Here is a 142061-nt window from a genome sequence, read left to right on the forward strand (position 1 = left end):
GAAGTCTTGCAGTCGGCTGTTTAGGATGCTGCAGAACAACTTCCCCAGGTTGCTGCTGACACAGATGCCTCGATAATTGTTTGGGTCGAATTTGTTTCCACTTTTAAAGATTGGTGTGATGATTCCTTCACTCCAGAGGTCAGGGAAATGTCCGACACCCAGAATAAGGTTAAATAATTTTAATATGGCAATGTTAAATTTATGGTCATCAAATTTTAGCATTTCTTTTAAAATGCCATCAGGACCGCTGGCTTTCTTTGGCTGCAGTGCCTGGATTTTAGCCAGCAGCTCTGCTTCAGTAATTTGGTAGTCTAGAGGGTTCTGGTTGTCTTTAATGACTGATTCTAAAATTTGTAATTTGTTGAGAAGATTGTTTTGGGCCGAATTCAGGGGAACAGCAGTATACAGACTTTCAAAGTGATTTTTCCAGATGTCACCATTTTGAATAGCCAATTCTTCTTTTTGTGGTTTGCTGAAAGAGTGCCATTTCTTCCAGAAGTCATTGGAGTCAATGGACTCTTCAATTATTTGTAACTGATGCCTCACATGCTGTTCTTTTTTAGTTCTGAGTGTTTTTCTGTATACTCTCAGTGTTTCCCAGTACTGGAGGCGGAGCTCAGGGTTGTCAGGTTGTCTGTGTTTTTGATTTGACACATTTCTGAGAGTTTTTCTCAGTTGTCTGCATTCTGTGTCAAACCACTCGTCATTGGTCGGGTCTCTTGGTCTGTGGTGCTGGCGCTTTTTCAGACTGGATAAGTCTGCCACATGGTCAAATATGTTGTACATGTCCTGTACAGCCTGTCTGAGGCCGTCCTGATTGAGGGGATACGAGGTGGAAAGAAAACAGTCTCAATGGGATTGAAAGATTGGATTTTTGATTGCTGTCTGATATTCGTCTTTGCTTTTGTTTGTCCATTTATAAGGTTGTTTTCTGTAGGTCAGATTGCAGGGTTCTACTGTGTGAGGGTCGTTTGCTGTCGTTTTAATGTAGAGTGTGATTTTACTATGGTCTGATAAGGGGGTTAAGGGGCTGACTGTAAATGCTCTCAGGTAGAAGGGGTCTAGGTCAGTGATGCCATAGTCTACTGTGCTGTTGCCAAGAGGAGAGCTATGAGTGTAAAGACCGAATGAGTCCCCTTGAAGCCGACCGTTAACCATGTACAGACCCAATGTTCGGCAGAGCTGCAACAGTTGCTGCCCACTTTTATTGACAGTTTTGTCAAAGTTGTTTCTGCGGGGGTGTGAAGGGAGGGGGGTGCTGACTTGACCAGGTATATGTTTGTCTCCTTGTGTGCTGATAAAGTCTGGTTCTGTACCAGTCCTGGCATTCAGGTCTCCACAGATCAGTACACTTCCCTGGGCCTGAAAGTAACTAACCTCATCTTCGAGAATGGAGAAACTGTCTTCATTAAAATAAGGGGATTGTGATGGGGGGATATATGCTGCACACAGGAATACATCTTTATCTGTGGTGATAAGGTCTTTTTTGATTTTGAGCCAAATTGAAAATTCTCCTTTTTTGATTAATTCAATGTATTGTACAAGGTTTGCCTTATACCAGATCAGCATTCCCCCTGAATCCCTTCCTTGTGTTACTCCCTTTAGTTTGGTGGACGGGGACATTATCTCTATGTAGCCTGAGGGACAACCAGTGGAGACATCTCCTCTACACCAAGTCTCTTGCAGTATAAACACATCTGCATTTTCTAACTCTCTAATAAAGTCTGAGGTCCTGCTCTTAAGGCCAAGAGCAGAAGATCTCAGACCCTGAACATTCAAACAAGAGATGACAAAAGATTTAGATTTCATTTAAAACACAAAAGGCTGCATTTGGTGATCAAAATGAGACAAACTACTAAGTCAAAGAAAATAATTTAAGAGTATCTACATGACATATTATAAAAGGTAACAAATCAATAACTGGTATATTAAATAATCAATACTTATGTACAATGTAAATGTCCTTTTTTTTAAACTGTATGAGAACAAGAAATACTCTAATAATAATAATTCATACAGTGTCTATTGTGGTACCTGTCCAATCAGATGAGAGCAAAGCAGGCTGAGCATCTGCTGAATGTCCTTCAGTTCATTGTGTGGGGGGGTGGTTAAGGTTGGACCACCTGGGCATAACTCAGTGGGCCAGGGTGTGGCTCTTGTCGCTGTGGTTGGGGTGGGGCCCCTAGGGACAGGAGTGACTGTGGTCTGGCTTGAGGGGGATCTCTCTCTCTCTTTCTTTCTTTCTCTCTCTCTCTCTCTCTTTCTTTCTTTCTCTCTCTCTCTCTCTCTAACTCCTCCTCTTCTTCCTCAGACATGCAGAACACAAGGACGACGTTGGCGTGTCTCGGTAAAGGTTTCACCTCAGCGTCCTTCACCACCGTCTACCTGTTCACCGGAGAACTCTACCCCACCGTCATCAGGTGAGACAACAGGTGTCTCTCAGGTTAGACAACAAGTATCTCTTAGATGACTCTCAGGTGTCTCTCAGGTGAGACAACAGGCGTCTCTCAGGTGTCTCTCAGGTGACACAACAAATGTCTCCCAGATGACTCTCAGGTGTCTCTCAAGTGTCTCTCAGATGACTCAGGTGTCTCTCAGGTGTCTCTCAAGTGTCTCTCAGATGACTCTCAGGTGTCTCTCAGGTGAGACAACAGGCATCTCTCAGGTGTCTCTCAGGTGAGACGACAGGTGTCTGTCAGGTGTCTTTCAGGTGAGACAACAAGTGTCTCTCAGGTGTCTTTCAGGTGAGACAACAAGTGTCTCTCAGGTATCTCTCAGGTGAGACGACAGGTGTCTGTCAGGTGTCTCTCAGGTGAGACAACAGGCATCTCTCAGGTGTCTCTCAGGTGAGACGACAGGTGTCTGTCAGGTGTCTTTCAGGTGAGACAGCAAGTGTCTCTCAGGTGTCTTTCAGGTGAGACAACAAGTGTCTCTCAGGTATCTCTCAGGTGAGACAGCAAGCGTCTCTCAGGTGAGACAACAAGTGTCTGTCAGGTGTCTCTCAGGTGAGACAACAGGCATCTCTCAGGTGTCTCTCAGGTGAGACGACAGGTGTCTGTCAGGTGTCTTTCAGGTGAGACAGCAAGTGTCTCTCAGGTGTCTTTCAGGTGAGACAACAAGTGTCTCTCAGGTATCTCTCAGGTGAGACAGCAAGCGTCTCTCAGGTGAGACAACAAGTGTCTGTCAGGTGTCTCTCAGGTGAGACAACAGGCATCTCTCAGGTGTCTCTCAGGTGAGACGACAGGTGTCTGTCAGGTGTCTTTCAGGTGAGACAACAAGTGTCTCTCAGGTGTCTTTCAGGTGAGACAACAGGCGTCTCTCAGGTGAGATGACAGGTGTCTGTCAGGTGTCTTTCAGGTGAGACAACAAGTGTCTCTCAGGTGTCTTTCAGGTGAGACAATAAGTGTCTCCCAGGCGTCTCTCAGGTGAGACGACAGGTGTCTCTCAGGTGTCTTTCAGGTGAGACAACAAGTGTCTCTCAGGTGTCTCTCAAGTGAGACAACAGATACCTCTCAGGTGAGACGACAGGTGTCTGTCAGGTATCTTTCAGGTGAGACAACAAGTTTCTCTCAGGTGTCTCTCAGATGAAACAACAGGCGTCTCTCAGGTGAGACAACAGGTGTCTGTAAGGTGAGACAACAAGTGTCTCTCAGGTGTCTCTCAGGTGAGACAAGTGTCTCTCAGGTTTCTCTCAGGTGAGACAACAGGTGTCTCTCAGGTGAGACAACAAGTGTCTCTCAGGTGTCTCTCAGATGAAACAACAGGCGTCTCTCACGTGAGACAACAGGTGTCTGTAAGGTGTCTCTCAGGTGAGACAACAAGTGTCTCTCAGGTGTCTCTCAGGTGAGACAAGTGTCTCTCAGGTGAGACAACAGGTGTCTCTCAGGTGTCTCTCAGGTGAGACAACAGGCATCTTTCAGGTGTCTTTCAGGTGAGACAGCAAGTGGCTCTCAGGTGTCTCTCAGGTAAGACAACAGGTGTCTCTCAGGTGTCTTTCAGGTGAGACAGCAAGTGTCTCTCACGTTTCTCTCAGGTGAGACAACAGGTGTCTCTCAGATGTCTCTCAGGTGAGACAACAGGCATCTCTCAGGTGTCTCTCAGGTGAGACAGCAAGTGGCTCTCAGGTGTCTTTCAGGTGAGACAGCAAGCGTCTCTCAGGTGAGATGACAGGTGTCTGTCAGGTGTCTCTCAGGTGAGACAACAGGTGTCTCTCAGGCATCTCTCAGGTGGACAGGTGGACACAAACACCTGGTGGGCCCAACATGGATCCCTGGAGGACTCCAGAGAGACAGGAAGTCAGGATGTCTCATGTCCTGTGAGACAACGCCGTCCCCGAGGCTGCTGGGAGTTAATCAGATCATCTATTGATCTCAAGGTGTGTGTGTGTGTATGTGTGTGTGTGTGTGTGTGTGTTTGCAGGCAGACAGGAATGGGATTTGTGTCAACCATGGCAAGAGTCGGCAGTATGGCGGCCCCCGCCGTCCTAATCCTGGACGAGGTGATATCACTGATCTGAACCTCATCAAAAATCAAACATATTGATTATTGATTAATGATTCAGAGACATATTGTTCATCAGAGATCAATCAATATGAATCAATAAGGAACTGATCTTCATTCAGCTTCACTTCCTTCCCCTGTAATACGATGTTCTTCCGTATTAATATAATCAATCTAATTATTGTTCAGAGGATTATTATCAATGATTCAGAGTTTTGTCTCACATACATGATATATTTACTGATATAAAACAGCGAGAGACGATCTATAAAAGCTGATCGGCTTCTACCTGCTCTGTAATCAATCAGTCAATCAATCAATCAATCAATTTTATTTATAAAGCCCAATATCACAAATCACAATTTGCCTCACAGGGCTTTACAGCATACGACATCCCTCTGTCCTTATGACCCTCACAGCTGATCAGGAAAAACTCCCCAAAAAACCCTTTAACGGGGAAAAAACAAACAAACAAAAAAAACAATCCATCTGATTCATCATCATCATCATCACGGTCATCATCATCACCATCATCACCATCACCATCGTCCCTCTGCCCATCTATCTCAGATCTGTATCTGGTCTCAGCTGACTGCAGTAAATCCTTGCTAACAGAGGTCACGGTCAGCGTCCACTCTCAGGTCACATGACTCTGCAGTACTCACAGGTGTTGATCAGCTCTGATCGGCGGCGATGGATGCTGCAGGGCGTCTGTCCAGCAGTGACTTAGATCATTCACACCCAATGTTCTTCTGTTACCAAAATTCTTTATTTTTCTTATTATTATTTTTCCGCCGCTTTTTTCGACATCAATTATCTTCAACATACTTCAACTGATTCAAACCATTCAAACGTCTTCTGATTCAGCTTCATTAGGACATTATCGGAAACTTTCAGATTTTTCCATAACGTTCATACCAATTCAGCGTTAAAATTCCGATTCCTATTAAATCCCATTCAACGAAAATGGTTTGACTGCTACTAGTTCCACAAACTTCAACCGATTCAAACCATTCAAACATGAAAAAGTTCAACTGAATTAGGACAAGACCAGAACGACTCTTCACATTCCTAACATTCATACTTTCCCAGATATTCACGATTTTTCCCAAATCGTTTTTCCAATGGGAATGTATTACGGAATCCTCAAAAATCTAAAAATTTCACCTTTTTTCAAACTGTAAGTACCGATTCATACTTTCAGCTAGAAACTCCATTCAAAATGGAAAATATTCATCATTTTGCTGACATTTTACAGATGATTCAACTTTTCAATCCCATTCAAACTTTCAAAAATATTCAGCGTTTTCTGAAACTTTGTTATAATGGAAGTCAATGAGAAAATCCTTCAAACTCACTCATCTTCACCCACACATCACGAATTCATACATTGATGTAGAAACTCCATTCCAACTCTCAAACGTTCACGCTGCCGTCGACTTCGAGGAACTAATTCAATTTCTACAAAGTCAGTTTAAAATACATGAAGTTTTCAGACTTTATAATGGGTGTGTATTGCGCAGCTGTAAACTCGTCAAGAAATTTTCTCTTCAACTCGCTCATACGGCCACAATTTTCACTGAACATACACAATTTATACCACAAAACGTAGGAAAATTTGTCCTGCTCACAGATATGTTGACATGGAATCTCTCACACGTACACATTTTTGCTGAGCGGCTCCAAAGCGAAGGGAGCGCCGATTTTTTTTTTTTCATTCACTCCCATGTAAACTCAGAGGAGAAATTTCTGGAAAACAGCTGGGGTGCAACACATTTTAAACTCGCTCCTGTGACCACATTTTTGACTCTACAAATATAAAACATGACACGTGCGTTCAAGAGAAGTGGCTCTCTCTCACTATCACTTTATTTTCATGATTGGACCAACGGTTTGGGTATGGGAAGAACTTGTTTGAGAAACTTCAAACCCATTATAAACAGCCTTTGCTGATCTGCTCTCTCATGAGCTCTCTGGTCTGTGTGTCTCACAATCTTTAAAGGACAGATTACAGCAGCAGAAACTTCATTTGAAACAGCAAATACACATTATTAACCCTTAAAGTGCCAAAATGGGCTCTCTAGCGCCACATAGGTGCACTAAACTGGCCACTGCATCCCGTAGGAATGTCGTATCAAGATCAAACCAAAACTGGCGTGTTCGACCTACAAATCACGTGCTGACACCCATGACCTAAATCTAACAGGAAGTGAGCTATTTGACCTTTCAAAGTAAGATTTTGCCTCAAACATGCTCTTAAAAAAAAAACATCGCCTCCTACACCGTTTATTGTATTGGCTTTAAAGACACACACACATGCCACCTCAACTGCTGCTAAACAGATCTTCTGTATAACTTTATCAGTAGTTTGGGAATGGGAAGAACTTGTTCGAGGAGTTAAATCTCCACTAAAACAGGTCTCTCTGTGTTCTGTCTCTGTCTGTCTCTGCTCTTCTGCCAGGAGCACATGGCAACCGCTGTCACACACAAACTCACAGAAACATGATGTGTGTGCGTGTCTACATCTCACATGCAGACATGACAGGGGCACAATCTCCATTTTAACCCTTTAGGTCCCAGAGTTTATTGAGGAAAATATTCCATTTTCATTTCAACATTTCAAAAGGCTGTGGCTTGAAAGTGGTGAGAGATAAAGGCATACTGTAAATGAGAAAACTATTCATCATGACCCAAAGTTTGTGATAGGAGTAAATTATCTCATCTAATTTGCATATTGTAGCGTCACTAGGCGGCGGCCATATTGGATTTCATAAATCTCAGTAAAACATTCAAATATTCAAATCATTCAAACTTTATTTTATTAAAGGCAGCATTACAGTGTGGCTTCAGCTTGCAGCATTCACACCCGCAATTTCTTCAGAAATTGCTTCTCTAGTTAGACTGAGTCTGCACAGAGAAAAAAACAAACAAACAAAAAAACTGAAGTAACCATGGAAACGTTTTCACCAGCCTCCATGTTGCTTTTCCTCTTTTTTTTTCTCTAAACTTTATTGCAAACAGGCAATAAATAGTAGCTACACCTACACAAAACTGAACAAGAACAGACACCATATTGAAGAGATGACACCATGTTCAAAAAATAAATAAATAATACAAAACACAAGATATAAGGGCATGAAAAAATAAACAAACAGCAAATAAACAGACAAAAAAAGAATTAATAGAAAGTACATACACCGAAAGTAAATTAAATAAATTAGAATTAAAAAGGTTGACTTAATAACTGTTATGCTTCATTATTCAGATAATTTTTGAACATTAAATAGAGATCTTTGGCAAGTTTGGACTCCATAAATTTTAGGGCAAATTGAAAAGTTGTCACTTTTTCCTTGCAGTCCTTGATTTCTTTTAAGTTGAAATCTAGACTTTCAGCCAGATTGGCAATTGCAAGTGTGTTTTTGTTGAGCCTGGAGTTAAAAATTTCTACCATGGAAGTTAGACTTTTCACAGCCTCTAAAATGGCAGTGTTAGATACCTCATCTTCTCCATCGCGGTCAGAGGAGGGACAGTCATCATTTGATTTTCTCCTTCTGTTCGGCCCCGGGATCTTTGTTGTTGTTTCGCGGTTCCGTTTGTTACCCGAAGTGCTAGCATTGGTTTCCATGTTTGAGCTAGTAGTGTTAGCATAATCATGCACGTCGAGCTCTTTCTTTGCAGTAGTCGTCATTTTCGTGTCTTTCTGGTCGGTGAAATAACACATAGAATGTTAGTAGTTGGTTTGTGACTGATGGACTACATTTCCCAGGTGTTCCCTGCTCTGCCCAGTGTGGTATATGGGGGGGCTGCAGTGCTGGCCGGCTGCTTTGCCTGTTTCCTGCCAGAGACGCTGAACGTGCCACTGCCTGAAACCATCAATGACGTGGAGGAGAAATGGTGAGCTAACAGCTAACAATTATTATTATTCATTAGTAGTGTTAGCTTCATCATCAGTGTTAGGTTCATTAGCAGTGTTAGCTTCATCATCAGTGTTAGGTTCATTAACTGTGTTAGGTTCATTAACTGTGTTAAGTTCATTAACTGTGTTAGGTTCATTAACTGTGTTGAGTTCATTAACTGTGTTAAGTTCATTAACTGTGTTAGGTTCATTAACTGTGTTAAGTTCATTAGCAATGTTAGGTTCATTAACTGTGTTAAGTTCATTAACAGTGTTAAGTTCATTAGCAGTGTTAGGTTCATTAACTGTGTTAGGTTCATTAGCAGTGTTAAGTTCATTAGCAGTGTTAGGTTCATTAACTGTGTTAAGTTCATTAGCAGTGTTAGGTTCATTAACTGTGTTGAGTTCATTAACTGTGTTAAGTTCATTAACTGTGTTAGGTTCATTAACTGTGTTAAGTTCATTAGCAATGTTAGGTTCATTAACTGTGTTAAGTTCATTAACTGTGTTAGGTTCATTAACTGTGTTAAGTTCATTAGCAGTGTTAGGTTCATTAACTGTGTTGAGTTCATTAACTGTGTTAAGTTCATTAACTGTGTTAGGTTCATTAACTGTGTTAAGTTCATTAGCAATGTTAGGTTCATTAACTGTGTTAAGTTCATTAACAGTGTTAGGTTCATTAACTGTGTTAAGTTCATTAGCAGTGTTAGGTTCATTAACTGTGTTAAGTTCATTAGCAGTGTTAGGTTCATTAACTGTGTTAAGTTCATTAGCAATGTTAGGTTCATTAACTGTGTTAAGTTCATTAGCAATGTTAGGTTCATTAACTGTGTTAGGTTCATTAACTGTGTTAAGTTCATTAGCAATGTTAGGTTCATTAACTGTGTTAAGTTCATTAGCAGTGTTAGGTTCATTAACTGTGTTAAGTTCATTAGCAATGTTAGGTTCATTAACTGTGTTGAGTTCATTAACTGTGTTAGGTTCATTAACTGTGTTAAGTTCATTAGCAATGTTAGGTTCATTAACTGTGTTAAGTTCATTAACAGTGTTAGGTTCATTAACTGTGTTAAGTTCATTAGCAGTGTTAGGTTCATTAACTGTGTTAAGTTCATTAGCAATGTTAGGTTCATTAACTGTGATAGGTTCATTAACTGTGATAGGTTCATTAACTGTGTTAAGTTCATTAACTGTGTTAGGTTCATTAACTGTGTTGAGTTCATTAACTGTGTTAAGTTCATTAACTGTGTTAGGTTCATTAACTGTGTTAAGTTCATTAGCAATGTTAGGCTCATTAACTGTGTTAGGTTCATTAACAGTGTTAGCTTCATAAACAGTGTTACACATCATCATCGGTGGTAAGTTCATTAACAGTGTAAGGTTCATTAACTGTGTTAAGTTCATTAACAGTGTTAGGTTCATTAACTGTGTTAGGTTCATTAACTGTGTTAAGTTCATTAGCAGTGTTAGGTTCATTAACTGTGTTAAGTTCATTAACTGTGTTAAGTTCATTAACTGTGTTAGGTTCATTAACTGTGTTAAGTTCATTCGCTGTCTTAAGTTGATTTATAGTTTTAGGTTCATTAACTGTGTTAGGTTCATTAACTGTGTTAAGTTCATTAGCTGTGTTAGATTCATTAACTGTTAAGTTCATTAACTGTGTTAAGTTCATTAGCAGTGTTAGGTTCATTAACTGTGTTAAGTTCATTAACTGTGTTAAGTTCATTAACTGTGTTAGGTTCATTAGCAGTGTTAGGTTCATTAACTGTGTTAGGTTCATTAACTGTGTTAAGTTCATTAACTGTGTTAAGTTCATTAGCAGTGTTAGGTTCATTAACTGTGTTGAGTTCATTAACTGTGTTAAGTTCATTAACTGTGTTAGGTTCATTAACTGTGTTAAGTTCATTAACTGTGTTAGGTTCATTAGCAGTGTTAGGTTCATTAACTGTGTTAAGTTCATTAAATGTGTTAAGTTCATTAGCAGTGTTAGGTTCATTAACTGTGTTAGGTTCATTAACTGTGTTAAGTTCATTAGCAGTGTTAGGTTCATTAACTGTGTTAAGTTTATTAGCAGTGTTAAGTTCATTATCTGTGTTAAGTTCATTAGCAGTGTTAAGTTCATTAACTGTGTTAAGTTCATTAACTGTGTTAGGTTCATTAACTGTGATAGGTTCATTAACTGTGTTAGATTCATTAGCAGTGTTAGGTTCATTAACTGTGTTAGATTCATTAACTGTTAAGTTCATTAACTGTGTTAAGTTCATTAGCAGTGTTAGGTTCATTAACTGTGTTAAGTTCATTAACTGTGTTAGGTTCATTAACTGTGTTAAGTTTATTAGCAGTGTTAAGTTCATTAACTGTGTTAAGTTCATTAGCAGTGTTAAGTTCATTAACTGTGTTAGGTTCATTAACTGTGTTAAGTTCATTAACTGTGTTAGGTTCATTAACTGTGTTAAGTTCATTAGCAGTGTTAGGTTCATTAACTGTGTCAGATTCATTAACTGTGTTAAGTTCATTAACTGTGTTAGGTTCATTAACTGTGTTAGGTTCATTAACTGTGTTAAGTTCATTAGCAGTGTTAGGTTCATTAACTGTGTTAGGTTCATTAGCAGTGTTAAGTTCATTAGCAGTGTTAGGTTCATTAACTGTGTTGAGTTCATTAACTGTGTTAAGTTCATTAGCAGCGTTAGGTTCATTAACTGTGTTAAGTTCATTAACTGTGTTAGGTTCATTAACTGTGTTAAGTTCATTAGCAGTGTTAGGTTCATTAACTGTGTTAAGTTTATTAGCAGTGTTAAGTTCATTATCTGTGTTAAGTTCATTAGCAGTGTTAGGTTCATTAACTGTGTTAGGTTCATTAACTGTGTTAAGTTCATTAACTGTGTTAAGTTCATTAGCAGTGTTAGGTTCATTAACTGTGTTAGGTTCATTAACTGTGTTAAGTTCATTAGCAGTGTTAGGTTCATTAACTGTGTTAGGTTCATTAGCAGTGTTAAGTTCATTAACTGTGTTGAGTTCATTAACTGTGTTAAGTTCATTAGCAGCGTTAGGTTCATTAACTGTGTTAAGTTCATTAACTGTGTTAGGTTCATTAACTGTGTTAAGTTCATTAGCAGTGTTAGGTTCATTAACTGTGTTAAGTTTATTAGCAGTGTTAAGTTCATTATCTGTGTTAAGTTCATTAGCAGTGTTAGGTTCATTAACTGTGTTAGCTTCATTAACAGTGGTAGGTTCATTAACTGTGTTAGCTTTATCACCAGTACTAAAGACTCTGTCTATGATCACTGAGTGATGCTAATGCTATCAGGCTGCTGGGCCTTATTGATAAGTAATAAATCAATATTGATAACTTAAACTCTCTGTGGTGTGAAGGTCTAGGTTACGCCCCGCCCCCAGACGGGAAGAAGGCGTGTCTTTAAAAGAGGGTGGTGACTCGTGTATTGGGGGCGTGGTTTCTGCTGAAAGCGTTGCTTTAAAAGAGCTGAAGGAGGCAGAAGGGATCGGACTGAACGCCCTCTGAACAATTAGATGGCTGGACAGATCTTGGACCAATCAGATGGCTGGACAGAAGCTGGACCAATCAGACAGCTGGACAGAGCCTGGACCAATCAGACAGCTGAAGTCGTTAATAATGAACCAGTGAGAATCAGATGAATGACAGGTCTCACTGGAAGTAGAAATTAATTAGATAAAACGTTTCAGATGTAAACATCTTCTGATCAGTCTGATTATTGATTATTAATCAGATGTTTGTTCACAGCAGCAGTGATGTTTAGTTTCTGTCGATCAATAACCGACCTAATAAAACTGATTAATATCAGACAAGTGTCTCAGTCTTTATTTGAGGGAACCATCAGTCACATGACCAATCTCAGGAGTGGCAGGAGAGGGCGTGTCTTTAGTCAGGTGACCAGAGTCACAGGAGGGGGCGTGTCTTTCGTCAGGTGCCCAGAGTCACAGGAGGGGGTGTGTCTTTAGCCAGGTGCACAGAGTCACAGGAGGGGGTGTGTCTTTAGCCAGGTGCCCAGAGTCACAGGAAGTGGCGTGTCTTGAGCCAGGTGCCCAGAGTCACAGGAGGGGGTGTGTCTTTAGCCAGCTGCACAGAGTCACAGGAGGGGGTGTGTCTTTAGCCAGGTGCCCAGAGTCACAGGAGGGGGCGTGTCTTTAGTCAGGTGACCAGAGTCACAGGAGGGGGTGTGTCTTTAGGTGACCAGAGTCACAGGAGGGGGTGTGTCTTTAGGTGACCAGAGTCACAGGAGGGGGTGTGTCTTTAGTCAGGTGCCCACAGTCATAGGAGGGGGGCGTGTCTTTAGTCAGGTGCCCACAGTCACAGGAGGGGCATGTCTTTAGGTGACCAGAGTCACAGGAGGGGGTGTGTCTTTAGTCAGGTGCCCAGAGTTACAGGAGGGGGTGTGTCTTTACTTACGTGACCAGATCATAGACATATATACATAGACGCCGCATATGTCTATGGAGGGGTGTGCCTAAAGCGCCGCCATCTTGGTACAGGGCTAGCAGAGGTGGTAGTGCATGTGCATTCTATGGAGGAAAGAGGTACTTCACAATCTGAAAGTAGAATTATTCACTGAATTTTTGACCGGTTTGATTTGTTAAAAACGTCACATGTAGCTATGACACAGGATGCTTGGACATTTTAAATATGCCGGTTTTACTACCCAAATACAAATTCTACTTAATGTTTTCAGCAGACCAACATCTTTTTCAGTCAGAAGACTGATTTTTGTGCCGCCTATGGATGTTCAAATGTGCGTAACATACAAACCAGATCCCGTGGAATCACTTTTCACAGGTAAGGTGTACATAAGGGATAACATCAAGTGAGTAGGTTGTTAAATAGTGAAATAAACCCAGCTCCGCGTCTGGGTTCTATCCATAATATAACCAGCTCACTTTACGTTATCCCACATATTACACAGCTGCTTACTAGTGAAATAACTAATATGAGACATAATTTTGGTAAAAATGCAATGTTATTTCATCTATAAACTGCCTCTTGGTCTGAAAAAAAAACAGACCTTAGACTGCAGTGATTGACCAGTTAGAGGATTAATGATAGATATTGGATGTATATGTATATTTTATACCTACAATAATAATAATAATGATAATTGTTGTAGCCAATTTAGATTTGTGCGGCGTGTGTGTGTTTGTATGTGTGAATGTGGGTGTGTGTCTTTGGTGAGGTACTTTGGTTGCTATGGTTACCGGCACATTTGGGCATAGGTAGTAATCAGCCAGGCAGTGGTTAGATAAGGTGATTAGGATCTGGAGAAGCCACACAGTTTTTCAACCGTGCCTGTGTGTGTGACCGTCTAAATGGGTTTGTCGTATTAGTATTTTTGTCCGTTTGTATATGGGTCAGTGACAAATAAGGGTTGGCAAGATGAGCAATTCAGAAATATTTTCAAAAATAGTTTTCAAAGCATGCATCAGATTTGTTAAAATGTACATTCTGTATTTTTGTTGGTTTTATGTCATTTGAAATGACAATTGCACCATTTTTTATGAAAAGTGAGACTGAATGCTCCTGAAAATGGTGTAACCACGAAAGAATGATAAATATTATATATTTTATCCACCTGCAATAGATTAAAGTGTACTTATAAAAAAATATTTATTTCAAAAGCATTAAATTGAAATAAGATATTTTTGAAGTATTTCTATATTTAAATTTTAATGCATTTTGGCAATAATGAGCAGGACATTTCCTAAAAACACCCCTTTTTTTCTAAATAACGTGTGAAAAGTTATGTTAGAAAACACAGTGTTGCACTGCAAAAGTGGATTAGATTCATTCCACATTTTACTCCACATTTATTTTCCTGTATATAATCATGTTTTTATGAAAAAATACCAGTTACACCAAATGACACTGGGTTGTGTCTATTGGTGTAACTGGTATTTTTCATACAAATATGATACATTGCCTGACCATGTTCCTTCTACAGTCAAACACCACTGTTTGGTGAAGGAACTGACACTGAAAATCAAATATGACAGTCAACAAGGTTAAGTGAACTTGTTTTTTTCATGTTATTTCAGTTCAGAAAAAAGACCATCTGACAACAGTGAGCTAATTTCTTTTACTGTAAATTCTTTGCTGAAAAAAAAAACATTTTACAATCATGTTTATAACCTTTGTAACTCATGTTTTGTATCTTAAGTTCTGATAAGAAAAAAGTCACCTGACAACAACTCATAAGGGTGAGCTGGTCTACTATTGTGAATACGGTTGACAAAAATTTAATGAGAGAGGAAGTTCAGAAAAAGGAACAGCTGACAACAATTAACTAATTTCTTCTACTGTAAATTCTTTGCTAACAACAGTCATTTAATTTTAAAATTTAACTCATGTTTCATGTTTTGTGTTTTAAATTCTGATTGCTCGTTTTAAGTCATTTGGCACCCGGCCTTTTGTAGGTGTTTTTAAGACTCGTTTTAACTTTTAAGACCCCATGAGGGACCTCATTTTTACACACCATCACGAGTTGGAAATGTCTTCAAATTCCTTCAAGTGGCATTTTTTGTAGCTAGATTGCCACTATAATAATGATAATAATGAGAGTGATAATAAAAATAATAATAATAATGATAACGATAATAGCAATATTAATTATAATGAGAGTGATGATAATAATAATAATAATAATAATAATAATAATGATAATGACGATAATAATAAATAATAAATTGATTCATTTTCGGCAGACATTTAAATATATGAAGTATCGTTTCAAAGACTGAACAACTTGAGCATCTACTGACGGACTCCAACATCGATTACCTTTGCCTCACAGAGACTTGGTTAACTCCCATAACCCCCTCGTCTGTTTTCACTGTCCCAGGATATAATGTCTACAGACGGGATAGAAGTAAAGGGAAAGGGGGAGGTGTTCTGATATATGTGAAAGACAGCATTCAAAGTCAACAAATCGCTATTCCTGAAAATAACTTGGAATGTGTGGGAGTGAAAATTACACTGTCTCCCCAAATGTCCTTTGCTGTCTGTGTAGTTTATCGTCCCCCTACTGCTTCAGATTACTTTTTCGAGTGTTTGAATGTCATCCTTAAACAACATGAAAAAATGTAAGTTATTCTTATGGGTGCCTTCAATTTAAACTGGCAGGACAAAACACGTAGAAAAAAGCTTAAATATATTGTTAAAACATTCCAAATGACACAGATGATTCACAAGCCCACAAGAATAACAAAATCTTCCCAAACGCTTATAGATTTAATTTTCGCAAAAAAACAGATAGGATTATAAAGACCTATAACCTTATTACTGGGCTATCAGATCATAATCTTATTCTGGCTGCTAGAAAATTGACAAAAGCACGCTATGGAAATCAAAATTCAGTGAGGGAAAAATCAAACATGCCTTTTATCTTCCAAAAGGACATGCCCCTCATTGAAAATGAAATAAAGCAAATTAACTGGGAGGCCGTTTACACGTTGCCGGCTATTTTCATAAACGGACATTTCACCGTCTCCATTTTCAAAAAGATCTTCGTTTACACTTACCCGTGTATATATACACAAGAGCATGCCAAACCTGTAGGTGGCAGTGTAACGAGAAGCTCAAGCCTTCCATGTATCCATTGTCACCATAGCAACATAGGTCGCACTTTTTACACAGGCGCAAGTTCCGGCGCATACTGTGACGTGGGCTGCCTATAACTCCGTTTATCTGCGTTTATCTCAGTTTACATGCAAACGCGCAACCAGAGTTTTCCAAAATCTCCACTCTGGCCGGAGTTTTTAGAAAGACTCGTTTTCAGAGGAGAAATCTCCGTGTACGTGTAAACGGCCTCTGGAGTGATACTATTGGTAATATGTCCTGTGAGCAAGCTTGTACTGATTTAATGTCAACTGTTAAAGATATTCTACTGAAATACACAAAAATAAGGGGCAAAAAAACAAATGCAAAACAAACTTTACCTTGGTTTAATAGTAATCTCTGGGAGTTAATGAAAAAGAGAGATGCCTCACTAAAAAAGTTTTTGAAATCAAAATTAAGTACTGATCACCTGATTTTTAAAAGCCTTAGAAATAAAGTCACACAACAACTTAGAAAGGCTAGAGCAAACTTTTATCTTGATATTATTCGTGATGCAAAAGGAACTGTAAGAAACTATGGAAGAGCATTGACAAGCTACTTGGAAAAGAAAAATCTACAAACAGAAGTGTAAAGCTTAAGGTGAATGGCTATATCCAGAATGATGATCATATTGTTGGTAAATGTTTTAATGATTATTTTATAAATTCAGTACAAGAACTGAGTTGGACCTTTCCAAAAACCAAACCTCCACAGTCCTTGGCCTGTGATGATTCTGCTTTCAAGCTATCCCCTATTAATGCAACAAAGGTTGAAAAAATGATCTCAACCCTGACAAATAGCTAAGCCAAAGATATATATGGTCTTGATACGGCATTTTTAAAACAACACAAGGCATCCTTTATATCACCTTTACTCATGATCATAAATAATTCTATTGATGAGAATGTTTTCCCCAGTGTGTTCAAGCCTGCCATAGTCATCCCTGTGCACAAATCTGGTGACACACAGGTAGTCAGCAACTATTGACCTATCAGCATCCTCCCAACCATCTCAAAGGTCATTGAAAAGGTCGTAGCAGAACAACTAACTTCACATCTGGATTCTAAGTCCCTTTTACATCCGATGCAATTTGGTTTCAGAAAGAAACATTCTACTGAAACAGCCTGCTGCTACTTCCTTGAGGAAATTAAAACCAGCCTAGATAGGGGAGGAGTGGTGGGAGCAGTCTTCCTTGATTTACGCAAGGCCTTTGACATGGTAAATCATGAGGTGCTGTTACATAAACTCACAAATTACAATCTCTCTATAAATGTACAAAACTGGATGAAATCTTATATATGTGGTTGACACCAGTGTGAATGAGTGAATGGTACACTATCTCCATCTCTAGCATCCACACTGGGAGTCCCACAAGGGTCAATTTTAGGGCCACTGCTATTTTGTTTATACATAAATGACTTGCCTTCTATCTGTAAGGATGTTAATGTATGCCGATGATACTGTCTTGTATACCCATGGGAAAAGTGAAACAGAGGTGGCCATGAAATTGACAAGGGTAATGAACAAAGTTAATGACTGGTTATATAACTCATGCCTTATGTTAAATGTTGAAAAGACTGTAACCATGTTCTTCACAAATAGGTGTAAACTTAAAACTTATCCTGAGATTGTAGTAAATGGGCAAAAAATAAAACATGTAGAGCAATTTAAATACCTGGGGGTAATTACAGACCCTACCCTTGGCTTTAAAGGGCATGTCAAAAAGTTAAGTAACACAATGAAATTTAATTTAGCAAATTTTAGATGTATAAGAAACTCTTTTACCGTTGAGGCATCAAGTACATACTTAAATGCATTGATCACCCCCCACTTTTTGTACTGTATCACATCCTGGTCTCAGACATGTAAAACAGTTGTAAAACCATTAGAATCATTGTACAAAAGTAGCCTTAAGATCCATGCCAAAAAATGTACTTGCTCAGTATGGTATTTTGAGTCTTGAAAATCTGATAATACACTCAAATGTCTGTTTACTCCACAAAACTATTAACAATGCTTCTGCTCCCCCTCTGAAAAAGTTTGTTACACTCTGCTCTGAAAACACAGCACGAGTAACTCGATCTGTTACTAGGGCTGAGTGTAGCATTCCGCAACGTAGAACTCATTTTGGTAGTTCTTCCTTTTCATGTATGGCTATGGTCAGTGGAATGCCCTTCCCACAGAATTGATTTCATGTACAGATTTCCACAAATTCTTAAGTTCATCAAAGCGCTGGTTATTGAGTAAGCAAGTTTGCACACATTGCTGAGATACATGTGTGTGTGTGTGTACATATGTGTGTGATTATAAATATCTGTGTGAGTGTGGTTATTAGAGGAAGGTGAGGATGGGGATAGGGATGGTTGGACTATAACCTATGTATGTGTCTGTGCTTGTTTATGGTGGAGAATGAGAGAGAGTATGTGCTGTTGGGCAAAACCCTGTTGTGTATCTTCATGTCTTGGTGCTCTTGTTCCTTGTTTTTCTCTGTCAGTTTGTTTTGTCTATTTTTAAATACCATGGTCATCAATTAATTTCTATTCTGTATATTGCAATGATTTTAATATTGTTATCCTTACCTGCCCAGGGACTACGGGTGGAAATTAGCAAAGCTGCTATAACCTGGCTCAAGACATCTTTTCTTGTTTCTACAAGATTAGTGTTTATTTGTGCATTGTCCCTGTTTTAAATAAATACATTTCCAATTCCAAAATAAAAAAAAAATACCCTACAAGCAATTTTCTAAATAAAGACCTGAAGTTTTCTGGGTTCCTTTTGTTCTATTTATGTCTTTCTCTATCTGTCTGTCTGTCTGTCTGTCCTCCATATCTGACGTTTGTAACAAACAACCCGTGTGAGTATATGTTGACAACTGAGCGATTTATGATCACCTTAATAGTGCAAACACGTCATTCCTCTATAGACGTAATGCGCTGTAGGAGCGAGCGGCACTGTACCAAGATGGCCACCGTGTAGGCACGTCACTCCAATTGGCCCAAGAGAGTCTGGCTACAGACCTCCAGCGTGAGGCCGCTTCCACTTCAGGCTCCTTTCTCAGGCCGCCTCTAGTGTTAGGATGCTCAGGACAGGAAGTGCACGCAAGAAACACTTTTAGAGGAAGCGGCTTTGTCGCTGAATTATAATCAATTAAACAACACGGTAACGCGAAACCATTCGTTTCTTAAATGTACATGCATGTGTATGTAATTTCTTAAACATGTTGATGTTTTTGTTTGCCTATTCTTTATTATGTGGCATTTAACATGGGTGTAAGTCTGCCAGCAACGTTTTTTGCATAAAGTCAGCTGTCAAAATGGGTTATAAACTCCGCCCATATAGCTGTAGCTAAGTTCACAGAAAAACATAATGCTTGTGGACTGGACAGTTGGAGCCTCTCTTCCAGTCAAAAAACAAAAACACCTCTCATATATTTAATATACCATTGAATAGTTTAATGTTAATTTATTGCAAAGATCTTAACTTAATGTGGAAAATATATTCCATGACAAAGGAAGCTCATGTATCTGCTTACACTGTGAACCTGCAGCTCCTTTGAAGAGAAGTTACATGAAACCATCAATCGACATAGCAACATAATTAATCTAAGCTTTTTTCCATAGTCTCAACATCTCATGAATAACATTTATTTAATTTAAATACATTATTTTGTCTACTATTACATTAAATGATTCCACCATTGTCTTTTATATGATATACTTAACACCTGTAGATCTTTAGAAGACATAGAGGCCAATCAGATTTTCAGCCATGCTTAAATTTAAAGATGTCAGCATGTGTGGAGGAGAGGAATAGTTCAGACTGTATTCCTTTTCTTAGAATGCACTAACTTACCTGTGTTCTTCTTGGTATAATGAAAATAAATCATTAGGTGCATGATTCAAAAAACACAATTTTGAAAATACATAAAATGACAAATTTTCATTCTGTTTATTCTGCCTTTTATTGAACATCATTAGTCCTCAATGTCACATACAAAAGATCCACATGTCTTCCATTTTGTAGAACTTGAATTTAAATGGCTCCAGGATTGCGTCTTTCTCCATATCATCAACCATGGATCTTACTGCTGCACAGCCTCCGCCAGTTCCTCTTCTCCCACTGTGATCACACTGGGCGACTCCACCTTGTCTGAAAACAAGTGCTGGTTTGTTTCAACCCACTCTGCTGCCTTTTTACATTCATAAATTACCCTGGCCCCAACTTTGTCCTATGGAGAAGACAGAAAAAAGGTAGTCTTCCTATAGCAAAACTGCTCTACAATCAGTGCCATAAACTCTATTATTCATGTAAAAATAACAGCACGTAGAAAGTCGCAAAGGGACACTTCAAAAGAAGCTTTTTGTCAGAATAACCTGAGTATAAAACAGATCAATATGCCGACACTTCCACTGACAAGCTGTGCAGTGTTCCACTTTATGCCATGTACTTGTTTGAATAATTGAGTGATGCATCTACATAACACAGAAAAAAAGTCATGTTAAGTTCATTTTATATATTTCATTTAGTAAAAGTATAAACCGAGTGAACAATAGCAAAACATTTCATGTTCATTTAGACAACAAATAATCTGAGCGTCGTAGTCAACCGCTAACCACCGTTAGCGTAACATTTGGTAATTTACATGCATAGAGTGGCTGGTAAAACGGAAAACATATGCAACCCGTGCATTCGTTTTTTGGGATATATAAATTGTCATTGTCACTTACTGTCCGATCCAGTTTTTCCGGCCAACCCAGCGCTCCACGAGTCAAGCAGTCCATTCCAGTGATCCGCTCCAGCTGTTACTATCAATCCACGAGGCCAGCACGCAGACGGCAGACACACACACGGAGGATAGGAGGAGTAGCTGTCAACTTAGTTAACTGACTATTTGTTTTCTGCTCTGGTGTTTTGAGAGTGATATTTTTATTTGGTTTACACTCTTACTGTTTAAGTAAAGAGCACTGATGGCATTGTTTTGGGCACAATTAGTGAAACTGGAGCCATGGATGGACTATTGCTTGTTTAAACAGTTGTACAATATTGTGTGTGGTTTTTTGTCCCCTCTGTTGGTCCCAGGAAACAGCAGCACCAGGCTGGCACTGACACTACTAAAATAACTGAAAAGGAAAGGCTGCATTGTTTGTTAAATGTCAACAATGTTTTGAGGTGTTAATCTATGTTTTATTTATTAGGGGAGTCTTGCTGCTATTTTAATTTCAATGTTAGACATTTTAAAGATTTCTTGTGTTGATTTATTTTCTATTTATTAAGGGGCCAAAGCAGCCAAAGCAAACCAGCTATATTTTTTATTTAATGTTAATGTTCAAGTTTAAAGTTTGTTTATTTAACCCTGTTAACAATAAACAGGTCAGTTTCTCATACCAACTGTTGTGGATCATTCTAACTAACCTGATTAAGTAGTTGTTCTTGTTAGAGTAATATCGCTTGATCAAACCTTTTCTAACATGACTGACAACAAAATAAGTTAATATGTATAATACGCACTTGGATCGGTATCGGTATCGGCCAAAACTCAAGGCTGTAATATCAGTATTGGATCGGAAGTGGAAAAAGCTGGATCGGGACATCCCTAGATGAAAATGCCGGAGTCGTTGCGGAGACGCACAAAAAGTTTGTTATTTCCGGGCCTGATGCTGGAGGCAGCCTGAGAGAGGAGCCTGCACCAGAAGTGGCCTCATGCTGGAGGTCAATGCGGCGTCTATGTATATATAGGCTCGCTGGAGATGAACTGCGCCTTGCCTGGAAAGTAGACGAGAGCAGGCGGCCGCAGCGGGGGGCGGTGACAAAAAGCTGCGGTGAAGTCGGACAGTTTCCCGACAGTTTCCAGCAGCCTTCAGTCCGTACAGGAAGTCACAGACACACTAACATCCTGTCTGGAATGATGTCAATTCATTAAAAAAGTGATCAGACCAATATATCAGTTTGTTCTCAGCCTCCAGTTGTTTTAATTATGATAGATTAATTTATTAAAATGCTTTACAGGTGATCTGTAGTTTATGTTCATGGTTCATGAACTCTGCTGTAAATCAGCATCATATCAGTTTGACCTGTCCCCTCAACTACACAGGCTGAATAAAGTGTGCTTAACTATAAGGTTCATACTATTTTCAGAGGGAAAAAAAACAGCTTTCATTAAAGTTCAGTCAGATACAGTCAAGGCTTCACATCTGAACACGTTATTTTAAGAATCCTCACATCCCACTGACCACCAGTCTCTGTGCTGCTAAATACTTCAATAATTAAAACAGTCCAGTGTTAATACACAGTAGACTCTGTGTAGTTTATGATGAATGTATTCAGTCTGTGACAACTAAACTTCACCATCAGTCACACGTGTTTTCTGTTCACACAATAAACCTTCAAATCAGACAAATACAATCTTAATCTCTGAAATTCAACAAAAGTGAATCAAAAAGTTTATCTAAAACGTCATCTTGTTGAGTTGACGTCTAAACCAATCAGCTGTTAGATCAGGTGAGAGTCAGGCGGTACAGTCGGTGGAGAGCTGCTGCAGCGCCTGGCTCTAAAAACTGCGTTCGCCTCGCTCTCGCTGTTTTATCGCCATCCACTTTTGTAATACGTCAGAGCAAGTCGGGATGAAGTCGGACACAAAACTAACCGGCGTGCATTGTGCGCCGATCGCCGGTGATTGAATTTACACAGGCCTGGCTCATCTCCAACGAACCTTACGTCTGTGGACCAGAGTCTCAGGAGGGGCGCGTCTTTAGTCAGGTGAACCAAACAATCCATGATGGTTGAGTGCGAATGGACTGCTCAGCCCTTAGATAGAGAGTGTGCATCAGTGCAGGCTTCTGATGAGCCCAGCAGGAAGCGCAACATCACAATGGTGGAAACAACATATAAATGAAAGCGTTCCGTCTTTCTACTTTGTAAAATATTTTAGACCAAACACACACATTTGTTTTCCTCACACTGACTTCACAGTCTCAAACAAACTCACAGAATGTTTGGTGTCAAAAGATGAAAACCTACACGTCCATATACTTAAATAAACTATTTCAAACTGTATAAAAACTCCCTCATCCCATTCTCATGATTTTTAAAAAGAAACATAATCATGTGTTCACAGGGACAGAAGAAGAAACAAAGCAGTTAATCAATCTACGAATTAAAAATGAGTCTCTTCATTCTTGTTCCTCTTATCCTGTGAAACATGACAGCTTTGTCAGCAGCGCAAGCAAAGCGTCTGTCTGTATCCATGGTAACATCTGCTGCCTTCTTCCGGTAGAGTGGCGAGGGCGTCCCATGGTTTGGCTTCTCTTTTATACACTTCCCCTTAAAGGGATAGTGCACCCAAAAATGAAAATTCAGCCATTATCTACTAACCCATATGCCGAGGGAGGCTCAGGTGAAGTTTTAGAGTCCTCACATCACTTGCAGAGATCCAAGGGGAGAGGAGGTAGCAACACAACTCCACCTAATGGAGGCTGACGGCGCCCCAGATTCAAACGTCCAGAAACACATAATTGAAACCACAAAATATCTCCATACTGCTCGACCGTAGTGATCCAAGTGTCCTGAAGCCCCGACATAAAAAGTTGTTTGGAAAAACTTCATTTGAACTCTGTTTTTAGCCTTATTGTAGCCTGTAGCTCTGACTGCCTCTCTGTGCACCACGCTCACGTGTCGCTTGCGCGAGGTTGTGAGACATGGGCACTGCCTTCATGTGTGTTCACGTGCTTTTGCTGGTCTCGCACGCAAGCATGCACATGTGAACACGTGAACTGATTCATGTTTATTTCTGTTTGTTTATCTTGTCTTTACGTGACGTCACAGCCCCCACACAGAAACATATTTGTATTATTATTAATATTTTTGTTATGATGTGATGTGATGACGTCAGTCTGAGGAGTATAAAATAAGGAACTTTATATAAAAACAAAACATCGTCGTACTGATCAATCAGTGTGATTGATACTCTGCTCTGACTGGCTGACGGTCGCTCTGTCATCACACTGATTATTGATTTTAATTCAGTCATTACTGATAACTAACATCAGTCAAACTAACTCAGTGCTTTTATTCTGAAGGTCTCGGGTCTGTTCAGTATTATTGACCCACTGACATCACACTTTATTGATCTGTGCACACAAATCAATTATTTATTTATTTACTGACTGATCAGATTATTGATGATCTGATTCATAGTATCTGTCAGGTGATTCACTGATGAATTACTGATGAATTTTATGTTGGCAGGTTTGGCTCATATTTTAGCTTATTGATCAGATATTGATGATCAGAAGAAAGCTGTTTTTAAAAAAAATCTTGTTTGTTTTATTTTATTTTATTTTTTTTTAATGAGGCCTCTGTGAATCAGAAACTGTTCCATCGATCAGATATTGATCGAGCTTAGATGTTTTTGTTTCTTGTGAAGATAACCGCCCCCGAACAGAATCATCCAATTAGCCACACGGACGCTGCCAGGATCGTCCAATCACAGGCGACGCTCTGCCTCGTTTCATTTGACTGACAGGCTCTCCAGCCAACGGCAGCGCGCCTGCGCAGCTGGCAGTGTAGTGGGGGGCGGGGCGAAGCGCCGCTTTGGCAGCATAGCGGAAGAAAATGGCGGCCGTGGCTGCAGAGCCAGGAGCTGCGGCGGTTCCGACAACAACAATAACCGCGGCGACGAACGACGAGGGCCCGTCAGAACCGGGCCCGACCGGCCCGAGACTACCGGGAGCCCCACTGGAAATCGAGGGGCCGCCCGTGGAGCCGGTCGTCCACCGGGTGGAGGATGGTGGGGACGGGGAGGAGCGCCGCCATGACAGGCCGGAGCTGGAGCCCGCGGCGGGAACAGCGCTCTCTGATGACGCCGTTAACGATGAACGGATCGATACTTTCCCGGTGGACCTGATCAGCATGGACCGGTTCTCTCCCGGAGTACCGGCGGATCCAGAGGGCGGCGGGAACGTGTCGGTGCAGGCGGCGTACCGCAGCATCCTGGCGGAGCCCTCCGCCGTCTTCCTGCACTCCTTCCCGGCTCCCCCTCCCGTCACCGAGGCCGGACTGTCTCTAGCGGAACCGGCAGAACCGACCACCAACGTGACGACGGACCGGACCGAGACCGCGGGCCGAGACAGAGGCTACACGGCTCCGGCCCAACCGGAGCTGAGGTCCGGCCCGGCGGAGGACGGTACCGCTGACCGGCTGTCGGTCTCGGACGGCCTGGACCCGAAGCCGGGGTACGGGAAGAACTCAGCGGGGACCGAAGAGCTGCCGGGCGGCGGCCCGCGGGACTCCTCCCCGCCCTGCAGGTCCCCGAAGAGGCGTCTGGCGGCGGACGGTTCCGCCGGGGAAGACTCCTCTCGGCCGGAGCCCGGTGTCGGTGCTCCGCCGCTCGGCTCCGGGCCGGATCTGAGTCCTGGGTCCGAGGTCCGGGTCTCTCTGGACCACGTCATCGATGACGCGCTGGTGGTGTCCTTCCGGCGGGGTGAGAAGGTGTTCTCCGGGGTCCTGATGGATGTTTCAAAAAGGTAAAACTTTATCAATAACATGATCGATTAATGTAATCAGTTGTCAATAATATATTTAATAATGTGATCAGATATCAACAATATATTTAATAATGTGATTAGTTATCAATAATATCTTAAATAATGTGATCAGTTATCAATAATATCTTTAATAATGTGATCGGTTATCAATAATATATTTAATAATGTGATCAGATATCATTTCCTTTAATGATGTTATCAATTATCAATAATAGCATTGATTAATGTGATCAGTTATTAACAATATCATCGATTAATGTGATCAGTAATATAGGCCTGACAGGTGATGTTAATTAAGTATTGATCAATAACATGATCGATTAATGTAATCAGTTATCAATAATATATTTAATAATGTGATCAGATATCAACAGTATCTTTAATAATGTGATCAGTTATCAATAATATCTTTAATAATGTGATCAGGTATCAATAATATCTTTAATAATGTGATCAGGTATCAATAATACCTTAAGTAATGTGATCAGTTACCAATAATACCTTCAGTAATGTGATCAGTTATCAATAATACCTTTAATAATGTGATCAGATATCAATATCTTTAATAATGTGATCAGTTATCAATAATACCTTCAGTAATGTGATCAGTTATCAATAATATTTTTAATAATGTAATCAGATATCAATAATTCCTTCCACAAATTCCACATTACTATTTATCCCTGATTAATCAATGTTTTTTATAACATTATTATTGATCCCTAATTAAAGGGATAGTGCACCCAAAAGTGAAAATTCAGCCATTATCTACTCACCCATATGCCGATGGAGGCCCTGGTGAAGTTTTAGAGTCCTCACATCCCTTGCGGAGATCGGCGGGGGGAGTAGCTAGCACACCTAATGGTAGACGGCGCCCCAGACTAACGTCCAAGAACACAAAATTGAATCCACAAAATATCTCCATACTGCTCATCCATAGTGATCCAAGTGTGCTGCAGCCGCGACATAAAAAGTTGTTATGAAAAACGTCAATTGAACTCACTGTAGCCTGTAGCTCTGACTGCTTCTCTGTGCTCCGCGCTCACGTGTGCACGCCTGCGCGAGACCAGCGAAAGCATGAGCTTTGCTCACCTGTGTTTACATCACGTGACACGTGCACTGCAGGGGGAGACAACAGTAACCACAGTCGCTAAAAGATAATTTGCACTACGGTCTTTTAGCAAAGGACAGCCCAACATGTCTGAAGACTTTGAAACTGAGGAGGAACAGCATTTCTTTGTTGAGCCGTATTTGTCTGAGCCCGAGTATAACTCAGGCTACTGGACGAAGCAGCCGCCGCAGCTCATGAGCCTCAGCCAGCTGCAGAATACCAGAGTCGAGCACTGGAAACCTGGTGGTGTAGTTGTTTCAAATGCAAAGCAATGCCAACGGATGAGGAAAGTCTTTGCTGCTCTGACTGAGAATTGACGATGCCTGCACTTGAGAATCTGGACATCAGTACTGACGAGACTGCTGCTCTTCAGAGACCGTGCATCACCGATCACCCTGAGCGCACACACGTGAGCGCAGAGCACAGAGAAGCAGTCAGAGCTACAGGCTACAATGAGGCTAAAAACAGAGTTCATATGACGTTTTTCATAACAACTTTTTATGTCGCGGCTGCAGCACACTTGGATCACTACGGATGAGCAGTATGGAGATATTTTGTGGATTCAATTTTGTGTTCTTGGACGTTAGTCTGGGGCGCTGTCTGCCATTAGGTGTGCTAGCTACTCCCCCCGCCGATCTCCGCAAGGGATGTGAGGACTCTAAAACTTCACCAGGGCCTCCATCGGCATATGGGTGAGTAGACAATGGCTGAATTTTCATTTTTGGGTGCACTATCCCTTTAATGAATCTTTTTATTATTATTGATCCTTAATTAATTAATCTTTTTTATAACATTACTATTGATCCCAATTAACAAATCTTTTATATAACATTACTATTGATCCCTGATTAATTAATCTTTTTTATAACATTATTATTGATCCCTATTTATTGAATCTTTTTTATAACAATATTTTTGATCCCTGATTAATGAATGTATTGGTCAAACAGTAGCAGCAGGATGTCTTTTTCTATTTACAGCAATTTTTCCTCATCACAGTGACAACAGTCAGTACAACAATTCAGTTCATACACCAGAGCACACAATAATAAACAGTCAATGCTAATCAATATAACTCAGAGACAGCATGTTATTGATCAGTGTGATCGTTCAGAGACAGAAGCAGTTTTGTTCAAACTGGACTGAAACATTAATCTGAATATTTGTGAGGAATTTTTTTTTTCACACCAACAGATGTTTGTTTGTGTTTACTCTGACGAATGTTAAGACTCCGCCATGCTGTCGTTGATTCATCGTTGTTTTACTGTGATGAACCCACACTGAGGTCTACACACCGTAGATGGCGGCATTATTCCACGTGTGTGTTAATGTGGATAAAAGTCATGATGTGGGCACACTTCCTTTGGACGGAGCCTCATCACTGAGTGTGATGTGTTTGTTAATATGGAGCTTAAAGCTCACTTAGTGTTTCCTGTGGAACACGCCGCAGTGGACGAGGAGTGACGTTGAAATAAGAAGTAAACAATTTGTCTCCTCGTTTCACTGCAGAAACTAAACAAGGCATTGTCTGAGCGGGGGAGACGAGCAGCGAATGTTTCACTAATCGCTTTGTTGTACATTACCTCCAGTAAAGAACCTAGGAAGACAACAGAAGTGGTGACGTCTCTTGTCTGATGTGGTGCACGCAGCTGAGAGCGGCGTCCTTTGTTTACATGATGAAACAGAAGTGCAAAAACGCCACAATAATAATAATATAAATAACCAGTGCCAATTCATCAGTCAATAAAAATGTGTGTGTGAGTGGGGCATAAGCACATATGAGCAGCAGCAGCGACCCACCGTCCAACACTGGCACACCGTGAGGACGGAAACAGAGGGCACGGTTAAAACCAGCCGCCGGCCATTTGAACAGCTGAGTGTCAGGTGACACCATCAACTGACTTGAGTCGAGCTCAGACAGGCCACGTCACACTGCTGACACTTTTCTCTGTAACGTTCTGAAGTGGTTTTGTCTCGTCACCAATCTTTGGTCTGAACTGGACTTTATGTGTCACATATTACCTGTTACTAAACATCAGAATCCATATTGTTTTATGACGTCAGAGAAAATCAACAAACAAAAACAAAACTAAACGACACACACACAGAAACAGGGCATTCAGTTTCAAAAGACTTCTTTAAACGCATCAACAAGAAATTATTTTAACAGGATGTTTTTAGTCACAAGAATGATCATCAAATGTGTTTGTTTGCAGGCGTCTTTGAAACATTTGGAAAAAAAAGTTCAGAGTCTTTGAAACTGAGTTCAGACGAGACTTTGTGAGTTCAAACTAGACTTTGTGAGTTCAGACGAGACTTTGAGGGTTCAGACGAGATTTTTTGAGTTCAGACGAGACTTTTTGAGTTCAGACTAGACTTTGAGTTCAGACGAGACTTGGAGTTCAGACGAGACTTTGAGTTCAGACGAGACTTTGAGGGTTCAGACGAGACTTTTTGAGTTCAGACGAGACTTTGAGGGTTCAGACGAGACTTTTTGAGTTCAGACGAGACTTTTTGAGTTCAGATGAGACTTTAGTGTTCAGACGAGACTTTGAGGGTTCAGACGAGACTTTAGTGTTCAGACGAGACTTTGTGGGTTCAGACGAGACTTTGTGAGTTCAGACTAGACTTTGAGGGTTCACATGAGACTTTGAGTTCAGCAAGACCTTGAGAGTTCAGACGAGACTTTGAGTTTTCAGGTGAGATCTGAGGTTGTTACGGCGAGTATTGAGACTCTAAGGTTTTCATCCTCTCTCTGTGTTCAGGTTTGGACCGTATGGTATCCCCATCACGGTGTTTCCCAGACGGGACGACGGGAGTCGACCACAGATGTCTGTGCAGCCGCCCCCCTTGAAAAACGCTGACCCATCCACCAAACAGGAAGAGGTCATCGTTAGCCCCACGTCCCCGTCTTCTCCCCATCCTCTCTCCTGGACCTCCAAACTGCCACCACTGTTCCAGGAGGGGGCGCCGTACCCCCCTCCTCTCTTCATCAGGGACACCTACAACCAGGCCTTACCTCAGCCACTGCCACGCAAGATCAAACGGCCAAAGCGGCGCTACCGCTGCGAGGAGCCAACCTCCATCATGAATGCCATCAAGCTCCGCCCCCGCCAGGTGCTGTGCGACAAATGCAAAAGTGTGGTGGCATCAGGTGGGCACAGGGATTCAAGGCGGGGCACAGTGGATCTGAGGAGTGAGGAGGTATCACGGCGGCGGCGAACAGCCGAGGGGCCAATCTCCTCGGAGGTCAAACGGCTTAGAAGTGATGACAAGGGAGGGCGTACTGCTGCTGACAGACGCTCATCATCAGGGATACGTGTGTCATCTTCATCATCATCTTCCTCTCGCCGTGTCCTGAGGGGCGTGGCTTCATCTTCACCTTCGTCATCCTCGTCCAGTCGCATGTGTCTGAATCTGAACTCTAAGAAGGTTCTGGCCAAAGGTTCCACTGGCGATCGGTCCAAAACACGGCAGGTTCTCAAGAAGCTGGCGAGGAGCTCCCAGCCACCACCACCACACCGTCGGCCCAAAGATCAGAACCAGAACCAGGGTCAAAACCAGGAACGCACCAAGGCCATGACCCGAGCCGCTGCCCTGCAGAACCACAACCAGAAGGTGCACTTCACTCGCCGCCTGCAGCACCTCAGCGGCACCGCCATCAGCTCGAGTCCTCACACGGTGCTTCCGCCCAGAATGCGCCTCAAACCCCAAAGGTATCGTACCGACGACAGCCAGGCACCCTCCTCCTCCTCATCCCCGCCCAAACAGAGTGCTCGCTTATCGCCTCCCAAACCATTGTTAAGCCCTGCCCCAACAGTGAACTCAGCCCCGCCCGTAGAGCCACCCCCTCCCTCGACCACATCTCCTCCTCCGACTCCCCCCTCCTGTGCAGCCAGTGTTGCCATGGACATGCAGGAGGTCAGCCCTTCTGGGGAGGAGGGGGCGGAGCAGGGACAGGGAAGAGATGATGTGCAGGTAGTGGAGGCTCCTCCCCCCTGCTCCTCCTCCTCAGACTCCTCCCACTCAGAATGCAGTTTCACAGAGACCTTTGACCTCCCCCCTCCAGGAGACCCACCTTCCTCCTCTCCCTCCGCTCCCGCCCCCCCTACCTCCTCCTCGTTAGGGCCTCTGTGTCCCTCCTCTTCTTCTCCTACCGCCCCTCCCCCCAGAGCTGATGGCGAGGAGACGCAGGCCGGCGGCGGAGAGGAGGAGGAAGGTGAACTGAAGAGGCGTCGTAAGTCCTCCACATCCTCCTCCTCCTCCTCATCTTCGTCGTCCTCCTCCGTCTTCTCCAAGTTGGTGTCCAAATGTTCGCTCCCTGATGGTCGGATGGTGTGCGTTGGCGACATCGTCTGGGCAAAGATCTACGGCTTCCCCTGGTGGCCGGCGCGCGTGCTCGGCATAACGGTGTCACGGCGCGGCGACACAGGGCTGGCGGTGCGGCAGGAGGCGCGTGTCTCCTGGTTTGGCTCCCCCACTACCTCCTTCCTGCCGCTCACTCAGCTGTCGCCCTTCCTGGAGACCTTCCAGTCACGCTTTGACAGGAAGAGGAAGGGGCCGTACCGTCGTGCCATTGCCGAGGCCGCCAGCGCAGCGAAACAGCTGACACCTGAAGTCCGGGCGCTGCTCACACAGTTTGAGACGTAGCATCAGCTACTGCTGCCAACACCTCCCTTCCTGCCCCGCCCATATAAGGAGGTGGGAGGAGCCTTCCCCCCTCTCCTCAGACTGATACCTGTCTGTCTGTCTGAGACGGACGCAAACAGATGGACGGTCCTCACGTTTCTGTTTCCTGTTCTGGTCTTCCCTTTTGGAGAGGAGGGGGCGGGGCCTCTGAATTACCTGTCTGCATGGGCGGGGCTTACCTCTGTGGTCACCTCCCCAGGTCTTCACAGAGGTCCTCAGTTTCAGGCAGGTGTCAGTCAGCAGCAGCGTTTCCCCTCTCCTCGCCTTCACAGCGCTGTCTGTTTGCTAACTAACCTGATGATGTCATGGTGATGTCATCAGTCTGTTTGCCAGGCACAGAGGCTCTATGAAAGACACTGTCCAGTTGCATTATGGGTAATGTAGGAAGCAGGATATCTGTTAAAAGGAAATCCTAAATGTCCAGTGTGATTGGCTGAAAGCATCATCAGGATGATGTCACACATTTACATCATCAAAGATGAACCTATAATTTCAAAGTAAACACTAATTAAGATCCAGATGGTGAAGCTAAGCTAACATTGGCTAAGCTAACAGTGGTCACATCCAGCTGCAGTGATTGATCGATGAGTTCTGATTGGTTTCTGTTAATTATGTTTGTCTGCTGGTGGCGAGGTGAAACGCTGTGACGCTCTGACATGTCACTTCCTTTTGTGCTGGTTGTCATGGTTTCTGCGGGTTCTGCTGAGGGACATCCACAGACTGAAAGTAAAAAACTGTGAAACACAAAGTGTTGTTCTAACTGAGGCCCGGGGTCCAGATCAGGGTCCAGAGCTGAGTCAGAGCCTGATCATGTGACCAGCTCCGTCTGTTCTGATTGGTACAAACACAGCAACTATTACAGCTTCTGTAATCATGGGTCCCCGTAATCCTGTGCTGATGATGTCATCAGTGTGTGACCCAGCTGTTGATGTCTGATTGATCAGACTGATCAGTGATCAGACGTATTGATCGCTGTGTGTTTGATCCCAGGGCCTCAGTGGATCACCATTAGACTGACAGACGGACAGGTAGGACAGGTAGGACACACTGACTGTTGGACAGGACGGCTGCTCTGCTCTCTGACGATGATGACGATGATGATGATGCTGATGACGAAGGTGGATTTTCCCTCTGTGCTGTGGGACTCCGTTTCCCGTCTGTTTGCAGATCAGAGATCGTGAGCTGAACTCACCTGAGTCTCACCTGTGTCTGTTTTTTTTCTCTCATGTTTTAAATTCTATTAAAAAACTGTCAAACTTTGAATCTTTGAATCGTCGTCATTCTTCTTCTGTGGTGCTGTTACTTGAGCGGTCACGCCGGTGCCCAGCTCAGCGGCGCTCCTGCGGCAGAACTCACTCAGATTTTCTCACCTGCAAACAGATGTTTGGTAAACGGGTCACCAGAGCTGTTTTTACCTGGAGTGTCAGCAGTGATCAATAATTATAATAATCAATAACCAGATTACATCATCAGACCTGTTCAAAAGTCCACTGAGATTTAATTTAACGAACCAGTGGCTTCAATGAGATTGAAACAGTAATCAGATTACATTAAACATGTGACTCAGACTTCAGGTAAAAACAACTCTGTAACCAGAGTGGGAAAATATCAGCTGGGCACAGAGTAGTAACTGAAATAATACAGCAGGTACAGAGTAACAACTGAAATAATACAGCAGGTACAGAGTAATTACTGAAATAATAGAGCAGATACAGAGTAATTACTGAAATAATACAGCAGAGAACAGAGTAATTTATGGAGAATACATAATCAGGTTTAAGAAGGCCTACTGCATTAGGTGAAGTATTATATGTACTCAGGTACCGGCTAAATACTGAATCATCTATTTGATCAGGTTCAGACTATATCCTGAAAGAAGGTGCTGGGTAAATCCTGGGAGGGTGTAATGAGCCTCAGAGGTCAAAGGTCATGGTCCATTCTTAGGCTGCGGTCGGAAAGAGAAATGACCCGGAAGTATTTCAGTGGCCACCATGATAAGAGCCGTTTGAATTCTCTAAACACTAAGGAAAGGAGGTTCAGTGCTTCCTTTCAGATCTCCTTTAGCATAGGATACATCGGACCTTCCTAAGCGATAGGAAAGGAGATAATTCCATCCCACAAGTCATTGCAGCGGCAATATTTACGCACCATTCACAAACTCAAATGATTAGGAAAGAAAAAGACCAACATGACCGAGAAAGGAAGGAGATCACCATCTAAGTTACCACTGTTTATGAAGCATTATACATCTCATGCCACAACTTGTTCATATACAGTACAGGCCAAAAGTTTGGACACACCTTCTCATTCAATGCGTTTTCTTTATTTTCATGACTATTTACATTGTAGATTCTCACTGAAGGCATCAAAACTATGAATGAACACATGTGGAGTTATGTACTTAACAAAAAAAGGTGAAATAACTGAAAACATGGTTTATATTCTAGTTTCTTCAAAATAGCCACCCTTTGCTCTGATTACTGCTTTGCACACTCTTGGCATTCTCTCCATGAGCTTCAAGAGGTAGTCACCTGAAATGGTTTCCACTTCACAGGTGTGCCTTATCAGGGTTAATTAGTGGAATTTCTTGCTTTATCAATGGGGTTGGGACCATCAGTTGTGTTGTGCAGAAGTCAGGTTAATACACAGCCGACAGCCCTATTGGACAACTGTTAAAATTCATATTATGGCAAGAACCAATCAGCTAACTAAAGAGTGGCCATCATTACTTTAAGAAATGAAGGTCAGTCAGTCCGGAAAATTGCAAAAACTTTAAATGTGTCCCCAAGTGGAGCCGCAAAAACCATCAAGCGCTACAACGAAACTGGCACACATGAAGACCGACCCAGGAAAGGAAGACCAAGAGTCACCTCTGCTTCTGAGGATAAGTTCATCCGAGTCACCAGCCTCAGAAATGGCAAGTTAACAGCAGCTCAGATCAGAGACCAGATGAATGCCACACAGAGTTCTAGCAGCAGACCCATCTCTAGAACAACTGTTAAGAGGAGACTGCGCCAATCAGGCCTTCATGGTCAAATAGCTGCTAGGAAACCACTGCTAAGGAGAGGCAACAAGCAGAAGAGATTTGTTTGGGCCAAGAAACACAAGGAATGGACATTAGACCAGTAGAAATCTGTGCTTTGGTCTGATGAGTCCAAATTTGAGATCTTTGGTTCCAAGCGCCGTGTCTTTGTGAGACGCAGAAAAGGTGAACGGATGGATTCCACATGCCTGGTTCCCACTGTGAAGCATGGAGGAGGAGGTGTGATGGTGTGGGGGTGTTTTGCTGGTGACACTGTTGGGGATTTATTCAAAATTGAAGGCACACTGAACCAGCATGGCTACCACAGCATCCTGCAGCGACATGCCATCCCATCCGGTTTGCGTTTAGTTGGACGATCATTTATTTTTCAACAGGACAATGACCCCAAACACACCTCCAGGCTGTGTAAGGGCTTTTTGACCAAGAAGGAGAGTGATGGAGTGCTGCGGCAGATGACCTGGCCTCCACAGTCACCGGACCTGAACCCAATCGAGATGGTTTGGGGTGAGCTGGACCGCAGAGTGAAGGCAAAGGGGCCAACAAGTGCTAAACACCTCTGGGAACTCCTTCAAGACTGTTGGAAAACCATTTCAGGTGACTACCTCTTGAAGCTCATGGAGAGAATGCCAAGAGTGTGCAAAGCAGTAATCAGAGCAAAGGGTGGCTATTTTGAAGAAACTAGAATATAAACCATGTTTTCAGTTATTTCACCTTTTTTTGTTAAGTACATAACTCCACATGTGTTCATTCATAGTTTTGATGCCTTCAGTGAGAATCTACAATGTAAATAGTCATGAAAATAAAGAAAACACATTGAATGAGAAGGTGTGTCCAAACTTATGGCCTGTACTGTATATTTTTTCAACTTTCAACATTATGTTAAACTTAGATGCTAACTATGAACGTTTCAGTACTATTAGTGTACCCTCCGTCCACAGCTTTGTTTAACTTGTTTTATAACAGGATAAACAAATATACAATGCATCATTTTAATTTTCCGATTTTCATGTGAATGAGAAAAAACGGAAATCCACATGCTTTTCCCGTTTTCGTCTTCAAATGGCTAATTGATATAGAAATTAAACCAAAACCAGAATCCTACTTGTTTTTCGCCTTTATTGTTATATCTATGTTATCTGCCCCTACTGCATCTCAACACATTGGCATCGGCTATGCTTATGGCCTAGGTAGATAGGTAGATGGATGGATGGATGGACGGACGGACGGACAGACGGACAGTTAGATGGATAGATAGATAGATAGATAGATAGATAGATAGATAGATAGATGATGGATGGATAGATAGATAGATAGATGGATAGATGAATGGATGGATAGATAGACAGATAGATAGATAGATAGATAGATGATGGATAGATAGATAAATAGATAGATGGATAGATGAATGGATGGATAGATGGATGGATAGATAGATAGACAGATAGATAGATAGATAGATAGATAGATAGATAGATAGATAGATTCAGGAGTATTATCTAGACCTGCTCTATGTGTAAAGTGCCCTGAGATGACTTTTGTTGTGATTTGGCACTATATAAATAAAATTGAATCTAAAAAAATAGATAATCAATGAAGTACCGTTGCTGTGCCTCGTGCGTAAATGCGCATATACTTGGCGTATCTGGAGATTTAAATAATCAATGAAGTTACTGCTTCCCACTTTGTATTCCCCTGTACAGTGTTTCCCTGCAGAGCTACAGTGGAAGGATCATAACCCCCCACACCCCACCCCCCACCCCGCAGCAGAAACAATAAGCGCCTTTCCCCATAAAGAGAGACGCTGTGCGCATTTACGCACGAGGCACAGCAGCGTCCCTTTTATTATTATTATTATTATTATTATTATTATTTATTATTTATCTGTCTATCTATGCAGTAGGGGCACATAATATTGATTTAACAATAAAGGCCAAACACAAGTTAATTACTGGTTGTGGTCTAATTTCGCCTCCAACTGCCCATTTGAAGAAGAAAATGGAAAAAGCACGTGGATTTCCATTTTTTTTTATTCACACGGAAAAACAAAATAATGCATTTAATATTTGTTTATCCTGTTATAAAACAAACAAGTTGAACACAGCTTTGGACGGAGGGGACAGGCACCGTAACATATGCTCAGTTTGCATCAGTCATTTATTCATTTGAGCGTTGTTGTATTGCCAGCCTTTAGTAATATCATTAATTAATTTCACTACTTGGGATTCAGACGGGTGAGTGTGAGCAAACATTCTCAATGTGACAATTTCATTTCAGTTTGTGGCTGGCAGCCTATATTCCTTTTTTTAATTCAATTCCGACCTTAGTAATTAAACAATATCTTTCACCGTGTTGTCCACATTTATATAACCTGCATGAATCAACATGATGAGAACGTACGCCCCATATGTTCTCATCGTGTGCATTTTGTAGTCCATCTTCAGAACATTGTAGTTTCACCACAGCAGACCCACGTCAATAACATCCGCCGTTGCATGATGACGTAGACCAGCATAAGTGCGGTCAGATTTTCTCAGCTCCGCGGTTCTCTTTTCCTAAGTCCTTATGAATTCTCCTACTCATCTTTCCTTGGCCTCGTGACGTTTCCCGCCGAGGTCAAGGAATAGTGATTAGGAATAGACGATAGGAGGGACTTTCTGACCGCAGCCCAAGTTTCATGTTATCAGCCATGTTAAGGTCAGGTAAACAGGAAGTGGAGTTGAAGGTGAGTTTCATGTGTTCATTCAGGTGAATTCATCCTCAGTAAAAACATGAAACACAAATATAAATATAAATAAGTATCAGACGTTTGTTTTTGAGACGACGACATGCTGAATCCTCTGAGTTATAATTCAATCAGAAATCAACGTCATCAACAACAGAAATCAGTTCATATGAACACAGCAGATGATTAATGATCAGTTAATATTGATCCGCTGATTACTGATCCTTTCATCACTGATGACGTGCAGAGCAGTGCATTATGGGATTGATATAAATGAGCAATGAGTCAGGTTCATGAACGCAGCTCAGCAACGTTCAGCACACAGAGGACCTTGAATGCATTGAGACCAAACCTAGAACAAACAGATAAATAACAATGACGTCACAGTGCTGGACAGGAAATAAAATAAAATAACAAAATAAAATAGATTAACAAAATTAAAAAAAATAAGAAAAATATAATAAAATGAAAAAATAAATAAAACAAAAATCAAATACATAAAACAAAATAAAATAATATCAAATAAATAAAATAAAGTAATAAAATGAAAAAAAAAATAACATTAAATTAAATGAAAGTTCACTGAGAGAAATAAATATGTGATTTAACAGAAGACAAACGGAGACGTCTTGGTCTTTGATTTAAACACCTGAGTCTCACCTGTCCTGAGACGTCTGGAGACACTGTGTCTCCATGTTGAGTCTTGTCTCTGAAGACACTGAGCAAACGTGTCCCTGAGGACATGAGACGTCTGGACGGGTCAGACTGAAAGTCAGAAACCGTTCAGAGTTTTATTCTGAAAGGAACTCTGACAGACAGGAAGTCAGTGAGGAAGTCAGTGAGGACTCAGTGGTCTCATGATAAAGACATTCGTCGAGTCTCCTAAAGATACACCAAGGGACAAGTTTGTCTAGGTCCTCGTGAGACATCAGTCCTTTTGTCCCTGACGTGTTCTGAAGGAGACAGCAGGTGGACTTCAGAGTACATGTCTGTCCTCGTCTGTGTGTCTCTGTCTGTCTGTCTGTCTGTCTCTTTCTCTGTCTCTGTCTGTCTGTCTGTCTGTCTCTTTCTGTCTTTGTCTGTCTGTCTGTCTCTTTCTCTGTCTCTGTCTGTTTGTCTCTTTCTCTCTGTCTGTCTCTGTAGTCCAACAGCTACAGACAGGAAGTGACTTCAGACACAGCTGTCCTCTGTCTGATGATGTCATCAGTGACACTTGTCTCTCTGTCTCTGTCTCTGCAGTGCGACTCTGAAGAGCTGCTGACGCTGAGATTCCTGTGCTGTGATTGGATGAGAGGTGTCAGCTGATTGATCACACGGACATGAACAATTATTTAAATGAAGAGTTTATATTTATAAAATGATGACTTCATCTTTTCTACTGCTTCGTCCAATCAGCAGTCGCGATGACCTGCAGGAGGCAGCGCCCGCTGCACCTGAACACACCGTCCACACACCTGTCAGGTGACCTATTAGCCTAGCTTAGCACAAAAACTTGCAGCAGAGGGAAACTGTGTGATTGACAGGTGGTTTATTGACTATTGATCAGGTGTAGAAATAGAGATGTTGTGATTCCGTCCCTTTTTACCTTTTAGTTTCTACACCTGATCAGAACCAGTCTGAACCAGTTTAAACTGGTCATCTAGAGGTTGTTTAGAGGTTTGACTCGTCACAGATTTTTTTCCTCTGATGTGAAGCTGAAACGTCAGACGACAGAAAAGTGATCTTTATTGTTAAACTGTGTAAAACATGATAAATGCAATAAAAACACGCATGTTTGAACCTGTTTGTTTGTTTGTTCATCATTTAAACATTTAAATTCAACATTTACAGGAAAGTTTGTTTTTTTATCGTGTTTCACAGGTTCACGCTCTGAGACTGATTTTATTTTATTCAAACTCTGAGCCAAGGTCGTTACTACACCTGACACAGGTGAGTCTGATTCAACAGGTGAGTCTGATCCAACAGCACCATCACTCCACAGTCTGATGTTGTTGGATCAGACTCACCTGTCTCAGGTGGGCGACCTTGACTCACAGACCCATAGCGTTAGTTGAAGTTTAAACTTTCAGATTTAGCATCAACATGAACCAGGTAAATTTACAGGATTTAATGAATCAGTTAAGAACACAACAGGTGGAGGTGTACAGGAAAGAAATGGCGCCCCCTCTTCCTGTGGGGAATTCCAGCCTGTGACATCACTGAGTTGGTGTGCTGAGTTGAGCAGGTTTGTCAGACAGATGGAGGGTGGAGCTCAGCTGAGGGGAGTGGACTCTGTGTCAGACAGGTGAGCGTACAATAAGACCTAGTCCACACAGACCCATGTAAAACCCTGTATTATTCTATGCAATTTGGCTGTTTGGCCACACGCAACCGCACTTCTGGGCCCCTGAAACCGTGTTTCTTTGAAACCAGAGTCCAGGGTGAAGTTTTTGGAAGACTCCTGTCTCTGTCTCCCTGTGTATCTCTGTGTGTATGTGTGTCTCTGTGTCAGTGTGTCTCTGTGTGTCTGTGTGTGTGTGTCTCTGTGTCAGTGTGTCTCTGTGTGTCTGTGTGTGTGTGTGTCTCTGTGTGTGTCTTTGCGTGTCTCTGTGTGTGTCTTTGTGTGTCTCTGTGTGTTATTGTGTGTCTCTGTGTGTTACTGTGTGTTATTGTGTGTCTCTGTGTGTTACTGTGTCAATGGGTCTCTGTGTGTCTCTGTGTGTCTCTGTGTGTAGTTTATAATCAAAGTCCAAATAGTCGTTTGGACTTTGTCCCACTGTCTCTCTCACTCTCTGCAGTATCTTGTGGTCGATCGATCAGGAAGTCAAATGGCTGAAATGGACGACGCGTCTCAGGTAAGCACATGTCCTTCATGTTGCTCTGTAGGACAGGTGGTCATACAGGTGGACATGTGGACAAACAGGTGGAGAAGTGGACAAACGGGTGGACAGGTGATTTACAGGTGGACGGGTGATTAACAGGTGGACAGGTGATAAACAGGTGGACAGGTGATTAACAGGTGGACAGGTGATTAACAGGTGATAAACAGGTGGACAGGTGGACAAACAGGTGGACAGGTGATTAGCAGGTGGACAAACAGGTGGACAGGTGATAAACAGGTGGACAAACAGGTGGACAGGTGATTTACAGGTGGACAAACAGGTGGACGGGTGATTGACAGGTGGACAAACAGGTGATAAACAGGTGGACAAACAGGTGGACAGGTGATTAACAGGTGGACAGGTGAATATAAGGTGGACAACCAGGTGGACAGGTGATAAACAGGTGGACAGGTGGACAAACAGGTGGACAGGTGATTAAGAGGTGGACAAACAGGTGGACAGGTGGATAAACAGGTGGACAGGTGATTAAGAGGTGGAAAAACAGGTGGACAGGTGATAAACAGGTGGACAGGTGATTAGCAGGTGGACAAACAGGTGGACAGGTGATTAACAGGTGGACGGGTGATTAACAGGTGGACAAACAAGTGGACAGGTGATTAACAGGTGGACATACAGGTGGACAGGTGATAAACAGGTGGACAGGTGATTAGCAGGTGGACAAACAAGTGGACAGGTGATTAACAGGTGGACAAACAGGTGGACAGGTGATAAACAGGTGGACAGGTGATTAGCAGGTGGACAAACAGGTGGACAGGTGATTAACAGGTGGACAAACAGGTGGACGGGTGATTAACAGGTGGACAAACAGGTGAACAGGTGATTAACAGGTGGACAAACAGGTGGATGGGTGATTAACAGGTGGACAAACAGGTGGACAGGTGTTTGTCAGGTGGACAGGTGATTAACAGGTGGACAAACAGGCTGACAGGTGTTTGTCAGGTGGACAGGTGATTAACAGGTGGACAAACAGGTGGACAGGTGGACAAACAGGTGAACAGGTGATTAACAGGTGGACAAACAGGTGGACAGGTGTTTGTCAGGTGGACAGGTGATTAACAGGTGGACAAACAGGCTGACAGGTGTTTGTCAGGTGGACAGGTGATTAACAGGTGGACAAACAGGTGGACAGGTGATTAGCAGGTGGACAAACAGGTGGACAGGTGATTAACAGGTGGACAAACAGGTGGACAGGTGTTTGTCAGGTGGACAGGTGATTAACAGGTGATAAACAGGTGGACAGGTGTTTGTCAGGTGGACAGGTGATTAACAGGTGGACAAACAGGTTGACAGGTGTTTGTCAGGTGGACAGGTGATTAACAGGTGGACAGGTCTGGTTCAGAGTTTGAATGCTTTTGCCACTCTTAGAATATGTCTCTGCGCATCGGGGTTCTATTTCCCTGTCGGGAGTTGTTTTCCCAGCATTCACCGGCTCATTATACATTATCCCGCTTATTACACGGCTAATTATCAGTTAAATAATGTTGTCTGCCTCCGCGAAGTGCATTAAAACCGACCGGATTCGACAACTTTTGGTTAAAGTTTTGTACTCACCCAGGCTTAGTGGACTGAACCGAGGCATAAAACTCGCGTAAAATGTCATTAAGCATGACTGCCGAGTGTGTATTCAAATCCGCGTTCTTTTGTTTTTGGCAGAGAAAGTCCGTATTCTTATTCTTCAGTGGCATCCCATTCCTCAAAATCCTTGTAGCTACTCTCCAAATAAGTTAAAAGAAATGTTAAAATCAGCAATTGCTGTTTGTTTTTTCCCTCGGAAGTTGTTTGACAGCTGCAGTGTTGCAGGACATCCCTAGCAACGCTGGGCTACATAGCAACTGTCTAATGACCGTTGCTAGTAGCAACGGTCATTACACAGTAATATCAGACCGCTGAATGCCGCGACTGACCAATCAGAATACAGCATTTAATAGAGCCATGTAATAACATGTTATAATTACCAGTATTAACAGGTATGTCTGTCTGTCTGTCCAATCAGAGTCAAGATCACCTGGCAGAGGGGCGGGGCCATAAGGCAGTCGAGGTTAACCTGCCAATGGAAGATAACAGAAATAAGAAGCTGCAAATAAGAGCACAGGTGGTGGGGTCAGATATGATTTACACCATTGAAGACGTCCCACCCTGGTACCTGTGTATTCTACTGGGACTGCAGGTACCACTAGGAGTACTGGGAGCACTGGGAGTACTGGGAGTACACAGGATAGGATAGACTGGGTTTACATTGGTTTGATTCAATTTAGACCGAGGTCAGCATGGGTTCAAACTGGTATTACTGGGTTCAGACTAGGACTAAACTGAACTGTGGGTAGTTTAGGTGTGGACAGGCGTGGACAGGTGTGATTGTGTCTTCCTGTTTGGACTCTGGATTGGAGGACGATCATGAACCGATTTAAACTGGTCTGTTTGTGTCAGTTCAGCCAAGTTTTTTTTTTTCCAGTTTGACCATCAGAATCAAATGACACATGTGTTTGTCCAATTAGGTGAGGGACAGGCTGATGTCACCTGTTCTTTTCTGTCCTCAGCATTACTTGACGTGTTTCAGCGGCACGGTGGCGGTGCCATTTCTTCTGGCCGAGGCCATGTGTGTTGGTCGAGACCAGAACACCATCAGTCAGCTGATTGGAACCATTTTCACCACCGTGGGAATCACAACCCTGATCCAGACCACCGTGGGAGTCAGGTGAGACTGACAGAGACAGGTGAGAGTGACAGGGACAGGTGAGAGTGATGGAGACAGGTGAGACCGACGGAGACAGGTGAGACCGACAGAGACAGGTGAGACTGACGGAGTCGGGTGAGAGTGATGAAGACAGGTGAGACTGATGGAAACAGGTGAGACTGACAGAGACAGGTGAGACTGACTGAGTCGGGGGAGACTGACAGAGACAGATGAGACCGACAGGGACAGGTGAGAGTGATGGAGACAGGTGAGACTGACGGAGTTTGGTTAGAGTGACAGAGACAGGTGAGACTGATGGAGTTGGGTTAGAGTGACAGAGACAGGTGAGAGTAATGGAGACAGGTGAGACTGACAGAGTCGGGTGAGAGTGACAGAGACAGGTGAGAGTGATGGAGACAGCTGAGACTGACGGAGTCGGGGTAGAGTGACAGAGACAGATGAGACCAACAGAGACAGGTGAGACTGACGGAGACAGGTGAGAGTGATGAAGACAGGTGAGACAGATGGAGTTGGGTTAGAGTGATGGAGACATGTGTGACCGACAGAGACAGGTGAGACTGACAGAGTCAGGTGAGAGTGATGAAGACAGGTGAGACAGATGGAGTTGGGTTAGAGTGATGGAGACATGTGTGACCGACAGAGACAGGTGAGACTGACAGAGTCAGGTGAGAGTGATGAAGACAGGTGAGACAGATGGAGTTGGGTTAGAGTGATGGAGACATGTGTGACCTACGGAGACAGGTGAGACCAACAGGGACAGGTGAGAGTAATGGAGACAGGTGAGACTGACAGAGTCGGGTGAGAGTGACAGAGACAGGTGGGACTGATGGAGAGAGGTGAGAGTGATGAAGACAGGTGAGACTGACAGAGTCGGGTGAGACTGATGGAGAGAGGTGAGAGTGTCAGAGACAGGTGAGTCTGATGGAGACAGGTGAGAGTGACAGACAGGTGAGAGTGACAGAGACAGGTGAGACTGACGGAGTTGGGTGAGAGTGATGAAGACAGGTGAATCTGATGGAGACAGGTGAGAGTGACAGACAGGTGAGAGTGACAGAGACAGGTGAGACTGACGGAGTCGGGTGAGAGTGATGAAGACAGGTGAGACTGACGGACACAGATGAGACCGACAGAGACAGGTGAGACTGATGGAGACAGGTGAGAGTGATGGAGACAGATGAGAGTGATGGAGACAGGTGAGACTGATGGAGTTGGGTGAGAGTGACAGAGACAGGTGAGTCTGACAGAGACAGGTGAGAGTGACAGACAGGTGAGAGTAACAGAGACAGGTGAGAGTGACAGAGACGGGTGAGACTGACGGAGACAGATGAGACCAACAGAGACAGGTGAGACTGATGGAGAGAGGTGAGAGTGATGGAGACAGGTGAGACTGACGGAGTTGGGTGAGAGTGACAGAGACAGGTGAGAGTGATGGAGACAGGTGAGACCGACAGAGACAGGTGAGACTGATGGAGAGAGGTGACAGTGATGGAGACAGGTGAGAGTGATGGAGACAGGTGAGAGTGACAGAGACAGGTGAGAATGATGTGTGTCTCTGTGTTTGTAGACTTCCTCTCTTCCAGGCCAGTGCATTTGCATTCCTGATTCCCGCTCAGGCGATTCTGAGTCTGGACCGATGGACGTGTCCCACAGAGGGTGAGGCAATCTCTGTCCGCCCACAGGATCATTTCAATACATCGATCAATACGTAGATTAATGCCTTGATCAAACCGCAGCATGATAATATCAATAACAATCATTTAGGTAATTTGTTGTTTGTTTTTTGTTTCCTGTGCAGAGGAGATTTATGGGAACTGGAGTCTTCCTCTGAACACGTCACATGTCTGGCAGCCACGGATCAGAGAGGTATTATTGATTATTAATGATACAGAGGATCTGATTGGCCCAGGTGACACCTGGGGCAGCAGACAGGTGCGCTCTTCTCCCTCTGTGGGAGGAGCTTCTGGATGTTTACCGCTATTAAGAATGATGTGATCAGCAATCAATCAATCAATCAATTTTATTTATAAAGCCCAATATCACAAATCACAATTTGCCTCACAGGGCTTTACAGCATACGACACCCCTCTGTCCTTATGACCCTCACAGCGGATAATCATCATTAACCCTCAGCAGACTGAGGAGGTTTCAGTTACTGTGATCAGTTTAACACTCTGTAATGTTGTTGGACAGTTTTAAACACACGTGTCAGTATTGTCAGAGTCATGTGACTTTTAGAGAGAATATATTTCTGGATCATATTTAAGAGTAAGTGGAGTAATGGAGTAAAGACAACAGCTGTTCTAAATGATCATTAACAATATGAACAAACAATGTCATCTTATCATAAAAGTAGGTTATTAGATTATTCATCTCACCATGTGATGTCACCAGCCCCTGACAGGTAGCTAGTGCAGCCAGAACTTCAACCAGACAAATAGAATGGGGCCCTATTAGTCCAGGGGCTAAAGGGATCGTTTTCACAACTTGGTAGGCCCCTATCACCCACAGGGACCAAACAATTCTGGCATTTTTATCACTCTACAGGTCTCTAGTTTATATTTTGGTATGATAGCCCTGCCTATCTAGTAGCTTAATTACAGTTATCACTCTGTAAACAAACTTACACCCGTGTAGGCAAAATACTACAAAGAGGGTGAAAAATTAACTAATAGATATCCCCATGAAACGTGCCAAGTTGATCACTAATATTAAGACAAGTATTTTTTGTATTACACATTTTCTGAAATATTTTATTTAAATATGCACCAGTTTTGTTAATGAAGACAATCACAAGGAGAGGAAATTGATTACGCAGTTACTGTGCTAACACTCAGTGTTACTGTAGCCTACAGTAGGCCTACTAGCACTCAGAGCTGCCCAGTTGCTATTTGATCCATAACTAGGAAGCAAAGGGAGTGCTACCGCTTGCCTAAGGCGGACTCCCAGGCTAGCAGAAGGAAGGAGGTGCCTTATTTCTCCATTGTAGGCTGTCCTAAAATAGGGGGGCCCACCTGCTGCCCTCATCCTAACTAACACTCAGAGCTACTATAATGAAATTGAATGTCAGCGGAGAGCATGGAGAGACAGCAATGACAGCCTTCGAATCAGGTGAGAAGAGACAGGAGCTGTGGCTGGTGAGTCCTTAAAACAGAGGGAGAGATGGCATAAGGCACAGAGATAATGTCATCTAGAGCCGTTATACAGTATAGCATTTACTCTGTCACATCATTCATAGTCCACATCACTATCATTCAGCTCTGGAAAACATTCCAGCTCATTTGCCTGGTTGCTGCAGGTTTGTAGTTTACACATGTCTGTGCAATGCAGACCATTTTGCAGGCATGGCCATTCTTAAAGTTTATATGTTCGTGAGCAGGAGCATGATAGTAGGGCCAATACAGCCACTGGTGCAGGCATACCTTGCATCCACTCAATGGCCAGATCCCCATCATGGATCTTCCATCCATGATCCTTTGGATTTGGTACACTTGGATTGCACTCCAGACTCCTCCGCCAGATAGCAGCCTGATAGTTTGCTCATAAGGCATGCATGTAGAGGCAATCTTCACAAGGTGGAAGCTGAGTGGAGTCTATTTCTCCATGCCTTGCACAAAATAGCCGGTAGCGTAGCGTGTTAACTTCAGTTGTGCTTGTGGAAGGCAGGTACATCTGACATGTGACCCCCTGGAGCTTTCCAAATAGGTCATCTGGGACCTCCCAGGAGCTTCCCAACTCTCTGAATGTGTCTTGGCAGGTCTTGTTAGTCTTCAGTTTTTTAAACATGGCTGACTTTACACGGCCACTGAAAGCGCTAACTGTATCACAGCCTGTAAATGAGTGCATTCCAATCAGAGCATCACAGACACTATCTCCTAGTGTATGACTCAGCTTGTTGAGCTTTCTGGTACATGGGACAAGGGATTTTGTTACTGATCCCAATGCATATAACCATCACATCTGTGTCATCTGCTGTGACTATTATGCCCTTGCAGTCTGATTCAGCGACATGTAGAGCATGGAGTAGAAGGCGGGTGTCAGCTTCTTCCTGGGTACTTGATAGCTCCGGAACCTCCTCTCATCGCTGCCTTGTGAGCTTGAAACAGGCATCCTCACAGGTGACATACAGCACTTTCTCATTGATCTTATCAAGTTGACCCTTCCAATCTTCCAACAAGAACCTGATGAGGTGTGTTTTGTTTGTAGAGCTACACAAAAGCTTCCTCCACTGATGTATCTTGTGGCCAGGCGCAATGCTCCTAAGCTGAATACCTGGATCTGTGCCTCTCTTTGCTCTCTCCAAATCTTTGATGGACATCTTTCTGTAAACATCAAAGATAACATCAGTGCGCTGGCACTGATCAGCTTCATGTATGTCTTGAACCAATATTGATTCTGCCATTTGGGAGAACGTTGTATCATTCCCCTTCATCTTTTGAATTAAGCTCATTCCATCTATCAGAGTGTCTGAAGGCTGAGGGATGGTTTCTGCTGGGGAGACATGCTTCTCCAAGTCCCTGGCAAGAGCTGCCTTGTTGGTCTTACGAAGTGACCCATCACTGTTGGCTAGGGCCCAAGGCAAAGGTCCAAGGGGGTGGGCTAAAAGTTCACCCATGTGCAGCTGTCTGCTTTCTGCAACAAGAATCATCTCCCCAAACAGCTTCCTATCAGCGTTGAGGATAACTTCTTTTCTCTTGCAAAGGGTATGTGATTTTTAACTAAGGTCTGTGAATGTTTTCAGCTTCTTTTTTGGAATTCTGTCATGAAACTTTGTGTCTGGGCTGTCTGTTTCCATCCTCTTTTGTTTGAAATCTTCATAAGCATCTTCACCTATTTTACGGGCTCCAGTGAGGTCATTAGCAACATCTGGAGGTGCAGCCATACCAGTGGACAAACTGACAAGCTCTTCATAGTCAGGACTGAAAGGGTTAATCCAGCTGGACTCCATCAGTTGGACAAGTGACTGGACATTGGCTTCATCCTTCCGTATTCTAGGTAATTGTACTATATCTGGATGAGTGAAGTCGGAGTCATTCTCACCACTCATGTCCCTAAGCTGCCTCAGGTATCTGCTCCTGTACTCAGATGTGAGGTAGTATTTTGTCACAGCGCCCTCCTTCAGACTGAAGCCCTTTGTTCCACTAGGAGTTTGTGTATCCCTATTGACAGTCTCTTCTATTGTTTGATCAACAGGTATATGCCCAAATGGGTTGTGGCTGCCAATTTGCTATGGAAACAGGTTTTGCCCATAAACGATGACGTACCGGCACACAGATCCTCAAATGTAGGCCTTGACATACGGAAATGTTTCAGCCAGAGTTCGTAAGTGAAATGCTGCTGGACAGCTACTTCCCAAAAGTCCTTCACATGCCTATATTCCCATACACATGGGGAACGTAGGCATTTCTGTTCTTAGCTGACTCTTAGCTGGTCTCTTTCCAGCTATTTCTGACAGTACTCTTAACATTAAACTTCTTCTTTGTCGTCTCTTCTTCAAGATGGTTAGGTACACTGTGAACGCTGACAAAATGCTAACCAGAGTTCTCCCAAGAGCCGACAGGTTTATTAGGAATGTGTCCATGGTCAGTTGTTGAGTGTCAGTTGAGTGTGTTGTTGTTTACAGTGGGCATAAGACGCTCTCTTATGACATCATCCCATGGCGCACTCTTCTTCTACGGGGGTGTTTTTATTTTGTTCATTTTTCACAAGAAGCGCCACCTACTGCTCTTCCTGATGACTCCCAATAATCGCAAAACAATAATGAATGGAAACAGGCATACATTCGCATTTTCTTTTGTGCATTTTCACAAAATGCGCTCAAAAATTTTGATACATTTGGATAGAAACCCCACTATAGATGCATAGTAGAATGGCAGAAACCGGGTATAGTTAACCTTGTCATAGGCAAAACACCTTGGTATCATTTGTCTTATGGCAGCGAGGTGAAGCATCCAATTGCCTTCTCTAGAGGCTCTAATTAGGGCCAGCATAATTTCCACTAGATCCAGGTAGCTCATCCAGAATGCAGAGAGACTTGTGGCATTTCTGAGGAACTCCTGATATGCCAGGAACAGTTCATGGATACGTGTGCAAGACTCTGTCTGCCGCACTTTTTGAAATGAACTTTTGAAGCTCTCAGTACACCTCTGGGCTTCTTCTAGGTAGTGGAGCTTTCCTGCCTGATTTTGATTTATCCATGTAAGGAAGCCTCTCCATACTAGACGTAGCAGGGATTCATACACTAGCTTGTGCAATCAAACAGCTCTGTTGTATTTCCGACCCTGCATGACCCCAACAACAGAGCCTTCTGTGAGAATGCCTGCCTCCACACAAAGGTCACTGAGTCCTGCATCCTGGAATCTCTTACATATTGTGTGGAAGGTCCCCATCCAGATAATTATGGCCTTGAACTTATCCTGCTTCCAAACTATTTCTGCAGCCTTGGCAAACAGAGCCTGATCGAAGACACACACTATCTCTTTTAGATGCAGAGACTGCATGATGGAAAGTGTTTTTTCCAAAACCTCATTCACCGTGGACATGTCAGTTGCAGGTCCATTGATGATGGGTAGGTATGTGACTATGTCCTGAACCACTGTGATGTCATTGCGGATCTGGATGTTAAATCCTGTCCAGCTACTGATGGTCTGATTATCAGCAGCTGTGATTTGAGTAAGGAGCCAGATAAGATTTTTATACTTTGCCTCCTGGATCACATGTGTGGTATCAGTGTCTGCAGTCTCAGTTTTTGATGGTCCAACTCTCTGTCCGACATTATAAGTTGGCAGTGGGGTAGGGGAGATTTGATGGCAAAAGGCAGGAGAACATGCTTTGGTGGTTTTGTCATGCCAGTTGAGACAACAAATATCAGATCACTGCCAAATGGGCTCGGCAGATCACAACTGTGTGCATCTTTTTTCCACTTATAAGACTGTTTTCAAGAGGGAGAAAGTCCGGAGGTGAAAGTCTGGACAAATGATGCTGTATGTGCTCTGCAGAGATGCTTTGACTATACAGACTGGGGAATGTTCGAAGAATCATGTGAAGACTTGGATGAGTTAACAGACATTGTTTGTTCATACTCAGCTTTTTGCAGAGACATGCTCATACCCAAGAAGAAGGTCAAAATATACCCCAATAAAAAGTCATGGGTCAATAAATCTGGGAAATCCTTTATAATGAAAAAGAAATTAGCATTTCAACAGGGAGGAGCATCAGAGCTATACACAGCCACTAAAGAGCTTAAGGTAGAGATCTCAAAGGCAAAACAGAGCTATAAGGCCACACTACAGAACAAAATGGCTTCTAACCGGCTCGGCTCAGCCTGGTCCAGTATGAAAACTATTGCTGGTCTTCAGAACACAGGAGATAGCACTAGGGTCACTTTAAATGGCTTCAGCTCAGATACTGTTTTTGTTAATGCTCTTAACGGCTTTTACAATCATTTTAACATGTTTGATTTTAGCAAAGAAATACAGGAATTAAGCCTGGAATTGTGTGACAACCAGCATTTCTCTGTGAGACAGGAGGATGTTGAGAAAGCTTTTTTCTGGACGAAGACTAACAAAAGTCATGGTCCAGATAATATCTGTCGCTGGCTACTTAAAACCTGTGCAAAAGAATTAAGTACGGTTTTCCACAATATTTTTAACAAATCCTTAGATGTGCAGCATGTCCCCAAGATCTGGAAGGATGCTGTCATTGTACCGGTCCCTAAATCCAGCCGCCCCACAACACTGAATGATTTTAGACCCGTGGCCTTCACCTCAATCATTATGAAAATATTTGAAAAACTGGTACGTTTGGAAATCTTGAAAAGTTCAGAGTGTGCAAGTGATCAATTACAGTTCGCCTACAGGCCCAAAAGAGTAGTTGAGGAATGCCACACTAACCATTCTTAACTTGCTTTTTAAACATATGGAAGGGAGGGGGTGTCACGCTCGGCTTTTATTCATTGATTTTTCCTCTGCTTTTAACACGAGTCAACCAGACATTTTAATCCAGAGGCTTTTAGAACATTTTAACTTGAGTCGAAATCTTGTGGGCTGGATCTTAGACTTTTTACAAACAGAACACAGAGGGTCAGAGTCAGTGGCATGCACAGACTTTTTGAAGGGCAGAGGCGAAAAGAAAAACAAAGGGCACATACAGCGTGTTCTCGCCACTGAAGAGGGAACTTTAGACATGTTTATATATTACACAAATGGCACATTATATAGTCTTAAAAAAGACTAACTAGACAGACTACTCATGTTAGTTAATAGTTAGGATCAGCATCCATGAGAACTGTGTAGATTCAACGTTGAACTGTGAAGAACACACAGAGACATGGATGTATGAAGGAAATAAATCCCTGGGGGGGTCTGAGGGTCCTCCCCCCAACATTTTCAATTAAGTAGATGCCATTTCCTGTATTCTAGTGCATTTTAACACCATATTAGCACCAGATAATCCAAACTCGTTCTGTGAGATATAGTTCTGGCTCGATATAGATCGAAAAAGGGCCCAACATAAAAGTCATTGCAACAGTAATGTTTCATAGTATTTCTTGGTCCTAATAGTCTCCTGGCCTTTAGTGTGTTTTTCCACCCAAGAGAGCAGTTGCGTTTTGGCTCCCAAGAGGGCACTTTAGCGAGCGTTTTTCCCACCCAAGAGGGCAGTTTGTCATGTTTTAACCAGCCAAGAGGGCAGTTTAGTGTGTTTTGGCTCCCAGGAGGGCACTGTAGCGAGTGTTTTTCCCACCCAAGAGGGCAGTTTATCAAGTTTTAACCACCTAAGAGGGCACTTTAGCGAGCGTTTTGGCTCCCAAGAGGGCACTTTAGCGAGCGTTTTTCCCACCCAAGAGGGCAGTTTGTCATGTTTCAATCAGCCAAGAGGGCAGTTTAGTGTGTTTTGGCTCCCAGGAGGGCACTGTAGCGAGCGTTTTTCCCACCCAAGAGGGCAGTTTATCAAGTTTTAACCACCTAAGAGGGCACTTTAGCGAACGTTTTGGCTCCCAAGAGGGCACTTTAGCGAGCGTTTTTCCCACCCAAGAGGGCAGTTTATCAAGTTTTAACCAGCCAAGAGGGCAGTTTATCATGTTTTAACCAGCCAAGAGGGCAGTTTAGTGTGTTTTGGCTCCCAGGAGGGCACTTTAGCGAGCGTTTCGGCTCCCAAGTGGGCACTTTAGCGTGTGTTTTGGCTCCCAGGAGGGCACTTTAGCAAGCGTTTTTCCCACCCAAGATGGCAGTTTATCATGTTTTAACCAGCCAAGAGGGCAGTTTATCATGTTTTAACCAGCCAAGAGGGCAGTTTAGTGTGTTTTGGCTCCCAGGAGGGCACTGTAGCGAGCGTTTTTCCCACCCAAGAGGGCAGTTTATCATGTTTTAACCAGCCAAGAGGGCACTTTAGCGAGCGTTTCGGCTCCCAAGTGGGCACTTTAGCGTGTGTTTTGGCTCCCAGGAGGGCACTTTAGCGAGCGTTTTTCCCACCCAAGAGGGCAGTTTATCATGTTTTAACCAGCCAAGAGGGCACTTTAGCGAGCGTTTCGGCTCCCAAGTGGGCACTTTAGCGTGTGTTTTGGCTCCCAGGAGGGCACTTTAGCGAGCGTTTTTCCCACCCAAGAGGGCAGTTTATTATGTTTTAACCAGCCAAGAGGGCAGTTTATCATGTTTTAACCAGCCAAGAGGGCAGTTTAGTGTGTTTTGGCTCCCAGGAGGGCACTTTAGCGAGCGTTTCGGCTCCCAAGTGGGCACTTTAGCGTGTGTTTTGGCTCCCAGGAGGGCACTTTAGCAAGCGTTTTTCCCACCCAAGATGGCAGTTTATCATGTTTTAACCAGCCAAGAGGGCAGTTTATCATGTTTTAACCAGCCAAGAGGGCAGTTTAGTGTGTTTTGGCTCCCAGGAGGGCACTGTAGCGAGCGTTTTTCCCACCCAAGAGGGCAGTTTATCATGTTTTAACCAGCCAAGAGGGCACTTTAGCGAGCGTTTCGGCTCCCAAGTGGGCACTTTAGCGTGTGTTTTGGCTCCCAGGAGGGCACTTTAGCGAGCGTTTTTCCCACCCAAGAGGGCAGTTTATCATGTTTTAACCAGCCAAGAGGGCACTTTAGCGAGCGTTTCGGCTCCCAAGTGGGCACTTTAGCGTGTGTTTTGGCTCCCAGGAGGGCACTTTAGCGAGCGTTTTTCCCACCCAAGATGGCAGTTTATCATGTTTTAACCAGCCAAGAGGGCAGTTTAGTGTGTTTTGGCTCCCAGGAGGGCACTGTAGCGAGCGTTTTTCCCACCCAAGAGGGCAGTTTATCATGTTTTAACCAGCCAAGAGGGCAGTTTAGTGTGTTTTGGCTCCCAGGAGGACACTTTAGCGAGCGTTTCGGCTCCCAAGAGGGCACTTTAGCGAGCGTTTCGGCTCCCAGGAGGGCACTTTAGCATGCATTTTTCAACAACTGGGCCACGAGGGGGGGTGACCAAACTGAATTTTAAAGAAAATTGTAAAGCTATGAGCAGGAAGGGACATCAGTATTTGTTTTGTTTGAGGAAGCTGTCCCATTTCCACATTGATAAAACCCTAATGACACTTTTTTATCATGCTTTTATTGAGTCGGTTTTATCTTTTTGTCTTGTTTCATGGTTCGGAAACCTGTCCCTGAAAGAAAGGAACTCACTGAACCTCATAAAATGGTCAGGTCGGTTGATCGGGGAGCCACAGCTGTGCCTGGAATCACTGTACACCAGACAGTTACAGTGGATAGCCAGCTCCATTTCAAGTGATGATTTCCATCCCCTTTCATGTGAGTTCCAGCCTCTGCCATCTGGACGGAGATTCAAAGTCCCACGGTTTAAGACCACACGTCATAGGAACAGCTTTGTTCCTGCTGCTGTCTCAATTTTAAACAGGTCTTAGTGCACTTTTAAGGTCTTCCTTATTTATTTCTATTTATTGGAAATTGGACCTGACTTGAACTTATTGATTTATTTACTTATTTATTTATCATACATGGCCCTTGAACCATGCTCATAACAGGTTTTTAAAATGGCATTTTAGTGGTCTTTTATCTTATCTCACTTTTTAATCCTGATCAGTTAGCCTTGTGAGCGCCTATTCCTGAAGACAATGCTGACTGGTAAAAAGAAATGTGTCAATCTGTCACCAAGAGTCCAACGCCTAGTAACATCATTTCAAGGTTCAAGGTTCAAGGTAACTTTATTAATACCCGAAGGTAGACTTGGTTGCAGTTCCGGGAGAGGGCATCTCTACATACAGACAATTACATACATACAGTACATACTAGTGACAGCACAGTTAAACACCACAAAAACAAAAATGTGACCCCCCCAATTTTAGCTACTGTTACAGGTACAGCAATAGGCATAATAGGGTTCTATTTCCAATCACTTCATGAGCAGAAGAGAAAATATATTGTAGCTACTTACATTTCAATCTGGAAATGATGTTGAATTGTTGTGACGTTGCTGCTGCAGTTTTTAAGCAGCTATAACCAAGTGAACCAACTGTAACCAACTGAAAACTTGTCAAACTGTCAAAATCTATAAACATTCTGTGCATGAGCCACTTTCTAACATTCTGACATGTGAAAAACAAATCAGACATGATACCAGTTTGACATGATAAAACAAGTTTATTGATATATATGACACTAAAGTATTGAAATAATAACTTTCTATTACTGCATGAATGCTATTCCCATATATTTTTAATATTATAGTGTTTGGATTGGGCCACGTGACCCTATCACTGTAATACCCTACTGAGACTCAAAACCTATGCTAAAAAATCGTGCATCATGTATGACTATTCACCTCACTTCAGCATAATACATAAATATAAATATGTAAGGATTCTGTGTAATGCTAATAGGTCTGTTGTGTGCTGGCTTCACTATACCTGTTAAGTGCTGGTGGCATCAGAGGGTGAAGTGAATAGTCTAATAACCCACTATTATGAAAACATGACATTATTTGGTACTTACAAATGACATTTTATAGAGATTAGCATCTTAAATAGTGTTCCCTATTCAAATGTAGTATTTTGCCTACACGGGTGTAAGTTTGTTTACAGAGTGATAACTGTAATTAAATTACTAGATAGGCAGGGCTATCATACCAAAATATAAACTAGAGACCTGTAGAGTGATAAAAATGCCAGAATTGTTTGGTCCCTGTGGGTGATAGGGGCCTACCAAGTTGTGAAAACGATCCCTTTAGCCCCTGGACTAATAGGGCCCCATTCTATTTGTCTGGCTGAAGTTCTGGCTGCACTAGTTACCTGTCAGGGGCTGGTGACATCACATGGTGAGGTGAATAATCTAATAACCTACTTTTATGATAAGATAACATTCTTTGGCACATATAAATGCAATTTTGGGGTAATTGGCTTATTTACATTAATAATGGCAAACACATATATACATGCCTTCTGGATTTTTTATTCCTTATTCCATGTCCGCCTGTAATTCATGTGTGTTTAGGTGTATATATTTTTTAAAAGGAGCAAGGTACTGATGAAATTTTTGCTGCATCGTGTGCAGCAACTGTCTGTGAACATTCAGTCCAAGTTTCATTACATTCTGATCATTATTTCCTGAGATTCATGTGATAAGGCAGACACTGTGCCTTTTGGAGAAGCCTCAATTTTGACTATTTTCAATTTCAGGGGGGACCCAAAGTCTATCATACCAAAATGTAAACTGGAGACACTCCATCTAAATCATGTTATTTAATAAACCTTATCATGTGGCAGTGGACACATTGGAACGTGTAAATAATGAGGTTTCTGTCTGATAAACTCAGGTGGAGACATTAATCCTAAATGACATATTAATCTAAATCCTGCCGAGCTCTGCTGCCGCAGGTTTCATTGAAGAGGCCCCACCCTCACTTCCTGCAAATCGTGTGCAAAGCATTGTGGGGATTTTATACCCGCGGAGGATCCACACATGCATCCTTCAGATTTCTCTGAAAGAAAGACTCAGTCCTTCATGAAATTCAGAAGGATCCTTGACATTGGAACAGTCCTTCAGCGGGTCGATGACGTATCGTCCTTGACTTTGAGAAACACCCAGAGACAGCACTGTGAGGACCATCTGAACTCACCTGACCCCAGGGAACACCTGTCCACCTAGCAGACGTCACTGAGGGACAGATAATGCTCCACAGAGACACCAGGTGTGGACCAGGTCTGAACTGTTAGATTTAATAGGTGTTCTTATCTACATATATTTTGTCCCTTTGATGCAGGATTTATAGAACATGATATTATGCTGACATGCTGAATTTTCTTTGTCACTTACACATTTAGCCTGTCAGCAATATTCCGTCATGCCACCTGCCTTGCTTTATTAATCTGCAGTATTGTCTTTGTTCCTAATCATGTCCTTATAGTCCTCATACACTTCCATAAGGAGCGTTTGCTCCGCCACAGAAAAAGCCTGTGTTCGCTCCTTTCCTTTGCTTTTTGACACTCTGCAACATGTTCGGCACTCGACTAGTGTGAGCTGAGGCTTAACAGGTGAGGCTTGAATTAGCATCAGTTGGAGCCAGCTGATTTCACTTGATGGAACGGGTTGGAGTTAGATTGGGAGGTGGTGTTTAGACAAACTTCAAGATGACACCTTAGTCTGGATATTCTTAGCTACGCTGATGGAATACCCCCCTGGAGGCTGACTGTTTGTTTGATTGTTTAGATCCAGGGCGCCATCATGGTGTCCAGTGTGGTGGAGCTGGTCATCGGTCTCTGTGGGTTACCAGGTCTGCTGCTGGACTACATCGGCCCCCTCACCATCACTCCCACTGTCTCACTGATTGGACTGTCTGTCTTCACCACAGCTGGGGACAGAGCCGGGTCCCACTGGGGCCTTTCCGCACTGTGAGACACCTGTCTGTCCTGTCTGTGTCTACCTGTCTGTCCTCCTGTCTGTCCTCTTGTCTGTCCTCCTGTCTGTCCTCCTGTCTGTGTTCTCCTGTTTGTGTACCCCTGTCTGTGTCCTCCTGTTGGTGTCCTCCTGTTGGTGTCCTCCTGTCTGTCCTCCTGTCTGTGTTCTCCTGTTTGTGTACCCCTGTCTGTGTCCTCCTGTCGGTGTCCTCCTGTCTGTGTCCTCCTGTCTGTCCTCCTGTCTGTGTTCTCCTGTTTGTGTACCCCTGTCTGTGTCCTCCTGTCGGTGTCCTCCTGTCTGTGTCCTCCTGTAGATCTTTGAACCTGTCTCTAGTTTTCTAATGAACTGAATATGAATTATTAAAATGTGTCTAACAGACAACTGTCTCTGTCTCCATCTCTGAATCTGTCTGTCTCTGTCTCTCTGTCTGTGTCTCTCTCTCTCTCTCTCTCTCTGTGTCTGTGTCTGTGTCTGTCTCTGTCTGTGTCTGTCTCTGTCTGTCTGTCTCTCTCTCTCTCTCTGTGTCTGTGTCTCTCTCTGTCTCTCTCTCTCTCTCTGTGTCTGTGTCTGTCTGTGTCTGTCTGTCTCTCTCTCTCTCTCTGTGTCTGTGTCTGTGTCTGTCTCTGTCTGTGTCTGTCTCTCTCTCTCTCTCTGTGTCTGTGTCTGTGTGTCTCTCTCTGTCTCTGTCTGTGTCTGTGTCTGTCTCTGTGTGTCTGTCTCTGTGTGTCTGTCTCTGTGTGTCTGTCTCTCTCTCTCTCTGTGTCTATGTCTGTGTCTCTCTCTGTCTCTCTCTCTGTGTCTGTGTCTCTCTCTCTCTCGCTGTGTCTGTCTCTCTCTCTCTCTCTCTCTCTCTCTGTCTATGTCTGTGTGTCTCTCTCTCTCTCTGTGTCTGTGTCTGTCTCTGTGTGTCTGTCTGTCTCTCTCTCTCTCTGTGTCTGTGTCTGTGTCTGTGTGTCTCTCTCTCTCTCTGTGTCTGTGTCTGTGTCTGTGTGTGTCTCTCTCTCTCTGTGTCTGTGTCTGTCTGTGTCTCTGTCTGTGTCTGTCTCTGTGTGTCTGTCTCTCTCTCTCTCTCTGTGTGTCTGTGTCTGTGTCTGTATTTCTCTCTCTCTCTGTCTCTCTCTCTCTATCAATTCAGTTCAATTTAATTCAATTCAAATGGCTTTATTGGCATGATGTAACACTGTACATATTGCCAAAGCAAATGTTTGGAATTCAAAATAATAATAATAACAATAAAGGAAAACAATATTTACAATAAATTAATTATTATCTATACTGCTGGTGATACTGTAACTATGATTGACTCAATCACAATCACAGTCACAATCAATCAATCTTAGTCAATAAGTAATTAATTACAATCAATCAATCAATCAGTTTGAGTCATCTAAAAAAATGTCATTAAAACTGTAGTAAAGTAATAGACTACAGTTAAAACAAGTAGTCTGTTGTCAATTTAACAGTAATAACAAAGAAGAAAACAACAAACATGTGTGTCAGCTGACGTGTGTCACTCTCTGTCTCTCAGTCTATGGCAGGCAGAAACATAGACTGCTGCTAATTTCCTACTCTTTGATTCTTCCCCTAGTAGGTTAGGCAGTTTGTCCTCATCTGATAGTTTAAAAAAACCTTTTGTTATGGATTCAAATTTTGGGAAATATGTTTCTCTAATATGTTTATATTTTTCACATTTGGTGAGGGAGTGTAACTCTGTCTCAGGGTCACTAAGGCTGCAGTGACAGCACAGCCTCCAGGTTTTCCTGTGCCTCCCTGTTTCTTTAGCAAGGCTGTGTTCACTCAGTCTGTACTTTGTCAGGGTTCCTTTTAGTGGCTGATCAGTCACCATGCTCAAATAATCTGTTGTGGTGCAGTGTCGATTTAGAGCCACATAGCACTGCATCTTGCTCTGTGTTTTTGTTTGTGTTTGCCAATAGGTGATGTAGTCTTGTTTTAACTGTTTTGTAGTTTGGTTGGGTCTGAGAACCGTCGGGCTGGGCAGGGCCCGGCCGGACCCCATGGGCGAAGGCCCGACCACCAGGCGCTCGCCCACGGGCCCCAACCCCAGGCCTGGCTCCAGGGCGGGGCCCCGGTAACCCTCCGGGCCGGGTACACGTGTCCTTGTTTGTATCCATCATGAAGGGTCTTTTGAACCGTTCTTCGTCTGACCCTTCGCCCAGAACCAATCTGCCATGGGAAACCCTACCAGGGGCAAAATGCCCCCGACAGCATAGCTCCTAGGGTCATTAGGGCACTCAAACTCCTCCACCACGATAAGGTGACGGTTCTCGGAGGAGTATTCTACCTGTTGTGTACCAATTGAGAACTTAGTAGAATGTCCTGAGATCTGGATCTTTTTTGGAATATCACTATTTTGGTCTTTTTGGGGTTTACTGTCAGGGCCCAGGTCTGACAGTAATGCTCTAGCAGATCCAGGCTCTGTTGTAGACCCTGTGCTGTCGGGGACAGCAGAACCAGGTCATCTGCAAAGAGTAGGCATTTCACCTCCTGATTGTGGATCCTTACACCAGGTACAAAGGACTTTTCTAGGGTAGTTGCTAATTCATTTATATAGATATTGAAGAGTCCAGGGCTGAGATTGCAACCCTAACGGACGCCTCGTCCTTGGGTAAAGTATTCTGTCCTCATTTTACCAATTTTTATGCTGCACATATTGCCAGAATACATTGATTTAACAATATCATATGTTTTACCCCCTATACCACTCTCAAGGATTTTGTAGAATAATCCAACATGCCAAATAGAATCAAAAGCTTTTTGGAAGTCAATAAAACTGGCATACATTTTGGTTTTATTTTGGTTTATATGTTTATCAATTAGGGTATGTAGGGTGTAAATATGATTGGTTGTGCGTTGTTTTCGTATGAATCCAATTTGGCTTTTGCTCAAGACATTGTCCTTGGTAAGGAAGTCTGGTGTTCATAATATTACAGAAAACCTTCTCCAGATTACTGTTCACACAGATGCCTCGATAATTATTAGGGTCAAATTGTCTCCGTTTTTATAGATTGGGGTTATAAATCCGAGATTTCAGATCTCAGGAAAAAAAACCTACACTCAGAACCAAATTGAATAGTTTGAATATGGCCAGTTGGAATTTTTTGTCCATGTTTTTAGCATTCAGGATGCCATCAGGCCCACAAGCTTTTTTAGATCTGAGGGTCTGCAGTTTCTTTAGGAGTTCCTGCTCAGTCATTGGTGAGTCTAATGGATTCTGATTATTTTTTATAGCTAGTTCTAATTTAGTTATCTTCTCGTGAATTTGACATTGTTCTGTGTTTGCATTAATGTGAACAGTGTGATACAGTTGAGGTTTGTTTAGGTTTTTCCAATGTTGCCAGAAGTTGTTTGTGTTGATTGTCTCTTCAATTATTGTCAGTTGCTGTTTGTTATATTGTTGTTTTTTGAGTCTGAGTGTATGTTTGTAGAGTTTTAGGGTCTCACAGTAAAGAATGCGTAGATCAGCATTGTGGGGGTCTCTGTGGTTTTGGTTTGATAGCATTCTAAGGTTTTTTCTAATCATTTTACAATCTGTATCAAACCAGTTTTTATTTGTTTTTTTTTATTTTATTTTTATTGAATTTTCAATTTAACACACAAATAGTCAACAAACATTAACCAAAAGACATACAGAACAGAAAGTTCCCACCCCAAACTAACAACAACAGGCGCTGCAGAGAAACAATCAAAATAAAAGAGAAGAAAGCGAAAATGTTTATACCAAATTTACATTAGTATGACAGGGAGCAAGTAAACAAGCAAGGGTACAAATACATATAGTGGCCAGACATCGCTTTCTAGAGATGAGCCATTTAAAGTCTCTGTAAAAAGGAGTGCATGGGCTTCCAAATTCTCCAGAATTTGTCCGATTTGTGATTGAGGTCATGAGTCAATTTTTCCAGGGGGAGAAGGGCTGATATTTGTGATATCCACATGTCAGTCATGGGGACCTGGGGGGTTGACCATTGTAGCAGAATACACTTCTTGGCCAAGAATAGAAGGATAATTAGCAGAGGTTCAGTATCTGTGTCAAAAAGATTGTCCAGAATATGACTTAACAAACAAAATGGAGCAGTCAATGAGAAATGTTTACCAGTAACCTCCTGAATCACTGAATGGATCCTATTCCAGAATGGCTTGATGCGGTCACATGACCAAAATAAATGAATAAGTGTACCTTTATGCTTTTTACATTTAAAACACAGGTTTGAAATGTTTGGGAACATTCTCTGGAGGCGAATAGGTGTAAAATAGACTCACAAGTCAGTCTTTAGACACTTTGCTTAACTAAAGACTGATGACTTTCTCCCTGATTTTGTGTTTAGATGGGCGGATACAATTTCAGAGTTTAAAAAACTCCCTACGTTGCAGAACCAATAGTAAATCTGCAGGGCGGTCCTTCGGTGGCTCGCTGAACTCTTGTGCTTGTAAACATAGTCCGACTAGAAACACGTGTAGCAGTACAAAATGGCTCAGCCGTGCTCGCAGAAAACGCCGTCAAAGTTCAGTGGATGTTTGTCGCGTTTGCGGCGACACATTCTCACCAACTAAAAGAAACAAACATAATCTTTTACAAGGCCATGACTCATCCATCCGGCAGGACTATAGAGGGAATCGCGTTGTTGTTTACAAATACTTCTGGGTAGAAAACCAGCAGAGCTTTTAGCTATATATATATCCTATATATCACATTTTTCACATCACTGTATGTATCACTGTATGGACTAATCCGATGTTTGTAAAGTCTATAAACACGATGATTGAACAAACATTACTATTTCTGTGTGCACGTTTAGCTGGGCTAACCGTTAGCTGTTAGCCCTGTTAGCCGTTAGCAGTGTCTGTAATAGGTAATAACTCATTAAATGGTCTGTGAAAAAAATATCTTTTCCAGCGGGTATCTTAGTTACAACATGATTGAGCTAGCAAAGCAGTTTTGTGTTGCTATGTGTGGTATTTATTCAGTTTTGGGAAATCGCAATGTCTAGAATGCAGCAGTGGCTGCAGCTGACAGGGACAGCTAACAGCTAACAGCAGCAGCAAAGCTAACATCAGGACGTCATCTGTTAAAAGCCTCCCGTTGTCGGATACGACATGAAACTACTCCAGTTAGCTCAATAATGTTGTAACTAAGACATCCGCTGGAAAAAATATTTTCTTCACGGATGAGCACACGTTTGATAAAACAGAGTTTAATCTCTCGGCATCCATTTTCAAGCTCTCTGTGTGTTTGTTTCCTTGTGGACGAGAAAAGGGGGAGCGCACATTTCCGAGAAGGCGTGTCCTTTTCAAAAATGCAAGAGGCGTTGCTTTGTTGCCGGCCGTTTTCGCCGGTGTGTTAAACACACTTTAGAAAGGAGTGTCCCCAGACTATCAGAAGCCGGAGATCTCTGATTGTCTGGTGGCAAGACTAGGTGTAAAATAGATCCTATGAAAAAGTTTGAAATTTTGTTCATGTATAGAGATTGAAGTACATTTTGGAAAAATCCCATTACAGATCTTAGACCAGTCTGCGGGACTAAATATCACCTCCAGATCTTGCTCCCACAACGACTTCAAGGGGTCATAGGCTGAAGAGTCAGAATATTACAAAACAGTATAAATTTCAGAGATCAGTCCTTCGGGTGATTTGGCTGAGACCACCGTGTTTTCCAGTTCTGACAATTCCATACGGATCATGTTTTTCTTTAATAAAGACTGTATAAAATGGCAAATTTGGAAGTACTTAAAAAGATCTTTGCAGGGAATGTCAGACTCAGCCCTGATTTGCTCAAACGGTTTCAAAGAATCAGAGAACAACAGGGCTGCAAAATCTGGCAAGCCCTTAGCAACCCAATCCATCAGACCGATGCTCCTTATCTGAAGTGGTAAGTCAGGATTCAGTGCCAAGGGGGACCGAGTTGATATAAAAGGTGGAATATTTAGGTATTTCTTCACATCCCTCCTGACTAGTAACGTATTGTATATGATCATATTATTTTTAAGGGAATTTATCTGATCTATATTGTTGATGAAGGGGAGAGAATGTAGTCTTCTAGGGTGGCATGATAGGGTCTCAAGACCGATCCATAGAGAGTCTTTCCTATTCATGAACCAGTTTGTCATCATTTTAAGTTGGGCTGAACAATAGTAGAATTGTAGATTGGGCAAAGATAAGCCTCCCAGTTCCTTTGGCTTAGTGAGTTTAGAAAATCTAACTCTTTGATATTTATTATTCCAGATATAATGGGAAATGCAAGAGTTGAGCGACTTAAAAAATACTGGGGTCAAATAGCATGGAAGATTTTGAAATAAACAGCTTAAGCGGGGAAGAATATTCATTTTTATAGTGTTGATTCTCCCACGGAAAGAGGTCGGTAAAGAGGACCATTTTTTCAGATCTGCCTTAATTTTTTGAATTAAGGGGGAATAATTGGTCTCAAATAAATTATTTAAATCAGGAGTAATAAAAACACCTAGATATCTGAAACCCCTCTTCGACAGCTGGAAAGGTGATTGTATGGTCATATTCTGGAGGATGTTAAAGGGTGTGGTGACCGATTTCCCTAGATTAATTTTATAACCTGATAACATGCTAAACGTATTTATAGAGTCAACGACTGCTGGAATTGATTTATCAGGATTCTTTAAGTACAAAAGAACATCGATGGCAAATAGGGAAATGACATGGTTCCCTTCACCCACTGTGATGCCGTTTATATCGGGATGAGTTCTGATAGTCTCAGCCAAAGGTTCGATGAACAACGTAAACAATAAAGGTGACAGAGGGCACCCCTGCCTACAACCTCTGCACACTGGGAAACCCTCGGACAGCAAGCCGTTAGTGTTGACAGTGGCTATTGGGTCAGAATAAAGGATTTTAATTGCATTAATAAAATTGGAGCCTAGACCGAATTTTTCTAATACAGGAAATAAAAAAGACCATTCTACTCGGTCAAAGGCCTTTTCGGCGTCAAGGGAGATTATCATTGCTGGGTCTTTATAAGTATTAAGATAGTGAAAAATATTAAGTGCACAACGGACATTATCTGTACCATACCTCGATTTCACGAATCCTACCTGGTCTGGATTTATGATTTTCGGAAGCACTTTTTCAAGTCTACGGGTCAGTAATTTTGCAACTCTTTTGTAATCCACATTGAGAAGACTGATAGGTCTGTACGATGAACAGTCCAAGGGGTTTTTGTCTTTTTTTAAGAGCAAACTAATAGAGGCATATCTCCAAGAGGGAGGAGTATCACCTTTCAAAATATTATTAATAACGGGCATAAATATTGGGTGAATCTCTGGCCAAAATTTCTTAAAAAATTCTAATGGAAATCCGTCTGGCCCCAGACATTTCCCGTTTGGCATGGATTGAATTGCGGCCCAGACTTCCTCTGTTGCGAATGTAGCATCTAATCTGGATCGATCCTCCTCCGCAATGATGAGTAGAGATAAATTATTTAAATAAGAATCTATGTCGGTCTCAGATTTCTGTAGAGGGATTTGTAGAAGTCTCTGAATGTGTTATTAATGATCAGCGGCTAGATTTGTTGCCATATTCATAATACTTCTGCTTGGTGAAAAGTAGTAATTTCTGAATGTGACGAGTATGGTCCATATTAAGTGCAGTCCTAGCAGACACTAATGCTTTTAAGTTTATGGCCGTAGGTGATTGTTTATGTATTTGTTCCAACCTATTAACTTCCTTTTCAAGATTTTTCCTGTTGTCCTCTAACACTTTTTTTTGGTGAGAAGTGTAGGAGATAAGGTGCCCGCGTAGAGTGGCCTTAGCTGCATCCCAGATCATAGCAGGGGACACTGGGGAGTTTTTATTCTCATGCCAGAATTGCGATAAATTGTCCCGGACAAAAATGCAAAAGGGGTCGTTATTCAAAAATGAAGAATTAAATCTCCAAGTTGGAGATCTAGGAATATTAAATGTTGGGTTGATAAGCAAATTCACTGAGGCGTGGTCTGATAAAACAATAGAATCTATGTGACAAGCAAGGACTGACTGCAAAAATTGTTTGGGAATAAAAAAATAATCGAGTCTAGAGTAGGAATTGTGAGGATGCGAATAGAATGTATAGTCTCTCACTTTGGGGTTGAGGTATCGCCATACGTCTATCAGTCCCGTGTCTGTGCATAAATTATTGAGGACAGTAGATGCTCTTAGGTTAGATATATTTGCGGAGGAGGATTTATCCAGAGAAGCATTCATTATGCAATTAAAATCACCAGCTAAAAAGCCCAAGCCTTTACAGTGTTGATTAAACATTAAAATCATTCGTGACATGAACTGAGGCGAGTCATTATTCGGGGCATAAACATTGAGAATAATTACGTGCTGTCCAAGGATTGAACCTGTAATCAAAATAAATCTCCCTTCTGAATCCTTTTCTTCGTATTCTAAAATGAAAGGAAGGTTCTTATTTATAAGGATGGCAGTGCCTCTCTTGTTCTGTGAATGGGAGGAGAAATAAACTTTGCCCACCCAGTTTCTCTTGAGTTTCAGGTGCTCTGCATCAGACAATTTAGTCTCCTTCAGCAGTGCTATGTCATATTTTTGTTTTTTAGATGTGTTAAAATCTTTTTCCTTTTAATAACGTGACCAATCCCTTGGACGTTCCAGGTAATGAGCTTAAGTGACCCAGGCATGAGAGAAAAGAAAAGAAAGAATAACATAAAAAAGAAAACATGAGCTCCACTCATACAGTATAATCAAAAAGGTAAAATGGTACAAATAAAAGTAAATATAGAGATAATTCAAATTGCAGCGCCTGCCCTCCCCTATCCTGTCCCCAAACGACAGGATAAAAGCACCCTTTATACAGTCACTGAGTGTAATAAACATAAGACGAGTACTAACTAGTGCTTAGATCACAGTAACAGCTAAGACACAAAAAAGATGAAATATATAGTGACAAAATAACTAAAAACACCTTGTTACCAAGGGAAAAACTACAAATGGACTCAGCTCAGCTGCTCACTCTTTCACCAAGTCTCTGTAGTGGCCGGGGACAGCAGATAATGCTCACTGGGGGTTCAGCATGGATTACGTCCAACTTTCTCCATAATAGCAGATAAACGGGAAAATGTTATCTCATTTAAGGGTTTCCAAGAATACAGCTGCAGCCCTGGGGGTGTCAAAATGACGGAGGCATCGGAGGCGGGCTGGGTAGGCAAACCCGCGGTACATGCTGAGGGTAGCAAAGGCTTTTCCCACGGTGTCAAACTCCCAGCGTCTTTGCAGGACCTCCGCAGATAAATCAGGATAAAACCATAGCTGAGAGCTGTCATGGAGGATGTGTCGCTTCTTCAAGGCTGCTCTGAGTACAGCCTCTCTTTGAGAGTATCACAGGAACCATACCAGGACACTTCTCGGGGGCTTATTCGGAGCCGGGACAGCAGCCAGGGCTTGGTGAGCGCGTTCAATCTCCAGCGGCGGGAAGTCAGCGGCCAGGCCGACCAAGGCCGGCAGTGTCGCTTGGAGAAAATCTGCAAGAGGAGTGTTGCCCTCCGCCTTCTCTGGAAGATTAACAATCTTAAGGTTTTTGCGGCGGCCACGGTTTTCTAAGTCATCGACTTTCAGTCGTAGTTGCCCCATCGTTTTCTCAATGGCTGTTAAGCGGGTGTCGTGAGCATCCTGGCCATCCTTGGTAGCGGATACTCAGCCCTCGGCCTCCTCCATACGCCTCTCCAGGTTGGCCACACGATTAGAGAGGATAGCGACAGAGCTCTCGACTGCGGTGATAGACGTTTTAATCTCATTCAGGGCCCCATCAATAACGTCCAGGTGGGCGCTAACTGTGTTATCCATATCGTTCACGCAGGAAGCCACGGACTACACCTCGGCTAAAATCTGCTCCATCGTTACTGAGCTAGTTAGCCCTGGGTTGTTAGCCTCGTTAGCCGGATCTGAAGCCGCCTGGTCGGACGCTTTTTTCTTCGTAGTGTGGGGGCCAGCCGCCGAAAAAATAGGAAAGTCTTTGTCGCGCTTGTGCCTATGCATCCCAGTGATAAAATTTGACTGGTAAATTCAAAGTTATGTGGAGAAAGTTAAGAGTATATTTAAAGCCTGGAGCGGAGCAAAGTCTCAGGCGTCCATCTTGCTCCGGATCACGTGACCCCTCTCCCAGTTTTTATTTGTTATCGTTTTTGGTTTGTTTTTGGTCAATTTAAATTGTGCTTCTTTTGCTGTTTGTCTGAATATATTGTAAATATTGTTCACTGCTAGGTTGAGGTTTTCTTTATTACAAGAGTTACTACAGTCCAAAAAGTTATCTAAAAGTGTTTGGATTTTTGGGGCATTAATTGCTCTCTGGTATTGTTCTGTACTGTTTTGGTCCTATCTGTATGAATTTCTGATGTTGTACAGCTTATTGGCTTGTGTGTGTACCATTTTAATGTCTGATCTTTTAATAAACAGGGTAATTTGGCTGTGATCAGACAGAGGGATTAGCAGTTTAACAGTGAATGAGCTGAGAGAGGAAGGTTCAAGGTCTGTGATCATATAGTGTACAGTACTATGGCCAAGAGGTGAGCAGTAGGTGAATCTTCCCAGGCTGTCCCCCCGTACCCTACCGTTGACAAAGTACAGACTGAGGCTCTGGCAGAGCTGCACCCATCGGCGTCGCCAGACAGATTTTACTGGGGCACGTGTCCCAGTATTGATCTGCAGTGCCCCAATACAGTCTTAAGTCTAGTGACACCCCTGGCTGCACCAGCTTTCTTTTGCTCTTGTTGATGACCTCACTATTGTTCCTGTGGGGCAGAGTGAAAGTGTTAGAGATATTTCCATTTGTGATGTATTTGTCCTCTTGTGGATCTGTGAGGTCAGTAAGTGTTCCTGTGTGTGGACTTGTGTCCCTGCAGATGAGCACATTTCCCTGGGCCTGGAAATGACTTATCTCTGTCTCTAGGGTGAGGAAGGTGTCTTCTGAGAAGTAGGGTGATTCGGAGGGAGGGATATATATTGCGTAAACAAATAATTCCCTATCTGTTAATAAGAGCTCTTTCTTTAGTTATAACCATATGTAATATTTGCCCATTTTTAGGGGATCAATTTGAATATGTAGATCAGATTCATACCAAATGATTAATCCTCCGGATTTCCTACTTCTATTAGTGTTGCTGTATTTCTGAGATGGTACTATAATTTCTCTATAATTGCTAGGACAGTGGGTAATAGTGGCTTTACACCATGTGTCCTGTAGAATGACGATATCAATATCTGTAAGGTTTGTTTTAAAGTCTGGCGCCAAACTCTTCAGCCCGAAGGTTGAAGATTTTAAGTCCTGTATATTCCACATGCATATTGAAAGGGATTTCATTGTACAAGACAGGTGACAGGTAGACTAGAAAACAATTGAAAACAATTGGACTGTCAAGAGAGCCACAAACACTTAACTGTATAAAATGTAACATGTTGGAACAATATCTAGTTAAAAGTATTCCTTCAAAGATATAAAATGTTAATAGGTATTCTTTACCTTTTCAGAGATTGTGTGTGTGTGTGTGTGTGTGTGTGTGCATGTGCATGTGCATGTGTGTGTCATTACAACACTAGTTCAGTTTTGTGCAGATATAATGAAGGAGTTGCTTAATCTCATTTATCCCTTCTCGGTCCACTCGTCCTTGGAGGGCCTCTGCGTAGCTGTGTGGGGCTTGGTGTGACTCTGTCTGCTGTAACTGTGGGACGGAGTTGGACAGGGGCCGGGGACCAGGCTCTTGGTTCTGGTAGACTCTCTGGTTTGGTGTGGGTTAGTAGCCTGAGTCAGGGCCTGTCTGACTTTGCTGCTGGAGGTGGTGGTAGTGGGGGTCTGTGGGGTACGCTGGGTCTGGGTGGAGGTCTGGGAGGTCTTTGGCTCCTGACGGGGTCTGGTGCGTAATGATGGTCCCTGGTAGGTTCTCTGACTCGTCGTCTGGTTGGTGTGAGATGGAGGCTTTGACAGCCCAGTGCCACATCCTTCAGTGTTTTGGTAAATATGCCCACTGCCTGCTTTTTTAAGTGGGAGTGGTCAAACAGGTGCTCAGGAGTTATGGTTGGATGATGTGCAATGTACACATTAGGGAACGAGGCACTGCCTCTGGTGATGTCAGTGTTCACCCTGTGGATGGTCTTGGGGTGAAAGTCTCTGTGGGGTAGCAGGGTAGAGATGGTGATACGTGAGTTTGGAAAGGATGCGGCTCCTTCCTCTGCTATGTTGGTGACCAGACTACCAACCTTTTCCTGCTCCTCACGCAGGTTGGTGGTGCCAATGTGGATCTTGTCTTTCCTGTGCTGCATCCTCACTGGGTGGTGGGGGCTCAGTGATTGGAGGGCTGGGGGCGTGAGAGGTTGTGGCTCTTCTATACATGTAGGTGTCTCTACAGTCTGTGTTCTGTGCTGTAGCTCCACCATGATGGCTGATAATTCCCTTGTCATCTCATCTCTCATCTGTGCTATTTCTTTTCTCATGGTGTCTCTTGTTTCCCACAGCTTTGTGACGAGGGCCTGTTTGTCCTTCTGCAGGTTGGAGATCTGTTCCCTCAGCTCTTGTGTAGTAGTCTCCATCTGGTGCTTATATTGGCTGAGTTGTTCCTGGAGGTTAGGGTGTGGTGTGGCGCTGGTGGGGAGTAGCTGTTCTCTCAGCTCGGTCAGCTCCACCTCTAGCAGAGCCAGTCTGTCTCTCAGGAGGCTGATGGTGTGTTGGTCTGGGTGCTCGTTGTTATGGTCAGGCATGGGGGAGCTTTGAGCAGTGCTGTGGACCTGGCTGTCTGCTGTTGTGGTGCGTGTGGTGATGGGAGAGCTCGGAGTGCTTCCTGTGTTCTTTTTAGATGCTGCTATTTTCTTCAGAGTAGGAAAGCTCTGTACAAAGGAACCGAGGGTTCATTGCCTTGCACCATGATTGTACCATTTTGGTAAAAGTTGATGGTCAATATCCTTCTCTCTTGGCACTTATCTTCATCCTCAAAGATCTGAATTTGTCTCCCCTCGCAGATTCCTCTCTTGACGCAGAAGCTGTAGTGCTGTGATATGGCTGTATGCCATGCAGTGATATAGGGTGACGATATTTTGATTTCCAAAAAAGAAGACATTCGGCCGGCCACAACATAGCCTACTTAAATGATACTCGCAGTTTACTCAAAGATGCCTTGTCATTTTAATATATTAAAAATGTATATGTATGGATAGAAAATTCAGTTATATTACAAAATAATATCTCTCAAAGACAGAAATTCAGATCGGCCCAATAGGGACACATACACACACTAGAGTGTGGCGAGCCGAGCCCGACGGTACCCGACGGGTCAGGCCGGGTTTGGTCAAAAATGTAGCTTGTATTCGGGCTCGGGTCAGATTCGGTCAGCTTTCAGTGAAAATGTAGTGTAAAAATAAATAAAATCCTATTGTCTGTCCTGTTTATTGCTTGGGCACTGTTATTTACGTGACAAGACCTGAACACAACACACACAGACACACATTGGCTGTTTGTTTCTACCTCTCACCTCGCTAGAAGCATCGGACCTCCCGCCTCCCGCTCCCGTTTCAAACACGGAGGTCTCCCTCTTTGCAGCTGAGCACACCCGGCCTGTTAAATAGCCTGTAACCGTAACAACTGCGTGACACAAACTCAGTGCTTTGGTCATTAAATAATGTCGGACTCGGTTCTGGTTCGGACAGAAATATGCGGCCCGTGCCGCACTCTAACACACACACACAAACACACGGAAAACCGGACATTATCATCAGTTTATAAAAACCCCCCGGACGCCCTGGACGGGACGTGAAAAGTGGACATGTCCGGGCAAAAGAGGACGTTTGGTCAGCCTAAGTGATATGCTCAGTGTAAAACAGCAGATTGGTAACAACACCAGTGTTATTAAAGCGGTCAGCATATAAAGTCTCTGGATATTCTCTTTGGATTCTATGTTTGAACTGTATTCTTCCATTTTCTGATTTTATCTCCTCAGAGTACTCAAAAACTGGAGAAGCAACGTGTCCCTTACTGCCGCTGTTGTAGTTTCAGTGGCCATGTTGCTATAGCAACCAAACAATTGCCAAGGTTGTAGCGATTCTAGCTAGCTAGCTAGCAAAAACGATTTTTTTCGTTAGCTAGCAACAACATACACACACACACACAAAAAAGCAGTTTCTTAGCTAGCAAGTAATAAGGAAGTAGGCTTCTGCGCCTTTCTTGCTATGAGGTTAGTGTTATTTTCCCACCTGGTTCTCTGTGGGAAGCTGAGGCTAACAGAGCTGGCAGTTGGCAGTTGGTTAGCTAGCTAGCAACATTTGTCAGTTGGAAAAATAAACCTACATTGAGGTTTCCAAGTCAAGAAAAAAAAAATTGATAGAAAAATATAACTGTCTTTTTTATGAAGGTATTCCACTTGTTCTTGATGTTTGTATCTCTTTTGACAATCCAAAAGCTCAATATTAAATCAGGAGCTCTTTCTCAGCATGTCATCTTGTCACATGTCTGTCTCTGTCTCTGTGTCTGTCTGCAGGTGTATTTTGCTCATCGTGCTGTTTGCTCAGTACCTGAGAGCGACATCACTTCCTGTTCCTGTTTACAGCAGGGAGAAAGGCCTGACCTCCACCAAAGTCCAGATCTTCAAAATGTTTCCTGTAAATAAACTAATAAAGGAAAACACAAATACAAATAGATGATGTGTCAGGTGACCTGTCAGGTGATGTGTCAGGTGACATGTCAGGTGATGTGTCAGGTGACCAGTCAGGTGATGTGTCAGGTGACCTGTCAGGTGATGTGTCAGGTGATCTATTAGGTGATGTGTCAGGTGACCAGTCAGGTGACCTATTAGGTGACGTGTCAGGTGACCTATTAGGTGACCTATTAGGTGATGTGTCAGGTGAAGTGTCAGTTAAATTGTCAGTTGAGGTGTCAGTTGAGGTGTCAGTTAAATTATCAGGTGAAGTGTCAGTTAAATTGTCAGTTGAGGTGTCAGTTAAAGTGTCAGGTGAAGTGTGAGTTAAATTGTTAGGTGAGGTGTTAGTTAAAGTGTCAGGTGAAGTGTCAGTTAAAGTGTCAGGTGAAGTGTTAATTAAATTGTTAGGTGAGGTGTCAGATAAAGTGTCAGGTGAAGTGTCAGTTAAAGTGTCAGGTGAAGTGTGAGTTAAATTGTTAGGTGAGGTGTCAGATAAAGTGTCAGGTGAAGTGTGAGTTAAATTGTTAGGTGAGGTGTCAGATAAAGTGTCAGGTGAAGTGTGAGTTAAATTGTTAGGTGAGGTGTTAGTTAAAGTGTCAGGTGAAGTGTCAGTTAAAGTGTCAGGTGAAGTGTTAATTAAATTGTTAGGTGAGGTGTCAGATAAAGTGTCAGGTGAAGTGTCAGTTAAAGTGTCAGGTGAAGTGTGAGTTAAATTGTTAAGTGAGGTGTCAGTTAAAGTGTCAGGTGAAGTGTGAGTTAAATTGTTAGGTGAGGTGTCAGATAAAGTGTCAGGTGAAGTGTCAGTTAAATTGTTAAGTGAGGTGTCAGTTAAAGTGTCAGGTGAAGTGTCAGTTAAAGTGTCGGGTGAAGTGTTAATTAAATTGTTAGGTGAGGTGTCAGATAAAGTGTCAGGTGAAGTGTCAGTTAAATTGTTAAGTGAGGTGTCAGTTAAAGTGTCAGGTGAAGTGTCAGTTAAAGTGTCAGGTGAAGTGTTAATTAAATTGTTAGGTGAGGTGTCAGATAAAGTGTCAGGTGAAGTGTCAGTTAAAGTGTCAGGTGAAGTGTGAGTTAAATTGTTAGGTGAGGTGTCAGATAAAGTGTCAGGTGAAGTGTGAGTTAAATTGTTAGGTGAGGTGTCAGATAAAGTGTCAGGTGAAGTGTCAGTTAAATTGTTAAGTGAGGTGTCAGTTAAAGTGTCAGGTGAAGTGTGAGTTAAATTGTTAGGTGAGGTGTCAGATAAAGTGTCAGGTGAAGTGTCAGTTAAATTGTTAAGTGAGGTGTCAGTTAAAGTGTCAGGTGAAGTGTCAGTTAAAGTGTCGGGTGAAGTGTTAATTAAATTGTTAAGTGAGGTGTCAGTTAAAGTGTCAGGTGAAGTGTCAGTTAAAGTGTCAGGTGAAGTGTTAATTAAATTGTTAGGTGAGGTGTCAGATAAAGTGTCAGGTGAAGTGTCAGTTAAAGTGTCAGGTGAAGTGTGAGTTAAATTGTTAGGTGAGGTGTCAGATAAAGTGTCAGGTGAAGTGTGAGTTAAATTGTTAGGTGAGGTGTCAGTTAAAGTGTCAGGTGAAGTGTTAGTTAAATTGTTAAGTGAGGTGTCAGTTAAAGTGTCAGGTGAAGTGTCAGTTAAAGTGTCGGGTGAAGTGTTAATTAAATTGTTAGGTGAGGTGTCAGATAAAGTGTCAGGTGAAGTGTCAGTTAAATTGTTAAGTGAGGTGTCAGTTAAAGTGTCAGGTGAAGTGTTAATTAAATTGTTAGGCGAGGTGTCAGTTAAAGTGTCAGGTGAGGTGTTAGTTAAAGTGTAAGGTGAGGTGTCAGTTAAAGTGTCAGGTGAAGTGTCAGTTAAATTGTTAAGTGAGGTGTCAGTTAAAGTGTCAGGTGAAGTGTCAGTTAAAGTGTCAGGTGAAGTGTTAATTAAATTGTTAGGTGAGGTGTCAGTTAAATTGTCAGGTGAAGTGTTAGTTAAAGTGTCAGGTGAAGTGTCAGTTAAACTGTTAGGTGAAGTGTTAGTTAAAGTGTCAGGTGAAGTGTCAGTTAAATTGTTAGGTGAGGTGTCAGTTAAAGTGTCAGGTGAAGTGTCATTTAAAGTGTCAGGTGAAGTGTCAGTTAAATTGTTAGGTGAGGTGTCAGTTAAAGTGTCAGGTGAAGTGTCAGTTTAAATTGTCAGGTGAAGTGTTAGTTAAAGTGTCAGGTGAAGTGTCAGTTTAAATTGTCAGGTGAAGTGTCATTTAAAGTGTCAGGTGAAGTGTCAGTTAAATTGTTAGGTGAGGTGTCAGTTAAAGTGTCAGGTGAAGTGTCAGTTTAAATTGTCAGGTGAAGTGTTAGTTAAAGTGTCAGGTGAAGTGTCAGTTAAAGTGTCAGGTGAAGTGTCAGGTGAAGTGTCAGTTTAAATTGTCAGGTGAGGTGTCAGTTAAAGTGTCAGTTAAAGTGTCAGGTGAAGTATTAATTAAATTGTTAGGTGAGGTGTCAGTTAAAGTGTCAGGTGAAGTGTTAGTTAAAGTGTAAGGTGAGGTGTCAGTTAAAGTGTCAGGTGAAGTGTCAGTTAAATTGTCAGGTGAAGTGTCAGTTAAAGTGTCAGGTGAAGTGTCAGTTAAAGTGTCAGGTGAAGTATTAATTAAATTGTTAGGTGAGGTGTCAGTTAAAGTGTCAGGTGAAGTGTTAGTTAAAGTGTAAGGTGAGGTGTCAGTTAAAGTGTCAGGTGAAGTGTCAGTTAAATTGTTAAGTGAGGTGTCAGTTAAAGTGTCAGGTGAAGTGTCAGTTAAATTGTCAGGTGAGGTGTCAGTTAAAGTGTCAGGTGAAGTGTCAGTTAAAGTGTCAGGTGAAGTATTAATTAAATTGTTAGGTGAGGTGTCAGTTAAAGTGTCAGGTGAAGTGTTAGTTAAAGTGTAAGGTGAGGTGTCAGTTAAAGTGTCAGGTGAAGTGTCAGTTAAATTGTCAGGTGAAGTGTCAGTTAAAGTGTCAGGTGAAGTGTTAATTAAATTGTTAGGTGAGGTGTCAGTTAAATTGTCAGGTGAAGTGTTAGTTAAAGTGTCAGGTGAAGTGTCAGTTAAACTGTTAGGTGAAGTGTTAGTTAAAGTGTCAGGTGAAGTGTCAGTTAAATTGTTAGGTGAGGTGTCAGTTAAAGTGTCAGGTGAAGTGTCAGTTAAACTGTTAGGTGAAGTGTTAGTTAAAGTGTCAGGTGAAGTGTTAGTTAAAGTGTCAGGTGAGGTGTCAGTTAAATTGTTAGGTGAGGTGTCAGTTAAAGTGTCAGGTGAAGTGTTAGTTAAAGTGTAAGGTGAGGTGTCAGTTAAATTGTTAGGTGAGGTGTCAGTTAAAGTGTCAGGTGAAGTGTTAGTTAAAGTGTAAGGTGAAGTGTCAGTTAAATTGTTAGGTGAGGTGTCAGTTAAAGTGTCAGGTGAAGTGTTAGTTAAAGTGTCAGGTGAAGTGTCAGTTTAAATTGTCAGGTGAAGTGTTAGTTAAAGTGTCAGGTGAGGTGTCAGTTAAATTGTTAGGTGAGGTGTCAGTTAAAGTGTCAGGTGAAGTGTTAGTTAAAGTGTAAGGTGAGGTGTCAGTTAAAGTGTCAGGTGAAGTGTCAGTTAAATTGTTAAGTGAGGTGTCAGTTAAAGTGTCAGGTGAAGTGTCAGTTAAAGTGTCAGGTGAAGTGTTAATTAAATTGTTAGGTGAGGTGTCAGTTAAATTGTCAGGTGAAGTGTTAGTTAAAGTGTCAGGTGAAGTGTCAGTTAAACTGTTAGGTGAAGTGTTAGTTAAAGTGTCAGGTGAAGTGTCAGTTAAATTGTTAGGTGAGGTGTCATTTAAAGTGTCAGGTGAAGTGTCATTTAAAGTGTCAGGTGAAGTGTCAGTTAAATTGTTAGGTGAGGTGTCAGATAAAGTGTCAGGTGAAGTGTCAGTTAAATTGTCAGGTGAGGTGTCAGTTAAAGTGTCAGGTGAAGTGTCAGTTAAATTGTCAGGTGAAGTGTCAGTTTAAATTGTCAGGTGAAGTGTTAGTTAAAGTGTCAGGTGAAGTGTCAGTTTAAATTGTCAGGTGAAGTGTTAGTTAAAGTGTCAGGTGAAGTGTCAGTTTAAATTGTCAGGTGAAGTGTTAGTTAAAGTGTCAGGTGAAGTGTCAGTTTAAATTGTCAGGTGAAGTGTTAGTTAAAGTGTCAGGTGAAGTGTCAGTTTAAATTGTTAGGTGAAGTGTTAGTTAAATTGTCAGGTGAAGTGTTAGTTAAATTGTCAGGTGAAGTGTTAGTTAAAGTGTCAGGTGAAGTGTCAGTTTAAATTGTCAGGTGAAGTGTCAGTTAAAGTGTCAGGTGAAGTGTCAGTTTAAATTGTTAGGTGAGGTGTCAGTTAAACTGTCAGGTGAGGTGTCAGTTAAAGTGTCAGGTGAAGTGTTAGTTAAATTGTCAGGTGAAGTGTCAGTTAAATTGTCAGGTGAGGTGTCAGTTAAAGTGTCAGGTGAAGTGTCAGTTTAAATTGTCAGGTGAAGTGTCAGTTAAAGTGTCAGGTGAAGTGTCAGTTTAAATTGTCAGGTGAAGTGTCAGTTAAAGTGTCAGGTGAAGTGTCAGTTAAAGTGTCAGGTGAAGTGTCAGTTAAATTGTCAGGTGAGGTGTCAGGTGAAGTGTCAGTTAAAGTGTCAGGTGAAGTGTCAGTTTAAATTGTCAGGTGAAGTGTTAGTTAAAGTGTCAGGTGAAGTGTCAGTTTAAATTGTTAGGTGAAGTGTTAGTTAAATTGTCAGGTGAAGTGTTAGTTAAAGTGTCAGGTGAAGTGTCAGTTTAAATTGTCAGGTGAAGTGTTAGTTAAAGTGTCAGGTGAAGTGTCAGTTTAAATTGTTAGGTGAAGTGTTAGTTAAAGTGTCAGGTGAAGTGTCAGTTTAAATTGTCAGGTGAAGTGTCAGTTAAAGTGTCAGGTGAAGTGTTAGTTAAAGTGTCAGGTGAAGTGTCAGTTTAAATTGTCAGGTGAAGTGTTAGTTAAAGTGTCAGGTGAAGTGTCAGTTTAAATTGTCAGGTGAAGTGTCAGTTTAAATTGTTAGGTGAGGTGTCAGTTAAAGTGTCAGGTGAAGTGTTAGTTAAATTGTTAGGTGAAGTGTCAGTTAAAGTGTCAGTTAAAGTGTCAGTTAAATTGTCAGGTGAGGTGTCAGGTGAAGTGTCAGTTAAAGTGTCAGGTGAAGTGTCAGTTAAATTGTTAGGTGAGGTGTCAGTTAAAGTGTCAGGTGAAGTGTTAGTTAAATTGTTAGGTGAGGTGTCAGTTAAATTGTCAGTTGAAGTGTCAGTTAAATTGTTAGGTGAGGTGTCAGTTAAAGTATCAGGTGAAGTGTTAGTTAAAGTGTCAGGTGAAGTGTCAGTTAAAGTGTCAGGTGAAGTGTCAGTTAAAGTGTCGGGTGAAGTGTTAATTAAATTGTTAGGTGAGGTGTCAGATAAAGTGTCAGGTGAAGTGTCAGTTAAATTGTTAAGTGAGGTGTCAGTTAAAGTGTCAGGTGAAGTGTCAGTTAAAGTGTCAGGTGAAGTGTTAATTAAATTGTTAGGTGAGGTGTCAGATAAAGTGTCAGGTGAAGTGTCAGTTAAAGTGTCAGGTGAAGTGTGAGTTAAATTGTTAGGTGAGGTGTCAGATAAAGTGTCAGGTGAAGTGTGAGTTAAATTGTTAGGTGAGGTGTCAGATAAAGTGTCAGGTGAAGTGTCAGTTAAATTGTTAAGTGAGGTGTCAGTTAAAGTGTCAGGTGAAGTGTGAGTTAAATTGTTAGGTGAGGTGTCAGATAAAGTGTCAGGTGAAGTGTCAGTTAAATTGTTAAGTGAGGTGTCAGTTAAAGTGTCAGGTGAAGTGTCAGTTAAAGTGTCGGGTGAAGTGTTAATTAAATTGTTAAGTGAGGTGTCAGTTAAAGTGTCAGGTGAAGTGTCAGTTAAAGTGTCAGGTGAAGTGTTAATTAAATTGTTAGGTGAGGTGTCAGATAAAGTGTCAGGTGAAGTGTCAGTTAAAGTGTCAGGTGAAGTGTGAGTTAAATTGTTAGGTGAGGTGTCAGATAAAGTGTCAGGTGAAGTGTGAGTTAAATTGTTAGGTGAGGTGTCAGATAAAGTGTCAGGTGAAGTGTCAGTTAAATTGTTAAGTGAGGTGTCAGTTAAAGTGTCAGGTGAAGTGTCAGTTAAAGTGTCGGGTGAAGTGTTAATTAAATTGTTAGGTGAGGTGTCAGATAAAGTGTCAGGTGAAGTGTCAGTTAAATTGTTAAGTGAGGTGTCAGTTAAAGTGTCAGGTGAAGTGTTAATTAAATTGTTAGGTGAGGTGTCAGTTAAAGTGTCAGGTGAGGTGTTAGTTAAAGTGTAAGGTGAGGTGTCAGTTAAAGTGTCAGGTGAAGTGTCAGTTAAATTGTTAAGTGAGGTGTCAGTTAAAGTGTCAGGTGAAGTGTCAGTTAAAGTGTCAGGTGAAGTGTTAGTTAAATTGTTAGGTGAGGTGTCAGTTAAATTGTCAGGTGAAGTGTTAGTTAAAGTGTCAGGTGAAGTGTCAGTTAAACTGTTAGGTGAAGTGTTAGTTAAAGTGTCAGGTGAAGTGTCAGTTAAATTGTTAGGTGAGGTGTCAGTTAAAGTGTCAGGTGAAGTGTCATTTAAAGTGTCAGGTGAAGTGTCAGTTAAATTGTTAGGTGAGGTGTCAGTTAAAGTGTCAGGTGAAGTGTCAGTTTAAATTGTCAGGTGAAGTGTTAGTTAAAGTGTCAGGTGAAGTGTCAGTTTAAATTGTCAGGTGAAGTGTCATTTAAAGTGTCAGGTGAAGTGTCAGTTAAATTGTTAGGTGAGGTGTCAGTTAAAGTGTCAGGTGAAGTGTCAGTTTAAATTGTTAGGTGAAGTGTTAGTTAAAGTGTCAGGTGAAGTGTCAGTTTAAATTGTCAGGTGAAGTGTCATTTAAAGTGTCAGGTGAAGTGTCAGTTAAATTGTTAGGTGAGGTGTCAGTTAAAGTGTCAGGTGAAGTGTCAGTTTAAATTGTTAGGTGAAGTGTTAGTTAAAGTGTCAGGTGAAGTGTCAGTTTAAATTGTCAGGTGAAGTGTCATTTAAAGTGTCAGGTGAAGTGTCAGTTAAAGTGTCAGGTGAAGTGTTAGTTAAAGTGTCAGGTGAAGTGTCAGTTAAAGTGTCAGGTGAAGTGTCAGGTGAAGTGTCAGTTTAAATTGTCAGGTGAGGTGTCAGTTAAAGTGTCAGTTAAAGTGTCAGGTGAAGTATTAATTAAATTGTTAGGTGAGGTGTCAGTTAAAGTGTCAGGTGAAGTGTTAGTTAAAGTGTAAGGTGAGGTGTCAGTTAAAGTGTCAGGTGAAGTGTCAGTTAAATTGTCAGGTGAAGTGTCAGTTAAAGTGTCAGGTGAAGTGTCAGTTAAAGTGTCAGGTGAAGTATTAATTAAATTGTTAGGTGAGGTGTCAGTTAAAGTGTCAGGTGAAGTGTTAGTTAAAGTGTAAGGTGAAGTATTAATTAAATTGTCAGGTGAAGTGTCAGTTAAAGTGTCAGGTGAAGTGTTAGTTAAAGTGTAAGGTGAGGTGTCAGTTAAAGTGTCAGGTGAAGTGTCAGTTAAATTGTTAAGTGAGGTGTCAGTTAAAGTGTCAGGTGAAGTGTCAGTTAAATTGTCAGGTGAGGTGTCAGTTAAAGTGTCAGGTGAAGTGTCAGTTAAAGTGTCAGGTGAAGTATTAATTAAATTGTTAGGTGAGGTGTCAGTTAAAGTGTCAGGTGAAGTGTTAGTTAAAGTGTAAGGTGAGGTGTCAGTTAAAGTGTCAGGTGAAGTGTCAGTTAAATTGTCAGGTGAAGTGTCAGTTAAAGTGTCAGGTGAAGTGTTAATTAAATTGTTAGGTGAGGTGTCAGTTAAATTGTCAGGTGAAGTGTCATTTAAAGTGTCAGGTGAAGTGTCAGTTAAACTGTTAGGTGAAGTGTTAGTTAAAGTGTCAGGTGAAGTGTCAGTTAAATTGTTAGGTGAGGTGTCAGTTAAAGTGTCAGGTGAAGTGTCAGTTAAACTGTTAGGTGAAGTGTTAGTTAAAGTGTCAGGTGAAGTGTTAGTTAAAGTGTCAGGTGAGGTGTCAGTTAAATTGTTAGGTGAGGTGTCAGTTAAAGTGTCAGGTGAAGTGTTAGTTAAAGTGTAAGGTGAGGTGTCAGTTAAATTGTTAGGTGAGGTGTCAGTTAAAGTGTCAGGTGAAGTGTTAGTTAAAGTGTAAGGTGAGGTGTCAGTTAAATTGTTAGGTGAGGTGTCAGTTAAAGTGTCAGGTGAAGTGTTAGTTAAAGTGTCAGGTGAAGTGTCAGTTTAAATTGTCAGGTGAAGTGTTAGTTAAAGTGTCAGGTGAGGTGTCAGTTAAATTGTTAGGTGAGGTGTCAGTTAAAGTGTCAGGTGAAGTGTTAGTTAAAGTGTAAGGTGAGGTGTCAGTTAAAGTGTCAGGTGAAGTGTCAGTTAAATTGTTAAGTGAGGTGTCAGTTAAAGTGTCAGGTGAAGTGTCAGTTAAAGTGTCAGGTGAAGTGTTAATTAAATTGTTAGGTGAGGTGTCAGTTAAATTGTCAGGTGAAGTGTTAGTTAAAGTGTCAGGTGAAGTGTCAGTTAAACTGTTAGGTGAAGTGTTAGTTAAAGTGTCAGGTGAAGTGTCAGTTAAATTGTTAGGTGAGGTGTCATTTAAAGTGTCAGGTGAAGTGTCATTTAAAGTGTCAGGTGAAGTGTCAGTTAAATTGTTAGGTGAGGTGTCAGTTAAAGTGTCAGGAGAAGTGTCAGTTAAATTGTTAGGTGAGGTGTCAGTTAAAGTGTCAGGTGAAGTGTCAGTTAAATTGTCAGGTGAAGTGTCAGTTTAAATTGTCAGGTGAAGTGTTAGTTAAAGTGTCAGGTGAAGTGTCAGTTTAAATTGTCAGGTGAAGTGTTAGTTAAAGTGTCAGGTGAAGTGTCAGTTTAAATTGTCAGGTGAAGTGTTAGTTAAAGTGTCAGGTGAAGTGTCAGTTTAAATTGTTAGGTGAAGTGTTAGTTAAATTGTCAGGTGAAGTGTTAGTTAAATTGTCAGGTGAAGTGTTAGTTAAAGTGTCAGGTGAAGTGTCAGTTTAAATTGTCAGGTGAAGTGTCAGTTAAAGTGTCAGGTGAAGTGTCAGTTTAAATTGTTAGGTGAGGTGTCAGTTAAACTGTCAGGTGAGGTGTCAGTTAAAGTGTCAGGTGAAGTGTCAGTTTAAATTGTCAGGTGAAGTGTCAGTTAAAGTGTCAGGTGAAGTGTCAGTTTAAATTGTCAGGTGAAGTGTCAGTTAAAGTGTCAGGTGAAGTGTCAGGTAAAGTGTCAGGTGAAGTGTCAGTTAAATTGTCAGGTGAGGTGTCAGGTGAAGTGTCAGTTAAAGTGTCAGGTGAAGTGTCAGTTTAAATTGTCAGGTGAAGTGTTAGTTAAAGTGTCAGGTGAAGTGTCAGTTTAAATTGTTAGGTGAAGTGTCAGTTAAAGTGTCAGGTGAAGTGTTAGTTAAAGTGTCAGGTGAAGTGTCAGTTTAAATTGTCAGGTGAAGTGTCAGTTTAAATTGTTAGGTGAGGTGTCAGTTAAAGTGTCAGGTGAAGTGTTAGTTAAATTGTTAGGTGAAGTGTCAGTTAAAGTGTCAGTTAAAGTGTCAGTTAAATTGTCAGGTGAGGTGTCAGGTGAAGTGTCAGTTAAAGTGTCAGGTGAAGTGTCAGTTAAATTGTTAGGTGAGGTGTCAGTTAAAGTGTCAGGTGAAGTGTTAGTTAAATTGTTAGGTGAAGTGTCAGTTAAAGTGTCAGTTAAATTGTCAGGTGAGGTGTCAGGTGAAGTGTCAGTTAAAGTGTCAGGTGAAGTGTCAGTTAAATTGTTAGGTGAGGTGTCAGTTAAAGTGTCAGGTGAAGTGTTAGTTAAATTGTTAGGTGAGGTGTCAGTTAAATTGTCAGTTGAAGTGTCAGTTAAATTGTTAGGTGAGGTGTCAGTTAAAGTATCAGGTGAAGTGTTAGTTAAAGTGTCAGGTGAAGTGTCAGTTAAAGTGTCAGTTGAAGTGTTAGTTAAATTGTCAGGTGAAGTGTCAGTTAAAGTATCAGGTGAAGTGTTAGTTAAAGTGTAAGGTGAGGTGTCAGTTAAAGTGTCAGGTGAAGTGTCAGTTAAATTGTTAGGTGAAGTGTTAGTTAAAGTGTAAGTTGAGGTGTCATTTAAAGTGTCAGGTGAAGTGTTAGTTAAAGTGTCAGGTGAAGTGTCATTTAAAGTGTCAGTTGAAGTGTTAGTTAAATTGTTAGGTGAGGTGTCAGTTAAAGTATCAGGTGAAGTGTTAGTTAAAGTGTAAGTTGAGGTGTCATTTAAAGTGTCAGGTGAAGTGTTAGTTAAAGTGTCAGGTGAAGTGTTAGTTAAATTGTTAGGTGAGGTGTCAGTTAAAGTGTCAGGTGAAGTGCCAGTTAAAGTGTCAAGTGAGGTGTCAGGTTCCGTATCAGTTAAAGTGTCAGGTGAGGTGTCAGTTAAAGTGTCAGGTGAAGTGTTAGTTAAATTGTTAGGTGAGGTGTCAGTTAAAGTGTCAGGTGAAGTGTTAGTTAAAGTGTTAGGTGAAGTGTCAGTTAAATTGTAAGGTGAGGTGTCATTTAAAGTGTCAGGTGAAGTGCCAGTTAAAGTGTCAGGTGAGGTGTCGGGTTCCGTATCAGTTAAAGTGTCAGGTGAAGTGTCATTTAAAGTGTCAGGTAAAGTGTCATTTAAAGTGTCAGGTGAGGTGTCATTTAAAGTATCAGGTGAAGTGTTAGTTAAAGTGTAAGGTGAGGTGTCAGTTAAATTGTAAGGTGAGGTATCAGTTAAAGTGTCAGGTGAAGTGTCAGTTAAAGTGTCAGGTGAAGTGTCAGTTAAAGTGTCAGGTGAAGTGTCAGTTAAATTGTTAGGTGAGGTGTCAGTTAAAGTGTCAGGTGAGGTGTCAGGTGAAGTGTCAGTTGAGGTGTCAGTTAAAGTGTCAGTTGAGGTGTCAGTTAAATTGTAAGGTGAGGTGTCAGTTAAAGTGTCAGGTGAAGTGTTAGTTAAATTGTTAGGTGAGGTTTCAGTGAAAGTGTCAGTTGAGGTGTCAGTTAAATTGTCAGTTGAGGTGTCAGTTAAAGTGTCAGGTGAAGTGTCAGTTAAATTGTAAGGTGAGGTGTCAGTTAAAGTGTCAGGTGAAGTGTCAGTTAAAGTGTCAGGTGAAGTGTTAGTTAAATTGTTAGGTGAGGTGTCAGTTAAAGTGTCAGGTGAAGTGTCAGTTAAATTGTAAGGTTAGGTGTCAGTTAAAGTGTCAGGTGAAGTGTCAGTTAAAGTGTCAGGTGAGGTGTCAGTGAAAGTGTCAGGTGAAGTGTTAGTTAAATTGTTAGGTGAGGTGTCAGTAAAAGTGTCAGGTGAAGTGTTAGTTAAAGTGTCAGGTGAGGTGTTAGTTAAATTGTTAGGTGAGGTGTCAGTTAAAGTGTCAGGTTAAGTGCCAGTTAAAGTGTCAGGTGAGGTGTCAGGTTCCGTATCAATTAAAGTGTCAGTTAAAGTGTCAGGTGAAGTGTCATTTAAAGTGTCAGGTGAAGTGTCATTTCAAGTGTCAGGTGAAGTGTCAGTAAAAGTGTCAGGTGAAGTGTCATTTAAAGTATCAGGTGAAGTGTCAGTTAAAGTGTCAGGTGAAGTGTCAGTTTAAATTGTCAGGTGAAGTGTTAGTTAAAGTGTCAGGTGAGGTGTCAGTTAAATTGTTAGGTGAGGTGTCAGTTAAAGTGTCAGGTTAAGTGCCAGTTAAAGTGTCAGGTGAGGTGTCAGGTTCCGTATCAATTAAAGTGTCAGTTAAAGTGTCAGGTGAAGTGTCATTTAAAGTGTCAGGTGAAGTGTCATTTCAAGTGTAAGGTGAGGTGTCAGTTAAATTGTTAGGTGAGGTGTCAGTTAAAGTGTCAGGTGAAGTGTTAGTTAAAGTGTCAGGTGAAGTGTCAGTTTAAATTGTCAGGTGAAGTGTTAGTTAAAGTGTCAGGTGAGGTGTCAGTTAAATTGTTAGGTGAGGTGTCAGTTAAAGTGTCAGGTGAAGTGTTAGTTAAAGTGTAAGGTGAGGTGTCAGTTAAAGTGTCAGGTGAAGTGTCAGTTAAATTGTTAAGTGAGGTGTCAGTTAAAGTGTCAGGTGAAGTGTCAGTTAAAGTGTCAGGTGAAGTGTTAATTAAATTGTTAGGTGAGGTGTCAGTTAAATTGTCAGGTGAAGTGTTAGTTAAAGTGTCAGGTGAAGTGTCAGTTAAACTGTTAGGTGAAGTGTTAGTTAAAGTGTCAGGTGAAGTGTCAGTTAAATTGTTAGGTGAGGTGTCATTTAAAGTGTCAGGTGAAGTGTCATTTAAAGTGTCAGGTGAAGTGTCAGTTAAATTGTTAGGTGAGGTGTCAGTTAAAGTGTCAGGAGAAGTGTCAGTTAAATTGTTAGGTGAGGTGTCAGTTAAAGTGTCAGGTGAAGTGTCAGTTAAATTGTCAGGTGAAGTGTCAGTTTAAATTGTCAGGTGAAGTGTTAGTTAAAGTGTCAGGTGAAGTGTCAGTTTAAATTGTCAGGTGAAGTGTTAGTTAAAGTGTCAGGTGAAGTGTCAGTTTAAATTGTCAGGTGAAGTGTTAGTTAAAGTGTCAGGTGAAGTGTCAGTTTAAATTGTTAGGTGAAGTGTTAGTTAAATTGTCAGGTGAAGTGTTAGTTAAATTGTCAGGTGAAGTGTTAGTTAAAGTGTCAGGTGAAGTGTCAGTTTAAATTGTCAGGTGAAGTGTCAGTTAAAGTGTCAGGTGAAGTGTCAGTTTAAATTGTTAGGTGAGGTGTCAGTTAAACTGTCAGGTGAGGTGTCAGTTAAAGTGTCAGGTGAAGTGTCAGTTTAAATTGTCAGGTGAAGTGTCAGTTAAAGTGTCAGGTGAAGTGTCAGTTTAAATTGTCAGGTGAAGTGTCAGTTAAAGTGTCAGGTGAAGTGTCAGGTAAAGTGTCAGGTGAAGTGTCAGTTAAATTGTCAGGTGAGGTGTCAGGTGAAGTGTCAGTTAAAGTGTCAGGTGAAGTGTCAGTTTAAATTGTCAGGTGAAGTGTTAGTTAAAGTGTCAGGTGAAGTGTCAGTTTAAATTGTTAGGTGAAGTGTCAGTTAAAGTGTCAGGTGAAGTGTTAGTTAAAGTGTCAGGTGAAGTGTCAGTTTAAATTGTCAGGTGAAGTGTCAGTTTAAATTGTTAGGTGAGGTGTCAGTTAAAGTGTCAGGTGAAGTGTTAGTTAAATTGTTAGGTGAAGTGTCAGTTAAAGTGTCAGTTAAAGTGTCAGTTAAATTGTCAGGTGAGGTGTCAGGTGAAGTGTCAGTTAAAGTGTCAGGTGAAGTGTCAGTTAAATTGTTAGGTGAGGTGTCAGTTAAAGTGTCAGGTGAAGTGTTAGTTAAATTGTTAGGTGAAGTGTCAGTTAAAGTGTCAGTTAAATTGTCAGGTGAGGTGTCAGGTGAAGTGTCAGTTAAAGTGTCAGGTGAAGTGTCAGTTAAATTGTTAGGTGAGGTGTCAGTTAAAGTGTCAGGTGAAGTGTTAGTTAAATTGTTAGGTGAGGTGTCAGTTAAATTGTCAGTTGAAGTGTCAGTTAAATTGTTAGGTGAGGTGTCAGTTAAAGTATCAGGTGAAGTGTTAGTTAAAGTGTCAGGTGAAGTGTCAGTTAAAGTGTCAGTTGAAGTGTTAGTTAAATTGTCAGGTGAAGTGTCAGTTAAAGTATCAGGTGAAGTGTTAGTTAAAGTGTAAGGTGAGGTGTCAGTTAAAGTGTCAGGTGAAGTGTCAGTTAAATTGTTAGGTGAAGTGTTAGTTAAAGTGTAAGTTGAGGTGTCATTTAAAGTGTCAGGTGAAGTGTTAGTTAAAGTGTCAGGTGAAGTGTCATTTAAAGTGTCAGTTGAAGTGTTAGTTAAATTGTTAGGTGAGGTGTCAGTTAAAGTATCAGGTGAAGTGTTAGTTAAAGTGTAAGTTGAGGTGTCATTTAAAGTGTCAGGTGAAGTGTTAGTTAAAGTGTCAGGTGAAGTGTTAGTTAAATTGTTAGGTGAGGTGTCAGTTAAAGTGTCAGGTGAAGTGCCAGTTAAAGTGTCAAGTGAGGTGTCAGGTTCCGTATCAGTTAAAGTGTCAGGTGAGGTGTCAGTTAAAGTGTCAGGTGAAGTGTTAGTTAAATTGTTAGGTGAGGTGTCAGTTAAAGTGTCAGGTGAAGTGTTAGTTAAAGTGTTAGGTGAAGTGTCAGTTAAATTGTAAGGTGAGGTGTCATTTAAAGTGTCAGGTGAAGTGCCAGTTAAAGTGTCAGGTGAGGTGTCGGGTTCCGTATCAGTTAAAGTGTCAGGTGAAGTGTCATTTAAAGTGTCAGGTAAAGTGTCATTTAAAGTGTCAGGTGAGGTGTCATTTAAAGTATCAGGTGAAGTGTTAGTTAAAGTGTAAGGTGAGGTGTCAGTTAAATTGTAAGGTGAGGTATCAGTTAAAGTGTCAGGTGAAGTGTCAGTTAAAGTGTCAGGTGAAGTGTCAGTTAAAGTGTCAGGTGAAGTGTCAGTTAAATTGTTAGGTGAGGTGTCAGTTAAAGTGTCAGGTGAGGTGTCAGGTGAAGTGTCAGTTGAGGTGTCAGTTAAAGTGTCAGTTGAGGTGTCAGTTAAATTGTAAGGTGAGGTGTCAGTTAAAGTGTCAGGTGAAGTGTTAGTTAAATTGTTAGGTGAGGTTTCAGTGAAAGTGTCAGTTGAGGTGTCAGTTAAATTGTCAGTTGAGGTGTCAGTTAAAGTGTCAGGTGAAGTGTCAGTTAAATTGTAAGGTGAGGTGTCAGTTAAAGTGTCAGGTGAAGTGTCAGTTAAAGTGTCAGGTGAAGTGTTAGTTAAATTGTTAGGTGAGGTGTCAGTTAAAGTGTCAGGTGAAGTGTCAGTTAAATTGTAAGGTTAGGTGTCAGTTAAAGTGTCAGGTGAAGTGTCAGTTAAAGTGTCAGGTGAGGTGTCAGTGAAAGTGTCAGGTGAAGTGTTAGTTAAATTGTTAGGTGAGGTGTCAGTAAAAGTGTCAGGTGAAGTGTTAGTTAAAGTGTCAGGTGAGGTGTTAGTTAAATTGTTAGGTGAGGTGTCAGTTAAAGTGTCAGGTTAAGTGCCAGTTAAAGTGTCAGGTGAGGTGTCAGGTTCCGTATCAATTAAAGTGTCAGTTAAAGTGTCAGGTGAAGTGTCATTTAAAGTGTCAGGTGAAGTGTCATTTCAAGTGTCAGGTGAAGTGTCAGTAAAAGTGTCAGGTGAAGTGTCATTTAAAGTATCAGGTGAAGTGTCAGTTAAAGTGTCAGGTGAAGTGTCAGTTAAATTGTCAGGTGAAGTGTTAGTTAAAGTGTCAGGTGAAGTGTTAGTTAAATTGTTAGGTGAGGTGTCAGGTTGCGTATCAGTTAAAGTGTCAGGTGAAGTGTCATTTAAAGTGTCAGGTGAAGTGTCAGTTAAAGTGTAAGGTGAGGTGTCATTTAAAGTATCAGGTGAGGTGTCAGTTAAAGTGTAAGGTGAGGTGTCAGTTAAATTGTCAGGTGAGGTGTCAGTTAAAGTGTCAGGTGAAGTGTCAGTTAAAGTGTCAGGTGAAGTGTCAGTTAAAGTGTCAGGTGAAGTGTTAGTTAAATTGTTAGGTGAGGTGTCAGTTAAAGTGTCAGGTGAAGTGTTAGTTAAAGTGTCAGGTGAGGTGTCAGTTAAAGTGTCAGGTGAAGTGCCAGTTAAAGTGTCAGGTGAGGTGTCAGTTAAATTGTCAGGTGAGGTGTCAGTTAAAGTGTCAGGTGAAGTGTTAGTTAAAGTGTCAGGTGAATTGTCAGTTAAATTGTCAGGTGAAGTGTTAGTTAAAGTGTCAGGTGAGGTGTCAGTTAAAGTGTCAGGTGAAGTGCCAGTTAAAGTGTCAGGTGAGGTGTCAGGTTCCGTATCAGTTAAAGTGTCAGTTAAAGTGTCAGGTGAAGTGTCAGGTGAAGTGTCATTTCAAGTGTCAGGTGAGGTGTCATTTAAAGTATCAGGTGAAGTGTTAGTTAAAGTGTAAGGTGAGGTGTCAGTTAAAGTGTCAGGTGAAGTGTCAGTTAAAGTGTCAGGTGAAGTGTCAGTTAAATTGTTAGGTGAGGTGTCAGTTAAAGTGTCAGGTGAAGTGTCAGTTAAATTGTCAGGTGAAGTGTTAGTTAAAGTCTCAGGTGAAGTGTCAGTTAAATTGTTAGGTGAGGTGTCAGTTAAAGTGTCAGGTGAAGTGTCAGTTAAATTGTTAGGTGAGGTGTTAGTTAAATTGTTAGGTGAGGTGTCAGTTAAAGTGTCAGGTGAAGTGTCAGTTAAATTGTTAGGTGAGGTGTCAGTTAAAGTGTCAGGTGAAGTGCCAGTTAAAGTGTCAGGTGAGGTGTCAGGTTCCGTATCAGTTAAAGTGTCAGTTAAAGTGTCAGGTGAAGTGTCAGGTGAAGTGTCATTTCAAGTGTCAGGTGAGGTGTCATTTAAAGTATCAGGTGAAGTGTTAGTTAAAGTGTAAGGTGAGGTGTCAGTTAAAGTGTCAGGTGAAGTGTCAGTTAAAGTGTCAGGTGAAGTGTCAGTTAAATTGTTAGGTGAGGTGTCAGTTAAAGTGTCAGGTGAAGTGTCAGTTAAATTGTCAGGTGAAGTGTTAGTTAAAGTGTCAGGTGAAGTGTCAGTTAAATTGTTAGGTGAGGTGTCAGTTAAATTGTTAGGTGAGGTGTCAGTTAAAGTGTCAGGTGAAGTGTCAGTTAAATTGTTAGGTGAGGTGTTAGTTAAATTGTTAGGTGAGGTGTCAGTTAAAGTGTCAGGTGAAGTGTCAGTTAAATTGTTAGGTGAGGTGTCAGTTAAAGTGTCAGGTGAAGTGTTAGTTAAATTGTTAGGTGAGGTGTCAGGTTCCGTATCAGTTAAAGTGTCAGGTGAAGTGTCAGTTAAAGTGTCAGGTGAAGTGTCATTTAAAGTGTCAGGTGAAGTGTCAGTTAAAGTGTCAGGTGAGGTGTCATTTAAAGTGTCAGGTGAAGTGTCAGTTAAAGTGTAAGGTGAGGTGTCAGGTTCCGTATCAGTTAAAGTGTCAGGTGAAGTGTCAGTTAAAGTGTCAGGTGAGGTGTCATTTAAAGTGTCAGGTGAAGTGTCAGTTAAAGTGTAAGGTGAGGTGTCAGTTTCAGTGTCAGGTGAAGTGTTAGTTAAATTGTTAGGTGAGGTGTCAGGTTCCGTATCAGTTAAAGTGTCAGGTGAAGTGTCAGTTAAAGTGTCAGGTGAAGTGTCAGTTAAAGTGTCAGGTGAAGTGTCAGTTAAATTGTTAGGTGAGGTGTCAGTTAAAGTGTCAGGTGAAGTGTTAGTTAAATTGTTAGGTGAGGTGTCATGTTCCGTATCAGTTAAAGTGTCAGGTGAAGTGTCAGTTAAAGTGTCAGGTGAAGTGTCATTTAAAGTGTCAGGTGAAGTGTCAGTTAAAGTGTCAGGTGAGGTGTCATTTAAAGTGTCAGGTGAAGTGTCAGTTAAAGTGTAAGGTGAGGTGTCAGGTTCCGTATCAGTTAAAGTGTCAGGTGAAGTGTCAGTTAAAGTGTCAGGTGAGGTGTCATTTAAAGTGTCAGGTGAAGTGTCAGTTAAAGTGTAAGGTGAGGTGTCAGTTTCAGTGTCAGGTGAAGTGTCATTTAAAGTGTCAGGTGAAGTGTCATTTAAAGTGTCAGGTGAAGTGTCGGTTAAATTGTTAGGTGAGGTGTCAGGTTCCGTATCAGTTAAAGTGTCAGGTGAAGTGTCATTTAAAGTGTCAGGTGAAGTGTCAGTTAAAGTGTCAGGTGAAGTGTCAGTTAAAGTGTCAGGTGAAGTGTCGGTTAAAGTGTAAGGTGAGGTGTCAGGTTCCGTATCAGTTAAAGTGTCAGGTGAAGTGTTATTTAAAGTGTCAGTTGAAGTGTCAGGTGAAGTGTCAGTTAAAGTGTAAGGTGAGGTGTCAGGTTCCGTATCAGTTAAAGTGTCAGGTGAAGTGTCAGTTAAAGTGAAAGGTGAGGTGTCAGGTTCCGTATCAGTTAAAGTGTCAGTTAAAGTGTCAGGTGAAGTGTCAGTTAAAGTGTCAGGTGAAGTGTCATTTAAAGTGTCAGGTGAAGTGTCAGTTAAAGTGTCAGGTGAAGTGTCATTTAAAGTGTCAGGTGAAGTGTCAGTTAAAGTGTAAGGTGAGGTGTCAGTTTCCGTATCAGTTAAAGTGTCAGTTAAAGTGTCAGGTGAAGTGTCATTTAAAGTGTCAGGTGAAGTGTCATTTAAAGTGTCAGGTGAAGTGTCGGTTAAAGTGTAAGGTGAGGTGTCAGGTTCCGTATCAGTTAAAGTGTCAGGTGAAGTGTCATTTAAAGTGTCAGGTGAAGTGTCAGTTAAAGTGTCATGTGAAGTGTCATTTAAAGTGTCAGGTGAAGTGTCAGTTAAAGTGTCAGGTGAAGTGTCGGTTAAAGTGTAAGGTGAGGTGTCAGGTTCCGTATCAGTTAAAGTGTCAGGTGAAGAGTCATTTAAAGTGTCAGTTGAAGTTTCAGGTGAAGTGTCAGTTAAAGTGAAAGGTGAGGTGTCAGGTTCCGTATCAGTTAAAGTGTCAGTTAAAGTGTCAGGTGAAGTGTCAGTTAAAGTGTAAGGTGAGGTGTCAGGTTCCGTATCAGTTAAAGTGTCAGGTGAAGTGTCATTTAAAGTGTCAGGTGAAGTGTCAGTTAAAGTGTCAGGTGAGGTGTCAGTTAAGGTGTCAGTTAAAGTGTCAGGTGAAGTGTCAGTTAAAGTGTAAGGTGAGGTGTCAGTTAAGGTGTCAGTTGAGGTGTCAGTTAAAGTGTCAGGTGAAGTGTCAGTTAAAGTGTAAGGTGAGGTGTCAGTTAAGGTGTCAGTTGAGGTGTCAGTTAAATTGTCAGGTGAGGTGTCAGGTTACGTATCAGTTAAAGTGTAAGGTGAGGTGTCAGTTTCCAACTTTCTGTTGTGTCTGTCAGATCATCCTCGCCATCATGGTTGTCTGGCTGGTTTGCTACATTCTCACTCTGACAAATCTGTTGCCGAGTGATCCTGGTCGCTATGGACACAAGGCTCGGACCGATGCCCGTGGTGACATCATGGCCTCATCACCCTGGTTCAGAGTACCCTACCCCTGTAAGACTCCTGACATCATTCAATCACAGGCTTCGCACCTGTCACTGACATCAGCCAATCACGGAATTCGCACCTGTCACTGACGTCAACCAATCACGGAATTCACACCTGTCACTGACGTCAACCAATCACGGGCTTCACACCTGTCACTGACATCATTCAATCACGGAATTCACACCTGGCACTGACATCATTCAATCACGGAATTCACACCTGTCACTGACAGCAGCCAATCACGGGCTTCACACCTGTCACTGACATCATTCAATCACGGAATTCACACCTGGCACTGACATCATTCAATCACAGAATTCACACCTGTCACTGACATCAGCCAGTCATGGGCTTCACACCTGTCACTGACATCATTCAATCACGGGCTTCACACCTGTCACTGATATCATTCAATCACGGAATTCACATCTGGCACTGACATCATTCAATCACGGAATTCACACCTGTCACTGATATCAACCAATCACGGGCTTCACACCTGTCACTGACATCATTCAATCACGGAATTCACACCTGGCACTGACATCATTCAATCACGGAATTCACACCTGTCACTGACATCAGCCAATCATGGGCTTCACACCTGTCCCTGACATCAGCCAGTCATGGGCTTCACACCTGTCACTGACATCATTCAATCACGGGCTTCACACCTGTCACTGACATCATTCAATCACGGAATTCACACCTGTCACTGACGTCAACCAATCACGGGCTTCACACCTGTCACTGACATCATTCAATCACGGAATTCACACCTGTCACTGACAGCAGCCAATCACGGGCTTCACACCTGTCACTGACATCATTCAATCACGGAATTCACACCTGGCACTGACATCATTCAATCACGGAATTCACACCTGTCACTGACATCATTCAATCATGGGTTTCACACCTGTCACTGACATCAGCCAGTCATGGGCTTCACACCTGTCACTGACATCATTCAATCACGGGCTTCACACCTGTCACTGACATCATTCAGTCACGGAATTCACATCTGGCACTGACATCATTCAATCATGGAATTCACACCTGTCACTGATATCAACCAATCACGGGCTTCACACCTGTCACTGACATCATTCAATCACGGAATTCACACCTGTCACTGACATCAGCCAATCATGGGCTTCACACCTGTCCCTGACATCATTCAATCACGGGCTTCACACCTGTCACTGACATCATTCAATCACGGAATTCACACCTGGCACTGACATCAGCCAGTCATGGGCTTCACACCTGTCACTGATATCATTCAATCACGGAATTCACACCTGTCGCTGACATCATTCAATCACGGAATTCACACCTGTCACTGACATCATTCAATCACGGAATTCACACCTGTCACTGACATCATTCAATCACGAGCTTCACACCTGTCACTGACGTCAGCCAATCATGGGCTTCACACCTGTCACTGACATCATTCAATCACGAGTTTCACACCTGTCACTGACGTCAGCCAATCATGGAATTCACACCTGTCACTGACGTCAGCCAATCACGGGCTTCACACCTCTGGTTTCTCATAGGCCAGTGGGGGTTGCCGGTAGTAACAGTTGCTGGGGTGTTGGGTATGCTGAGTGCCACCATGGCGGGCATCGTGGAGTCGATTGGCGATTATTATGCCTGTGCTCGTCTGTCTGGAGCCCCACCCCCTCCGGTCCACGCCATCAACAGGTGAAACAGGAAGTAAACAGGAAGTCATGTAACCTTACCTCTGTCCGACAGGTGTTTACTGATTTCTGGTTGTTGTTTGTTTCAGAGGAATTTTCACTGAAGGCGTATGTTGCATCATTGCTGGACTGTTGGGGACAGGAAATGGCTCCACGTCTTCCAGTCCAAATATAGGCGTCCTGGGCATCACCAAGGTAACTGAGGCCATGCGATCTCACACCCACTGGTTTGGTAGAAACATACTGGATCAGCATCCCAGAACCTCCTGCAGCTAGCCCTTAGGTCCCTGCAACTAGTCCTTAGGTCCCTGCAACTAGCCCTCAGGTCCCTGCAACTAGCCCTTAGGTCCCTGCAACTAGTCCTTAGGTCCCTGCAACTAGCCCTCAGGTCCCTGCAACTAGGTCTTAGGTCCCTGCAACTAGTCGTCGTGTCCCTGCAACTAGTTCTTAGGTCCCTGCAACTAGTCCTCATGTCCCTGCAACTAGTCCTTAGGTCCCTGCAACTAGCCCTCAGGTCCCTGCAACTAGTTCTCATGTCCCTGCAACTAGTCCTTAGGTCCCTGCAACTAGCCCTTAGGGCCCTGCAACTAGTTCTTAGGTCCCTGCAACTAGCCCTTAGGGCCCTGCAACTAGTCCTTAGGTCCCTGCAACTAGTACTTAGGTCCCTGCAACTAGCCCTTAGGGCCCTGCAACTAGTCCTTAGGTCCCTGCAACTAGTACTTAGGTCCCTGCAACTAGCCCTCATGTCCCTGCAATTAGGCCTTAGGTCCCTGCAACTAGTCCTCATGTCCCTGCAACTAGCCCTCATGTCCCTGCAACTAGTCCTTAGGGCCCTGCAACTAGTCCTTAGGTCCCTGCAACTAGCCCTGAGGTCCCTGCAACTAACCCTCATGTCCCTGCAACAGTTCTTAGGTCCCTGCAACTAGTACTTAGGTCCCTGCAACTAGTTCTCATGTCCCTGTAACTAGTCCTCATACCTCTGCAACTAGTCTTCACATCCCTGCAATTTGTCCTCGGGTCTGTTACAAACAATGGTGGAGATCCAAGTGTAGGACACGGAGAGGGGTGTTGTTGTATTTATTGTCTTTTATTATGGGGGGGGGGGGGGGTATTGGATGGAGGACTGATGGCAAGGGCAAGGAGATCCACAGTAGATGAAGGCAGCAGTGATGTGGAGAGGCGGACGTGCAGGTAAGTGGCTGGCAGCTGGATGAGCAGGTGATGGATCTGTAGCAGAGGAGTAAATTAAGTTAAGCACTGAAAAGTCACAGAGAAGCAAAGCTTTAGAACACTATAGATTTGGCCTGAAGCGTACTACCGCAGCAGTGAAACAACAATCTGGCGATGAGCGGCTGGAAAACTGGGGTAGATATACTGCAGGGCTGATGAGCTGATGGTTTGCAGGTGACTGGCTTGGAACAGGTGTGTCAGATCAGCAGTGACCAGGGAGCCGGAAGCAGAGGAGAGCCACGCCCACGCCCACCACACAGACACAGACACAGAGAAACAGACAGAAGAGCACAGGGGACACAAGGGTAGGAAAAACACAAGGAAAAAACTGGAGGCCAGGCTGTGGCTGCAACAGGGTCTCTGAAACTAGTCCTCAGGTATCTGCAAATAGTCCTCAGGTATCTGCAACTAGTCCTCATATCTCTGCAACTAGTTCTTGGGTCTCTGAAACTAGTCCTCAGGTATGTGCAACTAGTCCTCATGTCTCTGCAACTAGTCCTTGGGTCTCTGAAACTAGTCCTCATGTCTCTGCAACTAGCCCTCAGGTCTCTGCAACTAGTCCCCTGTAACTAGTCCTCATGTCCCTGCAACTAGTTCCAATTTCTCTGAAACTTGTCCTCAGGTCCCTGCAACTAGCCCTCACATCCCTGCAACTAGTTCTCTTGTCTCTGAAACTAGTCCTCATGTCTCTGCAACTAACCCTCACATCCCTGCAACTAGTCCTCACATCCCTGCAACTAGTCCTCATGTCCCTGCAACTAGTCTTCACATCCCTGCAACTAGTCCTCTTGTCTGTGAAGCCCTTTTTAGATAGGAATTGTGCAAATTTGCAGGAAAGCCCAATCAGTCTTTTTTCAGCATTGGCAGTATAAAAACAAAATCGGGGAGTGCAGCAAAATGCCGCCTACCTACTTTTGTTTATACAGAATGTGCCTTTTTCGGGGCAATGGGGGGCGTGAGCAAGTAACAAAACATGTAGCTCAGCGTGTGACGTAAACAGTGACGTGGGAGGGAAGCCGCAGCTGGTCAGTCCTGCGGTGATTCTCTTGTAAGTTCGCCCGTTCTTCACCGTCCCGTCATCTGACGGTTAATGGTCTCTTTGGTCTGTGTGTCTAAACACTCACAGTTTGCAGGCAAAACGGCCCAACATTTGCGGAAAATCTGGCGGTGTAAAAGGGGCTTCAAACTATTCCTCAGGTCTCTCCAACTAGTACTTGTGTCTCTAAAACTAGTCGTCTTTAACTAGTCCGTATGTCTTTGCAACAAGTCCTCAGGTCGGATGTTTATCTAAATATTAATTAAACACAGAAGTTGTGAAACTCAAACAAATTGTCCGCCGTCTTCACAGCTTCTATCAGATGGTGTTAAGTTACCATCCATCTGCAGCTCAGTCGATGAGACGTATTGTCCACTGTGCAAGGGATTGTGGGTCAGAAAAATGTGTATGTGTGAGAACTGTAAAATGAGACAGGAAGTCCATCCTGGTATTTTGGTCAAACTGCAGCTGACGATCGGAACAGTAGGTGGTGTGAATATTAAACAAAGACCAGGAGAGTTTCCTGCAGTCAGTTCATGAGGTGGACGTTTGATTCATTGACCCTCTGTGCAGGTGGGCAGCAGGCGGGTGGTGCAGTATGGAGCAGGAATCATGTTGATTCTGGGATCAGTCGGAAAGTTCACGGCTCTGTTCGCCTCCCTGCCGGATCCCATCCTAGGAGGGATGTTCTGCACGCTGTTCGGTGAGTCACTGTCACAGATTGTATCTGTTCATTATGACATCAATAACCCACCTGTACCTGTACAGGTGGGTTATTGATGTCATAATGATCCAGGTGTGTCAGTGATATCATAATAATCCAGGTGTGTCAATGATGTCATAATAATCCAGGTGTGTCAGGGATATCATAATAATCCAGGTGTGTTGGTGATGTCATAATAATCCAGGTGTGTTAGTGGTGTCATAATAATCCAGGTGTGTCAGTGATGTCATAATAATACAGGTGTGTTAGTGGTGTCATAATAATCCAGGTGTGTCAATGATGATCCAGGTGTGTCAGTGATGTCATAATAATCCAGGTGTGTAAATGATGTCATAATATTCCAGGTGTGTCAGTGATGTCATAATAATCCAGGTGTGTCAGTGATGTCATAATAATCCAGGTGTGTCAATGATGTCATAATAATCCAGGTGTGTAAATGATGTCATAATGATCCAGGTGTGTCAGTGATGTCCTAATAATAATCCAGGTGTGTCAGTGATGTCATAATAATCCAGGTGTGTCAGTGATGTCATAATAATCCAAGTGTGTCAGTGATGTCATAATAATCCAGGTGTGTCAGGGATGTCATAATGATCCAGGTTTGTCAGGGATGTCATAATGATCCAGGTGTGTCAGTGATGTCATAATAATCCAGGTGTGTCAGTGATGTCCTAATAATAATCCAGGTGTGTCAGTGATGTCATAATAATCCATGTGTGTCAGTGATGTCATAATAATCCAGGTGTGTCAGGGATGTCATAATAAACCAGGTGTGTCAATGATGTCATAATAATCCAGGTGTGTCAGTGATGTCATAATAATCCAGGCGTGTCAGTGATGTCCTAATAATAATCCAGGTGTGTCAGTGATGTCATAATAATCCAGGTGTGTCAGTGATGTCCTAATAATAATCCAGGTGTGTCAGTGATGTCATAATAATCCAGGTGTGTCAGTGATGTCATAATAATCCAGATGTGTTAGTGGTGTCAAAATAATCCAGGTGTGTCAATGATGATCCAGGTGTGTCAGTGATGTCATAATAATCCAAGTGTGTCAGTGATGTCATAATAATCCAGGTGTGTCAGTGATGTCATAATAATCCAGGTGTGTCAATGATGTCATAATGAACCAGGTGTGTCAGTGATGTCATAATGATCCAGGTGTGTTAGTGATGTCATAATAATCCAGGTATGTCGGTGATGTCATAATGAACCAGGTCTGTCAGTGATGTCATAATGATCCAGGTGTGTCGGTGTCTCTCAGGTATGATCACGGCTGTAGGGCTGTCTAACCTGCAGCTGGTGGATTTGAACTCATCCAGAAATCTTTTCGTTCTTGGGTTCTCAATGTTTTTCGGTCTGACTCTGCCAACGTACCTGGACGCACACCCCGACTCCATCAACACAGGTGAGTGTGTGTGTGTAACGTCTTGTTATTTTTCTGGATAAAGTTTAACTCTCGATGAATCGTTTTTCATTTTACATGTTTTGATTTTCATACGTAGACGAAGGTTTTTGTGATAATCTGATCCAGGATCAGCTCCTTTGTACGGACATCATTCATCTCGGCTGTGACCGAAAGTCTCTGTCAAAGGTCAAAGACATCATTACTGTAAGGTTTAAATAAAGTTTGTGTAAAATGTGTGTGTGTGTGTGTGTTCAGGTCTGACGGAGCTGGATCAGATTCTGATGGTTCTTTTGTCGACTGAAATGTTTGTTGGCGGTTTTCTGGCTTTTTGTCTCGACAACACGATACCAGGTAAAACATACAGACAGACACACACACACACACACACAGATGGTCAGCTGTTGTCGTGGATGACAGTGTTGAGTGAGATGAATCTGTCTCATAGTGATGAAGAGAAACAATTATAAACACACTTTGTGTGTGTGTGTGTGTGTGTGTGTTGGTGTGTGTGAATGTGACTTGTAGTGTAAAAACCTCTTTCAGTGGTCAGATCATCACATGATCCAGAACACCAGTCACCTTTAAAATCAGTTAAACTTATCACATGGAAGGATTTTTCAGTGCCGTTATTAGTTCCTGGTTATTAGTTCCTGATGTTTCCTGCCACACCAGAGACAATAAAACACTATTTTATGCCAACACCAAGGAGGCATATCACTCACCCCCCCTGCCCCCCCTGGGAAGAGCTGATCACAACCTGGTTCATCTTCTGCCTGTCTAAAGACCTGTGGTGCAGAGAGAACCAGCAACCACCCGCACTGTGAAGAGGTGGTCTGAGGAGGCCGAGGAGGCCCTGAAAGACTGCTTCGAGGCCACTGTGTGGGAGGTACTCAGCGATTCCCATGGGGAGGAACACTGACAGACTGACATCATGCATTACGGATTATATTAACTTCTGTGTGGAAAGCACCGTACCCACCAGGACTGTATGCTGCTTCTCCAACACCAGACCCAGGTTTACTCCAGAGTTAAAAGCTCTCCTGAAGGTGAAGCGGAGAACTTTTAACTCTGGAAATAAGGCGGGGAAAGGAAGGATATAAAAAGAAGATGGAGGAACAGCTGAAGCAGAGTGATGTCAGCGGAGTCTGGAGAGGTCTGAAAACCATCTCAGGACACAAACAACCAGACTCCCAGACCAGAGGCGACCAGAAGTGGGTGAATGATCTGAATCTGTTCTTCAATAGATTTGATCAGTCTGCCCCTCCGCTGGCCCAGACATCACAGCTGCAACCCCCCTCATCCTCACCTGCACCTTCCCCCTGACCTACACTCCTGGCACACTGCTTCGACACCTCCCCCACCCCCGCTCCCCCGGACATTAAGGACTTCAGCAGCTTCAGACCAGTGGCATTAACATCACACCTCATGAAGACTCTGGAGCACCTGGTCTTGTCTCGTCTCCACCCTGCAGTAGGCCCTTCAATGGACCCACTGCAGTTTGCCTACCAGTCTGGCATTGGGGTGGACGACGCCGTCATCTTCCTCCTGCATAGAGCTCTTTCTCACCTGGAGAAGCCTGGAAGCTCTGTGAGAATCATGTTCTTTGACTTCTCCAGCGCTTTCAACACCATACAGTCTGCGCTTCTGAGGGACAAACTGGAGCACATAGGGGTGGCTAATCACCTCACATCCTGGATCCTGGACTATCTCACGGACCGGCCGCAGTATGTCAGGACCCAGGATTGTGTATCGGACTTGGTTGTCTGCAGTACGGGGGCCCTACAGGGGACAGTGCTGGCACCGTTCCTCTTCACCCTCTACACTGCAGACTTTTCATACCACACCCCCACCTGTCATCTGCAGGAGGTCTCTGACAACTGCCATAGTCGGCCTCATCACAGATGGGGACGACAGGGATTACAGAGAACTGAACCAGGACTTTGTGGACTGGTGCCTGAGGAACCACCTTCAGATCAACACGGGTAAAACCAAAGAGCTGGTGGTGGATTTCCGCAGGCACAGACTCCTCCCCCCAACACTGGTGAACATCCAGGGAAAGGACATTGAGATGGTGACATCTTATAAGTACTTGGGTGTTCATCTTAACAATAAACTGGACTGGACTGATCACATAACAGCACTGTACAGGAAAGGCCAAAGCAGATTCTACCTGCTGAGGCGGCTCAGGTCTTTTGGAGTGCAGGGGGCGCTCCTGAAGACCTTCTTTGACACTGTGGTGGCATCAGCCATCTTTTACAGAGTGGTCTGCTGGGGCAGCAGTGTCTCGGCTGCAGATAGGAAGAGACTGGACAAGCTGATCAAGGAGGAGATAAAAGCTCTGGAGAGCTCCTTCAGTGATAGACTGATTCACCCAAAGTGTGTGAAGGAATGCTATCGCAGGTCCTTCCTGCCTGCTGCTGTCAGGCTACATAACCAGCACTGCTCACAGTAAACTGCACCATGGACACTTTATAAACACCATTATAGGCTTACTGCCCCCCTTGTTGTTGTTTGCTATTTTTTGCACATACAATCACTTGCACTAGATACGCTCTCTTTAATTCACACCTCTTCTTGTATTTTTGTACTTCATTTTGCATGCCCAGTTTCAAGTTTTGAGTTTAAATTTTGAAATTTTTTATCTGACTCTTTCTTCTTGACTGCTGCACTAGATTTTCTCAATTGTGGGATCAATAAAGGTGTATCTTATCTTTAAATACTTTAAAATACTTTAAAATACTAATTCTTTAAATACTTTTGCCATCATTACTTTATGGTTATTAGTTCCTGGTGAAAACCTCAGCCATCATTAGTTCCTGGTTATTAGTTCCTGGTGAACACCTCGGACGTTATTAGTTCCTGGTGAACACCTCAGCCATCATTAGTTCCTGGTTATTAGTTCCTGGTGAAAACCTCGGACGTTATTAGTTCCTGGTGAACACCTCAGCTGTTATTAGTTCCTGGTGAACACCTCGGACGTTATTAGTTCCTGGTTATTAGTTCCTGGTGAACACATCGACTGTTATTAGTTCCTGGTTATTAGTTTCTGGTGAACACCTCAGCTGTTATTAGTTCCTGGTTATTAGTTCCTGGTGAACACCTCGGCTGTTATTAGTTCCTGGTGAACACCTCGGCTGTTATTGGTTCCTGGTTATTAGTTCCTGGTGAACACCTCGGCTGTTATTAGTTCCTGGTTATTAGTTCCTGGTGAACACCTCGACTGTTATTAGTTCCTGGTTATTAGTTCCTGGTGAACACCTCAGCTGTTATTAGTTCCTGGTTATTAGTTCCTGGTGAACACCTCGGCTGTTATTGGTTCCTAGTTATTAGTTCCTGGTGAACACCTCGGCTGTTATTAGTTCCTGGTTATTAGTTCCTGGTGAACACCTCAGCTGTTATTAGTTCCTGGTGAACACATCGACTGTTATTAGTTCCTGGTTATTAGTTTCTGGTGAACACCTCAGCTGTTATTAGTTCCTGGTTATTAGTTCCTGGTGAACACCTCGGCTGTTATTAGTTCCTGGTGAACACCTCGGCTGTTATTGGTTCCTGGTTATTAGTTCCTGGTGAACACATCGACTGTTATTAGTTCCTGGTTATTAGTTCCTGGTGAACACCTCAGCTGTTATTAGTTCCTGGTTATTAGTTCCTGGTGAACACCTCAGCTGTTATTAGTTCCTGGTTATTAGTTCCTGGTGAACACCTCGGCTGTTATTGGTTCCTGGTTATTAGTTCCTGGTGAACACATCGACTGTTATTAGTTCCTGGTTATTAGTTCCTGGTGAACACCTCGACTGTTATTAGTTCCTGGTTATTAGTTCCTGGTGAACACCTCAGCTGTTATTAGTTCCTGGTTATTAGTTCCTGGTGAACACCTCAGCTGTTATTGGTTCCTAGTTATTAGTTCCTGGTGAACACCTCGGCTGTTATTAGTTCCTGGTTATTAGTTCCTGGTGAACACCTCAGCTGTTATTAGTTCCTGGTGAACACATCGACTGTTATTAGTTCCTGGTTATTAGTTTCTGGTGAACACCTCAGCTGTTATTAGTTCCTGGTTATTAGTTCCTGGTGAACACCTCGGCTGTTATTGGTTCCTGGTTATTAGTTCCTGGTGAACACATCGACTGTTATTAGTTCCTGGTTATTAGTTCCTGGTGAACACCTCGACTGTTATTAGTTCCTGGTTATTAGTTCCTGGTGAACACCTCGGCTGTTATTAGTTCCTGGTTATTAGTTCCTGGTGAACACCTCAGCTGTTATTAGTTCCTGGTTATTAGTTCCTGGTGAACACCTCGGCTGTTATTGGTTCCTAGTTATTAGTTCTTGGTGAACACCTCAGCTGTTATTAGTTCCTGGTTATTAGTTCCTGGTGAACACCTCGGCTGTTATTGGTTCCTAGTTATTAGTTCCTGGTGAACACCTCGGCTGTTATTAGTTCCTGGTTATTAGTTCCTGGTGAACACCTCAGCTGTTATTAGTTCCTGGTGAACACATCGACTGTTATTAGTTCCTGGTTATTAGTTTCTGGTGAACACCTCAGCTGTTATTAGTTCCTGGTTATTAGTTCCTGGTGAACACCTCGGCTGTTATTAGTTCCTGGTGAACACCTCGGCTGTTATTGGTTCCTGGTTATTAGTTCCTGGTGAACACATCGACTGTTATTAGTTCCTGGTTATTAGTTCCTGGTGAACACCTCAGCTGTTATTAGTTCCTGGTTATTAGTTCCTGGTGAACACCTCAGCTGTTATTAGTTCCTGGTTATTAGTTCCTGGTGAACACCTCGGCTGTTATTGGTTCCTGGTTATTAGTTCCTGGTGAACACATCGACTGTTCTTAGTTCCTGGTTATTAGTTCCTGGTGAACACCTCGACTGTTATTAGTTCCTGGTTATTAGTTCCTGGTGAACACCTCAGCTGTTATTAGTTCCTGGTTATTAGTTCCTGGTGAACACCTCAGCTGTTATTGGTTCCTAGTTATTAGTTCCTGGTGAACACCTCGGCTGTTATTAGTTCCTGGTTATTAGTTCCTGGTGAACACCTCAGCTGTTATTAGTTCCTGGTGAACACATCGACTGTTATTAGTTCCTGGTTATTAGTTTCTGGTGAACACCTCAGCTGTTATTAGTTCCTGGTTATTAGTTCCTGGTGAACACCTCGGCTGTTATTGGTTCCTGGTTATTAGTTCCTGGTGAACACATCGACTGTTATTAGTTCCTGGTTATTAGTTCCTGGTGAACACCTCGACTGTTATTAGTTCCTGGTTATTAGTTCCTGGTGAACACCTCGGCTGTTATTAGTTCCTGGTTATTAGTTCCTGGTGAACACCTCAGCTGTTATTAGTTCCTGGTTATTAGTTCCTGGTGAACACCTCGGCTGTTATTGGTTCCTAGTTATTAGTTCCTGGTGAACACCTCAGCTGTTATTAGTTCCTGGTTATTAGTTCCTGGTGAACACCTCGGCTGTTATTGGTTCCTAGTTATTAGTTCCTGGTGAACACCTCGGCTGTTATTAGTTCCTGGTGAACACCTCAGCTGTTATTAGTTCCCGGTGAACACCTCAGCTGTTATTAGTTCCTGGTGAACACCTCAGCTGTTATTAGTTCCTGGTTATTAGTTCCTGGTGAACACCTCAGCTGTTATTAGTTCCTGGTGAACACCTCAGCTGTTATTAGTTCCCGGTGAACACCTCAGCTGTTATTAGTTCCCGGTGAACACCTTAGCTGTTATTAGTTCCTGGTTATTAGTTCCTGGTGAACACCTCGGCTATTATTAGTTCCTGGTTATTAGTTCCTGGTGAACACCTCGGCTGTTATTAGTTCCTGGTGAACACCTTAGCTGTTATTAGTTCCTGGTTATTAGTTCCTGGTGAACACCTCGGCTATTATTAGTTCCTGGTTATTAGTTCCTGGTGAACACCTCAGCTGTTATTAGCTCCTGGTTATTAGTTCCTGGTGAACACCTCGGCTATTATTAGTTCCTGGTTATTAGTTCCTGGTGAACACCTCAGCTGTTATTAGTTCCTGGTTATTAGTTCCTGGTGAACACCTCGGCTGTTATTAGTTCCTGGTGAACACCTCGGCTGTTATTAGTTCCTAGTTATTAGTTCCTGGTGAACACCTCGGCTGTTATTAGTTCCTCGTTATTAGTTCCTGGTGAACACCTCGGCTGTTATTAGTTCCTAGTTATTAGTTCCTGGTGAACACCTCGGCTGTTATTAGTTCCTGGTGAACCCCTCGGCTGTTATTAGTTCCTAGTTATTAGATCCTGGTGAACACCTCGGCTGTTATTAATTCCTGGTTATTAGTTCCTGGTGAACACCTCAGCTGTTATTAGTTTCTAGTTATTAGTTCCTGGTGAACACCTCGGCTGTCATTAGTTCCTGGTGAACACCTTGGCTGTTATTAGTTCCTGGTTATTTGTTCCCGGTGAACACCTCGGCTGTTATTAGATCCTGGTTATTAGTTCCTGGTGAACACCTCGGCTGTTATTAGTTCCTGTTGAACACCTTGGCTGTTATTAGATCCTGGTTATTAGTTCCTGGTGAACACCTCGGCTGTTATTAGATCCTGGTTATTAGGTCCTGGTGAACACCTCGGCTGTTATTAGTTCCTGTTGAACACCTTGGCTGTTATTAGTTCCTGGTTATTAGTTCCTGGTGAACACCTCGGCTGTTATTAGTTCCTAGTTATTTGTTCCCGGTGAACACCTCGGCTGTTATTAGTTCCTGGTTATTAGTTCCTGGTGAACACCTCGGCTGTTATTAGTTCCTGGTGAACACCTCGGCTGTTACTAGTTCCTGGTGAACACCTCAGCTGTTATTAGTTCCTGGTTATTAGTTCCCGGTGAACACCTCAGCTGTTATTAGTTCCTGGTGAACACCTCGGCTGTTATTAGTTCCTGGTTATTAGATCCTGGTCAACACCTCGGTCGTCATTAGTTCCTGGTTATTAATTCCTGGTGAACACCTCAGCTGTTATTAGTTCCTGGTCAACACCTCGGTTGTCATTAGTTCCTGGTTATTAGTTCCTGGTGAATACCTCAGCCGTTATTAGTTCCTGGTGAACACCTCAGCTGTTATTATTTCCTGGTCAACTCCTCGCCGTTATTAGTTCCTGGTTATTAGTTCCTGGTGAACACCTCAGCTGTTATTATTTCCTGGTCAACTCCTCGCCGTTATTAGTTCCTGGTTATTAGTTCCTGGTGAACACCTCGGCTGTTATTAGTTCCTGGTTATTAGTTCCCGGTGAACACCTCAGCTGTTATTAGTTCCTGGTGAACACCTCGGCTGTTATTAGTTCCTGGTTATTAGATCCTGGTCAACACCTCGGTCGTCATTAGTTCCTGGTTATTAATTCCTGGTGAACACCTCAGCTGTTATTAGTTCCTGGTCAACACCTCGGTTGTCATTAGTTCCTGGTTATTAGTTCCTGGTGAATACCTCAGCTGTTATTAGTTCCTGGTCAACACCTCGGTTGTCATTAGTTCCTGGTTATTAGTTCCTGGTGAATACCTCAGCTGTTATTAGTTCCTGGTGAACACCTCGGCTGTTATTAGTTCCTGGTTATTAGATCCTGGTCAACACCTCGGTCGTCATTAGTTCCTGGTTATTAATTCCTGGTGAACACCTCAGCTGTTATTAGTTCCTGGTCAACACCTCGGTTGTCATTAGTTCCTGGTTATTAGTTCCTGGTGAACACCTCGGCTGTTATTATTTCCTGGTTATTAGTTCCTGGTGAACACCTCGGCTGTTATTAGTTCCTGGTTATTAGTTCCTGGTGAACACCTCGGCTGTTATTGGTTCCTAGTTATTAGTTCCTGGTGAACACCTCAGCTGTTATTAGTTCCTGGTTATTAGTTCCTGGTGAACACCTCGGCTGTTATTGGTTCCTAGTTATTAGTTCCTGGTGAACACCTCGGCTGTTATTAGTTCCTGGTTATTAGTTCCTGGTGAACACCTCAGCTGTTATTAGTTCCTGGTGAACACATCGACTGTTATTAGTTCCTGGTTATTAGTTTCTGGTGAACACCTCAGCTGTTATTAGTTCCTGGTTATTAGTTCCTGGTGAACACCTCGGCTGTTATTAGTTCCTGGTGAACACCTCGGCTGTTATTGGTTCCTGGTTATTAGTTCCTGGTGAACACATCGACTGTTATTAGTTCCTGGTTATTAGTTCCTGGTGAACACCTCAGCTGTTATTAGTTCCTGGTTATTAGTTCCTGGTGAACACCTCAGCTGTTATTAGTTCCTGGTTATTAGTTCCTGGTGAACACCTCGGCTGTTATTCGTTCCTGGTTATTAGTTCCTGGTGAACACATCGACTGTTATTAGTTCCTGGTTATTAGTTCCTGGTGAACACCTCGACTGTTATTAGTTCCTGGTTATTAGTTCCTGGTGAACACCTCAGCTGTTATTAGTTCCTGGTTATTAGTTCCTGGTGAACACCTCAGCTGTTATTGGTTCCTAGTTATTAGTTCCTGGTGAACACCTCGGCTGTTATTAGTTCCTGGTTATTAGTTCCTGGTGAACACCTCAGCTGTTATTAGTTCCTGGTGAACACATCGACTGTTATTAGTTCCTGGTTATTAGTTTCTGGTGAACACCTCAGCTGTTATTAGTTCCTGGTTATTAGTTCCTGGTGAACACCTCGGCTGTTATTGGTTCCTGGTTATTAGTTCCTGGTGAACACATCGACTGTTATTAGTTCCTGGTTATTAGTTCCTGGTGAACACCTCGACTGTTATTAGTTCCTGGTTATTAGTTCCTGGTGAACACCTCGGCTGTTATTAGTTCCTGGTTATTAGTTCCTGGTGAACACCTCAGCTGTTATTAGTTCCTGGTTATTAGTTCCTGGTGAACACCTCGGCTGTTATTGGTTCCTAGTTATTAGTTCCTGGTGAACACCTCAGCTGTTATTAGTTCCTGGTTATTAGTTCCTGGTGAACACCTCGGCTGTTATTGGTTCCTAGTTATTAGTTCCTGGTGAACACCTCGGCTGTTATTAGTTCCTGGTGAACACCTCAGCTGTTATTAGTTCCCGGTGAACACCTCAGCTGTTATTAGTTCCTGGTGAACACCTCAGCTGTTATTAGTTCCTGGTTATTTGTTCCTGGTGAACACCTCAGCTGTTATTAGTTCCTGGTGAACACCTCAGCTGTTATTAGTTCCCGGTGAACACCTCAGCTGTTATTAGTTCCCGGTGAACACCTTAGCTGTTATTAGTTCCTGGTTATTAGTTCCTGGTGAACACCTCGGCTATTATTAGTTCCTGGTTATTAGTTCCTGGTGAACACCTCGGCTGTTATTAGTTCCTGGTGAACACCTTAGCTGTTATTAGTTCCTGGTTATTAGTTCCTGGTGAACACCTCGGCTATTATTAGTTCCTGGTTATTAGTTCCTGGTGAACACCTCAGCTGTTATTAGCTCCTGGTTATTAGTTCCTGGTGAACACCTCGGCTATTATTAGTTCCTGGTTATTAGTTCCTGGTGAACACCTCAGCTGTTATTAGTTCCTGGTTATTAGTTCCTGGTGAACACCTCGGCTGTTATTAGTTCCTGGTGAACACCTCGGCTGTTATTAGTTCCTAGTTATTAGTTCCTGGTGAACACCTCGGCTGTTATTAGTTCCTAGTTATTAGTTCCTGGTGAACACCTCGGCTGTTATTAGTTCCTGGTTATTAGTTCCTGGTGAACACCTCGGCTATTATTAGTTCCTGGTTATTAGTTCCTGGTGAACACCTCAGCTGTTATTAGCTCCTGGTTATTAGTTCCTGGTGAACACCTCGGCTATTATTAGTTCCTGGTTATTAGTTCCTGGTGAACACCTCAGCTGTTATTAGTTCCTGGTTATTAGTTCCTGGTGAACACCTCGGCTGTTATTAGTTCCTGGTGAACACCTCGGCTGTTATTAGTTCCTCGTTATTAGTTCCTGGTGAACACCTCGGCTGTTATTAGTTCCTAGTTATTAGTTCCTGGTGAACACCTCGGCTGTTATTAGTTCCTGGTGAACCCCTCGGCTGTTATTAGTTCCTAGTTATTAGATCCTGGTGAACACCTCGGCTGTTATTAATTCCTGGTTATTAGTTCCTGGTGAACACCTCAGCTGTTATTAGTTTCTAGTTATTAGTTCCTGGTGAACACCTCGGCTGTCATTAGTTCCTGGTGAACACCTTGGCTGTTATTAGTTCCTGGTTATTTGTTCCCGGTGAACACCTCGGCTGTTATTAGATCCTGGTTATTAGTTCCTGGTGAACACCTCGGCTGTTATTAGTTCCTGTTGAACACCTTGGCTGTTATTAGATCCTGGTTATTAGTTCCTGGTGAACACCTCGGCTGTTATTAGATCCTGGTTATTAGGTCCTGGTGAACACCTCGGCTGTTATTAGTTCCTGTTGAACACCTTGGCTGTTATTAGTTCCTGGTTATTAGTTCCTGGTGAACACCTCAGCTGTTATTAGTTCCTAGTTATTTGTTCCCGGTGAACACCTCGGCTGTTATTAGTTCCTGGTTATTAGTTCCTGGTGAACACCTCAGCTGTTATTAGTTCCTGGTGAACACCTCGGCTGTTACTAGTTCCTGGTGAACACCTCAGCTGTTATTAGTTCCTGGTTATTAGTTCCCGGTGAACACCTCAGCTGTTATTAGTTCCTGGTGAACACCTCGGCTGTTATTAGTTCCTGGTTATTAGATCCTGGTCAACACCTCGGTCGTCATTAGTTCCTGGTTATTAATTCCTGGTGAACACCTCAGCTGTTATTAGTTCCTGGTCAACACCTCGGTTGTCATTAGTTCCTGGTTATTAGTTCCTGGTGAGTACCTCAGCCGTTATTAGTTCCTGGTGAACACCTCAGCTGTTATTATTTCCTGGTCAACTCCTCGCCGTTATTAGTTCCTGGTTATTAGTTCCTGGTGAACACCTCAGCTGTTATTATTTCCTGGTCAACTCCTCGCCGTTATTAGTTCCTGGTTATTAGTTCCTGGTGAACACCTCGGCTGTTATTAGTTCCTGGTTATTAGATCCTGGTCAACACCTCGGTCGTCATTAGTTCCTGGTTATTAATTCCTGGTGAACACCTCAGCTGTTATTAGTTCCTGGTCAACACCTCGGTTGTCATTAGTTCCTGGTTATTAGTTCCTGGTGAATACCTCAGCCGTTATTAGTTCCTGGTGAACACCTCAGCTGTTATTATTTCCTGGTCAACTCCTCGCCGTTATTAGTTTCTGGTTATTAGTTCCTGGTGAACACCTCAGCTGTTATTATTTCCTGGTCAACTCCTCGCCGTTATTAGTTCCTGGTTATTAGTTCCTGGTGAACACCTCGGCTGTTATTAGTTCCTGGTTATTAGTTCCCGGTGAACACCTCAGCTGTTATTAGTTCCTGGTGAACACCTCGGCTGTTATTAGTTCCTGGTTATTAGATCCTGGTCAACACCTCGGTCGTCATTAGTTCCTGGTTATTAATTCCTGGTGAACACCTCAGCTGTTATTAGTTCCTGGTCAACACCTCGGTTGTCATTAGTTCCTGGTTATTAGTTCCTGGTGAATACCTCAGCTGTTATTAGTTCCTGGTCAACACCTCGGTTGTCATTAGTTCCTGGTTATTAGTTCCTGGTGAATACCTCAGCTGTTATTAGTTCCTGGTGAACACCTCGGCTGTTATTAGTTCCTGGTTATTAGATCCTGGTCAACACCTCGGTCGTCATTAGTTCCTGGTTATTAATTCCTGGTGAACACCTCAGCTGTTATTAGTTCCTGGTCAACACCTCGGTTGTCATTAGTTCCTGGTTATTAGTTCCTGGTGAACACCTCGGCTGTTATTATTTCCTGGTTATTAGTTCCTGGTGAACACCTCGGCTGTTATTAGTTCCTGGTTATTAGTTCCTGGTGAACACCTCGGGCGTTATTAGTTCCTGGTTATTAGTTCCTGGTGAACACCTCGGCTGTTATTAGTTCCTGGTGAACACCTTGGCTGTTATTAGTTCCTGGTTATTAGTTTCTGGTGAACACCTCGGCTGTTATTAGTTCCTGGTCAACTCCTTGGCCGTTATTAGTTCCTGGTTATTAGTTCCTGGTCAACTCCTTGGCCATTATTAGTTCCTGGTTATTAGTTCCTGGTGAACACCTCGGCTGTTATTAGTTCCTGGTCAACTCCTCAGCAGTTATTAGTTTTTGGTTATTAGTTCCTGGTGAACACCTCAGCTGTTAGTAGTTCCTGGTCAACACCTAGGTCGTCATTAGTTCCTGGTTATTAGTTCCTGGTGAACACCTCAGCTGTTTCAGACCGAAGGTGTAAAAACATTGTTGGGCTGACTCGTTGCAGGTGTTTGGACATTTGTTGTTGTGGTGTGTTTGTATTTACAGCATATTTCCTTCTTTGTGTCTCCAGGTTCCAAACAGGAGAGAGGTTTGGTTGAGTGGAGTTCTTCCTTCTCCTCCTCCTCTTCCTCCTATGACCTTCCTCTAGGGATGGGTATGGTGAGACGGACCAGCTGGCTCAGACGGTTTCCCATCAGCCCCTCCTTCAGAGGTTTTCAGGGGTTTGATGATCCGCCGCCGTGCGAGGAGGAAGAGGAGGAAGATGCTGACATCAGCCAGCCCAGTACGAAGGTGTGACTGTGATGATGTCATAAGTCGATGTTGACTGAGAAGGAATCACACCTGTGACATGATCTGTAGTTTTATCAGAGATGACAGTTTGACACATAAAGTAACACTTAATCTTTCAGTTTATCACGAACATCCAACACATAAAGGAACGCTTCATCCTTCAGTTTATCACAAACATCCACAGATAAAGGAACACTTCATCCTTCAGTTTATCACAAACATCCAACACATTAAGGAACACTTCATCCTTCAGTTTGTCACAAACATCCAACACATAAAGGAAGACTTCATCCTTCAATTTACCACAAACATCCACAGATAAAGGAACACTTCATCCTTCAGTTTATCACAAACATCCAACACATTAAGGAACACTTCATTCTTCAGTTTATCACAAACATCCAACATCTGGAGATGCATTGGTTTTACTGGACAGATAGTGGAGCAGGAAATGGAAATACTAAAGTAAAAGTATCTTGAATTTGAACTTGTGTGAAGTTACTTGAGTACTCAGGTCAGTTACCTTCCAACTGTGGTCAGACATAAATGAATGAATGAATCAGACTGACAACATGTAGACTCACAAGTCAGTCTTTAGACGCTTTGCTTAACTAAAGACTGATGACTTTCTCCCTGATTTTGTGTTTATATGGGCGGATACAATTTCAGAGTTTAAAAAAACTCCCTACGTTGCAGAACCAATGGTAAATCTGCAGGGCGGTCCTTTGGTGGTTCGCTGAACTCTTGTGCTTGTGCTCGTAAACATAGTCCGACTAGAAACATGTGTAGCGGTACAAAATGGCTCAAGTTGCGCTCGCAGAAAACGCTGTCAGAGTTAGTTGATGTTTGTCGCGTTTGCGGCGACACATTCTCGCCAACTAAAAGAAACAAACATAATCTTTTACAAGGCCATGATTCATCCGTCTGGCAGGACTATAGAGGGAATCGCCTTGTTGTTTACAAATGCTTCCGGGTAGAAAACCAGCAGAGCTTTTAGCTATATATATATATATATATATATATATATATATATATGTATATATATCACATTTTTCACATCACTATATCACCGTTTAGACTAATCTGATGTTTGTAAAGTCTATAAACACAATGATTGAACGTTTAGCTGGGCTAACCGTTAGCTGTTAGCTCTGTTAGCCGTTAGCGATGTCTGTAATAGGTAATAACTCATTAAACGGTCCGTGAAAAAAAAATCTTTTCCAGCGGGTATCTTAGTTACAACATGATTGAGCTAGCAAAGCAGTTTTGTGTTGCTATGTGTGGTATTTATTCAGTCTTGGGAAATCACGATGTCTAGAAAGCAGCAGTGGCTGCAGCTGACAGGGACAGCTAACAGCAGCAGCAAAGCTAACATCAGGACGTCATCTGTTAAAAGCCTCCCGTTGTCGGATACGACATGAAACTACTCCAGTTAGCTCAATCAAGTTATAACTAAGACATCCGCTGGAAAAAATATTTTCTTCACAGATGAGCACACGTTTGATAAAACACAGTTTAATCTCTCGGCATCAATTTTCAAGCTCTCTGTGTGTTTGTTTCCTTGCGGACGAGAAAAGGGGGAGCGCACATTTCCGAGAAGGCGTGTCCTTTTCAAAAATGCAAGAGGCATTTTCGCCAGTGTGTTAATCACACTATAGAAAGGGGTGTCCCCAGACTATCAGAAGGCGGAGATCTCTGACTGTCTGGTGGCGAGACTAGAGAACATGAAACATGACGATCAGTTTCAGTCTCATTCTAAAGTCAACAAACTGCCTCGGTCAATGAGCCAATCAGAACTGCACCTCAGTGTGATGTCATTGCTCAATGAGTACACGATGTCCAATTAAAACTGAATGGACTTTATAATCTTAATTTCACAGCTGTTTCATCATAACATTTTTTATTGTTTGTACTTTTCCTCACGATGGTGTCTGTTGCCATGGATACCTCAGTATATTTACACCATAAGCAGGAAGGATACACAAAACAAAACAAAAACAAACAAAACAAATTCTTAGTTTTCATTTATGTTTATTTATAACATCAAAAAATAAAAAATATTTTTAATAGTGTGACCGTAAAAACAAAACTAAGCAAAAAGTGACAAAACAAACCTTTCTTCATCAACATGACATTTTTTTAATATTAAACTACATGTTTGTTTTTTTAAACTTTTCACAACCTGAAAACTTTTCGTGAAAATGACGATCAAAGTGAAAGAAAAACAACCCTATGTATTTGTGTCGTCTCAGAGGTGAAGACAGAATAAACCTGAATTATCAAATCATTTTCATGAAGTTTAAACATGAGATCAAAAGTTAAAAACATAACATCAAAAGTTTAAAACATGAGATCAAAAGTTAAAAAATATCAGATCAAAAGTTAAAAACATGAGATCAAACATTTCAACATGAGATCAAAAGTTAAAAAAAACATGAGATCAAAAGTTAAAAACATGAGATCAAATGTTTCAACATGAGATCAAAAGTTAAAAAAACACGAGATCAAACGTTAAAAACATGAGATCAAACATTTCAACATGAGATCAAAAGTTAAAAAAAACATGAGATCAAAAGTTAAAAACATGAGATCAAACGTTTCAACATGAGATCAAAAGTTAAAAAAACGAGATCAAAAGATTAAAACATGAGATCAAAAGTTTAAACTTGATCAAACATTTCTGTTGAATAAAGAAACAAAAAACAGGAAATATTAAATATTAAAACTATTTTCTGTCACTGTAACAGAGACACGTGTAGTGTTTTCCAAACAGTAAAATTTCCAGTACTGAAAATAAACTGGTTCTTAGTATGGAGCCCTGCAGCACACCGAACTGACAGCACATTATTTTTTGATTTATTAATAAAAATCATGAACGTAAATAAATCAATAAATAAATAATCGTATGATGTCATATTGTTGTTTGTATTTGTGTTTCTGGTTCTTAAAGTTTAAGCTATATTAATTTTGTATTATTGTATAATATAATATTGTTTTTGTGTGATTGTTTTCATTTTTTAACGATGTGATTATTCCATATTGTTTCACAATGCAAAAATAAAATAAATGAATTTATCTCTTCTTTGTGTGTTTTTGGTTTCAGGTCATCAACTTCCAAAAATAAAATCAAACAACAACCCAAAAACAGTCTGAGGTGAAATGATGTCATGACGACAGATACATCTGTAACCAATTATCGATTATCAATAATCGATAATTAATAATCACACTGAAAGTGATATTGCGCAGACTCAGTTCAACAATCATGTTTATTTGTTGTTGTTTGTTTATGATTTACAGTTTGTTAATGATATCGTGATTTTTACTGAACTCTGAAAACAGGAAGTTTGATCTGCATGGAGATGATGATGTCATCACGGTGCTGTATGGGAGAAGTTCACTGATGGTCGGTGCAGTGTGGATGGGAGGCAGGGTGGTGCGTACAGAGAGGAGATGGCAACCGTCGGCTGGAACTGCATCACTGACAGGATGGTGGGGGAGGGGTTTACCATGGCGGGTGAAACTTGCGTCACAGTGGGGGTGGAGTTTGCGCAGTGCACTGGGAACACGCCGGTGTTGGGGGCGGATCTGGCTGCAGGTAGGAACACCTGGATGTACTGACCAGTTTCTGGATCCAGCAGCATTTTCCTCTGAGGTGGTGGGGGCGCATCCACGTAGAAGTACTGCCCACTTTTCGGTTCTAGCATCATGTGTATGGGGGCGGGACCACCATGGGGGGCGGGGCTACTGAGGAGGGCCCTAGGTGCTGCAACAGCACCTGGGATTTCGATGAGGAAGTCACTGCCCACCTGTGCAGGTAAGAAACCCTGAAGGCTGCACAGAAACTGCTGCTGCTGAAGTTGCTGTTGAGGTTGCTGTTGCTCATGTTGCTTGTGTTGCTCATGTTGCTCCTGTGATGCAGGTGTCACTGTGTTGCTGTTGTTGTCATGGTCTCTTGCAGTCCTGGTCCTGATGAAGGCGTCCAGGTGGTCGGAAGTGCTCCCAGTCAACCAGTTCTCCTCAGACCTCTTCAGTAGGCGAAGCGGAGGAACCGCCCGCAGCTCGGTCCGGATGAAGCTCACTCTCTCCGGGTGGGGCTGCAGGGTGGGGGCAAAGACCGGCAGGGCAGAGAAAGGCTGCAGGGTGGGGGGGAAGACTGGCAGGGCAGAGGGGGGCTGCAGGGTGGGGGGGGAAACCGGCAGGGCGGAGGGGGTGTAGAAACATGGGTGTAGGATTTGGTGCGAGGTTTTTGGGGCAGACTGAGACACTAACCCCAGGACCAGATCCTGATCCTGGGTGGAGGGTGGAGGCTTGGTCCCCTGGGGGTGTCTGAGGGAGGAGGGAGGTGGGGGTGGGACAAACACTGAGGGGGGGAGGGAGGTCCCAGCCTGGTGACTCACACCTCCGGTTCTCCCTGATTGGTCGCTGCTGACAGGCCAGGTGACATCATCCGCCTCTCTTATCATTGGCTCGCTGCCGCGTCTTTGTTGACTGAGTCTGTTGCTCTGATCCCTGTCCTGTGATTGGCTGAGAGCTGCAGTAACCTTGGTGACATGTCCTCGGGCATTCAGTGAATCTTTGACCCCCACCGCCTGCTGGTAGGTGGGGGGGGGGCTGTCCTGCTGAGTGATCAACTTGAAACTTGATGTCTGGTTGTTATTGTCATGTGTTGTTGTTGTGGAGAATGACAGGCTGTAGGTGTTTTTAAGTAAACTCCTCACATCTCTGATCATGTGAACTGGAGCTTTAGACACGCCTCCTCCTCCCCCCTCCCTCCCCTGCTGATGGAGGCCCATCTCAGGTTTCTTCTGCAGGTCGGAGGTTTTCCAGGTCTTTTGCTCCACCTGCATCTTCTTTGACAGAACGCTCTTAATGATGGAGGATGCCATTTTTGTTTTGGTTTCATCCAAAGAGAATGACTTCTGCAGTCGCTGCCTCGGCGACATTCCAACATCTCCGACAGCAAATCCTGAAAGCCAGAAATACACCTGATCACGACTTCAGACTGCCCACAGGAAGTTCACCTGAGCCAGGTGTGTCAATCGTTTGAGTCTGTCAGATTCAAAACAAGCTGATCAAAAATGTCACAAAGTTTTAATTAAAAAACTTTATTCAGCTGCTTCACAAGTCTTTCCTTGTTAATAAAGCTTTGATTGTGAAGCAGCTGCAGGTAATAGATCCTGACTAACATAACAGCTGTGGACACCTGTAACTACAGGTGAGAGAGATAGATGTTATGACAGGTACAGGTGAGGGGTGTAATGACAGGTACAGATGAGGGGTGTTATGCCAGGTACAGGTAAGAGGCGTTATGTCAGGTACAGTTGGGGGGCATTACGACAGGATCAGGTGAGGGGTGGGGCGTTATGACAGGTACAGGTGAGGGGCGTTATGACAGGTACAGAAGAGGGGCATTATGACAGGTACAGGTGAGGGGCAGGGTGTTATGAGATGCACAGGTGAGGGATGTTTTGAGATGCACAGGTGAGGGATGTTATGACAGGTACGGGAGAGGGATGTTATGACAAGTACAGGTGAGGGATGTTATGACAAGTACAGGAGAGGGATGTTATGACAGGTGCAGGTTGAGGGGCGGGGTGTTATGAGATTCACAGGTGAGGGATGTTTTGAGTTGCACAGGTGAGGGATGTTATGACAGGTACAGGAGGGGGATGTTATGATAGGTACAAGTGAGGGACATTATGACAGGTACAGGTGAGGAGCATTATGACAGGTACAGGTGAGGGGCAGGTCATTATGACAGGTACAGGGTCGGGGCAGGGCATTATGAGAGGTACAGGTGAGGGGCGGGGCGTTATGACAGGCACAGGTGAGGGGTGTTATGACAGGTACAAGTGAGGGGTACCATGACAAGCACAGATGAGGGATGTTATGACAGATACAGATGAGGGGTGTTATGAAAGGTACGCGTGAGGGGAGTTTTAACAGGTACAGGTGGGGGGAGTTATGACAAGTACAGGTGAGGGGAGTTATTACAGGTACAGGTGGGGGGGTGTTATGACAAGTACAGGTGAGGGGAGTTATTACAGGTACAGGTGGGGGGTGTTATGACAGGTGCAGGGGAGGGGTATTATGACAGGTGCAGGTGAGGGGAGTTATTACAGGTACAGGTGGGGGGGTGTTATGACAGGTGCAGGTGAGGAGTGTTATGACAGGTACAGGTGAGGAGAGTTATTACAGGTACAGGTGGGGGGTGTTATGACAGGTGCAGGTGAGGAGTGTTAAGACAGGTACAGGTGAGGGGCATTATACCAGGTGCAGGTGGGGGGAGTTATGACAAGTACAGGTGAGGGGAGTTATTACAGGTACAGGTGGGGGGTGTTATGACAGGTGCAGGTGAGGAGTGTTATGACAGGTGCAGGTGAGGGGAGTTATTACAGGTACAGTTGGGGGATGTTATGACAGGTGCAGGTGAGGAGTGTTATGACAAGTACAGGTTAGGGGAGATATTACAGGTACAGGTGAGGGGCATTATGCCAGGTGCAGGTGAGGGGAGTTATTACAGGTACAGGTGGGGGGTGTTATGACAGGTGCAGGTGAGGACTGTTATTACAGGTGCAGGTGAGGGGAGTTATTACAGGTACAGGTGGGGGATGTTATGACAGGTGCAGGTGAGGAGTGTTATGACAGGTACAGGGGAGGGGAGATATTACAGGTGCAGGTGAGGGGCATTATGCCAGGTGCAGGTGAGGGGAGTTATTACAGGTACAGGTGAGGGGCATTATGCCAGGTGCAGGTGAGGGGAGTTATTACAGGTACAGGTGGGGGGTGTTATGACAGGTGCAGATGAGGAGTGTTATGACAGGTGCAGGTGAGGGGAGTTATTACAGGTACAGTTGGGGGATGTTATGACAGGTACAGGTGAGGAGTGTTATGACAAGTACAGGTGAGGGGAGATATTACAGGTACAGGTGAGGGGCATTATGCCAGGTGCAGGTGAGGGGAGTTATTACAGGTACAGGTGGGGGGTGTTATGACAGGTGCAGGTGAGGAGTGTTATTACAGGTGCAGGTGAGGGGAGTTATTACAGGTACAGTTGGGGGATGTTATGACAGGTGCAGGTGAGGAGTGTTATGACAGGTACAGGTGAGGGGAGATATTACAGGTGCAGGTGAGGGGCATTATGACAGGTGCAGGTAAGGGGAGATATTACAGGTACAGGTGGGGGGTGTTATGGCAGGTGCAGGTGAGGAGTGTTATGACAGGTACAGGTGAGGGGAGTTATTACAGGTACAGGTGAGGAGCATTGTGCCAGGTGCAGGTGAGGGGAGTTATTGCAGGTACAGGTGAGGAGCGTTATGCCAGGTGCAGGTGAGGGGAGTTATTGCAGGTACAGGTGAGGAGCGTTATGCCAGGTGCAGATGAGGGGTGTTATGACAGGTACAGGTGAGGGCCAGGGCATTATGAGAGGTACACATGAGGGGTGTTATGCCAGGTACAGGTAAGGGGTATTATGACAAGTACAGGTGAGGGGCGGGACGTTACCAAAGATACAGGTGAGGGGCAGGGCGTTGTGAGAGATACAGGTGAGGGGCAGGTTATTATGACAGGTACAGGGTTGGGGATCCCAGGTAAAGTCTTCAAAGTCCAATTAACATGCACATTCTCACTGGTGTTTTTGTGGTGCTGGGAGTTGATCCCCTTGGACTTGTACTTTTAAAGAAAAGATGACTCCTGCAGTCACTTTTACTCTGCTTTATTCATTCGTCAACATTTCGGTCAAGCATGGACCTTCATCAGGACAGGATCCTGATGAAGGTCCATGCTTGACTGAACGAACAGGATGTCCTGATGAAGGTCCATGCTTGACCGAAATGTTGACAAATAAATAAAGCAGAGTAAAAGTGACTGCAGGAGTCATCTTTTCTTTAAAGGTACAGGGTTTGGGCAGGGCATTATGAGAGGTACAGGTGAGGGACGGGGCATTACGACAGGTACAGGTGAGGGGTACTATGACAGGTTCAGGTGAGGAAAGGAGCATTGTCTATCAGTCTAACAATGATGAGTGTTTAGCGACCAAGGCAGATATTTCAGTGCCCAGACTTCCTTTTCTGGGCGCTCCCTGTGGGTAATCATAGATTTCTACGTGCGAATGAAGACAAAAATAAAAAAGTGAAACCACCGTCAGACGAAGCCCACAGGTTCAGTGATTGAATTTCGATCAATCTTCAGACGTGATTGGTCGATACTTCTCAGATGACAAATAGACAGTAGCGGTTCTAGGACAGTTTTAATGGGGGGGCCAAGCTAGGGCTAGTCCTTTTGATACAGGGGCACATACAAGTATCACATAGACATCTATTGCACGTCTCCTCAGTTGCTCTTCCTGAGGTTTCTACCGTTTTTTTTTTCCCCGTTAAAGGGTTTTTTTGGGGAGTTTTTCCTGATCAGCTGTGAGGGTCATAAGGACAGAGGGATGTCGTATGCTGTAAAGCCCTGTGAGGCAAATTGTGATTTGTGATATTGGGCTTTATAAATAAAATTGATTGATTGATTGATTGGTTGGTTGGTTGATTGATTGATTGATTGATTGATTGAAATAGGGTCAAATATCTAAGTCTGAACAATAACATACATACATATACAGTATATATATATCCCCCGGGAGAAAATTTTGTATATATTTGATTTAAAGGCATCAATCTGGTGAATTCTGAGAGCAAAGTTATGATGGCAAAATATGCCTAGATTTCAACATCTTTGTGCTTTTTATGTGTGAAATATGTTCTATTTTTACTGATAAAAACACTAGTGGTATGTTATGGTGAAGGGTGACACTTAAAGTACAGCTAAGGATAAGTGGTTAAACATTTCACTAATCAAAAGAAAAATGACTGACGTACTGATGGAGGTCTATTTTTTGTCTGAAATCATGTGCAGACAAAATATTCTTTTAAAACTCTCTCACTCAAACACAGTTACAGATATGCAAAACAATACAAAATACGCAATACCAAAAGAAAACAAAAGGTAAGACTCAAATTAATTACACACAAACAGACACAAATCATTGCTTTCCTCCCTCCCTCCCTCACGATTTGCAAGTATGGCACCCTGAGTCAGAGCATTTCATTTTATGTGGCTTCGAAAAGAAGATTTCAGAAGTCCTCTGGTAATTGAATGCCTCTGGGACAGGCCCATTTATGGCAACCCACTGGATCCATGGCCTGCGTGATCCAGCCGAGGCGCGGGTGCCGGAGCTAGTAGTGGCCATTCAAGTCAATGTAAGCTGCTCCACCAGCCGTGGCCTAGAAGTGGCTCGGTGCTCTGCTCCACTACAAATACACAACGGGTTTATTTTTGATGGATGCCGCGCGACAGCACGTCAATTTGCACAGACCAAATGAGTCAAACAGTTGATTTTCAAAATAAAGTACCCATGAAAACTCCAGATCGTATTTCACATTGCTCCATCAACATGATGTGACATGTAACTACCATGAGCCAAATAAGAAAGAAAAAGAGCTTACTTCAGTGGTGCTGTGTGTTGCTGTGCATGCTCAGAGTTGTCTTAAATACAGCCACACAATTCTCTACTGATGTTTTCCCAGTGTTTTCAAGAATGCCTCACAAAGTAGATGTCAGTATTCCTAAAGGCCAAAACACACCGGCACGTCGGCACACGTCGAGCCGCCGGCGGTGCGGGTTTGTAAATAGAAAATAATGGGGGCGGCTGTTTTGACGCACGTCGTACGCCGCCGGTGTGTTTTGGCCTTCAGTATTCCATTTAGAAATGCGTTCTGTTCTATCAACTCAAGCTCACGTTAGCAGAGCGACGTCTGGGGTGAGGCCGGGGAGGGTGAGGGGGAGGGAGGGGGAGCCAAAGAGTTCTCAGAAGGCCTCCAGTGGGTGCGCTACAGAGTGACATTCATTTACCAGAGGCATTTTATATTTGGCCGATTTTTGGAGACTATGGTGGGGCAAATTTAGATTATGTATAGGAAACACTATATATATATATTCTAGAAAACTCGTGCCCTTTTCCTCCTTGTGTGGTGTATTTTGCATGATCCAGTGGGTGCGCCTCTTTAAGTGGTCTGACCGGCAACCTGTTGAGATGATTTAGTTCCGTGTTCTGCGTTGCCCCTCTGACTCTTGCAGCCCCTGCTGCCCCCCCCCCCCCAAAAAAAAACTGGTTCTGGTTGTAGACAGGTGTATTACAGGGGTCATTACCTGGACTGGCCCCTCCCACCAGGCCCCTGTAGACCCTGTAGCTTTCAACGTCACTGCTGGTGGTCGAGTGCGTGTGGAGGGAGGCGGGCATACTGTGTTGCCGTAGCAACAGGTCAGGGCAGCGATGGATGGTAGGACAGAGCAGTTCATTGGCTGACACCTCACTGTAAGCTCCTCCCCCTTCAGCAGGTCCGTCCTTCAGTATCACCTGAACAGGTAGACAGGTAAACGGACAGACAGGCAGACAGACAGATTCGGACAGGTGAACAGGAAGTAGTCATACCTGCAGTTTCTCAGTGTTGTTTTCAGCGTTGTTGTTTTTCTTCTTCAGTTGAATCAATCGTTTTGGGACCATTTTTTGCCCCTCCCCCTCTGAACCTTTTACCTGGACGACAGGTGAAAACACAGAAAATGATTAATATGATGGGATGATCAGTCGAGCTGTGCTCGTGTGGCGCTGCTCTTGTCTTTCAACCACTTAAAGTCGAGTCACATTCGCACTCTGGTGGCCGACGTTGGGGTTATTGACTCAGCCATCAGGAGCAGTGTGACGTTCAGTATTTCACAGTCGTGCAGACGGGAAGATACGGGAATTGAACTGCCAAACTTGCGGTGAGTGAACAACTCACAGATGCCCCAAATGTTACCAGGTAGTTGACGATGAAGCTCACCTGTGTTTCCATGGTGACGTCAATACACTCGAAGCCGCTTTCTGGATTGGACTCTTCCTCGTCTGACGGGAGGATGACAGACGGAGAGAAGTGGAGGGAGAGGTCTTCCTCCGACCAGTCGCTGACGCTCCCTTCTTCATCCTCCTCCACCTTTACCTCCTTTTCTTCTTCCTCCTCTTCTTTAGAGTGGCAGGTGGAGGAGATGTCCAGGTAATTTTCCTCAGACTGACCTCGACAGGTGACATCACGGCTTGTCTCTGCAGGAACTACTGAACATGGTGGAGGAATCTGTGTCTGACAGCTGTGATGTGGCAGCAGGTCGACTTCAGGGCAGCGGTGAGTGCTGAGGAAGAACTCCCTCTCTCCTCCTCCTCCTCCTCCTCCTGCTGCTGCTGCTCCACCTCCTCCTCCTCTTTGGTCCAGTCTGTTGTTCATGGTTTAAAGTTTCTGTTTGTCTGAAAAATGACAGAATGTTACTGCAGTTATTGTTCACATGACTGATCACATGATCGGGGCATTTATCTCCATATAACAGTTTTCATCGTCGGACAAACAACAGAGTAAAATAAAGTTTGAAGCAGCCAGTCACAGAGAAGCGTGAACTGATCAGCTGATTCAAACTTTCATCAATAACTTGCAACATCAGACGATTGAAACAGTTTAAAAAAACATCTAAAACAAACAAACAAATAAAGAAACAAATAAAATTTCAGCATCAATGAAGAAACAAAACAAACTGAGAATAAAAAAAAATAAAAACAAATAAATCAGATGATTTTAAACCTGTTAGAGTCTCTGTCTGTGGTCTGAGACCAGGACCAGGATCCCTGTTTAAAGGGACAGTCTACAATTTCCAGTCAGAATAAATTTTACCAGAGTACAGATCCAGGTCTAGAGTCAGTCTAGAATCCAGGTCCAGGTCCAGGTCCAGGTCCAGAGTTAGTCTAGAGTCCAAGTCCAGGTCCCTGTTTAAAGGGACAGTCCACAGTTTTCAGTAAAGTAAATCTTACCCAGAGCTCTTCGGGTCTTTGATCTGTAAGAGCCAGTTCAGGAGGTTCAGGTCCCACAGTGCTCCAGATCGTCTGGACGATCAACACCGACTGGCTGCTCATCCAGAGAGAGAGAGAAAGAGGCGGGGTGTCAGTAACAGAGCACAGACAGAGGATCGACATAGAGATAAACAGAGACATAAAGAGAGAGAGAGAGCTGGTATCGGACTGCAGGTTATTTTTGGAGGTGACGGACGGACGAGGCTGCGGACAAGCCCCGCCCCTTCAACCCTACACCCTCCTGCCCCCACTGCCCCCTTGTTCACAGGTCCCGCCCCCTTCAACCCTACACTCATCCACTGCCCCCCTCCCTGCACCAACACCCCCCCTACACACACACACACGCACACACACACAAATATCTACATGTTGCTGTGTGTATGTCTTTTAATTCTCATTTAAAACAAACCTCACAGACTGCATTTTTTCATCTGCGTAATATTGTGAAAATTAGGCCTATCCTGACCCAAAAAGATGCAGAAAAACTGGTCCACACTTTTGTTACCTCTAGGCTGGATTACTGTAACTCTCTATTATCAGGTAGCTCTAGTAAGTCTTTAAAAACTCTCCAGCTAATTCAGAATGCAGCAGCACGTGTACTAACAGGAACTAAGAAACAAGATCATATTTCTCCTGTTTTAGCTTCTCTGCACTGGCTCCCTGTAAAATCCAGAATTGAATTTAAAATCCTACTGTTAACTTATAAAGCTCTAAATGGTCAAGCTCCGTCATATCTTAGAGAGCTCATAGTGCCATATTATCCCACCAGAACACTGCGCTCTGAGAACGCAGGGTTACTCGTGGTCCCTAAAGTCTCCAAAAGCAGATCAGGAGCCAGAGCCTTCAGCTATCAGGCTCCTCTCCTGTGGAATCATCTTCCTGTTACGGTCCGGGAGGCAGACACCGTCTCCACATTTAAGACTAGACTTAAGACTTTCCTCTTTGATAAAGCTTATAGTTAGGGCTGGCTCAGGCTTGCCCTGTACCAGCCCCTATTTAGGCTGACTTAGGCCTAGTCTGCCGGAGGACCCCCTATAATACACCGGGCACCTTCTCTCCTTCTCTCTCTCTCTCTCTCTCTCTCTCTCTCGTATTCTATTACTGCATCTTGCTAACTCGGCCATTCTGGATGTCACTAACTCGGCTTCTTCTCCGGAGCCTTTGTGCTCCACTGTCTCTCAGATTAACTCATATCACAGTGGTGCCTGGACAGCGTGACGTGTGTGGTTGTGCTGCTGCCGTGGTCCTGCCAGTGCCTCCTGCTGCTGCTGCCATCATTAGTCATTAGTCATACTTCTACTGTTATTATACACATATGACTATTGTCACATATGTATACTATCAGATATTAATACATACTTTCAACATATTGTACCACAGTAGCCAGAACTATAACTATAATATTATTACTTTCATTAATGCTGTTGTGAGCTACTGTCATTACCTGCATCTCTCTCTCTCTCTCTCTCTCTCTCTCTCTGTCTCTCTCTGTCTCATTGTGTCATATGGATTACTGTTAATTTATTATGCTGATCTGTTCTGTATGACATCTATTGCACGTCTGTCCGTCCTGGAAGAGGGATCCCTCCTCAGTTGCTCTTCCTGAGGTTTCTACCGTTTTTTTCCCCGTTAAAGGGTTTTTTGGGGAGTTTTTCCTGATCAGCTGTGAGGGTCATAAGGACAGAGGGATGTCGTATGCTGTAAAGCCCTGTGAGGCAAATTGTGACTATTGGGCTTTATAAATAAAATTGATTGATTGATTGATGTTGCTGTGTGCAAGTCTATATGTTGCTGTGTGCATGTCTATATGTTGCTGTGTGTATGTCCATATGTTGCTGTGTGTATGTCCATATGTTGCTGTGTGTATGTCTATATGTTGCTGTGTGCATGTCTATATGTTGCTGTGTGTATGTCCATATGTTCCTGTGTGTATGTCTATAGGCCCGTTTCCACCGCAGGAACTTCGGGGTAATTTTACGGGGCCGGGGCCGTTGGTGCGTGTCTCCACCGCAGGAACCACCCCCGAAGGACAGAGTTCTGGAACTTTTACAGGGGCTAAACAAGTCCCTGCCTCGGAGTAGGTACTCAGAATGGCCCTGAGAAACTCCTGGCTGGGGCTTGGGGATTACTTGGTGCTGATTGGATATACTCAAGGCGGGATGTGACATTTTGTAAATAACAACATTGTTATTGTAGATTAGCTGGGCTAACCGTTAGTTGTTTAGTTGTTAGAGGTGTCTGTAATAACTCCGGTCACAGTCCGTGAAAAAAATATTTTTTCCAGCGGATATCTTAGTTACAACATGATTGAGCTAGCAAAGCAGTTTTGTGTTGCTATGTGTGGTATTTATTCAGTTTTGGGAAATCACGATGTCTAGAAAGCATCAGCTGACAGGGACAGCTAACACTAGCAGCAAAGCTAACATCAAGACGTCATCTGTTAAAAGCCTCCCGTTGTCAAATACGACATGAAACTACTCCAGTTAGCTCAATCATGTTGTAACTAAGACATCCTCTGGAAAAAATATTTTTTTCACGGGCCATTTAGTGAGTTATTACACACACTGCTATCGGCTAACGGCGTCCCTACGTCGCCCCGGTCAAAATGGTCATGCAACGATTACGTCACATCCAGAGCCAAGACTATTCAAGAGAAGGCTGGGACATGGGGTCAAACATGGGGGGATTGCTCATGCGCAGTAAAATCTGGTCTGCACTAACCCAAAGGCTCAGTAGATGGCGTGAGACCGCGGAATAAGGGGGATGTTTGTTTCATTGTCAATTTGTATTTTTGGTTACATTTGGGAATTTATGAATGATTTGAAAATGTTTGTTTTTGCAATAGAATTTAACCATTATGGCAAAACTGATAATCTGTGCTCTGGCTTAACAGCAAAATATATTGTGATAATATCTAGTGTTACACTGAAGGATAATTCTCAGAATCCAAACCAATGACAACAGCCCTAGTTCTTTACCAGAGGCATTAGTTAAGGTTAGCTATAAGGAAGAAAAACAAATTAAAATGATATTGAAAAAAGAGCTTATTGACACATTTTGACATATTCCAGTATTCAAATGTTCTCAGTTTCATTATTGTCTTGATGTGACACACCACAAACACAGGAACAATTACAGGACAAAAATGATTTATTTTGCGGTTTCACACACAAACAGTCACCACACAAATAACAAATGAGCTAAAAGTCTGAGGAAGAGCTTTGTGCTGGAAACATCACACAGCAAAACAAGAGGTATTTGATCTGGCTCCATTTTGTTGGTTCTGGGATATGTGCATGCATGTCATTTTCACAGCTTATTACTGGACTGTCACTGGTGGCCTGCGCTGTGGGTGAGAATGACAGAGATGCAATTCTGACAACTTCAGGCAGCCGCCGTCCAAAAGTCCAAGCAGACCGCACCAAGCTTGATCGCCTGAGTGGATCCTGTGCTTTTTATCTAGTGCCCCTGCTGTCACCCTCCAGCATCGCAGCTCAAGTTACACTGCGCATGTGCAATCCCCCCATGTTTGACCCTGTGTCTCAGCTTTCTCTTGAATAGTGTTGTCCAGAGCCCGGTAACTTTACAGGAACCTTCCTCCTACTCCGCTCTCTCAGTGGAGACACAGCGGTTGAGAGGGCCGAGCGAGAGGACGTTCCTGTAGTAGTTCAATCAATCAATCAACCAATTTTATTTATAAAGCCCAATATCACAAATCACAATTTGCCTCACAGGGCTTTACAGCATACGACATCCCTCTGTCCTTATGACCCTCACAGCTGATCAGGAAAAACTCCCCAAAAAACCCTTTAACAGGGAAAAAACGGTAGAAACCTCAGGAAGAGCAACTGAGGAGGGATCCCTCTTCCAGGACGGACAGACGTGCAATAGATGTCGTACAGAACAGATCAACATAATAAATTAACAGTAATCCATATGACACAATGAGACAGAGAGAGACAGAGAGAGAGAGAGAGAGAGAGAGAGAGAGAGAGAGATGCAGGTAATGACAGTAGCTTACAACAACATTAATGAAAGTAATAATATTATAATTATAGTTCTGGCTACTGTGGTACAATATGTTGAACGTCTATATGTTGCTGTGTCTGTGTCTATATGTTGCTGTGTCTATGTCTATATGTTGCTGTGTGTATGTCCATATGTTGCTGTGTGTAGCCTATGTCTATATGTTGCTGTGTGTATGTCTATATGTTGCTGTGTGTATGTCTATGTGTTGCTGTGTGTAAGTCCATATGTTGCTGTGTGTAGCCTATGTCTATATGTTGCTGTGTGTATGTCTATATGTTGCTGTGTGTATGTCTATGTGTTGCTGTGTGTAAGTCCATATGTTGCTGTGTGTAGCCTATGTCTATATGTTGCTGTGTGTATGTCTATATGTTGCTGTGTCTATGTCTATATGTTGCTGTGTGTATGTCCATATGTTGCTGTGTGTATGTCTATATGTTGCTGTGTCTATGTCTATATGTTGCTGTGTGTATGTCCATATGTTGCTGTGTGTATGTCTATATGTTGCTGTGTGTATGTCTATATGTTGCTGTGTGTAGCCTATGTCTATATGTTGCTGTGTGTATGTCTATGTGTTGCTGTGTGTAAGTCCATATGTTGCTGTGTGTAGCCTATGTCTATATGTTGCTGTGTGTATGTCTATATGTTGCTGTGTCTATGTCTATATGTTGCTGTGTGTATGTCCATATGTTGCTGTGTGTAGCCTATGTCTATATGTTGCTGTGTGTATGTCTATATGTTGCTGTGTGTATGTCTATATGTTGCTGTGTGTATGTCTATGTGTTGCTGTGTGTAAGTCCATATGTTGCTGTGTGTAGCCTATGTCTATATGTTGCTGTGTGTATGTCTATATGTTGCTGTGTGTATGTCTATATGTTGCTGTGTGTATGTCTATGTGTTGCTGTGTGTAAGTCCATATGTTGCTGTGTGTAGCCTATGTCTATATGTTGCTGTGTGTATGTCTATATGTTGCTGTGTCTATGTCTATATGTTGCTGTGTGTATGTCCATATGTTGCTGTGTGTAGCCTATGTCTATATGTTGCTGTGTGTATGTCTATATGTTGCTGTGTGTATGTCCATATGTTGCTGTGTATATCTATATGTTGCTGTGTGTATGTCTATATGTTGCTGTGTATATCTATATGTTGCTGTGTATGTCTATATGTTGCTGTGTATATCTATATGTTGCTGTGTGTAGCCTATGTCTATATGTTGCTGTGTGTATGTCTATATGTTGCTGTGTGTATGTCCATATGTTGCTGTGTATATCTATATGTTGCTGTGTGTATGTCTATATGTTGCTGTGTATGTCTATATGTTGCTGTGTGTATGTCTATATGTTGCTGTGTGTATGTCCATATGTTGCTGTGTATATCTATATGTTGCTGTGTGTATGTCTATATGTTGCTGTGTATATCTATATGTTGCTGTGTGTATGTCCATATGTTGCTGTGTGTATGTCTATATGTTGCTGTGTATGTCTATATGTTGCTGTGTTATCTATGTTGCTGTGCATAAGTCTATAAGTTGCTGTGTGTACATCTATGTTGCTGTGTATAAGTCTATAAGTTGCTGTGTGTATATCTATGTTGCTGTGTATCAGTCTATAAGTTGATGTGTGCATGTGTATATTTTGCTGTGTGTATGCTATATGTTGCTGTGTGTATATCTATATTTTGCTGTGTGTATGTCCTAATGTTGCTGTGCGTCGATGTGTGTGGTGCGGACAGTGTTGTTGTTATAGTAACTATATTATTGTCAGTATCCTCTTTACATTTAGTTTTTGTGTATTTATATTTATTGTTGTTTTGTTTACATTGTCTGATACATCACATCTATATAATGACGTCATGTTTGGGAGTTGGTCAACGACATTACTTCATTAATATCCGCATGCAAAACTCCTCACCAGCAGGTGGCAGCAATTCAGCCTGTTTTCATCTGCTCACCATGAAGAAGGAGAAGAAGAAGAAGAAGAAGAAGAAGAAGAAGAAGAAGAAGAAAGGAGGAATAGGAGGAAGAGGAGTGGCAGACTATTTAAACTGCTTTGCTGCTTCAGGAGGAGTGCCGCTGCCCTGTGCTGGTCAGCCGTTTCTGGATCAGATGCCTGGATGTGAGTTCGGAATTTCGGAGGTAAAATCGTAGTTGATGATTTTCAGTTAAACCTCAGGTGTTGTGATTGAAATGTGTCCGCGTGAAATCAGTCAGAGCCAAACAAACGGGACCGGTTAATGTGACAGACGGGACCGGTTCATGTGACAGACGGGACCGTCCACTGAAACGCGGTCGGTTTTATTTCCCATCATTCTGTGTGTTCTCAGCTAGCCTGCATGCTAACCAGCTAGCATTACCGCGACAGCTGCTTTATGGTAAACAGCTGATCGGTGTGGAGGCGGAAGCGGAAGAGACAGAGAACAAACTGCGCATCAGAACACCAGAGCGGGTCCGAGTGATCTGTATCGATCAATAATAAATATCAGAAACACCTGCTCAGACAGGAGGAGAGATGAGCCGCGCAGGCGCTGAACTGAGGATTATCTTCAGCCCGGGGCGCGTGCAGCTGGTTCAGGTAAATTGCTAACAATGCTAACGGCTAATATCAAGTGTTCACTGTGGACAGAGACACGGACTCGATTGATTAATTGATTGATTCCTGCATTCATTAATATTCTGTTTTTTTTCTAAATTAAAGTTTCAGCACGTGTCAATTAAAGATAGAAATACTTTAACTGATCATCTGAAAACTGATCTGTGTGTAGTGTTGATTGTAGTATTGTATTGCTTGTAGTATTTATTGTGGTATTGTAATACTGATATGAGTACTGCGGTATTTAATATTGTAGTATTGATAGAATTGTAGTATTTAAATTAGTATTGTAGTACTGACATTAGTAATGTAAGACTGTTATTAGTGTTGTGGTATTGATATTAGTATTATAAATTTGAATTGTGAAATTATGACAACTTAAAACTGAATGTTTTTATAAATACAATACTTGTCCACTACACAACTGTAGCCTAATCTAATGGCACAGTTTGCAGCCTGGCTGAGAGAACTTTATTTTCCTTGATTTTTTGAAAAAGAGCTCTAAGGCTCTGTCGAATGGAAACTCGGTCAGAGGTGGTCCATTGATGCTGAGTAGCATGCATGCAGCCAGATGGTCCCCCTGCAGCCTGTTCCTTTAGGTCTGTCTTCACCTACACATAAAAACAATTAAAATCGTGCTGAATACTGTTGATCTTGAATGTGCTCTTACACTGAGCAGGTTGTCTGGAGAGGGGGCGTGGTAAACAGTTAGCAGGTGTCGCAAATTAATAAATGACTGCTTGCCCCTGTTCGAGCTGTGTGTGCGCATGCCGGTCAAACGAAACCGATGGCTTCGTGTGATTATTCCTCCGCCAGTTAAAACATTTTATTCGGTGTTCCAGCCCTTTTTATGATGGCAGCTCCAACAGGTTATGGGCCCAGGAAGGAGTTTGGAAGTTGATGAAACTGTTTATGTTTCGACGGAGATGAGAATAATTATGAGTTGTGGGAAATTAAGTTTCTGGCACATCTGCGCCTGCTTAATTTGAAGAGCACCATACTCAACAAGCCGCCCGGTGAGGACGCCACGATGATGATGGCACCGGTGCAGCAGACGATGCTGATAAAAATGAAGAGGTGTATGCAGAACTGATTGTTTAAAACAAAGCTAAGGAGCTATGAGAACACGGAAAAGTTCAATGCCGTTTGCTCAGATGATGACAGCGTGATGAAAGTGAGACAGCGGCAAAGTTAACATTCGGGTCGTTTTCCCAGGCTTGAACAAAAAATGCATCAAACTTAACCTTGCTTAGGTAGGCTACCTTTCTCTCACCCTTTTCTCTTCCTCTACTTCGCACTGTCGTCTCTTTGCCTCCACTCCATTCTTGAGCACGCCGCAGTACAGCCAGACAGGCAGGTGATGACTCCAGTGTTTGTTTTTCAAAATAAAGTTAATAACAGCGCAGTGTCACATAACATTTTATGATATTTACATTATCATTTCAAACTCTAATTATGGTAAGTATATGTGCGCAAATATAGGCTATCCCCCTATCTATCTATCTATCTATCTATATATATATATATATATATATATATATATATATATATATATATATATATATATATATATATATATATATGTATGTGTGTGTGTGTGTGTGTATATATATATATATATATATATATATATATATATATATATATATATATATATATATATGTGTGTATGTATATATATATATATATATATATATATATATATATATATATATATATATATACACACACACACACACACACACACAGTACAGGCCAAAAGTTTGGACACACCTTCTCATTCAATGCGTTTTCTTTATTTTCATGACTATTTACATTGTAGATTCTCACTGAAGGCATCAAAACTATGAATGAACACATGTGGAGTTATGTACTTAACAAAAAAAGGTGAAATAACTGAAAACATGTTTGATATTCTAGTTTCTTCAAAATAGCCACCCTTTGCTCTGATTACTGCTTTGCACACTCTTGGCATTCTCTCCATGAGCTTCAAGAGGTAGTCACCTGAAATGGTTTCCACTTCACAGGTGTGCCTTATCAGGGTTAATTAGTGGAATTTCTTGCTTTATCAATGGGGTTGGGACCATCAGTTGTGTTGTGCAGAAGTCAGGTTAATACACAGCCGACAGCCCTATTGGACAACTGTTAAAATTCATATTATGGCAAGAACCAATCAGCTAACTAAAGAAAAACCAGTGGCCATCATTACTTTAAGAAATGAAGGTCAGTCAGTCCGGAAAATTGCAAAAACTTTAAATGTGTCCCCAAGTGGAGCCGCAAAAACCATCAAGCGCTACAACGAAACTGGCACACATGAGGACCGACCCAGGAAAGGAAGACCAAGAGTCACCTCTGCTTCTGAGGATAAGTTCATCCGAGTCACCAGCCTCAGAAATGGCAAGTTAACAGCAGCTCAGATCAGAGACCAGATGAATGCCACACAGAGTTCTAGCAGCAGACCCATCTCTAGAACAACTGTTAAGAGGAGACTGCGCCAATCAGGCCTTCATGGTCAAATAGCTGCTAGGAAACCACTGCTAAGGAGAGGCAACAAGCAGAAGAGATTTGTTTGGGCCAAGAAACACAAGGAATGGACATTAGACCAGTAGAAATCTGTGCTTTGGTCTGATGAGTCCAAATTTGAGATCTTTGGTTCCAAGCGCCGTGTCTTTGTGAGACGCAGAAAAGGTGAACGGATGGATTCCACATGCCTGGTTCCCACTGTGAAGCATGGAGGAGGAGGTGTGATGGTGTGGGGGTGTTTTGCTGGTGACACTGTTGGGGATTTATTCAAAATTGAAGGCACACTGAACCAGCATGGCTACCACAGCATCCTGCAGCGACATGCCATCCCATCCGGTTTGCGTTTAGTTGGACGATCATTTATTTTTCAACAGGACAGTGACCCCAAACACACCTCCAGGCTGTGTAAGGGCTATTTGACCAAGAAGGAGAGTGATGGAGTGCTGCGGCAGATGACCTGGCCTCCACAGTCACCGGACCTGAACCCAATCGAGATGGTTTGGGGTGAGCTGGACCGCAGAGTGAAGGCAAAGGGGCCAACAAGTGCTAAACACCTCTGGGAACTCCTTCAAGACTGTTGGAAAACCATTTCAGGTGACTACCTCTTGAAGCTCATGGAGAGAATGCCAAGAGTGTGCAAAGCAGTAATCAGAGCAAAGGGTGGCTATTTTGAAGAAACTAGAATATAAAACATGTTTTCAGTTATTTCACCTTTTTTTGTTAAGTACATAACTCCACATGTGTTCATTCATAGTTTTGATGCCTTCAGTGAGAATCTACAATGTAAATAGTCATGAAAATAAAGAAAATGCATTGAATGAGAAGGTGTGTCCAAACTTTTGGCCTGTACTGTATGTATGGGCTTCTCGGTTATTTATTTCAGCATTAGGGCATTTTCACACCATAAATCTCTAACTTTCTATTGTCATACATGGGTGGGCACAACATGGAGTTTATCTTTTTTTAACTTTCACTTCTTAACCACAATTTAGTTTATTCCTGTGGAGACAACTGAGAAACAATGTTTTTAGTGACATCAAGATGTGTACTTTTTTTTTCTTCTTTAAAAACGGGACTAAAAGTCCTGACTGCTCAGCTGTGTTAGATTTGTCCCTAGTTCTATTTCAGTTTTTGCTATCAAAATATATCACATTATATAGCCCATCGATCTTCTTCCTGTAGCGATCGTGAGAACGATTGTGGCAGTTAATGACACAGCAAGTCTGCACCATTTTCAAACGATAGTAACTTTTAAAATGCTGAAACAACAACAACAGAACACAAGCGTAGTGTCACGAAATGTAAACAACTTTCCAGTTGCCCACAAAACCCACAATGCATCGTGGTCTTTCCACCTCCGCTACACCACCCTTTTGAACTCTATTGTTTTGACATCTGGAAAAAAATATTCTGAAGGCGTGGCAGATTTTATTTTGCCGTAGCGGTGCCCCACAATCAATTACATGTAGAGGAAACCATGTAATGTAGTACTGTTATTAGTAATGTTGTATTGATATTAACATTATAATACTGATATTAGTATTGTAGTACTGAATGTAGTTCTGATAATAGTATTGTAGTACTGAATGTAGTTCTGATAATAGTATTGTAGTGCGGAATGTAGTTCTGATAATAGTATTGTAGTTCTGATAATAGTATTGTAGTACTGAATGTAGTTCTGATAATAGTATTGTAGTGCTGAATGTAGTTCTGATAATAGTATTGTAGTACTGAATGTAGTTCTGATAATAGTATTGTAGTACTGAATGTAGTTCTGATAATAGTATTGTAGTGCTGAATGTAGTTCTGATAATAGTATTGTAGTACTGAATGTAGTTCTGATAATAGTATTGTAGTACTGAATGTAGTTCTGATAATAGTATTGTAGTGCTGAATGTAGTTCTGATAATAGTATTGTAGTACTGAATGTAGTTCTGATAATAGTATTGTAGTGCTGAATGTAGTTCTGATAATAGTATTGTAGTGCGGAATGTAGTACTGATAATAGTATTGTAGTACTGAATGTAGTTCTGATAATAGTATTGTGGTGCTGAATGTAGTTCTGATAATAGTATTGTAGTGCTGATAATAGTATTGTAGTGCTGAATGTGGTACTGATAATAATACTTTGTATTCCAGGAGGAGGAGGAACCTATGGTGACGGCTCCGAGGGTCCTGGTTACCGGGGCAACAGGTCTCCTGGGTCGGGCTGTGTGCAGAGAGTTTCAGAACAACGGCTGGTTGGTTATTGGGACCGGATACAGAAGAGCCAGGCCCCTCCTCCTCCGCTGTGACCTCACAGATGAGGATGCCGTCAGAGGACTACTGCACGAGTACAAGGTACCAAACACACTACTACACACTGTACTGCACACTGCACTACTGCACACTGCACTACTACACACTGTACTAGTACACACTTCACTACTGCACACTGCACTACTGCACACTGCACTACTACACACTGTACTAGTACACACTGCACTACTGCACACTGTACTAGTACACACTGCACTAGTACACACTGCACTACACACTGTACTACACACTGCACTAGTACACACTGTACTAGTGCACACTGCACACTGCACTACACACTGCACTACTACACACTGCACTACTACACACTGTGCTACTACATACTGTACTACTACACACTGCACTACTATACACTGTACTACTGCACACTGTACTACTGCACACTGCACTACTGCACACTGCACTACTACACACTGTACTACTACACACTGCACTACAACACACTGTACTACTACACACTGTACTACACACTGTAGTATTAAACATTACTATAGACTGTACTAGACACTGTCCTCTGATGATGTCTGTTTCTGTCTCAGCCTGATGTGGTCGTCCACTGTGCAGCTGAGAGACGTCCAGATGTTGTGGAGAGACACACTGACGCCGCTGTGAATCTCAATGTGCACGCAACCAGCACGCTCGCCAAGGAGGCAGGTGGGTGATCACATGATCAAACTCAGTCAATCACCATGGCAACTGACTCTGTGAACCTAACCTGCTCGCTGGCAGGTTTTCTATAAGAAACCCTGAGTTCACCCTGTCTCCTCCCTACTGCTGAGCCTGAAGCAGCTGGCAGACACACATGGGTTGTTCGTATGTAGGAAGAATTAATTCACAATGCTTTACGCTGGGAGAGGATCTTCAGACCCCGTCTAGATGTGCTGTCTTTCCCCAATAAATATCTGTTTGAACCATACCGTTTTTCATTAGACTCAATCATTTACCGGCCACACATATCAAATCTGACAAGTCTGCTTGTTCGTTTGGGCCAGGGGCTGCTACAGCAGACGTGCGCTTTCATCAGAGCAAATGTTTTTTTGTGAACGGTAGCTTTTTATATGATATTGGTGATGTTTTGTGGCCTCTGCCTTCTTTCTGTTGGCTGAGTAGAACTCAAATGTTACTCACACAAGTTGAAACAGTATTTTTGGGGGGTTTAAATTACTAGTGACCTACAGTACATAATGACATAGCCACTGAATGACAGGTTATTGAAGCTACTTTGTTTAATAAATCAAATATGAGTCAAACTAAAGGAAGGTACAGTCATAGCCAAGTCAAATATGCCTTTCCTGTTTGAATGATGTTTTTATATTTCATTTTAAGCTGCTTCCAAGTGTGTTTTTCCCCTGTGAGATTGAACCTACATGAAAATCAGATTTTATTCCAAACCACTTTTTCACCTGTAAGCTACAATTTTAATTAAGCGTGGTTAAATGTAAATTGATGAACTAGTGCATTCAAACGTACGCATTGACTCTGGCAGCAGTTTTCTCCCATGCTGCCTCTCTCTCCTTGGCAGCTTCAGTGCTGTTACTTTGTTTATGAAATATATGCTCATATTCGTTGTAGGCATTCATGAGCACCTCCAATTCCACAGGTGTAAAATAAGTTGATTGCTTTTTCTCTCCGGTTGCCATGGTGACTCGAGGTATCAGGGCTCCATTGATGATGGCTTTTTATTGTGGTTGTGCACGTGCTTAACTCAAGGTGTACCTACTCAGAGTTGACTGAATGAATTCAAATCAGCTGTTCTGGAACCGGATACTCAGAGTTTCCCAGCTCAGGGTAAGTCAAGTCAGAGTTCAGGATTAGACTCAGAGTTTGTTGAACCTCCTACCTGGAATAATCCTCTGGGCCCTTTTTCAGAAAGCAGGCTCAACAAACTCTGAGCCTGATCTCCGGGTTGACTGAGCCTGAGCTGAGAAACAGAACAGCTGATCAGAATCAGTTCAATTAACTCCGAGTATGTTCAGCCTGAGAGAGGCACGTTACCTAACCCTAACCCAGACATCATCAGTAGAGTGCAGATAACATGATTCTCAGAGACAGGAAGCAGAACTTGTTTGATCCCAACTGAATCTGAGATCTTAATGACGTGAATGAAGACATGAAAACAAATCTCTTGCGTCAGCTGTAGCTGAACAGCGTAAGGTGTGATGGGAATAGACTGCACAGTTAATAGGTAATGTGAGGTGATGTGATGTCATGTGATGAGGTCATGTGTCTAACATACAGAAACATGTTTATATCTTAACAGTGTTCATATACTGACTGACTTCATAAGATAAGATAAGATACACCTTTTATTGATCCCACAATTGAGAAATTCCAGTGTTACAGCAGTCAAGGAGAAAAGAGTCAGATTAAAGATTTCAGCATTTAAAAACTTAAAAAACTAGGCATGCAGAAAAAAGTACAAAAAATACAAGAAACGGCAATAAATAATAATAATAATAATAATAATAATAATGATAATAATGATAATAATAATAATGATGATGATGATGATGATGATGAGCAAGGGATAAAAAGTGAGCAATGGATTATAGTGAACATATTTAGTACAAAGTGAATATTGAATGTGCAAATAAACAACAACATGGGGGACAGCAATGCTGATATAATAAAGTGTCCATAAAGTGTCCATAGTGTCCATGGTGCAGTCTACTGTGAGCAGCGCTGGTTATGTAGCCTGACAGCAGCAGGCAGGAAGGACCTGCGATAGCGTTCCTTCACACACTTTGGGTGAATCAGTCTATTGCTGAAGGAGCTCTCCAGAGCTTTTATCTCCTCCTGCAGAGGATGGGAGTCATTAGTCCTCAGGGATGACAGCTTGGCTGTCATCCTCCTTTCTCCCACCACCTGCACAGAGTCCAGAGAGCATCCCAGGACAGAGCTGGCCTTCTTGATCAGCTTGTCCAGTCTCTTCCTATCTGCAGCCGAGACACTGCTGCCCCAGCAGACCACTCCGTAAAAGATGGCTGATGCCACCACAGTGTCAAAGAAGGTCTTCAGGAGTGCCCCCTGCACTCCAAAAGACCTGAGTCGCCTCAGCCAGGTAGAGTCTGCTTTGGCCTTTCCTGTACAGTGCTGTTATGTGATTCATTCTGTCAATATTAGGCTGAGGTTCATTTAACTTATTCTAATTTAATTAAATTTAGACTTTCACTGTGACGACTTTTATGGGCACTGCAGCACTTTATAACTTCATATATCATATACACTATGCCAGTGACTCATGGACATGCATTGTTTTGTCTATTCACTATCCATAGCCTCTCGATCAACTATTTTGCACTGTATCATATTGCACTGTACGTATTGGTTTCTCGTTGTGAATTATTGTCCATCTGTTTATTATTTGTTTTACATATTATGACTTATATGTCCCTGATTTTGTTTGCAATTTGTTGTTTTATATGTTATGACTTCTGTGTTCCTGTTTTTGTGTTTTTAATGGCCTGAGGTCTTTTTAACATCATGCCGGAGAACTACAGTTGAAAATTAGCCTTTGGCTAACACCGGCACATTTACAGCAATGTTCATTAATGTGCACTGTCCTCTAAATAAAAAAAAAAAAAAAACTGCTGTGAAATGACTTCACGTAATCTCCTTTATTCTCACATGGAGCTATTATGGGATGTTGAGTCCCATCAATTAGCCAGTCTTTGAATATATGAAAAGTATTCATGAATCACTGCATCGTGTATCCACGTAGATTATTTTCTCATTAACACTGACAAACCTGCAGTTCTTTTTTTAAAGATTATTTATTGGGCTTTTGTTCCCTGCTTTATGTCCAGGGAAAACCACAACAAGGGTCCAAAGTCTTTTCAGAGCCAGAGACACTTTTATTACGGGCTGACAAACCGCTGTCTCTCTGATGTGTTCAGTGTCTCTGATGTTATAAAGAAAAGAATCAAAGGACAATGCATAAAATGTGCTGTGATGATAATGTAAATCCAGGATGTGTAATATGTGATATATGTGGGTGGAACAGATTGTTAGATAAATGATAGAGTGTGAGGTCAAACAGTATCTTTCATATAGACACTCCTCCAGGGAGACATCCAAACAGGCTCTAATCACCTTCTCCTTACACAACAGCCTCTGAATACACTGGGCCTCAACCTCCACCACTTCATTCACTAAAGGACACGCCATGTTTCTACTTCCTGCTACACGCTCAGCCTCAGGCTGACATGAAGCAAACCTGTGACTCAGCAGGTTAGCTTCACGGAGTATGTTGCCATAGTAACTGACTCAGGGTTACACTGAACTGGCTTTGTGAAATAGAAAACTCAGAGTTTCATCTCAGGCTGAACAAACTCAGAGTTTGACTGATCCTGCTCTCTGAAATGGGGCCCTGGTTGTCCTCACTCTGTCATGTCATCACTCTGTGTTTATCGTGCAGCTGCGTGTGGAGCGTTCTTCCTCTACATCAGCACTGACTACGTGTTCGATGGGAGGAATCCTCCATATGGAGAAGACGACTGTCCGAATCCCCTGAACGTCTACGGACGCAGTAAACTGGAGGGAGAGAGGGAGACACTGAGACACTGTCCAGGTACCTGTCTGTCTCTCACCTGTCTGTCTGTCTGTCTGTCTGTCGTCTGTCTTTTTGTCTCTCACCTGTCTGTCTGTCTGTCTCTCACCTGTCTGTCTGTCTGTCTCTCAGGTGCCGTGGTGTTGCGGGTGCCCGTCCTGTTCGGGGAGGTGGAGTCAGTGACGGAGAGCGTGGTGACATCACTGTGGGTCAAAGTTCAGGAGGCGTCAGAGAGCTGCACCCTGGATCACTGTCTGCAGAGGTTTCCTACTGACGCCAGGGATGTCGCCGCCGTCTGCAGGAAACTGTCCGAGAGAGCCAGACAGGTACGCTACGGTTTGTCTGACAGAGAGACAGACAGGTATGCTACGGTTTGTCTGACAGAGAGACGGACAGGCATGCCACTGTCTGTTTGACAGAGAGACAGACAGGTATGCTCAGGGCTTAAAGTACTCTGGCGTCGTGTTGGATTTCTGGCTTGACGGACATTTCTAGGATTTTTTTTTTGTGGCAACAACTTGGCATAAGTTGTCATTTAACGAATCATGTTTTGATTTTCAGTGAAGCACATGGGTAGTTCCACAAATAGTATAGTGTTATCAAACTCAGCTAGCCAATAAGAGCTGGGTGGGGAGGGTCTAAAAACAGCATGCACATGCACGCACACGCGCGCACACACACACACACACACACACACACACACACACACACGCACACGCACACGCACACACACGCACACACAGCGTTTCAACACACACTACTTCCAAGTACATGTTGTTTAGGTGTCCATTACAGCCTGATATCCAAATAAGTGTGGGTGAATGTGCAAAAGAAATGGACAATTGAACTGTGTTTGAATGATTAGCTTGTGTTAGCTTGACTGCCAGCTATTGGACACTGAGAGAAAATGGCATGCTGTGTGCGTTTTGTGCAACAGGTGGATGATGTAGTCTATGGGTAGAGTAGAGAGAGAGAGAGAGAGAGAGGTAAGTAGCGTTGAAGTAGAGTAGAGCAGGGCAGAGAGATGGAAGCAAAATATATTAAACCCGGTGTTAATACAGCAGAACTGGAGAGAGGGGTGAAAAATAAATGGAGGTGGGCATGGCTCGAGGAGGAGGGCGCTGCGGGCAAACCATTAAAAACATGGTGCAAGAAACTGAACGAGCCAGGTGCGGCGTTTTGCTTTGCTTGTTCCAAGAAGTTGATGTATGGAAGCAGTGGCAAAAAGGTTTTCCGTCGTCACAAAACTGACCCAAATCACATCGCTGCAATCCGAGCTTTAAAAAACATAACACCATGCTACCAGGGACAACTGCTACGGCTGCAACGGCGCCCTCGATGACAGACCGTACATGTGAGCAGAAAATTTGGGTGAGCTCCACAGCCTCTGCTGAAGCACCCAGAGCACCCTTGAAAAGGAGTGCCTTTGATAACTTGCAGGACTTTGTTTACAAGCCAAAAGAATGAGAGAAAAAGTGAAAATCACCTGTTCTTGTATTTTGGTTTCTTTTCTAAAACATAATTTAAGCATTTCAAATAAGAGCAAGTTTTCTCTTTGCACTTTAAATTTTCACGTGCACTTTAAATTGTTTTCACTATAGTTGTTACATGAAGTAAACTCTGCTCCCAACCACCTGCAGTTAAAACACACAAGCAGTTCTATTTTTTACAGTCAAACAAAAATGATTAAATTGGACTGACATGAATTTGTGTAGTTTACCTGTTTTTTTTTTTTTTTTTTTGTTTTTTTTTAAACCTAAAAAACCCCTAAAAATCAATATCCCATTGTAAGACAACTGGGTGCAATACAGCAAAGAATCAGCAAAACTGAGGTAAGTCAATGGGTTATATGCACAGCAGCCATCTTTGACAAAATTATAGACGGACCTCTTCCGAGGACGATTGACAAAGATTGCCGCTGTGAAAAAGACGCATGCACAGACACGCACACACACACGCACACACCGCGACAGATCGGTACGTCACTTTTGTCTTATCAGTTATCAGTAGTTATCACTTATGAATTATTATTAGTCATCAGTGTTTTCCTCTACCTGTCTCACCACTTGTTTTCTATCTGTCTGTCTTCCAGGACCCGTCCATCAGAGGAATCTTTCATTTCTCTGCTAAAGAGAAGATGACCAAATATGAGATGGCTGTCGCCATCGCTCAGGCCTTTAACCTGCCGTCCAACCACCTCATACCTGTAAATATATATTTATGAATATATATATATATATATATATATATATATATATATATATATATATATATATATATATATATATATACAGTACAGGCCAAAAGTTTGGACACACCTTCTCATTCAATGCGTTTTCTTTATTTTCATGACTATTTACATTGTAGATTCTCACTGAAGGCATCAGAACTATGAATGAACACATGTGGAGTTATGTACTTAACAAAAAAAGGTGAAATAACTGAAAACATGTTTGATATTCTAGTTTCTTCAAAATAGCCACCCTTTGCTCTGATTACTGCTTTGCACACTCTTGGCATTCTCTCCATGAGCTTCAAGAGGTAGTCACCTGAAATGGTTTCCACTTCACAGGTGTGCCTTATCAGGGTTAATTAGTGGAATTTCTTGCTTTATCAATGGGGTTGGGACCATCAGTTGTGTTGTGCAGAAGTCAGGTTAATACACAGCCGACAGCCCTATTGGACAACTGTTAAAATTCATATTATGGCAAGAACCAATCAGCTAACTAAAGAAAAACCAGTGGCCATCATTACTTTAAGAAATGAAGGTCAGTCAGTCCGGAAAATTGCAAAAACTTTAAATGTGTCCCCAAGTGGAGTCGCAAAAACCATCAAGCGCTACAACGAAACTGGCACACATGAGGACCGACCCAGGAAAGGAAGACCAAGAGTCACCTCTGCTTCTGAGGATAAGTTCATCCGAGTCACCAGCCTCAGAAATGGCAAGTTAACAGCAGCTCAGATCAGAGACCAGATGAATGCCACACAGAGTTCTAGCAGCAGACCCATCTCTAGAACAAGTGTTAAGAGGAGACTGCGCCAATCAGGCCTTCATGGTCAAATAGCTGCTAGGAAACCACTGCTAAGGAGAGGCAACAAGCAGAAGAGATTTGTTTGGGCCAAGAAACACAAGGAATGGACATTAGACCAGTGGAAATCTGTGCTTTGGTCTGATGAGTCCAAATTTGAGATCTTTGGTTCCAAGCGCCGTGTCTTTGTGAGACGCAGAAAAGGTGAACGGATGGATTCCACATGCCTGGTTCCCACTGTGAAGCATGGAGGAGGAGGTGTGATGGTGTGGGGGTGTTTTGCTGGTGACACTGTTGGGGATTTATTCAAAATTGAAGGCACACTGAACCAGCATGGCTACCACAGCATCCTGCAGCGACATGCCATCCCATCCGGTTTGCGTTTAGTTGGACGATCATTTATTTTTCAACAGGACAGTGACCCCAAACACACCTCCAGGCTGTGTAAGGGCTTTTTGACCAAGAAGGAGAGTGATGGAGTGCTGCGGCAGATGACCTGGCCTCCACAGTCACCGGACCTGAACCCAATCGAGATGGTTTGGGGTGAGCTGGACCGCAGAGTGAAGGCAAAGGGGCCAACAAGTGCTAAACACCTCTGGGAACTCCTTCAAGACTGTTGGAAAACCATTTCAGGTGACTACCTCTTGAAGCTCATGGAGAGAATGCCAAGAGTGTGCAAAGCAGTAATCAGAGCAAAGGGTGGCTATTTTGAAGAAACTAGAATATAAACCATGTTTTCAGTTATTTCACCTTTTTTTGTTAAGTACATAACTCCACATGTGTTCATTCATAGTTCTGATGCCTTCAGTGAGAATCTACAATGTAAATAGTCATGAAAATAAAGAAAACGCATTGAATGAGAAGGTGTGTCCAGACTTTTGGCCTGTACTGTATATATGTATATGTGTGTGTGTGTGTGTGTGTGTGTGTGTATGTATGTATGTATGTATATATATATATATATATATATATATATGTATATATATATATATATATATATATATATATATATATATATATATATATATATATATATAAAAAATATAAAACATAGTAATATACTTGTGAATATATGTCTACCTCTCTCACTCTCTGTCTGTCTGTCTATCTGTCTGTTTCCCTTTCTGTTTGTCTGCAGTTGACAGAGCAGCCGGCAGCAGCTTCGACCCTTCGTCCAATCAACAGTCAGCTGAACTGTTCTCGTCTTCAGCTGCTGAATTTGAGTGTTGAGCCACGACCATTTGCTGCCGCCATCACTGACTGTCTGTGGCCGTTCACACCTGACAAACGCTGGAGACAGACGGTGTTCCACTGAGACATGCCCACAGGTGGATAGAGAGGTGGACAGACAGGTGGATTGAGGTCCCTATTCCCTGAGTCCTGTCTGTAGGCTCCAGTCATTAAACTAAAGGTTCCGGTTTCTGTGATGTCATCATTGTTTTTTCTTTTTCATTTGTCATTACAGGAAATTAAAGATGTACGGTGTCCTACAGAGGACAAACCTCAGCTGCTGGTCTCAGGAGGTCATTCATTGAAAGATCAGATAATTAAACACGTGTGTCATAATTGTACTGTAATTCTACTGTAGTCCTATTGTAGTCTTATTGTAGTCCTGCTGTAGTCCTACTGTGTTTGATGTAAATGACTCGGCTGTAAAACATTAAACATCTCAAGAGTCAAATCTGAGCTCCGAATTTTTGTTTAAGGTTTTATCACTACTATGACTGTCCTGTCATCAATCGGTGTTCTCCATGTCTGTCCTCCATGTCTGTCTTCCATGATTGTCCCCTATGTCTGTCATCCATGTATGTCTTCTATGATTGTCCCCCATGACTGTCCTCCATGTCTGTCTTCCATGACTGTCCTCCATTTCTGTAGTGTGTAGTAATGGTAACAATATTAATTATTAGTCAAAGTCAACATATATATATATAAAGAAAACCATCAAATAAAACAAAGAAAACTATTACATCAAATTGATTTGAAATGTTATTTTTTATTTTTGGGATGTCATTTTGCAATCAAAAACCAGATGAACTCAGGTGCAGCCCAGGTTGTATTGACAGGATGTCGTGATGAAGTAGACCAGAATATGGCAAATGATCCAGTATGTAATGAACCTTGTATACAATAGAAAGAAAGAGATGAAATTGAGCATTTGTGTCTTTAACTGTTATTGACAATTGCATATTAGATGTACCGTAATGTATAATAATCTGGAACCGGGCTGTGAAAGAGAAAGAGAATTGTAAATTGTGTGTAAAGAGGCT

At 42.6% G+C, this 142061-nt stretch overlaps 5 protein-coding genes across 12 annotated transcripts in view; 4 read left to right on the plus strand and 1 right to left on the minus strand.

Annotated features, from left to right (window-relative positions):
• oatx (organic anion transporter X) overlaps nucleotides 1-12209 on the plus strand; it is a 34756-nt gene extending 22547 nt beyond the window's left edge. The window contains exons 13-16 of the mRNA XM_078172758.1: nucleotides 2312-2420; nucleotides 4420-4498; nucleotides 8267-8394; nucleotides 11765-12209. Coding sequence (XP_078028884.1) covers nucleotides 2312-2420; nucleotides 4420-4498; nucleotides 8267-8394; nucleotides 11765-11912 — 464 coding nt within the window. The 3' untranslated portion in view covers nucleotides 11913-12209. The remainder of the gene's footprint in view (nucleotides 1-2311; nucleotides 2421-4419; nucleotides 4499-8266; nucleotides 8395-11764) is intronic.
• A 12390-nt stretch (nucleotides 12210-24599) lies between these two features.
• pwwp2a (PWWP domain containing 2A) lies at nucleotides 24600-38899 on the plus strand. 2 transcript variants are annotated; one of them, XR_013492383.1, is made up of 3 exons: nucleotides 24600-25534; nucleotides 29432-31580; nucleotides 38360-38899. XR_013492383.1 is itself a non-coding variant. In XM_033644097.2 (2 exons), exons 1-2 carry the CDS (start codon nucleotides 24624-24626, stop codon nucleotides 31314-31316), a joined length of 2796 nt encoding a protein of 931 aa, XP_033499988.2. In that variant the 5' UTR covers nucleotides 24600-24623; the 3' UTR covers nucleotides 31317-32618. The 2 variants fall into 2 exon arrangements, 1 of the variants encoding a protein (XP_033499988.2); XM_033644097.2 differs by lacking the exon at nucleotides 38360-38899 and having other exon boundaries at nucleotides 29432-32618.
• A 560-nt stretch (nucleotides 38900-39459) lies between these two features.
• On the plus strand, nucleotides 39460-112077 carry slc23a1 (solute carrier family 23 member 1). Of its 2 annotated transcripts, XM_078172760.1 has the most exons (15): nucleotides 39460-39954; nucleotides 41996-42169; nucleotides 42540-42697; nucleotides 44262-44350; nucleotides 44493-44560; nucleotides 56374-56555; nucleotides 71059-71179; nucleotides 89985-90141; nucleotides 91701-91848; nucleotides 91934-92039; nucleotides 94684-94813; nucleotides 96098-96241; nucleotides 96497-96592; nucleotides 108623-108843; nucleotides 111947-112077. In XM_078172760.1, the coding sequence occupies exons 1-15, from the start codon at nucleotides 39928-39930 to the stop codon at nucleotides 111965-111967; spliced, it is 1842 nt and encodes a 613-aa protein (XP_078028886.1). In that variant the 5' UTR covers nucleotides 39460-39927; the 3' UTR covers nucleotides 111968-112077. The 2 variants fall into 2 exon arrangements, with proteins under 2 accessions (XP_078028886.1, XP_078028887.1); XM_078172761.1 differs by lacking the exon at nucleotides 41996-42169.
• On the minus strand, nucleotides 110858-121323 carry LOC117261613 (uncharacterized). 2 transcript variants are annotated; one of them, XM_033634000.2, is made up of 5 exons: nucleotides 120719-121323; nucleotides 119709-120163; nucleotides 119321-119422; nucleotides 119038-119245; nucleotides 110858-113812 (listed from the first exon to the last, which is right to left on the minus strand). In XM_033634000.2, the coding sequence occupies exons 2-5, from the start codon at nucleotides 120141-120143 to the stop codon at nucleotides 112218-112220; spliced, it is 2340 nt and encodes a 779-aa protein (XP_033489891.2). In that variant the 5' UTR covers nucleotides 120144-120163; nucleotides 120719-121323; the 3' UTR covers nucleotides 110858-112217. The 2 variants fall into 2 exon arrangements, with proteins under 2 accessions (XP_033489891.2, XP_078028885.1); XM_078172759.1 differs by lacking the exon at nucleotides 119321-119422.
• Nucleotides 121324-126719: 5396 nt separating this feature from the next.
• mat2b (methionine adenosyltransferase 2 non-catalytic beta subunit methionine) lies at nucleotides 126720-141472 on the plus strand. 5 transcript variants are annotated; one of them, XM_033610523.2, is made up of 8 exons: nucleotides 126720-126917; nucleotides 132034-132234; nucleotides 132753-132867; nucleotides 136631-136783; nucleotides 136895-137088; nucleotides 138855-138968; nucleotides 140930-141143; nucleotides 141257-141472. In XM_033610523.2, the coding sequence occupies exons 1-7, from the start codon at nucleotides 126735-126737 to the stop codon at nucleotides 141104-141106; spliced, it is 1137 nt and encodes a 378-aa protein (XP_033466414.2). In that variant the 5' UTR covers nucleotides 126720-126734; the 3' UTR covers nucleotides 141107-141143; nucleotides 141257-141472. The 5 variants fall into 5 exon arrangements, with proteins under 5 accessions (XP_033466414.2, XP_033466405.2, XP_033466442.1 ...); XM_078172762.1 differs by lacking the exon at nucleotides 126720-126917 and adding an exon at nucleotides 127160-127353; XM_033610514.2 differs by having other exon boundaries at nucleotides 140930-141472.
• The last annotated feature ends 589 nt before the right edge of the window (nucleotides 141473-142061 follow it).

This window comes from Epinephelus lanceolatus, chromosome 11 (genome assembly GCF_041903045.1).
Source record: "Epinephelus lanceolatus isolate andai-2023 chromosome 11, ASM4190304v1, whole genome shotgun sequence".
Classification (NCBI taxonomy): domain Eukaryota; kingdom Metazoa; phylum Chordata; class Actinopteri; order Perciformes; family Serranidae; genus Epinephelus; species Epinephelus lanceolatus.

Excerpts from the sequence above, each read along its gene's own strand:
- pwwp2a (XM_033644097.2), top strand. The coding sequence starts at position 24,624 with ATGGCGGCCGTGGCTGCAGAGCCAGGAGCTGCGGCGGTTCCGACAACA. Across the intron at positions 25,535-29,431 it reads CTGATGGATGTTTCAAAAAG|GTTTGGACCGTATGGTATCC; the intron begins GTAAAACTTTAT and ends CTCTGTGTTCAG.
- slc23a1 (XM_078172760.1), top strand. The coding sequence starts at position 39,928 with ATGGCTGAAATGGACGACGCGTCTCAG. Across the intron at positions 90,142-91,700 it reads GTTCAGAGTACCCTACCCCT|GCCAGTGGGGGTTGCCGGTA; the intron begins GTAAGACTCCTG and ends GGTTTCTCATAG. Across the intron at positions 108,844-111,946 it reads TCAGCCAGCCCAGTACGAAG|GTCATCAACTTCCAAAAATA; the intron begins GTGTGACTGTGA and ends TTTTGGTTTCAG.
- LOC117261613 (XM_033634000.2), bottom strand. The coding sequence starts at position 120,143 with ATGAACAACAGACTGGACCAAAGAGGAGGAGGAGGTGGAGCAGCAGCA. Across the intron at positions 119,423-119,708 it reads ACGTCACCATGGAAACACAG|GTAAAAGGTTCAGAGGGGGA; the intron begins GTGAGCTTCATC and ends CCTGTCGTCCAG. Across the intron at positions 113,813-119,037 it reads GGTGGGAGGGGCCAGTCCAG|GATTTGCTGTCGGAGATGTT; the intron begins GTAATGACCCCT and ends TCTGGCTTTCAG.
- mat2b (XM_033610514.2), top strand. The coding sequence starts at position 126,735 with ATGAAGAAGGAGAAGAAGAAGAAGAAGAAGAAGAAGAAGAAGAAGAAG. Across the intron at positions 132,235-132,752 it reads GACTACTGCACGAGTACAAG|CCTGATGTGGTCGTCCACTG; the intron begins GTACCAAACACA and ends TTTCTGTCTCAG. Across the intron at positions 137,089-138,854 it reads TGTCCGAGAGAGCCAGACAG|GACCCGTCCATCAGAGGAAT; the intron begins GTACGCTACGGT and ends TCTGTCTTCCAG.